Genomic DNA, 121,896 nt, shown 5'->3' with positions numbered 1-121,896 from the left:
AATTATTTCAAAATTAAAAGTTTTTTAAAAGTCAATCTGGCCAGGTGCAGTGGCTCACACCTATAATCCCAGCACTTTGGGAGGCCGAGGCAGGTGAATCACCTGAGGTCAGGAGTTCAAGACCAGCCTGGTCAACATGGTGAAACCCGTGTCTACTAAAAACACAAAAAATTAGTCGGGCGTGGTGGTGCACACCTGTAGTCCCAGCTACTTGGGAAGCTAAGGCAGGAGAATCGCTTGAACCCAGGAGGCAGAGGTTGCAGTGAGCCGAGATCATGCCATTGCACTCCAGCCTGGGAGACAGAACAAGACTCCATCACAAAAAAAAAAAAAAAAAAAGTCAATCTATCTGTTATTCCTAATAGGACAAACTGCTGATATTCCACCTAAATACCATTAAGGACTTATGAACATGAGACAGGAATGTGTGTATCAGGATAATTTCTTAGTAATTCTTAGCTTTGAAATTTTTTATCAATTTGATGTCCCTGTGGTTATCATATACACCAAATATATAAGATAGCCTTTCTTCCTATGAAAAACTTTGGTTTTTCATAGTAATCTACTTATACATTATTATCTTTATATGTTTATATAATGTATCTATACATCACAATGCCATGTGTGACTTTTTTTAAGTGTTCTTTTGAAAAATAATTAAGAAATGCAAGTGAAGAGGGATAAAAATGTTTTAACTGTTGAAATACATTGGTAAATTGAGTAACTTACATTGCAATACTAAGCAGATACGCAAGTCATTATCAAATTAATTTCCAGATATCCCACTAACCATCCATCACAAGTCCTTGAAAACAGTTACAGAAATAATATGATGAGATGTCGTGATGTAGAATGAGCAACCCAAACGGCTATGTAGTATTTGTAGTTGCACATGCCTTTCATGAAAGAAAATAAAAATGTAATCAAAATGTGCATACGGCATGCAAATTTGAGTTTATTTTTAAATATTGCAATGAAATACACATTGTTCCTAAAAAGGAAATTCTGACATTTAAATGAAATTTGAAAACCAAATAGTAAAAAATGGAAAGAGATAGTTGTAAGAATCCGTTTACCAATTTTACAGCTAAAAATTAAAATGAAGTAGAAATAGCGAAAGATAACAGACAAATATATTATTTTAGGTCATTAATTTATAGTGCTTTATCATCTTAAGTTATAAATAGAATAAAGATTTTGTTATATAAAAACTATCAAAAAAGTATCAATGAAAAGACATGACCTCCATGAAATGTGCTGAGTGGCCAGGGTGGAAATGTTGTCAAAATGCAGCGGCCCTGGCTGGGCAACAACAGCCTCCATGACAGTTTGTTAACTTGTCTTTCGTAGGCGGCCACAGAAAGTTCCATAAACAAGTGTACTGTTTAACCAATTCCCTTCTATTACCACAACCATATGTACCCAGGGTTTTATGTATACACTTAAGATTTGGGGGAATGCAAAAGGGAAGGGTGACTGTTTAGAATTTCCTTGGAAATGTCTGTGCACATTACAATGTCCCACGGAGCCAAATTCCTTCCAAATTGATGAGCGAGCTAAGGAGACAACAGAAGAGGAGAAAAGAGTGAGCAAACAGGTAAAACTCAGGTTAAAAAATGTATTAGCCTTAAGCCTACAAGTTATTTACTGACTTTCTTTTAAGTAAAGCACCTATTTAATATTCACCCAATATTAATTTAAGACTTACGTGGCCAGTGTAGAGCTAAGCACTGATGATAATTATATAACGAGGCAAAGTTGAGTAGGAAAAGAGACTTACAAACTTACAATTAAAATACATCTTGATAAGCAATGCCCAAACCTAGCTGCATGTATATTAACATCATCCAAATTAAAAATAGAGACTGTTCGGTCACAATTCCATCCCTTCCCCACTTGGTCCAAACCTCCTGGGAGAGCCTAGGCCTCCACATTACATGGCACTCCCCCACGGGATTCTGACGCAGCCAGGCCATCCATTGTCATCTGAGCACCATCACTTAAGCCCCTCTGTGCTGGAAGTACTCTGCACATCTAAGTGGGCATAACTTTCACCCTAGGGTCATCCGCAGAAGAAACTACACATTTGCATCCTGACATAAGTAATTTTAAGGGATTCTGAAATCATTCCTCAAGTTGTTCCAAAATCAACCAAACCAAATCAACTTTGAACTTTGGTCACTGAGTGCATTTAGTTCAGAGAGAGTCTACATGTTAGGTAAAAAACAAACAAACAACAACAACAACAAAAGTGTCTCCAATCCTTTCCATGAAACATCTCTTTTCTAAAGTCGTCTCATCACGGTTTCTGCCCAACAACTAAGGCCTAGAAAGCCATGAGTTCAGACATGTCACAGATAAGGACCACAACGGATGCTTAGCATCTAAGGAAAATGGGCAGCCTATCAACTTAGAAAACTTTTCAGATAATTCAAAGGAGGCTACGGAAAGACCAGGATCAAACTAATTGTTCAGAGACAGCTAAACACCACATGTTCTCACTCATAAGTGGGAGCTGAACAATGAGAATACATGCACACAGCAAGGGAACATCACACAGCGGGGCCTGTTCGGGGGTTGGGGGAAAGGGGAGGGAGAGCATTAGGACAAATACCTAATGCATGCGGGGCTTAAAACCTAGAAGACGGGTTGATAGGTGCAGCAAACCACCATGGCACATGTTTACCTATGTAACAAGCCTGCACGTTCGGCACATGTATCCCAGAACTTAAAGTAAAATAAAAATAAAAATAAGTAAATAAATAAAATGTAAGCATAATAGAAAAAAAAAGAAAGTTAAAGAATGGGGAAAGTTGAGGAGAGAGGGGGCGGCAATAAAATACTATAAATTTACAGCCATCAACAGTAAGAAATGTTTTAGCTAGCTGCCTAAAGTTATATGAGCTTGCTCACCAGGATTACTGCTAAAGTGTTAGTGGCGAACTTCAGATCCACCCACAAGGGTGAGCAATCATCGTGTCTAACACTCCCATGAGAAAATTGTGGTTGAGACAAGCTGAGGGAAGTTGAGGGACTCATCTTAGGTCTGTGTTGGTAGCGGTGCTGCCCAGTCTCCTGATAGCTATCTAGACAGCACCTCTTTCCACTCTAGTCCTATGCTTTTTGAAATACATTCTGTTTCCAGGAGGGTAAACAGCAGTATATTCTTGGTTTCAACTTATCTTTTCTATTTGATACAAATAATAAAAGTACTTCTGCACAGAGAAAACTAGCAGAGAACTCAGAAATCTATACAGAGGGCTAGAACTATGTTAAAAATACTAGAAATAGAAACACTCCAGTGACTTCCCAAAAAGAAACCGAATACCCTCTGTTCATGGGTACGAGGGGATAAAACTCCAAAATGTTGCCTTGATGAGCAAATCTTCAAAGAAGTAGCTACCCAAAGATTGTTCTAGTTCTTGTCAGGAAGAAACTGGTTACAGTTTCTGCGTCTCCTTTTTCTAGCAGGTAAGTTTGTTTGTCTCTACCTGTGAAATTAGTCTGTAATCACACCCCATCCCAAATAGCAAATCCAGTACTGGCCCCGGGCAAGAAGTTGGTTCAGTATCAAATCAGTCTTGCTTTTGGTCTGCCAACGGTTAGATTCTGGTTATTTAAAAAATTAATAGTATAGTGGTGATGACGATGTTGATAGCAGATGCTAACATTTATTTCATATTTAATCTTAACAACAACTCTTCAGTCTAAGTATTGGCTCCATTTTTCAGATAACAAAACTGAGGTCATAAAGGGGAAGGAACTTGCCCAGCTAGTAAACGAGAGCCTGAACTCAAAACCAAGGCAGCCTGACTTCCAGAATAGGAATAGGCTATCTCAGGAGATAGGACATTCCTAATCACTGGAGGCTTCAAAAGAGGTTAGGTGTCATTCACCAAGAGTGAAATACAGTGGGGAGCCCAGCATGGAATGTGTTGTTGGACCCTTGGTGGACCCAGTGAACTAAGATCCTTTGTCTGTATGGTAACGCTGCTCCATGTCTTTTAGAGACTGGTATGCAGGGTAGTTAATAAATGAAAGCTATTTTTCTCTTGTCCTTGTTCTTGTTGTCTTATTATAATTCTAACTCCTAGCTCTTCGCCATGTCCATACTGAATGTGTTTTGTAAAACCAATCTGTTAACTTATTCTCTGATTCTTACTATTCCTTCCTGCATAACTACATCTCTGTTCAGTTAGATTAGAATCAATATTAAATGTTTGGGACTTAATTGATCGACTACCCATCTCTGCTGGAGTTCTGGTACTGACACATCTCCTCTCTGTATATTAACCACTGGCTAATACCACTTAAAATCGATTCTAATCTAATTCCCAGTTCTAGCCTCTCTGGTCTCTCCCTGTCATTTCTCAAGTCCTAGGCCCTCAAAGATTTCTGCAGTGAAGAAGGGTGAGATCTCAATGTTTTAGGCAGACACTTAGCTTGCTCTTATTAAATAAATATTCATTTTTAACAAAATGAAATGAAAAAAAGTAGCTGAAAGAAAATTGATCTGATTATTCACCTCTTTGCAATAAAACACACTCAGTTCCATAGGATGAAACCCCTCCTTTAAATTGTAAAGTTCAAGATTTCTTAGAAATGTTTTATAGAGCAAATAATATCTACAGTCCATTCATCAACAAGTCTAAATATATAGAATTATTTAGAAAAATATACAGCACCTCTTGATTCTTGAGTCATGATGTTACTTTCTTCTAATCTTAAAGAGAAAATTAAGAAAAGTTAAATGTTCAGATTATAAATAGCATATCCTAATTTTCTATAGAACTTTAAACAGTAATGACATATATGTATTTGTTAGTCTAAATCACAAAGTACAGAAGGAACAATGAGGAACAAATATAGTATGTTAAAAATAATGTAATACAGCCTTGTGTATAAAGCAAACATGTTAATAGTCATTTAAAACTATACATCAGACAATACATTGTACAGTGGTTTTATAAATCGGCATTGTTTACCATGAGCCTCACTTAAAAACTGCCTTGAGCAAGAAGCTATCTATCAGTCAAAAGGTGCCTATTAGTCAAAAGGACTTCATTGGCCCCATAATTGCTAACTATTAAAACTCAGAAAATGGAGACTCATTTCATTTAATTATGCAATAGGCAATTATTTTTCCTTTCAACAGCAGATTGCTTATCAGTCAGTCATCTTATATTACAGAAATTTACCTTTCTGTTCTATGAAAACACCATAAACTTACATAAATATTAGCTTTCATTTTCACACTGATCATCACTGAAATTAACAAGAAATTAAAAATATGGAGCATAACCACAAATAAAAGCTAAATTATGCTCTGAAATTCTTCTTAGCATGTGGGTGGCCATTTCAACCAATGACTGCAATGAACAGACAGTACTTATACATGGTTCACTGCAGCCAATACATAGGTCGAGTCGAGTAAGCCAAAATATAAATTTCATGCTTTTTCATAAAACATAAAAATAAATAATTAGGGAAAATCAATAGCACATGATTTCACTTACTTTTCCGAACTGTCTTTGTTTGACTGGACACCATATTGACAGCTTCAGTTGGTAGGCCAACATATACTCCTCCATAGTTTCTTGATAAAAAGAAATCAAACCAATTTAAATGGTGCTATCTATTTACAGGAAGCAACAGAAGCATGGAGTACTCCAAACAATTATATAATTATTAAAATAACTCATGATTTTTCAAAAGTAGAATCTAGAATATTATGGCCCTTGGGAGTATAATTGGTTTCCTAGGTTAAAAAGAAGCTATTTTTTAAAAAAAAAAGAAAGATGTATTGCGTTAGTAGAATTTTTAGATATTTTACTTGTAATGAGAAAGAAGAAAAGAATTTGGGATGTTACAATTTCGTATAGTATTAAATATCATACAGTGACATGTTACAGTTAACATTTATCAATAATTCAGAGTGGTCAACATGGTATGATATTAGGCATTATGGACACATAAAGATATCTCACTAATAGAGAGATACAAAATGAGGGCAGAGACAGCAAGAGAGAAATGAGGGTGGAGTGCAGTTAATCAGAGAAGGAGGAGGACAGGGAAGGCTGAGGCAATGAAGGGAAGCCATCCAGTTAGGGAGAAGAGCACACCCAAAGGTCATAGGATGAAAATTAGCACACGCCACATGCACAGGACAAAAACCAAGTTTGCTTGGAAAGAGCAAAGATGATGAATCCTGGGCAAGTTATTTTTCAGACCATATGTCCCTACCTGTATTCTCTGTGCCAATAGTTTTCCTGGCGGAATCTGTGTTATTGGGAATATGCTACAGTGTGTTAAATCCATGAGGTATGGCCAAAACCATTCAAACTAAAGCCAGCTGCAACACCAAACATACCTCCTCTTGTCATCTTCTGTTATGGATTCTTCTGTTCTAAAAGGTCAGAAACATTTGCTATAAGACACTTGGTTACATAGCCGGGGACTTCATTTTTTGGTTATGAGAAAAACGGACTACTGAGTTAAAGTCAATTTTATGTCAAATGTTTCCATCAGACTTAAGTAGAGGAGCAAAACTATCCATCAAGTGTTTCTGTGACGATATTCTGCCTTCACCTCAATCGTTCATACGTTAAAACTTGGTAATTTTCTACAAACCAAAATGTGTGAATCCAGCAAATGCCAAAATGCACAACTGCCAAATGAAATGGAAAACTGAGGGCAGCTGAAATTGGAAAGAAGCCTGAGTTACCGTCTTGTGTGTACCACCCACTCCCTGTGTGACAGACAGGCTGTGGGTGAGCTGCCAGCCTGTGTCTCATTTATAAAATAAGCTGGTTGACCAGATGACCCCTCAGGTCTCTTCCAGTCCTAATACATGATTTTAGATCCCTTATGACACTTCAGTGGCACAACTATAGGTACTAGAAGATTTCTTCAGTGCAAAAAGAGTTAATGCCTATTTGATTTTTTTAATCTAAAAACATGAGCCATTTCATACATGATCTACTGCAAAGAGGGAGAAATGTTTAAAAGGACACATTTAGAGGGGATCACTACTTTTAAAATGCACAGCTTCTCTCCTTGCATTAAAAGGAATCCAAGCCAGGCGCTGTGGCTCATGCCTGTAATCCCAGCACTTCGGGAGGCCGAGGCGGGCGGATCACCTGAGGTCAGGAGTTCGAGGCCAGCTTGGCCAACATGGTGAAACCCCATCTCTACTAAAAATATAAAAATTAGCCAGGCATGGTGACGCCGTAGTCCCAGCTACTCAAGAGGCTGAGGCACAGGAATCCTTGAACCCAGCAGGTGGAGGTTGCAGTGAGTAGAGATCATGCCATTACACTCCAGCTTGGGCAACAGAGGGATACTTGGTCTCAAAAAAAAAAAAGGAGTCCATATTCTACCAGAATTCCTTGGCATATTTCTAAGAGAGTCAGGACACTTTCCTTGAAGCACTAGTTGGCATACATAAGTTGCTTTTCTGAAAGAAAAAAAAAATAATTCAACAAGATTCCAATGTATCTGGCTGAATTCAACTTGTAATGCTAAGGGGCTTCAGTTGAGAAAAAAGCAGACTGCAAACATCTAAACGTCATTGACTCTTCTGATTCAGAGACTGTCTAACTATGATTTTACCCACTTAAAAGCTGTGAATATTTCAAATGTGACTGTATATGTGCATGAGATTTTTGTTTTATTGCAACAGCCAGTAAGTCAAAGTCTATAAAGAAGGAAAGTGTAGATTTAATCATTATCTGGCCATGAACAGCTAATACTGGAAGAGAGTGCAAAATCCATCTTGAGACCTAATTTATGCAAACTGAGCATATAACCTAAATTCACTAGATGGTTATCAGCTTCATTTACCTCTTAACACTGGATCGTTTTTTTAATTCAAGTGTCAAAGTCATACTAATGGTGTTATGCTTATTGATGTGGTATAAGAAAGAGCTGTTCACTACTTTTAATTAAAATGTATTTACAATCCTTTAGCATAGATAACGGAGAAATGATGAGGACAAATGCGTTCAAGATAAGTTCTGATAAGAACTGTTTACTTTGGTCCTGAGTGATTAACTTTCTCATGAAATCACTTGAACCTGTATGTAACTGGTAGCTTATGACACACATTTCCTGCCACAACTATTCTTTTCACATCCATTTACATATCCATTTATTTTAATTCTTTCCCCTTTTGCTTAATGTGCTTAAGGATATATTCGAGGTTTTAAAATATATTTTCACTTTCCCAAAAGTAAGAAAATAGTAATTTACTTTCTCCTATTAAATTATTCAATATCTTAAAACTCAATCTGTGTTCTCCATTATAAAATTAATCAACAACTTTACATGTATAACTGGCAGGAAATGATAATGTAGTTGCCATATTTATTGGATAATAAATTAAGCTTCAGATATAATGCCAAATCTTAAAAAATACTACCTATAAAGACTTATAAGATGTCCACTCTTTTTTTTTTTTTAATTGAGACGGAGTCTTGCTCTGTCACCAGGCTGGAGTGCAGTGGCACAATCTCGGCTCCCTGCAACCTCCAACTCCCTGGTTCAAGTGATTCTCCTGCCTCAGCCTCCCGAGTGGCTGGGATTCCAGGCATGTGCCACCACGCTCAGCTAATTTTTGTATTTTTAGTAGAGACAAGGTTTCAACATGTTAGCCAGGATGGTCTTGATCTCCTGACCTCGTGATCCTCCCACCTCGGCCTCCCAAAGTGCTGGGATTACAGGTGTGAGCCACTGCGCCCGGCCAGATATCCACTCTTTTAAACCTTCCAGTAAGTTGTAAAGCCTGCCTTTGCATACACCCTCCCATGTATAAGACTGTCACTTCATCCATTCCTTCCAGAAACAGTTATTCTACAACACTAGGACTAGAGACCAGGACTCCGTGGGCACAAAGGTGTCATTCATGAGTCTCTCCTGTGTGTCAGGCACAGTGCAGGACACTGCACATGCATCCATGCTATTCCTCACAACAGCTCTGAGGGCCTAGGCCTGAGGAACCAGGTGCAGAAAGCCATGTAATTCATAAACATACGAGACTAACAAGCATGACCAACATCCATACCCCATCCATCTGGCACCAAAGCTATGCTCCACATTCTCATTCACCACTCTGCTTCTCAGGTAGAAAGATGTAAAAGTCAAAAACACTTCCTGTGAAAGACCAACGTAGTGGCTTCTCCTAAAGTGGGTGATTCACCTCCATACTGCTTTTGCAAAAGCTTTGACCATCACCCCATCTCTCAACCTGATTGTGTAACTATACTAGGCACTTTGCTAATCCTATTATATTAGTTCATTTAATCCTTATACAGTCTTGCAAGACCAGTACTACACACATTTTAAAAATGAAAAAACTGAGTAGCATGACCAAAGTTACAAAGCTAAATCATAGAGCCAGAATTCAAACCCAGATTTGTGTGATCCTAATTCCTGCTTCATACACTGTAGGCCCATGCTAATTTGCATTAGAGAAACATGCACCTTCCCGCAGCTGGAGCTCTCCAATTTTTTTTTTTTTTTTTTTTTTTTTTGAGACGGAGTCTCACTCTGTCACCTAGGCTGGAGTGCAGTGGTGTGATCTCGGCTCACTGCAAGCTCCGCCTCCCAGGTTCACGCCATTCTCCTGCCTCAGCCTCCCGAGTAGCTGGGACTACAGGCACCCGCCACCACACCCGGCTAATTTTTTGTATTTTTAGTAGAGAGGAGGTTTCACCATGTTAGCCAGGATGGTCTCAACCTCCTGACCTCGTGATCCGCCCGCCTCAGCCTCCCAAAGGAGCTCTCCAATTTTTATCATCCCACTCAAGAAAAGTCGGAAACAAGATGGTAGAAGAGTCCTAGTCTGTTTCATCAGCATGAGAAACAACCTCTAACAGCTGCCAGGGACCATCAGTCTTTGCAGATCTTGTCAAATTGCCACATAAGTCATTTTTATGCAGGTACAAAGGTTGTTCTGATGAGCAGTTACATTAGAATCTATTCATCTGGACAACCAGGTCCAGACTAAGGTTAAATCAGAAAGCAGTGGTTGGTCTAAACCAACTCTTCTTGTGGAAGGATAGGTCCAAGCCCTTGTGTTGAGCTGCCTGGGGAGAGAACCAAATGCTGTCCTGCCAGTGTTCAAAGGGACACAGCATCCTACCTGCTGGGGTGGTGTGGTCCTGCCCCAACTGCACAAGCTTTAGCGTAAGGAAGAAAAATGGGTCAATACACAGCAATAAAGACCCCTGGTAAAAGGAAGGCCCAGACATGTTAAGCCAAAGCTCCTGACAGGCCAATGCAATTGCCTCAGGTTATTAGGTTTTTAGGCTCCATAGTCTAAAAAGTCTAAAAAGCACACCTTCTGGTTGGGGAACTCATTTCCCTAAAGGTCGTTTTTTGGTAAAAGAAGTGGACATTATCCTCTGGCCGTTCAAAACTGGGATGTTAAATTTATTTTATCACTCAACACTTTTACAAGAAACTTTAAGTCTTTGGGATTTGAATCCTTGTTCTCAAGTTCTCAAGTGCTGAATAATGCCATAGCTATCCAAACATCAGGGATGCCCCATCTGCAAACCATTTTAAGGAATCAACATACCTTTTTCCCCTCACAAAACTCCTTATTTTGAAAGATTTTACCTGCCTTAATAATTTCAGCCTGGGCAACATGGCAAGACCTCATCTCTACTAAGAACACAGAAAATAAAATACAAGTAGCCAGGTGTGGTGGTGTGCACCTGTGGTCCCAGCTACAGGAGGCAGCGGTGGGAGGATCACACGAGCCTCCCTCTTGTGAAGGAAAAAGGTACGTTGATTCCTTAAAATGATCTACAGGGCAGGCGCGGTGGCTCACACCTCTAATCCCAGCACTTTGGGAGGCCGAGGCGGGCAGATCACCTGAGGTCAGGAGTTCGAGACCAGCCTGGCCAACATGACGAAACCCCATCTCTACTAAAAATACAAAAATTAACTGGGCATGGTGATGTGTGCCTGTTATTTCAGCTACTCGGGAGGCTGAGGCAGGAGAATCGCTTGAACCTGGGAGGCGGAGGTTGCAGTGAGCCGAGATCTCGCCATTGCACTCCAGGCTGGGCAACAGAGACAGACTCGGTCTCACAAAAAAAAGTTCTAAGATGAGGCAGCCCAGATGTTCACCTGAGCCCAGGAGACAGTGGTTGCAGTGAGCCGAGATCACGCCACTGCACTCCAGCCTGGGTGAAAGAGCAAGGCCCGTCTCAAAAAATAAAATTTGTAATAATTCACTTGTCAATATTTTCTTACACATGTAAGTGCCAAAAGGAGCTTCTGATGGGCATGGGTGAACCGAGGTGCCCACAGGTAGCTTATGTCATTCAAATCAAAGGCAAATAAATTTTACATTTACAGGTACACATCACTGTAGGCACACGTAGATTTCTGTTAGGTTTCAGAAGTTACAAAAATAGCGTCTGGTCCTTCTTCAGCCCTGAGGATCCAGAATATCTTGCTGGAAATGGTCATGCTCAGGCCAGAACATCCACAGCCACATAAGCTCCTGGATGAGCCACTCCGTTCTTCACCATGGATGTGATTGTTTTCTTTTCTGGTCACTACAGCTCCAGTTGTAGGGCAGTGACCACTGCATGGTCTGCAGCTGTGATTGCTGATGGACTGCAAAATTTGTCCCCTAAATCAGAGAAAGAAATGGGGAGGGAGAGCAGAACACAGAGCCACACCCTCCCCAGCTTTGTGAGAACAGCAGCCACTGATAGGGCCCAGAAGGTCTTCGGAAGGAGGCAGCAAGGCCCTAGTTTCTACAGTCAGTCCCAATACAGATCAGTAAGAGCAAGGAATGAGATGACTTCACCCTCTAGAATCTTCCCTCAGAGATCAGGGCCTGGAGATTGAATTATTCTGTGCTGGAGGAGATAAACAAAGTGAAGACAAGGCCAATTCATGGTGCCTGAAACTAGAAAAGAGGTCAAACTGTCCTGCTGCACTTGATCACACTCTTTGGGAGTTAATTGGTCCAAATATCTCTACAAACTCAGTTTAAACATAATCTTGCTCCCGTAGAAAAGGAGCAAGTGGACATACAGCAACCAGGATAAATCTCTCATGGTATAATCATAATCTTTTTTTTTTTTTTTTTTCTGGAGAAGGAGTCTGGCTCTGTTGCCCCGACTGGAGTGCAGTGGTGCGATCTCAGTTCACTGGAACCTCCGCCTCCTGGGTTCAAGCGATTCTCCTATCTCAGCCTCCCAAGTACGTGGGACTATAGGCACACACCACCACACCCAAGTAATTTTTGTATTTTTAGTAGAGACGGGGTCTCACTATGTTGGCCAGGCTGGTCTTGAACTCCTGACCCCAAGTGATCTGCCCGCCTTGCCCTCCCAAAGTGCTGCGATTACAGGTGTGAGCCACTGCGCCCAGCCAGTAATAATCCACTTCTAAATAACAGCCTCCTGGGGTGGAGGGCATAATTCAAGAAGCAATGCCCAGACACCCACAAGCCAATGCACTAAAAACTGGAAAATGGGAGAGATGCAACTTAGGGGCAACAAGAGTACCCTTTAATCTACTATAAATGGGGAAGAAACCTTGAAAATAAGGCTTATACCAAGAGAACCAAAATGCAGAGTTAGAGGAGATAAAGGATCAGGTGCCATAAACCAAATCACCTAAAAACAAAAAGTAAAAGGTGATTTCTACCAGTTTCCCTCCCACCTCTTCTGGCCTGGCCCCAAGCATTGAAGCTTATCACAACTTCTTCAATTTCACAACCATGGAGTCAAACGTTGGTGCCGATGCAGGGGAAAAGAAACTAGCCCAAATTACCAAGGGATCAAGGGAAATCTGGAAACAAGTACATGGCACATCAAGACAAATCCTGCTCTTGCTAGGGGAGCTATGCTAGACATTAAATACATTAGAGAAGTGAAAGGGGAAGGAAGACCCAAGGGAAGGGACTGGAACCAAGTGCTGGGGGGTTTGGTCGAAACATCATCCGCTTTACAGCTGTGCCCAGAGCCAATCTTAGAAGGACGACTGACTTCTGGAGTCCAAAGAGTGCTGGAGGAAGCCAGTACTAAAGGATTTACATTAATTTTACTGAGCAGTGATTTCATTTTCTAGTTACACACGAGCCACTACTCTAAAGAATAAACTTGTGTAATAAGCTTGTTTTTCCAGGGTAAGCATGACTGAAAACCTATCAGTAAATTGCTTTCTCTGGTATAAAGACAATGTTTTGTTTCTCCTCATCTATACCATTTGAAAAATTTGTGGAAAGTAATGCAACATTTGAAAAAATGTAAGAGTGAAACATTTTTTAATCATAACCTCAAACACCATCTTATCAGGAAAACCTTGTATTTATTTATTTTTTATTGTTTTGGTTTTTTTCTGAGACAGGGTCTTGCTCCGTAGCCTAGGCTGGAGAACACTGGCACAATCATAGCTCACTGCAACCTCAACCTCTCAGGCTCAAGCGATGCTCCCATCTCGGCCTCCCTAGTAGCTGGGACCACAGGCGCACACCCCGCACCTGGCTAACATATATTTTTTTTGGTTTTGTAGAGATGGAGTCTCACTATGTTGCCTAGACTGGTCTCAAACTCCTCAGCTCAAGTGATCCTCCCACCTTAGCCTCCTGGGTGGCTAGGGCTACAAACACGTGCCACCACACCCAGCTATAAAACCTTTTAAACCACGAGAACCACAGAACATGTATTCACCAGGTTTAAAAAAAAACACTGAGCCCAGCGCAGTGGCTCACATCTGTAATCTCAGCACTTCAGGCAGCCAAGGCAGACAGATATCTTGAGCCCAGGAGTTCAAGATCAGCTGGGGCAACGAAGGGAGACCCTGTTTCTTCAAAAAATACAAAATAAAATAGCCAAGCATCCTGGCTTGCACCTGTAGTCCCAGCTACTCAGGAGGCTGAAATGGGAAGACTGCCTGAGCCTGGGAGGTCGAGGTTACAGTGAGTCATGATCGCACCACTGCACTCCAGCCTGGGCAACAAAGCAAGACCCTGTGTCTGTCTGTCTGTCTGTCTCTCTCGCTCTCTCCTTCTCTCTCTCTCTCTCTCACACACACACGCACACACACAGAGAAAATACATTGGGCATTCAACTAAAATCAGGTCTCCTTTTGTTAGCAAAAAATGTAGCTTCTTTTATCAAAGAACAGGTGATCAAGGAGAAAGAATGAGTCCAGGTTCGAGCCACCCATTGAGTATCATAATCATCTCCTAGCCTAAGGTCACACACTTACAGGGCTCTGACTCAGACTTTCAGTCATAGCATTAATAAAACTGTTTGCACAAACAAGTATGATTCAAGGTGACCCCCATAACTCATATTCTCCCCACTTTCAACGTCTTTTGGGATTGTTGAAAAGATAAATCCTCAGCTGATGGTTTAAACACGACTCACTCTTGTAAAGTAAGATACTGTTTAGTGATATGTACCTTACCAAAGTTGGCTTGACACTTGGCATGCAAGAAAAAGAAAGAAGAAAAGAAAAGAAAAAAAAGCAACTGACCAAAGACAACCACTGCAACTAAGATTACAGATGGATGGCTTCGGGTTTCCTCTGTCTCAGAGTTTCTATTAATTCCACTTCTAGCTCACTTCCTGTGAACTTACTAAAACCAGCCAGGTGCTCTTCTTACCCTTCTCAGGGTGAATAGCAGTGCTGATGCAGATTCTCTAGGTAGTTATGCACCCTTCTGTTTTATACTACGTTCACAGACTTTTTCTGAACGAACCGGAGACATTGAATGTCTCTCTAATCATAAATAAGCTCTGCCTTCTTGTAGGTCAGGGTTATGGAAGGTGGGCTGCCTCCAAAACGACCATGTCTCTGTGGCTGCTCTTTGGGGTGGGTGGGCTTTCGTCTACCTGGCCTTTTTTTTAATTAATGTATTTTTTGCATGCCTATTTAAAACCAAATATCTGCATGGAACATCTCAACCTTACAATCATTTCACATTACTATGATTTATCTTACCAACAACTATCACTTTCATTAAGTGAAACCTTATTCAAAGTTAATACATAAAATATGAATCTTTTTCTTCTTCAGTAATATATGGTAGTCAAAATCTTTCATCATTACATTTACTTAGTTTCTGGGTTGTATAAAATAGCTATCCCAAGTGACCTAAAGATTTTAACAGTGAAATAATGGAACCATGTCATGATCGAGGACAAATACAGACGACAAATATGAGATAGCAGCCAGCCATTCGAAACAGCAGCTCCCAAGTCATCCTTGCTACAACTTGCCTGAAAATTCAGAAAGCTCTCACTTCCCTTAGGCTTCTAGAACTAACAAAGTTATGTGGCAAAGAAATGATTTATTTTTTACTTATTCATCAAGAAAAATGTTCTAAATATACAGCTACTCTTATTAGAGCTGATCTAAAAAGAAAAAAAAAAAAAAGCCTGTAGTCTTTTCTTTTTCCCTATTTGCAGTGTCACTAAAGAGGCTAAACTTATTTCGATTCGTAAACAGTAAAAATTAAATATGGAAACCCTGGAGACCATGGCTCTCCTGATCTGTTTCTAGTTACCATTCATGATAACCTTCTGGAATAGGTTTATTAATTGATTGTGTTTACTTCCATCTACACTACAATTCTCCAGATAAAACATAATTATTTAATTTTCTTTATAACATGTTTTCATGATGGTTCCTGCTCCTTGGGGTGGTTTCAATCCATTCTAGCAAACCCTTAATTACACAATGAATTATGTTTTACCATTGGCTGTTTTGGCTTATGTTTAATATCATTCATTTCTTCCCCATTTCAAAACTTCTTTGGACAGTTTTGTTTTGATCTCTCTCCCTGGATGAGCCCATTGGCCAATACTAGTCCCTTTCTTTCTTCCAGAGTATATGACTGGAGAACATGAGTAACATTCACTTCAAAGGAATGCTTTCAACTTCTTTATCCAGAAGCAAGAAATCAAGAGCCAGACTGCAAATTCCCTGTCCTCTCCAGCTCTCCTCCCCCAGTTATTCTCTTACTAAGGGGCACACAGTGTTAGGAATTATTTCAGAATTGGTTGTAAAAATATCATTTGCTGTAAGGCGAGGGTGTACTCTTCATCTCCTTACCTTAAGAAATTTGGCTTTTCCTTACTGGCACCACTTTTCTCAAAACCTCAAGAATATGCATCTTGTTCTCACCTATCCCGCTTCTCCTAACAGGAGATGGAGCCAGCATGCTCATCTCCCCACAGAGCTCTTACAGGTGGGGCCATTTCATTTTCACTCAGAACCTCTCCTCTCTGGAGTCTAAACACTGCCATAACTGTCCCCAGTGCACCAAAGATTTTGACCCTGACCCAAAGTTTTTCTTTCTAAGCACCATTATATTGGTCAATTTAAAACTCCATGAAAATGGCCACGCACAGTGGCACACACCTGTAATCCCAGCACTTTGGGAGGCCAAGGCAGGCGGATCACAAGGTCAGGAGTTCAAGACCAGCCTGGCCAATATGGCGAAATCCTGACTCTACTAAAAATACAAAAATCAGCTGGGCGTGGTGACATGCGCTTGTAATCCTAGCTACTTGGGAGGCTGAGGCAGGAGAATCACTTGAACCCAGGAGGCAGAGGTTGCAGTGAGCTGAGATAGCGCCACTGCACTCCAGCCTGGGCAACAGAGCAAGACTGAAAAAAATAAAAAGAAATTCGTGAAAACCACCCATCCAACCTCTCACCTCATATTTTGCTGACTTCCTCTATCCCAACAACTTCTGTGCTGCTCTGCTAACATACTCCCATGGCTGCTCCATGGAGCTTAGTTCCTGAAACTATTTTACCACATTTTAGAGTAGAAAATCCCACTCCCTAGGGAGGAAAAAAAAATCCTCCTTTCGATAGTCCCATCAATCCCAAGAAGGCTGCTTTCTTATTGCAACATCAGCTCCAGTTCATCCATCCCTCCCCGTCCTCCCTATCCATCAGCCCCTCGTGCTTCCCTTCCCTCTCTCCCTAGCACGTGTCCTGCAGTCAAGTATCTCTGCAGCACTTGCTGGTCACCACCTATTCCTCTCCATCCCTCGATGAATCCGTCCATCTGCTTTCTCTCTTCCTGCTCCTATTTCACAGGGTCCGACCTAAGGAAAATCTCATCGTGGCTACCAATGGGAATATATGATTTCTAACCACAGCAAGGCCCTCAATATGCTGGGTCTTCTGCCATCAAGTATTCATGTCAGAGGCCCTGCCAAATTTTTTCAACATTTTAAACTAACTAATAATTCTAGCTGTCATTCACCAGGGGCAACAAGCATAATGCCAAGTATTTTCCTAGGATATTAAATACACTGTATTTGTAATCTGTCCCTCCAGCAGCTACTTCAGCTCTCTGTGCTCCCCATCTCCTCACTTGCAAAATGAAACATCATTATTCCGTCCATCAGATTATCATGGGTATGGAAGGAGATAATGTACAGAAAATGCTGGAAATCAGTGTATGGTGCACAGTCCTCAGTGAAGATTAGCTACTACTGTAACAATGATGATGATGAAGATGATTACCCTGCACAGTTATTATATTATCCCAATTTCACAGATAATTATACTAAGGACACAATGTAATACAGCTAGCAAATGGTGAAGGGGATTTTAAACACAGGTCTCTCTGCTTCCAAAATGCAGGCTTTTTCAATGCTACTTCAACGCTATTCTCTTCACCCTCAGAAGACAGCGTTACCTTCTACTACATGGATTAGAAAAGAGCCCATCAGACACCCTAAGGTCTGTATCTATGAGGAGCAGAGACGGCTCAGCTGACATGGGTGCATTAGACATGGTAAATTTATAAAGGATCCCAAGAAACTCAACATAAAAGATTCATCATTTCTTTTTTCCAAACACACACACACAAAAAAAAACAAATTGCCAATGGGTTTTATGTTATTTCATTCCAAAATATTTTTCTCTATATTTGCTACCTTCCATAATAATAAAATAGCTTTGCCAAGGAAAGAATCTCAATAAAATTCACTTTACATGTTTTAAGTGAAAGAAGTATTCGAATTACACTGTTTACATTGAGTAGCTATGGTTTTTTATTTTCAACAGCAAACATTATATTTGAGTCAATTTATTTAATACTGTTTCTTATTTGAAACAGTCATAATATTCTTATATATATTGCTTAAACCTTAAATCAAGACTTTTTTAAGAACAGGAAAACTGATCTACAAAAAAAAAAAATATGCTTTCAATTAAATTCCAATTGTTTCTGCTTGCCCACTTACAATTTCTCCCCTTTTTTTGGTAACGGCATCCCAATTTTTCTGTGGGGAATCACCCCTCTCCCGCTCTTTGGCCATGTGGTTAGGTGGGGTTGATGCTACTGATTGGCTCCAGTGGTGAGCACATGACTGCAGCCTGGCCAATGAGAACCCCACATTCTCCTGGCCCACTGACTGATTCAGAGATAGGAACATGACCCCAACGGGCCAGGAGAGCCCAGCCCTAGGACTTTGGATCAAACTACAAGGAAAAAGAAGCTGTTTTTTCCCACAGGAATTACGAAGCTGATAAGATAAACTGGTCCTGTTTGTCACCACTTGAGGAAAGCTGCCTAAGAATGAAGACGAAAGCAGAGAAGAGAGTTTCTTCCTGTCGTTTGATCACCTGGATCCAGCTGTGACTACAGCCAAGTCCCTGGAGCTTTTCCACTCCACATGCCAATAAATTCCTTTGTGTTTGTTTGTTTAGGCCAGTTTAAACTGGGTTTCTGCCATTTCCTACCAAAAATATCCCAACACAGCCTATTTGTGCCAAATAGCTGAGAATCTGCTACACTAAAATAAGAACATGGTAAATGTTCGCAGGTTTGTGAAAGCAGCCGAATGTCATTACCTTGAATTCACTTCTTTTTTTGTTTGTTTTGTTCAGTGTGTTACTGCACTGTGATTTAATTTCAAAGAGACAGAGAGGAAAAGAAAGGCTTGTTTTCTGATACACATGTAGGCTTTTTCTTATGGTGATTAAGTTTCTAGACATTGTCAACCATGCTTTCAAGTTTTGAAGGTTAACCTAGCTAGGTTTTGAGTTCTCTAGCCTGTCATAGGATCTACATGCATCGTTATTCTCTCCACCACCAGAGAAAAACCCCTTCCCCAAACCACCATCAGCTTTTCTTACTCTCCTGGTTCCTGTCTTTTAGCCGACAGCAATACCCATGCCTCCTCCATGCCAAAAAATAATTAAAAAAAAAAGACAAAAGGAAAAACAAACTTCAATACACAAAATCAACCATACTCACAAATGGGCAGAAACAACCAAAAAACACTTGAAGAAAAGTGTAAAACGTTCATAATGGTGGTAGAAGTAATAACTGAATTTTTCTCTTAAAAAATACTTTCCTGTACTTTCCAAATTTCCTTGGTGTTCTTTTTCTAATACAGTATATTTTGAAAATTTGCCTCCTCTTAAAGCCACCAACATCCCTCCATTCCTTACTGCCAAACAGCATAAAACCAAAGACCCACATCACTCTCTCCACTTCCTTGCACCTGGCTCACTTCCACTTTGACTTGGTTATCATTCACCCTGCTCAACTGAAACTACAGTCCCCAGGGTGACCAATGTGGCCACCATGACACACGCCATGACTTCTCTTCCTCCTTCAGCCCCCCGTGACCTCTTTGGAGTATCAGCCATCGCTTCCCTTGGCTCAAGTTTGACTGCAGCATTATCCTCAGAGTTTCCTTTCCTTTCCTTCCCTGTTCAGTCATTAAACAAATCTTATTAATTGCACTTTCTAATGCATCTTGTTTGCATCACCTCTTCTTTCCCTCTGCCATCTGACCCTCTTGTAGCCTCACTTCCATTATTCCTCTGTGCCTGCACCCTCCCTCATCCCATGTGTCACACTGCTTTGGGAGTTACTGCCCTAAAACTCAAACATAATCATTTAATTCCTCCACCTTAAAATCTCCATCAGCCCTTGAATGCATAAAAATAAACAAGCACAATTATTGGCCTTGCACCCAAGGCCCTTCACAAGCCAGCCCTGCCCATCAACCTCATCTTTCACTTCTGCCCAGACTGTACCACAGGCACAGGCTCCAGGGGACACCACCTGGCTGGCTGGTCCCAGACCTACCGTCCTCTTGCACTCCCATGCCTTCTTTCATGCTTGTTCTCTGCCCTGGGTTGCCATTTTTCCCCTTTTCTGCATGAACTCTTGCTCATCCTTCAATTCCAAGACCAGCATTAAATTCTGAACACTGGAATAATTAGCACTTACCACACTGTATTTTGGTCCCTAGTAGACAGTGACCTACTTCAGGACAGATACATCATTTTATTGGTTATTATATACTGACTTCTCACCTATAGAAAACAGCAAATAAATAAGAAAAAGGAGTAGTAAAAATTGCACACCTTTCCTAGAGAATTGATTTTTTAAATATATAGTATTTCTGGCTTCCAAAAATAACAACCATTTTCCCACAAAGACTTCCCTGTGGTCTGCATAATATTGTGTTTGCCCTAGTCTAAGTTCTTTACTCTCAGTACTTATTCTACTATTTTGGCCAGTTCTTCTGGTTTGGGATCAGTCTGTTTAGATTTTTTTTAAAAATTTTAATGTGCATAATAAAAAAATTAAGTCATCTTAATTTCTTAGCTCATCATTCATTCATGGCATCACCTAATATTACAGTCAAGATTTATAAATCTATAGCTTCCACTTAAAAAATTGAACGTGCTTGAATATACCTTTTGTGTAAGGAAAAGTAATATTATAATGTTCTTTAACTTTTTCCAGATAAATCCACTGCATTTGTTTTTAAAAGGTCATTTATTTAATAAATTACTTTATTTTAAAGTTATACAACATAGAATGAGGTATAGTCCAGGGAAATCTGAAGAATTCAGGATTTTAAATAGTGAAATAGTTAAGTAGTTAAATGGCATCTCGCATCCTGGAACAGTTAATTCTGTTGACAAAATCATCACTAAATTTTATTAGAAAAAGAAAGATGTCATGAAATCACTCCGTCCTTAAAGAGCAATGACGGAATTGATTCAACAACTATTTATTCAACACAAACTATGATCAAAGCATGACATGAATAACTCTAGAGCACAATAAAATGGGTAAGGCATTTCCCCACTCTCAATCCCCAAGGGAGAAAAGACAAGAACATGAAGAACTATGACAGAAACCCAACACAATGCCCCACAAGAAAGGTCCAAAATGCTGTGAAGGTTCTGAGGAGAAAGACACGCTATGCAGCTCAGAGAGCCAGGAAATACTTCTCATGAAGGATAACACACATGCCCTACAGAACAGATGGCATTTCTATAAACAGAAAGGGAAAGGGCCACTCCAGGCAGTGGGCACAGCAAAACACAAGGACAGCAGCAAGAAGCATGAGGTCGCAGGAGCCCCTGAGAACAGTGGCCTGGAGCAGCTCTGCATAGCCCTCCCAGCCCTGGGCTCTGCTCACTCCCCACTGTAGAATCTCCTCCCACGCCATGCGAGCCAGTCGGTTTGCGGCTAAAACATAAATGCTCTTCCTATTCCTAATAAATCCTGGGTTCAGTCCACAGGACGATGGGAATAATTGAAAGGTTTGGAGCAGAGGTCCTATACAAGTGCAGGGCAGTGCTTGAGGAAAATTAATCTGGCAACACATATAGAAATTGAAGGGAGAGACTGAAGGAGAGACCGAAATATTGCAATAATAGGAATACGGTCAGGGTGCAGAACTCACTGTTGCTAAATGTTTAGGTAATAAACTCCAACACAGCAACCAGGAACTAGAAGCCATCGATTACTGCTTCCTTTGTATCTAAAGTCCTAATTTTAAAAATGCATATTTAAATATTTAATTCCCAGAAAACTTTACAATCCCATTCTCATCTTCTCTAAATTCTCTGCAATAAGAAATAAGAAAGTCTGACTCTTTTTTTTTCTTTTTTTTTGAGACAGAATCTGGCTCTGTCACCCGGGCTGGAGTGCAGTGGTGTGATCTCGGCTCACTGCAACCTCCACCTTCCCGGTTCAAGCAATCCTCCTGCCTCAGCCTCCCAAGTAGCTGGGATTACAGGGGCCTGCCACCACGCCTGGCTAATTTTTTGTATTTTTAGTAGAGATAGGGTTTCACCATGTTGGCCAGGCTGGTCTTGAGCTCCTGACCTCAAGTGATCCACCCACCTCAGCCTCCAAAAGTGCTGGGATTACAGGCATGCGCCACCACACCTGGCCCTATTTTTGATATTTGACCATTGACGGCTTTTGAGCCCCGTCACTCCCCTTTCACCCCACATCTGTGTAAGCCAATAAGAAAGTAGGGGCACTTCTTCCCTGTGCCAGCAGGAAGATCAAACCTCTGCTCATTCATAAGTAGCCTCACCCCAGCCCACTCTCCAACCAAAATAAAAACCAGACCCGTTTGGATGGCTGCCCTGCCCTCCCCAGAAAGCCTCATGTGAGCAATACATCTTTCCACACCCTCCTGGGATATGGTGAATCAGTCTTGACATCCAACCCAGTTTTGGGTGGCAGAGTTGATCCCACACTTCACTGGGTAACCAGAAATACTCTTAAAGAGTGAACTGCTGTAGTGTCCTTGCTATAGCTAGATTAGACGCAGGAGGATGCAGAGAGAAGGGGCATGGAAATCCTGAATGCTCCTGAGCTCCAGATCTCTCCACAGAGAGATGCCTATTATTAAATGTCCTGTGCTCTAAAGATAGCTCAATGGTGACTATGTTGAATGGCCCTATATATTCATTTGAATCTCTAGTCATCAACTTTAAAACAATTCAATGTATACACTTGGTAACTGCTTGGCCCCAGCCTTTCTTCCCCAGCTAACTCCAAAACACTGCAATAGTCATAGGAGCTCCGTGCTTATTTCTCCTATAATCACTTGCTTTTAACTAAAAGAAAAAAAAATTTCTATACCTGTTGGGATGGAAACACAATTCAACATTTCCCCTTCTTAAGATCCTGAGTTAAAGTGCCCAGATAACTGGAAGGCTGATGAAAAGCACAAAGAACATTCTCCGAATAGCACTTTAGTTACAATGATCATCTTGACATGTGCATTATACACAAAGTATTTCCATGTCTTTTCAGCCATACCCACAGAGATCTAAAGGTCATAATCATGAAAAACAGCAACTTCCTCAGAAAGACAGCTTATAAAATCATTAATATTCAATACTTACACATCTTTGGCTGCTCCTGCAGGGCCTAGAGAGAAAAGAAGATAGGTTTGTATTGGTGTGATAGTATTGCTACAAAAATGTTGTCTAATACCTAATTAAAATACAGTAATATTCCTGAAGAGACAAGAAAATGGGTTTAAAAAAATTTTCAAAAACAGAGAAAGGAGGGCAAAAAACCATAAAATTCAGATCTTTTTTTTTTTTTTTCAGACAGTCTCACTTTGTTGCCCAAGCTGGAGTGTAGTGACGCAATCTCAGCTCACTGCAACCTCTGCCTCCTGGGCTCAAGTGATCCTCGCACCTCAGCCTCCTGAGTAGCTTGGAATACAGGTGCATACCACCATGCCTGGTTAATTTTTGTATTTTTTCTTGAGATGAGGTTTCACCATGTTGCCCAGGCTGCTCTCCAACTCCTGGGCTCAAGCGATCCTCCCACCTTGATTGCCCGAAGTGCTAGGATTACAGGCATGAGCCACTGCACCAGGCCTCAAATTCCAATCTTAAATTTCAAATTTAGTTTAAGTTTCAAATCTTAGCTTTGAAATCTATTCCACTCATCTTTAACAATTCCTGTAAATTACAAGGTGCCAGTTCTGAAAAAGATTTTACGGATCACCTTAATCCAATCTCCCATTTTACGAATTTTAAAACTGGCAGACTTCGAGAAACATTTTCTTTTTTAAAAAGCCACACACCTTCTAAGTTGGTGTCTGCATGGCATGGTTAAGTCAAACTGCACTAATGCAAGCAATGGACTAAATTAATTAGGAAGCCTCAAAGACATCAGCCTAGCTCCAAAAAGAGTCACATGCATCTCTAACTCTGCTCCCATTGGCTTCCCATCTGTGGCGGTTAATATTGACTGTCTACTTGATTGAACTGAAGAATGCCAAGTATTGTTCCTGGCTGTGTCTGTGACGGTGCTGACAAAGGAGATTAACATTTGAGTCAGTGGACTGGGAGAGGCAGACCCACACTTAATCTGGTTGGGCACCATCTAATCAGCTATCAGCACAGCTAGAATAAAGCAGGCAGAAGAAGGTGGAAAGAGCAGACTTGCTGAGTCTTCTGGCCTTCATCTGTCTCCCATGCTGGATGCTTCCTGCCCTCGAATATCGGACTCCATGTTCTTCAGCTTTCGGACTCTTGGACTTAGACCAGTAGTTTGCCAGGGGCTCATGGGCCTTCAGCTATAGACTGAAGACTGCACGGTTAACTTCCCTACTTTTGAGGTTCTGGGACTCGGACTGGCTTCCTTGCCCCTCAGCTTGCAGACGGCCTATTGTGGAACTTCACCTAATGATAATGTGAGTCAATACTCCTTAATAAATTCCCCTTCATACATTCATCTATCCTATTAGTTCTCTCCCTCTGGAGAACCCTAATACACCACCCATGTGAAAAAAACAGCTCATCTCTTCTGGTCTCCATCCCCATTACTTCTCACAGATTCTCTGCCCACATTTCCTCCTCCCAATATCTTTATCTGGGAGGCACAGGACTTGGTTCCAACTCTTACAAGATATATGGTATTAAGCATCCTTTAACTTCTTAAAACCTCACCTCCCTTATGTCAAATGAGGGTAAAAGAGTACCTTTCTCAAAGGTTATTGTGAGGATTTAAAAAGACAATGTGTAAAAAGACAATGTAAACACTTAACACAAAGCTGGCACATAAAAATAGCAAACTAAGTTATTATTAGACGTCACACTTAAGTTAATATTTCAATTTCGATATATATTAAATAGAAATTAAAATAACTTCTGCACAAGTCACAGAGGTGTAAAAATAAAGGAAGATGTGCTACAAAGTAAGTAAATAAGTCTGTGGGTAAAGTTATTGCCAAATTGCAAGAACAATCCAACAATGATATTCATTTTGCATCTGTAATACTGCAAATTAAAAGCTGATCCTAAAGATAATTGAGGCTATGTCTCAAACGAATTCTTTTAAGGCTCTGACTAAACCTAAACTTTGTAATAAACTTAGTTCCTTTCTTCAGGGAAGAACATTTCTGTGACACCATTACTGTTAAAATTATACACATGTAAACTACTTTAGAATCAGAGATTATTAAACCAAAAGATCCTAAACTTAAAAAAAAATCTTAACATAGGAAAAACTGCCAACAGTAGAGTGTTTTTGATAGAAAAAAATAAACAAAAATTAGTGCCACCATAAACCCGTGAAAATGAACGTTTTATTTTAGAGTCAAGCATGAGAATCTAGAAGAAAACCTATGTAAATCAAAAAGTATTGAGATAGGTCTCAATCAATTTAGAAGTTTATTTTGCCAAGGTTAAGGAATGCCTGTGACACAGCCTCAGAAGGTCTGGAGAACACGTGTCCAAGGTGCTCAGGCTACAGCTTGGTTTCATACGTTACGGAGAGACATAAGACGCCAATCAATACCTGTACGATGTACATTGGTTTGGTCCGGGACAACTCAAAAGTGGTGGGGGTGTGGGGGGTTGTTTCCAGGTGATAGGTGGATTCCAAGATTTCCTGATTGGCAATTGGTTGAAAGAGTTTATTTAAAGATCTGGAATCAATTGCTTCCTGGAATTGTCTTGAGTTAAGATAAGGGATTGTGGAGACCAAGGTTTTATTTTGCAGATGAAGCTTCTTTAAATGTTTCTTATCAGACTTAAAAAGGTGCCAGGCCGGGCACGGTGGCTCACACCTGTAATTCCAGCACTTTGGGTGGCCGAGGTGGGTGGATCACCTGAGGTCAGGAGTTCGAGACCAGCCTGGCCAACATGGTGAAAACCTATCTCTACTAAAAAAATACAAAAATTAGCCAGGTGTGGTGGTGGGCGCCTATAATCCCAGCTACTTGGAAGGCTGAGGCAGAAGAATTGCTTGAACCCAGGAGGCAAAGGTTGCACTGAGTTGAGATTGCACCACTGCACTCCAGCCTGGGCAACAGAGCAAGACTCTGTCTCAAAAAAAAAAAAAAAAAAAAAAAAAAAGGGCCAGACACTAATTCAAGATCAGGAAAAAGACCTGGAAAGGGAAGAGAATTTATCTACAGAATACACATTTTTTCCCCCTCAAACGACAGCTTTGCTTGGCATTTCAAAATTTATGTCAAAGAAATATATTTCAGGGTAAAATACTTTGACTTTTTTTTTTTTTTTTTAATATTTGTTTTTGGAGTCTTATGCTGTCACTCAGGCTGGAGTGTAGTGGTGCCATCTTGGCTCACTGCAACCTCCGCCTCCTGGGTTCAAGCTATTTTCTTGCCTCAGCCTCCTGAGTAGCTGGGATTACAGGCGTGCACACCACGCCTGGCTTATTTTTGTATTTTTTAATAGAGACACAGTTTCACCATGTTGCCGAGGCTGGTCTCAAACTCCTGAGCAGAGGCAATCCAATCACCTCAGCTTCCCAAAGTATTAGGATTACAGACATAAGCCACCACACCCGGCCTGACTTCTTTTAGAGCCTGCTGTCATGTTGGTATCTTACTGCTACAAAGAGTCTGCTTTGTCAGTCTTAAGGTCTGTTTTAATGTTAAATGTTGGTCGGTCGTGCCTGAATTTCAAAGGGAAGAGGGTATAATGAGGCATGTCCAATCCCCACTTCCCATCATGGCCTGACCTAGTTTTGCAGGTTAACTTAGGAATGACCTTGGCCAAGAGAAGGGGTCCATTTGATTGGCTGGGGGGGGCTTAGAATTTTCAGCTTACGTCTAAAAAGAAAATAATATCTTTTTGGCTTTTATTTTTTTATTTTTGTGGAAAAGGATAAAGAGTGTGTTTGGGTTTTGCTGGAGTCAGGGGAAGGGAGAGCCAGAGGTGAGCCTTTGATTCTGCAAGTCTTACAGAGGGAAGAAAACAATGATTATAATGTGGACCATGAGTCCTCAACTTTTTTTTTTTTCTTTTGAGACAGAGTGTCACTCTGTTGCCTAGGCTGGAGTGCGGCAGCACAATCTTGACTCACCACAACCTCTGCTTCCTGGGTTCAAGTGATTCTCCTGCCTCAGCCTCCTGAGTAGCTGGAATTACAGGCACCTGCCACAACACCCAGCTAATTGTTTTTGTATTTTTAGTAGAGACAGGGTTTCTCCATGTTGGCCATGCTAGTCTTGAACTCCTGACCTCAAATGATCCACCTGCCTTGGCCTCCCCAAGTACTGGAATTACAGACGTGAGACACCACACCCGGCCAAGTCCTCAACATTTAAAGATGAGGGGTGACCTAGTACAATCCACAGGAAGAAAAGAGTGGCCAAGGCTGCCCTGCTACATCTCGGGGATGGCACAACAGTGATGGGGTAAGAACAGTGTGGAATCAGAAGGCAGATGACTGGAGTCGGATCCCTACGCCAATATTTGTCTGACAGTCACTAAATCACTTTGTTTCAGCATCTAGTAAATGAGGACATACTGGGCCAACAAATGCAGCTAGGAAGGCAAAGCACAGTAACATGTGTGAAATGAGAAATGAATTTACAAATGGCCACATGTTGTGCATTCAGTGCTTATTTTAATCAGCATCAGGAACTCTCCATCCACTTCACCTTGATTGTACCAAGCTATGGGCACCATCAAGGGCCTCCTCCCTGCTGGGCTCACCATTTAACATCCAAGCAGGCCCAAGGGAGATGCACGGTGCCATCATTTAAAACAAAGTCAACAGACCATTCCCTCTGTTCTAAAATGGCCCTCACTTGAAAGTGCATCATCAACCGAATAACTGCAATGGTAGGGGTGGGGCAAAGTCAGAAACACTCCATGAAGTGTGTGTGTGCATGTGTGTGTGTGTGTATGACTGCAAAATGTGCTCCATTTTTTAATAGGAAAATGTGCATCTTAGAAGCAAGGTAACATGGTGGTTATTAAGAAGCTTGTAACCAGGGTAATGAGAATACAACTCCCTAACACACAACTTCCCAAAAGAAAAAAAAAGGTTGCAAATGTTGGAAACCCTGAACAAAAACTATCAGAGTACCTAGGTACATAAAATGCAAAGCGTAAGTTTATTTGTCCTGTAAAAGTATAAAATCATAAAATGACAGAAATAAAATTACCCTCACTGCAACCTTTTAATTACACTTTGCTTATATATTTATTGTAATTCACCAAATGGCAATCCCTAATCTAAGTAATTATGCAAAAAGTGCTTTGATCAAAATTAGATAGTGGCAAGATCCCATTTGCTTTAAACTGTATCTGTGGTTCATGTGCTTTATCATTTATTAAGCAAATATGTATAATGTTACATCTATTTTTTTCCAGGCCACAAGGATACATCATTCATCCTAATACCACTTCATGTCCTGCCAAATTGGCTCCTTACTGTTTAAACATAACCTTGGTGGGTTAATACAATGAGCCTAGGGCCTCAGGAGAAGTAGAAATGAAAAAAAGGTAACAATGTTTCTTGTGGGGAAAAAAACACACCAAAAAACATAGAGAGACTATTATAATTTGGAGAGGAAGGGGTCAAAAGATTTAATGACTATTTCCCAAAACTGTAAAAATGATAATCATAATTTTAAATATCTTCCTAAAAATGGAGAGGGGAAAGGTTTGTTCTCAGGAAAGTATTATATGCAGTTTCAGTAACAAAAATTGTAAACAGAATGTAAAGGACATTTCCATCACTGTTGGTTGTTTATAGTATCACTTCATCTCACCTTGGCTCTGTTTAGCTTTTACTTTCTACATTTCAGAAGATTTTAACATTTTATTCATGAGTCTCAATGACAGAAGTCTCAGTTAACTAAAAATGCATAGCAAATCCCATCTATTCAAATGTTCAAAAAACTTAATCTGATATTGCAGTTTCATCATAAGATATTTGGTCTTTGTCCCTGGTTCCTGGCACAGAGCTCCTAAAACCCCTGGAATTTTCTGAGTGATGAGTGACAGGAGCCTCTCTGTGAGGCTTGTAATGAGATGACTCTTGGCCAAGCCCCTATATGGCTTCAGGACGGGGGCTGTTCGCTAGAAAGACCAAGCCTTGATTAGAAGCTTGGAACATTGAGCTCCACCCTGCCACCTGCAGAGAGAGAAGAGAGGCTGGAGATTGAGTTAATCACCAGTGGCAAAGTATTTAACCAGCCATGCTTGTGTCTCGGTCCTTTTTGTGTTGCTGTTATAGAATACCACAGACTGGATAATTTATAAAGAAAATAAAATGTATTTCTTACAGTCTAGAGGCTGGGAAGTCCAAGATTGAGGGGCTCACATCTGGTGAGGGCCTTTATGCTGCTTCATCCCATGTGAGAAGGCAGAAGAGCAAGGCAGCAAGACAGCAAGAAGGGGCCAAACTTGCTTTTACAGCAACCCACTCTCTCAATAACCAGCCCACTCTCTCAATAACCAACCCAATCCATTTGTCCCCCAGTTTATTTATGATTAAACACATTAATCCATTCATGGGAGCAGAGGCCTCAAGCCCTAATCACTTCTTATTAGGCCCCACCTCCCAACACTACTGCATTGGGTATTAAATTTCCAACACTTGTTGGGAAACGCATTGAAACCACAGCACCTATAAAAACCTCAAAATAACTGGATGTATTAGTCTGTTCTCATGCTGCTTTTGACATACCCTAGACTGGGTAATTTATAAAGGAAACATGCTTAATTAACTCACAGTTCCACATGGCTGCGGAGCCCTCACAGTCATGGTGGAACACAAAGGAGGCGCAAAGTCACATCTTACGTGGCGGCAGGCAAGAGAGTTTGTGCAGGGGAACTCCCATTTATAAAACCATCAGATCTCATGACTTAGTCACTACCACAAGAACAGTATGGGGGAACCACCCCCATGATTCAGTTACCTCCATCTGGCCCAGCCCTTGACATGTGGGGATTATTACAATTCAAGGTGAGATTTGGGTGGAGACACAGCCAAACCATATTACTGGATTCAGTGAGCTTCCAGGTTGGTGAACCTATCTACGCACCAGGACTGTGGTATAGCCCAACTCCATTGGGGTCGGAGGCTTCTGCACTTGGGACACTTCCAGACTTCCCCAAGTACCTCTTCCACTGGCTGTTCATTCAGGCCCTTTATGATCAAACAGTAAACATGAGGAAAGTGTCCTCCTGAGTCCCGTGAGCTATTCTAGCCAATCATTGAGCCTGAAGAGATTTGTGAAGACCCCCAAATCTACAGCCAAGTTGACAGAAGTGTGGCAACCTGGAAGCCCGATATTTGCAACTAGAGTCTGAAGGGAGGGCAGTCTTGTGGGACCAACCCGTTAAACCCGTGGAGGCTGACACTAACTCCAGGTAGTGTTAAAATTGAATTGAATTGCAGGACACTTGGTGTCGAAGAATTAGGTGTCAGGAAGGGGGGAGAAAAAAAACCTCTCAGACATTCTTTATGTTTCATATAAAAATTGTATGTGTCCTAGGAGTGGCTAAGGTTCTGAACAGTCTTGAAGGGCTTTATGAATCACACCAAGATTACATTGTGCTATATTTATTTAAGCAAAGAATTATTTATACTCCAGGTATAGAGTTTAATACATTTTCTTATATTCTAATTTTGTCTCATTCCTGAACTACTGCAGAAAAATATTGTCTTGGTTTCCCATGGCTGCTGTAACAAATTACCACAAACTATGTGGTTTAAACAACAGAAATCTATGCACTCATAGACCTGGAGGCCAGAAGTACAAAATCAAGGTCTCAGCAGATCCAAACTCCTTCCAGAGGCCTTAGGGAAGCATCCATTCCATGCCTCTCCTGGCTTCTGGTGCAGCGAGCATTCCTTGGCATTCCGTGGCTTGTGGCCCCATCATCTCTGCTCCACCTCCATTTTCACATCACCTTCCCTTCTATGTCTGTCTTCTCATCTTGTCTCTCATAAACACCCTTCTCATTGGATTTAGTGCCTACTCAGATAATCTAGTATAATCTCATCTCAAAGCCCTTAACTTTATTACATTTGCAAAGTTCCTTTATCCAAATAAGGTTGCATTCACTCACTGCAGATACGAGAACGTGGACATATCTTTTTGGGGGCTACCATTCAACCCACTAGACCTTCTTATCTTTGTCCTTCCCTGTCTCCAAAAAATAATCTCTTTTAAAATACACAGCAAAATTAATATCTGGAGGGAAACTAAACGTAATATATGTATCATGCACGACACAAACAGAACTTTATTCCTCGTGAATGATAACACAAGCCAGCTACAAGATACTGCATTGAGTAAATTTTTTTTTTTTTTTTTTTGGTGGGGGGACGGAGTCTCACTCTGTTGCTCAGGCTGGATTGCAGTGGCACAATCTCGGCTCACTGCAACCTCCGCCTCCCAGGTTCAAGCCATTCTCCTGCCTCAGCCTCCCAAGTAGCTGGGACTACAGGTGCGTGCCACCATGCCTGGCTAATTTTTTGCATTTTTAGTACAGATGGGGTTTCACCGTGTTAGCAAGGATGGTCTCGATCTCCTGACCTTGTGATCCACCTGCCTCTGCCTCCCAAAGTACTGGGATTACAGGCGTGAGCCACCATGCCCGGCCTGCATTGAGTAATTTTAAGTAGACGGATACAGTATCTTGGTTCCTACAGACAGATGGTCCTTTGAGAGCTAATCAGCCTGTCGTATACATTAAAAACTGTGAGTCATACTGTCCAGCATGTCTTCAGTATTATAAAAATTCAAACATTTATTGATGTGAGCGTTTCCTCCCACATGCCAAACTCTATTATGAAGAACATACTTATATCTTTTAAAAGAAAGAAGGGCCAGGCGCGGTGGCTCACGCCTGTAATCCCAGCACTTTGGGAGGCCAAGGTGGGCGGATCACGAGGTCAGGAGATCGAGACCATCCTGGCTAACACAGTGAAACCCCGTCTCTACTAAAAATACAAAAAATTAGCCGAGCGTGGTGGCGGGCGCCTGTAGTCCCAGCTACTCGGGAGGCTGAGGCAGGAGAATGGCGTGAACCCGGCAGGCAGAGCTTGCAGAGAGCGAAGATCACGCCACTGCACCTAGCCTGGGCGACAGAGTAAGACTCCATCTCAACGGGAAAAAAAAAAACAAAGAAAAGGTCATATACATTTTAGTCTATTAAGACCTTTTATGATCACTATACTATACAGACTCTCGACTTTATAAAATATACTAGAAATAGTCATAGGTAAATGAATTGCTAAGTTACATACTAAGTTACATTCTTCAAACCAAGTGGTGATAATTCACACGCACACCCAAAATAAAATTATGTGAAGAATTTGAAAAAAAAAAAAAAAAAAAAACTAAAGATTTAAAAAGCACTCTTCTTTCAGCATAAATTATCAGAAACATAAATGCCTATGGCTCTTATGGGAAATAATAGAAACATGCAGGAATGTTTTACTTCTTATTTGTTTTAGAAAAGAAACAGTCCCTCTGAGAACTATATAAATATAACTGCAGAAAAATAAATAAAATTCTCTTTAATTTTGACAGCTTGCTATGCTCTTCTGACCCACAATAGTTATAAAACTATGTCAGAGTCTTGGTTTGGCCAAAAGAAATGGAACAACAGCTCACTACTTCATCCAAAGCAATGCTTATTTTTCAGAGTGCAATAAAAAAATACAGATTCATAAGTGATTTCTTCAAATAATGGAGGAAAAAAATTCAGGTCAATGCATCCTAGAAATATAAAATTATATACTGACATAAAATTATGTCAATGAAAATGGAAGCTCTTATAGAAAATCTCATTTTTATAGGTCGTCCTTGTTGAGTAGTGCTAGAGTTTGGTTTGTTTGTCCCCTCCAAATCTCATGGGGGTGGGGTCTAATGGGAGGTGTTTGGGCCATAGGGGCAGATCCTTCATGAATGGCTGGTGGTAACAGGTGGGCTCTAACTGTATTAGTTTCCATGAGAGCTGGCTGGTTGTTAGCAAGAGCCTGGCACCTCCCTCCCTTCTCTCTACTGCTTCCACTCTTGCCATGTGATCTCTGCACACTATGGCTCCCTTTTACCTTCTACCATGAATGATAGCAGCCTGAAGAAGCCCTCAGCAGAAGCAGATGCTGGTGCCACGCTTCTTGTACAGGCTGCAGAACCATGAGCCAAATACACCTCTATTCTTTGTCAATTACCCCGTCTCAGGTATTCCTTTATAGCAATACAAAAATGAACTAAGACAAGCAGCTATACTTCAGGCAAGTAAAAACCAAAAAATGGCCAGGCCTAGTGGCTCACACCTGTAATCCAGCACTCTGCGAGGCCAAGGCGGGTGGATCACCTGAGGTCAGGAATTTGTGACCAGCTTGGCCAACACAGTGAAACCCCATCTCCACTAAACATACAAAATCAGCTGGGTGCGGTGGTGCATGCCTGTAATCCCAGCTACTCGGAAGAAAAATCTCGGTCGAGGAAGAAAAATCTCTTGAACCTGGGAGGTGGAGGTTGCATTGAGCCGAGATCACGCCACTGCACTCCACCCTGGGTGACAGAGCAAGACTCCATCTCAAAAAATAAAATAAAATGAAAAATAAATGCAGCCATATAAGAAGTACAGACATAAGTTAGTGCACTGACATTTAACTGATATAATAAAATTTAAGCCATGTCTATATGGAGCTATAAGTGGCTCATGGTAAAACTGCCTTTGCTAAATTATAAATAATGAGAGAAATTTAATATAACTGACTCTATTTTGCTTTGCTTTTAATTTCATATGTTTTTTTTCTTATTCTAACATGGAAGCCAAGATAACTATGAGAGGAATTTAGTTTATAGTTACACTTTGAAGCAAGGAAAACTGACCCCACCTCCCGTACCCCCGTCCTTGTTCAAAGATCAAAGCTGCATTCATATGGCAAGGTTAAAATTCTGGTAGGGGCTTAAACTTTACTAAAAAATAGGCATAAACAATAACCCGCTATTGTTTAGCGTGCTTTCCTATAAGTTGCTTACTGCACTAGAGTCACGTAACCAGGGGTTACAAGATTTCCAACTTCCCCAAATACTCCTACAGATAACATCAGTATTGTGAAACCTAAAGACCTGGCCTTTGACATATTTTTCCGATTTCACATTTTGGTAGATCAAGAGATGCCACCTGGTTCTGAGAACCAACCCTTTCCTGGGAACTGACTTTACTGCCCAAAGATGTTTCAGATGCCCCTATGACCTCATCCCCAGCCAATCAATTGTTCCAATTCCCCAGTAACCCCCTGCCTACCAAAGTCCCCTTAAGAAACCCTAGCCTCCGAATTCTCAGAGAGACAGGTTTGAGAAATTTCTCTCTGTTCTCCTCGCTTGGCCAGCCCTGCAATTATTAAACTCTTTATTTGCCACAAAAACTGCTGTTCTCATTGGTTTTTCTTTTTTTTCTTTTTTGAGACGGGATCTTGCTCTGTCACACAGGCTGCTCACTGCAGCCTCACTTGCAACCCTCCTGGGTTTAAGCAATTCTCCCACTTCAGCCTCCTGAGTAGCTGGGATTACAGGAGCGCGCCACCATGCCTGGTTAATTTTTTGTATTTTTAGTAGAGATGGGGTTTCGCCATGTTGGCCAGGCTGGTCTTAAAACTCCTGACCTCAGGTGATCCATCTGCCTCAGCCTCCCAAAGTGCTGGGATTACAGGTGTGAGCCACCGTGCCCAGCCCTCATTGGTTTTGTTTGGGGCAGTGGGCAAAAAGAACCTACCAGGCTGTGACAATGGCAGAAATCAATCACTCACTTTGGATGCCTTTATGAACCATTCACATGGTTGTACCGTCAATTCTGGGGAGACACAGCAAGCGAATGATGCACAGAGCTTCTTGGTTCTGTCTCACCAGTGATTACTACCTGAGCAGAGGGGTCTCCACACCTCTCTTTATTCATCATCACTTCAAACATGGTCCAGTCAAGTATGTTTATCACCTGCCCCTTACTACCTTACTTTTAGAGTGAGTAGCAACCTGCTTCCAGTTAGCCAGGCTCTAACAGTTTAATTTTTACTTCTCCCTCTTCCTTCATCCCACATCTGCAGCCTCTCTTTAGCTCAACTGTCTTCCACGTATCTGTGACCTCAACGCTTCTGCCCCTCAGGGCCCACAGCCATGATCCAGGCCCTCAGCACTTCTCTGAGCGCAGACAGCAGCTGTGAATGATGCCACTTCTACATGTACATGCCTTCAATGGCTCATGCCTTCCTTCTACACCAGCTGTGTCTTTCCCTATACTGATAATAAATAGTATATTGGGTACTTAGAATATACGAGTCACCGTTCTAAACACTTTACACACATTAACTCACTGAATCTACAGTAGGCTCTCTTATTACACCCCCATTTTATGGTCAAAGAACCTAAGGAACAGACAGCCTCAGCGAATTGCCCAAGGTCATATAAATGATGAATGGCAAATGTAGGATTTGTACTTGGCCTTCTTGGCTGCAGAGCCCACTCTCAACTCTGTGGCCTCAGGGCCTTTCTGTCCTCCTCGTCCCGTATCCTAACCATTCTTTCTTCCCAATACCCTGCAACCAATGTGAACGACTACATCCAATCAGGCTAGACTTCTTACTACCCTGAAATGCGCCAAGCCCATTTCTGTCTCTAGGACTTCCCACAGCACTAAAAATGACCTGCCTTCCATTTTCTGCTATCCAAATCTTACCTATTCTTCAAAGCCAAATAAAGTTCCACTTCCTCCACGCTATTCTTCAAACCCAAATAAAGTTCCACTTCCTCCACGCAGGCTTCCCTGACTTCCTGAGGTTCTATTTTCTTCCCTCAATTGCTACATCAGTACAGTGTGCCCACACCAACTTAGGACTTCATTTTGTATCTTTTTTGTTTCCCAAATATACTCATTCATTCAACAAATATATTTCAAGAACCAAAAAATCCATTTAAAATGTGGAAACTGGTCTAGAGGCTGAGGATATGGCTGTAAACAAAATGTATAGGCTTTCATGAGGCCTCCATTTGTGGGAGAGGAAAGGAGACAAGAAATAAACATAGTATCAGCTCTCCAGCAAAAAAGTGTTTCACACAGAGAGAAAACAAGAGTGAGTTCCATTAAAAATGTGGAAACTGGTCTAGAGGCTGAGGATACAGCTGTAAACAAAATGTACAGGCTTTCATGAGGCCTCCATTTGGGGGAGGGGAAAGGAGACAAGAAATAAACACAATATCAGCTCTCCAGCAAAAAAGTGTTTCACACAGAGAGAAAACAAGAATGAGTTCAGCATGTTTAAAGAATAGAAAGAAGGATGGTACATACTCGTGGGAAAAGGGGAGTACTGCAAGATAAAAATGTTTGATGATATCAACAAAATTTTGTATTATTTTTATATTATTTCCCCCACAAATCTTGGACTAATGCTAAACAGAGTTGTATCATTTCAACACTACCAAACCATTTACAGATGTAATTAAGCCTGGACCAATATAGCTACCTCAAAAGAATGCAATTATCTAGCTAATTGAGGACAAGGACATAACTAATCTAAAAAATTGGACCCAAAAGGATTGTATTAACTCCCTGGGATACACTGATAAAATAGGGTAAACAATTATCAAGCTCCTCCCCCTCGGACTATTGTTACATAAATAGCAGAAAACTATTATGGAAACATTCTGACAATAAGTTGCCTGCAAAGTTAAGATCAGCTGCCAATTACATATCTCTGGCAGAAAAAATTCAACTAACCAATTTAACCAAATATCATGAGCTGAATATTTCTGCAATAACTCCTGCTGCAAATAATTTCTACAGCCTTAGCCTGCATTAAAATAGGCTACTGTAGATATGGGGAACTGTCCAAACTTTTAAGGGATTTTCTGGTTTACACAAAAAGGAATTTCTGATTTATATTACAAAGACTTGCTTCATAGTCTATATGAATGTGACTATATAAAAGGGAATGACTGACCTGCTGTACATCATTAACTCAGAATGCAAGGTTGGTCATTTCTCTGCCTAGTCCGGAGATATGCTCAGGGGAAAAACAAGCGAGTAGAGAATCTGACTGCAGAGAAAGAGTGAGAGCGAGTGAGAGTGCAAAAGCTCCCTGCCTTATAATAAATGTGACACTTTAAAATGAACTATTCAATCCAGATGTTTCTCCATAATTTGGGGTCTAGACTCTAGACCATGCAGAAAAAATTTGCTGCATCCTTTACATAGTTGTAGGTTGGGAAAAATCAAATTCCTACCTTGAGAGAGTGATCACATCAAAATGTGAAAGTGGAGAGCTTTTGTGTACTCAAAATGCCTCTCACAATTCCATCTAGACCGACAGCTCAACTCCTCCAGGAGGACTTCTCTGATTAAACTGTGTCATTCAACATCTGGAAACTTGGAGGTCCAGATTATATTCTATCATCCACTGCTTTGCAGTGATTCTCAATTGCTTAATCCTCTTACCTAGACTATCAATTTCTCAAGAGCAACAAAGTTTGACTTCATTTTACAAACATCCATTGCTGGCCGCCCCCAGCGTTGCCCTAGAAGTTCCCAGCAGAGGAGGTCCCACATAGGGGTGGATGATGTGTAAGCTTATAGTTATTAATAGAAACATACTCCAGGGGCAAGTCTACCCAGAATTATCAAGGGGCTGATCCATCTCACTACTCCTTATGGCCACTTGACCCTTTTACTCCATACCAGTTTCTCCACGCATCAGGCATACGGAATCCACTTAACTCAAGTACACTACTGCATATCAATCTGTCATGTTAACCAAGTCCACCAGACAAAAGCCAAGAGAGGCACCTGTCCTGATATCTCAGGGAAAGGGGAAACAATTATCTGGTTTACCTAAGTAACTCAAAAAGTAAAACAGGGCTTGGAATGGAGATTTCAGATTTAGAAGTATTGTAATAATATGTTAATGCATGAAAAAAGATTTGCCATGTTCTTATAGAAAAATATTCAAGGAAAACCACTTTGCCTTCAAAATGGTGATATTATTATTATATAGTAATAATTACAGTTTACAGAGTGCTTTCATGTTATTTTTGAGTTTCACATGAGCCTTATGAAACAAGATACACCCAATTATTCCCATTATATAAACAAAGAAACCAGAGTTCAAAAAAGTAACATGAAACACCCACAATAATGCAAACAGCACAGCACCAAACCTAAGCTTAAGCTCACTGTCCAGACTCTTAAGTTCAGCATCCTTTCCACAATCTCTTTATCCATTTTTTTTCTGAAAAGTTTGTATGGCTACTGAATTCTATGACTCCTGGGACATATCGGAAGTAGTGCACTGTAAGCAGCTAGAAGAGAAGGACAACATCTCTTTAACGCGTTTCGTATTGCTTGGGTTCGGTCCTCCTAGTGTGCAGCTTGGTCAACAGTGCAATTGACGCTGATGCCCAAGCTCACAGCTGAGATTTTCAGTACCTTTGCATTGTGGTTTATTTTTCTTTACATCTCTCATCCTGATGTATTTCCTCTCTGAACCTAAATTCCTACCACCAACTGACAGAACATTTCAAAATAACAATGACCAAATCCCAAAGTCAGCCAGGTGGACTCACAGGCAGGCAAATGTTTGGGAATGGCTTCTCCAAGACAAGAGCAGATCCATCAAAGAGGTGATGTAATAACTCCCTGCTCATCATGTTGTCTCCTGCATGTTTTGAGTGTGCACTCAATATCCTTCTCTCCTCTGAACAAAAATAATTTTTGGCAAAGAGCAAGCTGGAGGAGAGAATAGCATGCTCTCACATGCACTGTCCACAAACAAAAGTGAGGCTGCTCCTCAAACTACTCTTTCAGTAGCTTTTTTTTTTTTTTTTTCAATATGACTTCCCTTTAGGTGGTAAGAGATGTGCTCCTACGGAAAAAGTCAATCAAATATTCATAAAGAGAATCATATTTCCCCAAGAAATCATATTTTCCCCCCAAAGTTGATTTTTACGTTAACACTTTAGAGCTAGCTCATCATACCTTACCATCTTTCTATTTTTGTTTTCTTTTTTTTTGAGATGGAGCAGAGTTTCACTCTTGTTGCCCAGGCTGGAGTGCAATGGTGCGATCTCGGCTCACTGCAAACTCCGCCTCCCAGGTTCAAGCAATTCTCGTGCCTCTGCCTCCCAAACAGCTGGGATTACAGGCAGGCGCCACCACGCCCAGCTAATTTTGTATTTTTAGTAGAGACTGGGTTTCACCATGTTGGTCAGGCTGGTCTCGAATTCCTGACCTCAGGTGATGTGATCCACCCACCCCAGCCTCCCAAAGTGCTGGGATTACAGGCATGAGTCACTGCGCCTGGTCCATCATTCTGATTTTTATTTGGCAATGGTACCCCCTCTCCATCCCTAAAACTGACAAGCAGTTCATTAATAAATCAAAATGCACATGCATGAAACTAGCCTCATTTTAAGGGAAATCTGTTACAAATCCTTCCTACAATTTTTTTTAATGTGGATAATTTTTCTTCACCTTTTTTAAAGTAGGCAACACATGCAGTGGATTGCATAGGGCCACAGTACCTAGTAGACTGAGACACAATTTGAGTGCAGGGTGTGGCCTTGACACTGTTTCACACATGCAGAGCTTTCTGGCCACAGGCAGGTTTGAAGCCCGTTTGCCCTCATTAGCATAAGGCGCTAAGCTAACCTTCCCCACTGTTATATGAATCTAAAAAATTCGCTCTCCTGTTGCTCTCTGCATTATCACCAGGACAGGATTTAATTCAAAATGGTAACGGTTAACTGTAAGTCATAAACTTTTCAACAAATCGCTACCTGGGTTCATTCATATCTCTAGGACTAGAATTGCACATATGTTAGCCCTTTCTCTTGAAGCAGAATATTCCCGACGTGTGGCAACAACAGCAGCCAAGGAGGAAACACAAACTTGGCCAAGTACTGAGCAGATTGCCACATCCGATTCCATTATGTGAACGTCAAAATAAACTGTAAAATAAATAAATAAGTCTTGAATCTTAAAACTCCATTTTTTACCGGCGTCCGGGTTAAGGGATGTGACAGGCCCAAGGTTACAAAGTCATTGCCAGGGCTGCACAGCCGCCTAGGAAATACTGCAGCCTCCGACTGCTGTTTGCATTTGCTGGTTAGGCTAGGATGTGGCATCTGACTGATTTCAATTGGAGGAGATAGGAGCTCTTTATCCAAAAGGACACTGAAATATGTCATCAGTTATTATTCAAAACAGATCCAGGCTACCTTAAATCCGGAGACATAGTCAGGGTGAAGTAGAAAGGTGAGTTTTGGAAAAAGTCACTTGACGCAAAGCCTGGCTGGCCCGGGGAAGCTAGAAGACCTTGCCTGCCAATCAACAAAATGAAGTGGTATAAAAAGAAGTTTCTATTTGCGTGTGTGTGATGTTTAATGAAAAGTATCTTAACAGACTGTTAATAATAAAGCTCTGTCTCACATATGTAAAACATCCTTACTGCTGCAGCTTCTCAGAGAAATCCTAAGAGCAGCCCAGCCGGTCTTCAGCATCAAGGCAGACACGGATGCGTTTTTGCAGCTTTGCTTCTAGTTCTCCCCAACCCCACTCCCACCCTTCCCCGCTTCCTACCCCACCACCACTGCCCGAAGAAAGTCCTGTCTTGCTCTGCTGCACTTTTCCAGGTGCACCGCCTGGGTTCCGAGGAGATGGGGGAGAGGCCTGGAGGACCAAGTGTGGGAGGTGGGGGAGCGGCCGGGGACCACGTCCGGGAATCCTCTCCCCTAGGAGAGCGCTGAGCCCCGGCGGCTGCAGGGGAGCCCCGGCGGCTGCAGGGGAGCCCGCGACAGTTTTCCCCGCGCTCCCTCGGCAGAGATGCCCCGCAGGCTCGTCTGCCCCAGGCGCGACCGCCCCCGCGCGGGGGAGTTGCCACGCTTTCGGTCTTTCCAGAAACGGGCGGTCTGCTCCTGTCCCGAAAATGGGGATGGGGAGAGGGGGCTGCGCGCCCCCCACCCAAGATCCCTGCACCCCTCCTTCCCGCCGCCTCTCCCGCCCGCCCCCGCCGGCCCCCGCCGGCCCCCGCCTCCCGCCGGACTCACCTCGGCCCGCGCCCGCGCTGGTGGCGGTGGAGTTCCCGCAGCCCATAGCGCAGCCGGCCAAGGAAGCCGCGCTCGGGAGCTCGCGGCCGCGGGTCCTGGGGGCGGAGACCCAGACGAAGGGCGGCGCACCCCGAGCGGGAGGCTGACGGGGCTGCGAGGGGCCGGGAACCGAGTGGAGGCCGCCCCCTCCCACCGCCGGGAGACGCTGCCCGGAGCGCGGCGGGCTGCGGGCTGCCGGGCGGAAACCACCCGGCACCCCTCGCCCCGGCCCCGCCCCGCCCGGGGATCCGCCGGACCCACCCGTCGCCCCGGCAACCGCGGCACTGGCCAATCCCTAGCCTCCTGCGCGCTTCGCGGTCGGCCATTGGTCGTCCTTACGAGGGGCGGGAGTTTAAAGTGGGCTCCGGGGCGACGGCGCGGCAAGGGGCGTGGCCGGCGCAGCGGGGTGGCGGTGCCCACCTGCCCACCCTCAGCATCTTCCTTGTCTTGTCTTTGCTTTTCTTTCCTCACTTCCCCTCCCTGCCCCAGGATGTGGGGAGGAGAGGAAGTAGCAGGGGGCACCTGTTTTCTGCACAGTGGACGCCCAATAAATGCTATTGACTGAATGATGTGCAGATCTGAAGCCAAAACCGAAATCCCCAGCTGCTTTAACAGAAGGCCAACGCAGCTCTGTTCCCCATACGCCCTGCCTGGCAAAAGACGTAAGTTTATTCCCCAGATTGGTCATACTGACCTATTCCTCTTTAAAACAAATGTCTGCAACGATTTCGATAGCTTGGATTCAGGACCTCGTCTCTGATAAATGAGAGAATTGTGGATGGGCACGGTGCTGTATGTTTCAACCTGATGGGCCAGCGTTATTGGAGTCAGACTGTCTGGGTTACAGTCTTCGTTCTGCCCCGTGATAGCTGTGTGACCTCAGGAAAGTAACTTAACCCATTGGGTACATCCATTGTTTCACCTATAAAATGACAATAACTCAGATACATATAAAGTACCTAACAAAGTTCCCTATCTTCAGTAAATATCAGCTATTATCATTATTAACTCTAATAGAAATGAATACAAATTCCTTAAAGGGAAAGACTATCTGATTTTTCATAGCGTTCTCCTGGCTCGTAGTACAGACTCACTAAATGTTTTGTGAGGTGACTTCAAGCCAGGAATTAAAGCTCCATTTTAAATTCACTTAATATTTGTAGGGGAGCCTAGCCTGTGCCAAGTCCTTTGTTAAGTTCCAGGGATACAAACATGTGGGAGACAGTCTAACCAGGCAGATGGATTATAATAAATTAATTACAATATAGCGGGAATGTTCACAGAGGAATACAGGTGCCATAGAGTCCCAGAGGATGCTGGGATGCTGGTTAAAAGTCTTGCCTAAGGCCGGGCACGGTGGCTTACACCTGTAAACCCAGCACTTTGGGAGGCCGACATGGGCAGATCACGAGGTCAGGAGTTCAAGACCAGCCTAACATGGTGAAACCCTGTCTCTACTACAAATACAAAGATTAGCCGGGTGTGGTGGCACATGCCTGTAAATCTCAGCTACTCGAGAGGCTGAGGCAGGAGGATCGCTTGAACCTGGGAGGTGGAGGTTGCAGTGGGCCGAGATAGCACCACTGCACTCCAGCCTGGGCGACAGAGTAAGAATCTGTCTCAAAAAAAAAAAAAAAAACAGACTTTCCTAAAACCATACCGTTGTGTTTACATAAAAATTTGAACCAGAATCAAGGATTTGGCAGGTTTTTGAACATGACCTTTGAGGCAATGGTGGGTTCTATCATTCAGGATGCAAAATATACAGCATTCTCCATTTGAAAATTAGCTACGCTAGCCATGTGCTGAGAGGATAATTAATTCTTGGGTAAATAAAGGCATTTTTGAGTTGACTTCTACAAGTACTGCTTCTCTACCAGCCTGTGCTGTCTTGGTTCAGTGTCCATCCTAATAAAAAGCCAGAATTGGGGAAAAGGGAACTATCAAGTAGCCAAAAGATGTACTCCTGCTTATTTCTGTGCTGACACTAGACTCCAGCCTTAGGACACTTGTAAGAGACAGAAAATGGACCTTGACACCTAGAAACTGGCCTAGAAGCTATGATACTCAACAGCTGGGCCTTTGCATTCTCCTGTTAAACACAGTTGTATAGAACACCAATATCGCACAAGGCCACTCTATAAACTATGAAATGAGACAAAAAACAAGGCGACTCAGTAATCTTGTCTAAGTGCTGACAAAAACAAGGTCATTGTGCAAACCCCCAAAATACCAAACATCTCCCCATCCTGTCTGATAGGATTGTCTGCTGCTGCTTTACCAGTTACGGTTTTAGCCCTGTTCTTGTCTTCCTGCCTAGAGATGAGGTTCATTAAGAATCTCTAATCATAGAATTGTCCCTGCTTCCTGACAATATCCAATGTAGAAAAAAAGAAGTCCTGCTTCCTTAAATCCCAACCAAAATCACCTATTATGAACCTAAATCCTGTAAGTTCTTTTCTAACACTCACTTACTGAGATACCTCATGGTTCCTCGTAGTGTGCATTCTGCCTTATAATGTTATAGATTATGTGATCTATCAATTATTTCAACAAGCACTATTGAGTATCACCTTAAGAGCTCCAGCCATGAGAAATTACCTGTTGGGTACAATGTACACTATTTGGGTGATGGTTACACTAAAAGCCCAGACTTCACCACCACCCAATATATCCATGTAACAAAAATGCACTTGTACCCCCAATCTGTTTTTAAAGTGCCAGCCACTCTTCTAAATGTTTGAGAGACAGCAGTGAACAAGAGAGAGAGGAAAAATCAAGTGGGAGGAGATACATCAAAACAAATACAATCAGATAATTTTAGATACAAGTGCAATGGGAAAAAATAAGTCACTGGAATAGGAGACTAGGGGTAGAGGGAGAGGTGCTATTCTAGATGTAAGGTTGGTGCAAACGTAATCACAGTTTTTGCTATTACTTTTAATGGCCAAAACTGCGATTACTTTTGCACTAACCTAATAGGATTGTCACAGAAGGGCCTCTGAAGAAAGGATATTTTTGTGAGGTGTGGTTGATGTAAAGAAATCAGACATTGGCTGGGCACGGTGGCTAACGCCTGTAATCCCAGAACTTTGGGAGGCCGAGGAGGGTGGATCACAAGGTCAGGAGATCAAGTCCATCCTGGCTAACACGGTGAAACCCCGTCTCTACTAAAAATACAAAAAATTAGCCAGGTGTGGTGGTGGGCGCCTATAGTCCCAGCTACTTGTGAGGCTGAGGCAGGAGAATGGAATGAACCTGGCAGGCGGAGCTTGCAGTGAGCCGAGATCGCACCACTGCACTCCAGCCTGGGTGACACAGCGAGACTCTTGTCTCAAAAAAATAAATAAATAAATCAGACATGGGAAGATCCAAGGAAAGAGGATTCCAGGCAAAGAGAATGACAAGAACAGCGGTCCTGAGGCAGGAACGTGCTGGGTGTGTTTCATAAACAGGAGGGAAAAAAAAAAAAAAGCCAGAATTCAAAGGCCCATCTGTGGAGTAGAGATGGGGAGGGTGCAGATTTCAGAGAGGAGGGTCAGAACATACACCTTGGAAAGGAGTTAAAATTTTATTCAAAGGGCAAGCAAGGTCATTTGGTAAGACAGAGTATGAAAAGTTCCTAGTAAAATGTCAGGCATATAGTAAGTACCCAATAAATGTTAGTTCTCTTCCTAATGTGGAATGAAATAGCAAGTCTATGTTTTATAGACAACAGTTAATTGCATGTGGATGTTTTTTAAAACAATGAGTCAAAAGAGAATCATTAATACATGCCTCATTTCCTGAGTGGTCAATTTTATTTTCTCTCCCTGTGTCAGTTAGATCACACCACTTAGCTGTCATTTTCAGTCTTCCAACCAGAACTGATCTGGCATGAAGGAGAGAGAAGAGGTGTATGAGTGAAATTCATCTGACAAGAAAAAGAAAGCAAGAGGTAGGAGAATATAACCTGAGTAAGTCTAAGTTTTCATGACTTTTCTTCCCACAAAGGGCTCCCCACAAAAAGTTTGGCAGCCTAGATTTTCTTTTTGCTTTTCTCTTTTTCCCTGTTGACATGCTGTAGGATGGCTGCCTCAGCACCCGGTAGCAAGTTGATACATAACCATACATAACCATACCCACCAACAGAAAAGAGAAAAGAGGCTCTTCCCCACACTGTGTCACTTTTTTTTTTTTTTTTTGAAACGGAGTTTCGCTTTTGTTACCCAGGCAGGCTGGAGTGCGGTGGAGGGATCTTGGCTCGCTGCAACCTCTGCCTCCCAGTTTCAAGTGATTCTCCTGCCTCAGCCTCTCCAGTAGCTGGGATTACAGGTATGCGCCACCACGCCCAGCTAATTTTGTATTTTTAGTAGTGATGGGGTTTCACCATGTTGGCCAGGGTGGTCTTGAACTCCTGACCTCAGGTGATCCGCTTGCCTCGGCCTCCCAAAGTGCTGGGATTACAGGCGTCAGCCATGGCGCCGGCCTGTGTCACTTTTAAATCCAGGTGGCACCCAGAGCACTTCCTCTCCCATTGCATTAGCCAAGATTTCATTGGCCTTTTCTTGATCCAATTACTGGAAATTGGTTATAATTGGCTCTAGTAAGTTACAGTTTACCCCTGAGTCATGATGGAAGTGCAGGATAGACACCTGAAAAAATTGGGGCTCTGCTGGCAAGAAAAGGAGTGTAATGAATAACTGTTTAATCATTAGTTGTATATCAAAAGTTGTCAGAATCGAAGTGGAGTCACTTTATTAAAACCCTGACAAATAGAGGCTGGGAAGGCCATGAAGGAAATGTTCCCATGTACATATGGCTGATTACAAAAACAACCAGAAAAGGGTGCAAAACTCACAATCCTTTTTTTTTTTTTTTTTTTTTTTTGAGATGGAGTTTCACTCTTCTCACCCAGGCTGGAGTGCAATGGCGCAATCTCACCTCACTGCAACCTCTGCCTCCTGAGTTCAAGAGATTCTCCTGCCTCAGCCTCCTGCGTAGCTGGGATCATAGGCGTGTGCCACCATGCCCAGCTAATTTTTGTATTTTTAGTAGAGACAGGGTTTCGCCATGTTGTTCAGGCTGGTCTCCAACTCCTGACCTCAGGCGATCTGCCCACCTTAGCCTCCCAAAGTGCTGGGATTACAGGCATGAGCCACCGCACCCGGCCAAAACTCACAATCTTGCACAAAGGGTACTGCACTCTTATACAAAAAAAAAATTTTTCTGCAAGGACATCTGCCCAGCAACTGCCTATCGAACCTGACTGGCATAACCCTTGTTATTGATCCTTGTAGCCAAGGACAATTGTCTCAAAACAATTATGTAATCCTCCTTGTTTATTCTTTAAAAACCATTATCTTCCTTTACTTCCCCGAATACACTCACCATATTCCATTGCAATGCTTACTCCCAAATAAATATTATTTTCTTTTAGAGAACCTCTCTTCCCATTATTTAGGGTTTTTCAGTAGTGATAAAAATTACAAATGTGCCCCAATATCCAGTTCTCCTTTGGGTTAGACTGCCCTAACGCTTTGAAGATGGGCATGGACATGTGACTAGTTTTGGCCAATGAAATGTAATTAAAGGTTAAATATGACTTTGAGATTCTGGACTGCTGGGAGTTAGGAGGTAGGAATGCAAGAGGTTTATTGGGGGTGATGCCTGAAAGATATAGGGAGCACGGAGTGGGAGGGGATCAGGAGTAGGCAGGGAAAGCCTTCAGACTGCATTGCACATCTGACACCCTTGAGGGGGAAATACAAAGACAGGTAAATTCAAAGTGAGCAGAAAGAAGCTTAGACTGTGGTGCAGCTCTGAGAAAGTCTTGGCCAAGGCCAGTGGGAATCTCAAAGGCAGATTGCCTGGAGGGGAGTCCCATGTTGGGCAGACATGACTAGGCCGTAGTAATTCCACCAGGCTGTGAGCTGCCCAGAGCTCAGCTTCAACACAGCAGCAGATTCCAAAGGTGCCAACAGCTGGAGGCTGTCAGCCAACTTCACTCCTCACAACAGAGCATCTTCAAGGGTGGTAGAGAAGAAGTACTTGATTACAAGAGTAATAAAGATTCTGCAGGCCAGAGGCCGTGGCTCATGCCTGTAATCCCAGCACTCTGGGAGACCAAGGCTGGGAGACCATTTGAAGACAGGAGTTCAAGATCGGCCTGGCCAACATGGTAAAACCCCATTTCTACTAAAAATACAAAAATTAGCCAGGCATGGTGGTGCATGCCTGTAGTCCCAGCTACTTGGGAGGCTGAGGCAGGAGACTTGCTTGAACCCAGGAGGTGGAGGTTGCAGTGAGCCAAGATCATGCCACTGCAGTCTAGCCTGGGCTACAGAGTAAGATCTATACACCCACCCCAAAAAAAGGTTCCACAGTAAGATAGATTCTAGATTCTCCAGCTGCAATGACCCCAGAAGCACATGTGGAGGTGTTGGCTCCTCCATCAGCCTGCACCCCTGAGTCACTGCATGGCGTGGGGTGGAGGACCTCACCCACACCCACACTGAACCTGCAACATGAATGAGAAAGAAACGTTTGTGATCTGTAAGCCACCTGAGATGTTAGGGTTGTGTTATCATAACATACCATATTTTAGCACAGCACAGTATAGCATAGCACAGCATAGTATAGCATAGTACAGTATAGCATAGCATAGCACATTATAGCATAGCATAGCATAGCACAGTTGCAGCAACTAACTGTGTCTGCTACAGTATACATTTCCAAATATATGGGCCTACAACTGATAATAGTGTTTTCTTGTGGCGATTGTAATCCCTTTTATATCTGTGGATGTGCCTCCTTTTGCCTTCCCATAGTGTTTATTTGCACTTTTTCCTTCTTGATTAGTCTTGCTATAGATTTGTTCATTTTACTGGAGTTTTCAGAGTCCAATTTTTTTTTTAACCATTTCCCTCTTTTTCTGTTTTGTTTTCAATTTCATTTATTTCCAGTCCTTCCTTTTCCTATTGTCTTCTTTCTAATTTCTTTGGGTTTACCCTGATATTATTTTTTACAACTCCTTGAGTTAAATACCAAATTCATTTAAGCCTTCTTTTTTCTTCGGAATATTGCTTAAATTGCATCCAGATAGTTTGGATATTTATTATTTTCATTGTCCTTCAGTTATAAATTCCTTATAATTTTCATTGCCTATTAACCCATGAATTATCTAGAACTTTTAAGTTTCCAAGTAAATTTATTTTTCAAATGTGTTAATAGTTTTACTCTTGATTTTTAAGTTGTCTTGGAGAGAGTTATCATTAAGAAAGTGATTCTTTGAAATGCATTGGGAATTCCATTGTCATTCTCCTAGTGTTTAATATTTGAAGATGTTTCAAAACACTTTCTTATAGCATATGCTACTTATTCAGTTCATAAATAACATATTTTTACAGACAGCATTGAATATATGTATTTGTATCTGTCTGATTAGACTGTTAGTTCCTTGATGGTAGAGATAGTGTCCTGCAATTTCCTTGCTGCACTAAATAGCACATAAAAGTTCTCTGTGTGAGTGTAAATGTGGGAAGGAATACAAAGAGAGAAAAGGAGGGAGAAACGAAGAGAGGGAGAGAATCATTGTAAAAGACTTTTTTTTTGTTTTAGCCCAACTGCCATTATTAATCCTAGGGCTGGATTTCAAGACAATTCACATAATCTTTCTGAAAATAATAATAATGAAAATATTTTGACTACTTACCATGGATCAGGCCCAGTGCTAACTGCTTTGCATGAATTATCTCATTTAATCCTCATGAAAACCCAAAAGGTAGGTTCTATCATTACAGTAACTTTACAGATAGAAAAGAAGAACCATGGGCTCATTCAGCTTCCTTTTCCTCTTCTGGTCAAGTGAAACTATGTCTTGTTGAGACCTAAATGTCCACTGTCACTGTCATGTCAGATATTTTTCTCATCATTCTGAAGAGAGTAGCAAATGTCATTCTTCACTAGAGGCAGAAAATTCTTTCACGTTTATATGAATGAATGAATGAATGAATGCTACATTCATCATTTAATATTATATTGTGTTTTGTTAACGACATTGTAGCTTACACACCATCTTAATACTTAGGAAGCACTATTTGTAAGGCAATGTGCTGGGTGCTACAGAATTTTTAAAGAAGAGTTAGATCTGATGAATGGCTTCAAGGAATCTCTAATGCAGTAAGGGAAAAATGACATGTATGACACAAGCAACCATAAAACAGTCAGTCTGTGATGAATGCATTAAGATGGTATTTTAGATACTGTTACAGTATTGCTAGCAATCCATCCCAATATTCAGTAACTTACAATAACAAGCATTTATTCTCATGCTCACAGATCTGCAGGTGGATCAACTGTGGGTCAGTTCATCTGGGCTGGGCTCAGCTGGGTGGCTCTGCTTTGGACTGAGGTTGGCTGGGCTTGGATCCTAACTCTGAGTTGTTTGTCCTGGGGCTGAAGAGGCAGTGGCTACACAGGGCATGTGCTTCTCATCGTGAATCACCAGAATGCAAGATCCAAGCCAAACTGTGACAACATATTTAAGGCTCTTATTACATCTGCTAATGTTTCATCGACCAAAGCAAGTCACTTGGCCAAGTCTAACATCATTGGTTTAGGGAATTGTACTTTGTCCACAGTGGAAGAGGGAAAGGAGTAAATATTGGTTGAACAATAATTCAAATTATCACAAATGAATACAAAGTGCTTTAAGTGTTTTAGGAAAGAGATTAGCAAACGATGGCCTACAGGCAAATTCGACCCACCATTTGTTTTTGAAAATAATGTTTTATTGGAAACCAGCCACATCTGCTCATTTACATACTATCTATTTCTGCTTCTATATTACAGCAGCAGAGTTGAGTAGCTGCAACAGTCACTGTATGGCCAACAAAACCAAAAATATTCACTATCTGGCCCTTTACAGAAAAGTCTGCTGATCCTGCTTAAGGAAATACAAGAAGGAAACAGTCTGACAACACGGAAGTTCCATATCCATACCCGTGCACATGCACCCTAAGGACAGCCTACCCCCTGCTACTCTCCAGACCCTCTTCCAACACATTTAGCAGGGGAAAGAGACACACAAACATTTATTTTCCAGCTGACATGAATTATGTCATCCTGTCTTAAAAGACAAAAATGTCTCTAGCTAGTTTGGGGTTTTAATAACATAAGTGTCCTCCATTATGTATCAGCCAGGATACCTGGGATACAAACAACAGAAACTGACTCTGGCTGATGTAACCAGGAAAGGGATTAACTATAAGCCTGTTGGGTGGTCCACAGACTTGATAGGAAGGTTGGGGAACCAGACCTGGGATGCCATGAAGAAGCCAGGGAGGCTGGGCAAAAGGGACACACAGCTAGCATGCACTGTGCCTATCCCCCAGTGCCACACTACTGCCACTGCCCCTACCCCACACTGCTGCTGTCACAAACCCAACCCCAACCACGTGCCTCTCTCTCGAGGTTCAAAGTCCCAGAAGGAAAGGTCCAAGGTCAAATGCTGTATGGGGTCAGAGAGAGTTGCTGTCCTCCCTTTAGTTGAGAGAGGGATGGAGGAGCTCTGCCTTCCATTGTGACCTAAACACTAACCCCAACCAATTTTTCCAGAAGTTGTAAGAAGCTTGATTTTCTGAGTAGTTTGAAAAGGCAGTTATCCAGTCTGAGGTGTATAATATTTGATTTAAGAACATTGAATCCAATGCTTTTACTTGCAAGTGAGGAAAACAGAGGCCCAAAGAGGTCTGGCTCACAGTTCTTTTATGAGTTCTCAGAGCAAGAACTTAAACTCATGGCTTATTGTTTCTTGTCCATCTCTTTAGATGGTTCTGCCCCTTTCATCCTGAAAGAGAGAATAGAGCAATGTCACTCCCTGCCTGTCCTCCTTCCTTGCCGATAGTATTCTTCCTTCAGGAGAATGAGAGGTTGAGGTTTGTGGGTGGATCTTTTGGCCTCAAATAACCACCAGACTTGAGAGGCAGCTCTGGCCCTGGAAACCTAGAGAGCTGGCTGAGGGGTCCAGAGGAGCTGGCTGGGGAGGCAGATACTTAGCGGGCAGCACCCACCATAGGTAAGAACGAAGGACAATCATGGTTTTCTCCTGGCTCCTGGCTGCAAGCACATCTACCTGGAGCTGAAGCCTGTCCTCAGTGGCTGCCATGTTCCCCACCCAACCCCACGCTGATCCCTGGCTTCCAGGGCATTGAGACCTCTCTGGTTCCCTGGTTCCCTCCCTTTCTCCCTCAGGTTGGCCAAGAGCTGACCAGAGTTTGTAAAAGAAACTTTACTAGGGAACCAGAAGACAACAGCACCCACAGCACTAAGCCTTCAGCATAGAGAAGGGTAAATTTACACAGCTGCTAGCTGACTAGACTAGATTACCAGGCACCAAAAAATGTCTGTTACCAGGCAGCGGCCAATTTGCTCCTGCTCCTCCTCTGAAAGCCTCTCTGCTTGGCAGGAGTAGCTCAAACAGGAAGCCCAGCTCCTTCCACAGTCCTGATCCAGCAGATGGGCATGCCTGGGAGACTTCTTCCACATCCCCCTCCTGCCTGTGAACCCACTGACTCTTTGGATGAAATGTGGTATAAGCAAAGCAGAAATGGGTTGGCTTATGTAACTGAAAAGTACAGAAGTAAGGACGCCTTCAGTTGTGCTTGGACAAGATATGAAAGCCATCGGGACTTAGTTTCACTCCATTTCTAGGCTCAGCCTCACTCTCGGGTCCCATACGGCAGGCACCTCCTGGTAGCACCAGGCTCTCCACCTTGTGGTGGTAAGACAGCCACAGCAGCTCCTCATGTGATCTTAAGTTCAAAGCCAACAGGAAAGACCATGCATCAGTTCCTGTAGTCCCTGCTAAATACCTGACAGGACTTCTGATTGAGCCTGATTTCCTTACATGCCTGTCCCTGAACTAGTCACTGAGGATGAGAGGATGTGGCAATACGGCCAGGCTTGCTCCATCAGCCTTCCAGCCAGACTTCCTGGACTAAGAGTGAGGCGGGGAAGAGCAGCATCCAAGCAAGCACCCTTTCCCTTTCCATGCCTTGCACTAAAGAGCGGCTTTCAGAATGTAAACTGACCAAGTCACCACCCCCTCCTTTTCCTTGGACTCTTCAATAGCTTCCCATTGCTTTTATGATACAAATACAAGTCTTTCACGGGGCCTACAAAGCCCTGCTTGGTCTGACTTCTGTCCGCCTCTCCTACTTCTACTTCTTTCAGCTCCTACATTCCTTTTATCACCTTCTTTCAGCTCCTCGTACTGCGGGGCCCTCCCCACCACTGAGCCTTTGCATAAGCTGTTCCCTCTGCCTAGAATACCCTTCCCTCCCCTCTTTGCCTAATTAATTTCTGCTTAGCCTTCAGGCTTTACTCAAGTGTTGCTTCTTCACAGAGCCTTGTTTCAACCTCCCTGATGAGGCTAAATTTCCCTATTAGAGAATCTGTTGATCCTCAAAGCAGTTGTCACAGTTGCACTTTCATGTTTGTATATGATTCTGAGATGTGCTTCTCTCTCTCCCTCTAGACTATCCCTCATTAGGGCAGAGATCAGGCCTGGTTTTGCTTCATTGTTGTTTGTCAACCTCAAATAATCAAAAGGGTCAGAATCTAGTTTGTTTGTTGATTTTTTTATTTTTAGAGACAGGGTCTCACTCTGTCACCCAGGCTGGAGTGCAGTGGCACAATCATAACTCACTGCAGCCTCAAACTCCTGGGATCCTCCCATGTCAGCCTCCCAAGTAGCTAAGAATACAGGTGTATACCTCCATGCCTGGGTAATGATTTTTTGGTTTTTTGGATTTGTTTTTTTTTCCTTTTTTGTAGAGACAGAGGTCTCATTATGTTGTCCAGGTTGGTCTCGAATTCCTGGCCTCAAGTGATCCTCCCACCTCAGCCTCCTAAAGTGCCAGGATTGCAGGCATGAGCCACCATGCCTGGCCAGAAGCTAGTTTGAAGAGAGTTGAATTCAAGTGCAAAAGTTGAAGATGGTCACTTGGGAAGCACAGATTCCAAAGAATGGAAGTCAGTGTTCTGAAGTGTAGAAGTTTGGGATTGTTTACATAGACAAGGTTTAGGGAAGCTTAGCAGAATTTCGACATTTTTCTACATAAGGCCGAATGCAGAGTTACAATGATCTGATTAGTCGAGGTGGTCTTTTCCTTTCAGGAAAGGTACATTTAACATTCCACACTGAAGATGTAACAGTCATGGACTCTCTTGTACCATCTGGTCTGAGTTAGGTACAAGAGAAAAATGGAGGGGCTTAATCTACAACAAAGATCAGTGATTGGAAGGGAAGGAATTCTGGTCTCTGGTCTCTTCTAATCATTTACAGAACAAGAACAATGCAGAAGAGAGTTGATCTATAATCTAAGAAGCGTAAGTTGCAAATATGCTACATGACTCAGTTTCCAGGATTTAACTTCTCCCTTGGCAAAATACATTTAAAGGGTCCTGAAAATTTCTTTTCTTTTGCAATTACAGCACCTTCATTGTCCAAGTGTATTGGCAATTCATGGAGATCAGTCAAACCTTTATACTAGGATCTCAAAAATGTGGCTAACACAGCCAGAATGTCAATATCATGTCTAAGTTTAGCTGCTAATTGACCTATCAAATGGCCTTGTTGCCATGACTAACTAAACAATATACATGAATGGTTAAGATTAAATTGCTTGGAAAAGAGGGAGGGAACTGGAAGGTGAAAAGGAGACGTGTAATCATTATCTAAAGCAAAAGGAATTTGGACTCCCGCACCAGGAACCTGGACTCAAAAGGGATTTCTAAAGGAAGTGATTTTCAAATCCAGGACCCTTTAGTAGAGAAGAATCTGCCAGGCTTCAGAGAGATAATGAGGACATCATTTTCTGATTTTAAATGATACAACAGATGTTTTTTTTAAAAAAAAAAAAAGATTAATTAAACTACTACAGCGTTTTGTAGCTTGAAGATCTTGCGGTGTGATTTCAGATAGTGTCTCAGGCTGGAAATGTCCTAGATTGAGGCTGCATTCTGAATCCCCATTTCTTGCAGATTCAATCCACCCACCTTGAGTTTCTCCAGCTTCACCCACAACTGGCTGCTGCTAACCCCACCATGAATCAGACTTCTCCCTGTGTTTAATTTGCAGAAATTTCATTTTCTAAATGCCTTAGTGATGACCCTGGTGAACACTCACATTATGTTTAAGATAGAACAGGGCAGGAAATTGAAGGCTTATGACATTGGAGCCAGACAGACATGGAGTCAACTCCCTGCCCTGCCATTTATAGCTAAATAACCTAAAGTCTCCTAACCTCTTTAAGCCCAGGGATGGACATAGTCTATACAGCAGACAGAACACAGACTCTGCGCTATAGTGCCTGGGTCCAAATCCTAACTTCACTTAAGCCCAGGGGATGGAGAGTCTATACAGCAAACAGAACGCAGACTCCAGCCATGGTGCCTGGGTCCAAATCCTAACTTCGCCACCACTTACAAGCAAGTTACTTAATCACTGTGTATCTGTTTCTATCTTTTCTTTTCTCTTTTCTTTACTCCTTTCTTTTTCTTTTTTCTTTCTTTCCTTCTTTCTTTTTTCTTCCTTCCCTCCTTCCTTCCTTTCTCTCTCCTTCTTTCTCTTTCCCTTCTCTCTTTCCTCCCTTTCTTCTTTCCTTCCTTCTTCCTTCTTTCCTCTCTCTCTTTCTCCTTCCTTTCTCCTTCCTTCTCCTTCCTTTCTCCTTCCTTCCTTCCTTCCTTTCTTTCTTTCTTCCTTTTTTCCTTTCTTTTCTTTCCCTCACAGGGTCTTCCTATGTTGCCCAGGCTGCAGTGTGTTCAGCTCACTGCAGCCTCAACCTCCTGGGCTCAAGCCGTCCTCCCACCTCAGTCTCCTGAGGAGCTGGGACTACAGGCATGCACCACCACACCTAGCTAATTTTTGTGTTTTTTGTATAGATGGAGGTCTCACTATATTGCCCAGGCTGGTCTCAAACTCCTGGGCTCAAGCGATCCTCCCACCTCGACCTTCCCAAATGCTGGGATTATAGATGAAAGCCACTGCTCCCAGCCTCTCAGTTTCTTTATTTGTAAAAAAGAAAAAGAATAATATGATCATCCCTCAGTATTTGCAAGGAATTGGTTGCAGGAACCACCCCCAACCATTCCCCATGTACCTAAATCCACGCACACTCAAGTCCCACAGTCTGCCCTGCAGAATCTGCTTATATGAGTTTTGCATCCCTTGAATACTGTATTTTCCACTGGGGCTGGGTCGAAAAAAATCCACATATCAGTGGACCTGAGCAGTTCAAGCCTGTGTTGTTGAGGATCATAAAAGGGTTCATATGAGAATTAAATGGGTTAATATAAGCAAATCACTTCAGTGTCAAGCACGTTAGGCACCATGTGACAGTTTTAGTATAGTAGTAGTCATGTTATTGTCATTATCATCTAAGTTTTGTATGGGAATTAAATGAGATCATAAAGCACATCACAAACAGTAAGGATTCAATCAATGGTAGTAATTACATATGCACAGCTTCAGAAAAAATGAAAGCAGAGGATGCTTATTCTTATTTATTTAACAAGAAATATTTTTAGTGAGTCATTATAAAATGCTGGATTCTGTGCCAGCTGCCAACCATAGGGAAGTACAGACAGGAGCCCAATCCTCAACAAACCCTCAGGCTGGCCGGGAAACAAATGTGCCCTAAGATGTGTCAGGCTCTGTGATCCAGGTTTAGGTCAGATTCAACGGAGGCCTATGGGATGGGTAGGTGGCCAGGCCGTGAAGATCACAGAGGGCTCCCTAAAGGAAGTGACGCTTGAGCTGAATCTTTAAATATGAGTAGTGCTAGTCAGATGGAGATGACAAGGAAGGCATTCAGGAGAGGAAGCAACCACACCCCATGCTGATGCCAAGTGCTTTTTCTGTCTTAACATGTCTGATCACATCATTCTACTTTATGTCCAATCTTGGCTTCCCAAGAAGATAAAGGCGAGGCTTTCCAGCAGACATTCAAAGCCTTGTCCCAACCCAACCCTAACCTCTGGCCTTGTCCCCACCTGACCCATCTCTGGCCACTCCTCATCATGAGCACTGTGTTCCAAGCTCGCCACATGGACTCCCACCACCATACCTTTGCTCATGCAGGTGCTCCTGCCAGGCACGTTTTCATCCCCTCCTCCACCCAGCATGTTCATACTCCACCTTCAAGGCCCATCAAGTGCTGCCTTTTAAACAAGGCTTCTATATGCCTGAGAAGAATTCCTCTTCCCTCCATACCTTACCACATTGTATCATTATATCTTGTTTAGATCCCTCTGTATCCCACCAACTAAAATATAAACTCCACAGGATCAGGGTTTTACTTGATTTTGCATTCCCAGAGCTCAGTCAAACATGTGGTAAGCATGGGTAACCTCCCATGGACTTGAGCTATTATTTCTCTGGTGGATGCTGAGCAAATGTTCATTGAGTCAGGAAGTCAGTACAAGTAGAACTTGTTTGAGGAAGGAGTCAATAAACCAGATCAGAGATTGTTCAAAGCAATTTTGTGCAGCATTTCCTGACTTTCTCTCTCCTTAGTTTCCTGAATACAGGCTTTTGAAATGTACAGCCAATAAGAAAAAAGTAATTGGAACAAATTACTTTGTTCCAATTGGAGTCCCACATCCCCTTGAAACACATAGTCCTGGTATATGGGCTTCTCTTGCCATCCAGTGAGCACTCATTGGCTATTAGAGATTGTGACCTAGATTTCCCTGCACAATAAATCAGAAGCAATTTCTACCTATTGGCACGGAATGAAATTCTTATTCTCTATAGCTTGCCAGGGACATACATGAGATCAATTTGGGCTCTGCTACTAGAAGTGGGGACTTGGCCCTCAGCTCCCCACAGTGAATGGTGCTAAGAGCTGCTTCAGTGTCACTAGGAATGAACCACACCTTCTAGGATAAGGCCTATGACAGCAAAAGTAGGATAAGGCCAAGCAATAGCTCTATATTACAAAGCCCCAGGGACACCATTCAGATTTTATTTTACATACGTGCCACCCCGGGAGCATGTGGAGTACAATGAAAATGTACCCCTTGGACTTATGCAACACAGAAACACTGGTCTGGTGAAACTGGTTCAGTAGTTCTCAGCTTTTAATAAGCATCAGAATTAGATGAGTTTCTTAATAAAAGTGCATTCCTAGGCCTCAGCCTCAGAGAGTCACATTTAGTAACTTTGATATGGGCCTACAAATCTGCATCTTAAATTAGGATGCCCACAGGTGATACAAATGCAAGTCTCCTTGGGATCATTTGCTGATCAACACTGACCTAGCAAGTACATTGTTATAGGAACACTATGATATTGGGGGAACCAGCCCCTGATAATTCAACATAGGGTCTTTTCTATTTTTCCTAAGTGTCGGCCAGTCTGAGAAATAAAGGGAAAGAGTATAAAAGAGAAAAATTTTAAAGCTGGGTGTCCAGGGGAGACATCACATGTCAGCAGGTTCTGTGATGCCCCCCAAGCCGCAAAACCAGCAAGTTTTTATTAGTAATTTTCAAAGGGGAGGGAGTGTACGAATAGGGTGTGGGTCACAGAGATCTCATGCTTCACAAGGCAATAAAATATCACAAGGCAAATGGGGGCAGAGTGAGATCACAGGATTGGGGCAAAATTAAAATTGCTAATGAAGTTTCTGGCACGCATTGTCATTGATAACATCTTATCAGGAGACAGGGTTTGAGAGCAGACAACCAGTCTGACTAAAATTTACTAAGCAGGAATTTCCTCGTCCTAATAGGCCTGGGAGCGCTATGAGAGACCGGGGCTTATTTCATCCCTTATCATCAACAGTATAAGACAGACATTCCTAGAGCAGCCATTTTAGAGACCTCCCACTAGGAATGCATTCTTTTTCTCAGGGCTGTTCCTTGCTGAGAAAAAGAATTCAGTGATATTTCTCCTATTTGCTTTTGTAAGAAGAGAAATATGGCTCTGTTCCACCTGGCTCTCAGGCAGTCACACCCAATGGTTATCTCCCTTGTTCCCTGAACATCACTGTTATCCTGTTCTTTTTTCAAGGTGCCCAGATTTCATATTGTTTAAACACACATGCTTTACGAACAATTTGTGCAGTTAACACAATCATCATTAAATAGGGTCCTGAGGCGACATACATCCTCGGCTTACAAAGATGATGGAATTAAGAGATTAAAGACAGGCATAGGAAATCACAAGAGTATTGATTGGGGAAGTGATAAATGTCCATGAAATCTTCATAATTTATGTTTAGAGATTGCAGTAAAGACAGGCGTAAGAAATTATAAAAGTATTAATTTGGGGAACTAATAAATGTCCATGAAATCTTCACAATTTATGTTCTTCTGCCATGGCTTCAGCCAGTCCCTCCGTTCGGGGTCCCTGACTTCCCGCAACATCTCTCCCTTTCTTTTTATATAAATGTGCCATGGCGATAAAGGCTTGTTTGTTCTCTCGATTTTGACGCAGGATTCTTTGACTGGTCCGGCACACTAAAGATAAGCCAATTAAACAGAGAAACATAATTCCAAAATTTACTACAGTGGAGCCCCCAATAGACTTAATCCAAGTCGTGGGGTTTAGTCCAGAAAGATTTTCTGCCACCTGATCTAATGCCTCAGCTCCAGGCACAATGGATAAATGAGCTTGAGAGGCTTCAAAAATTTGTTTCTTTAATTTAGTTATGTCCAATGATAAATTATCTTCCCTACCTAGAAGGTGTCCTTTGACCATTTCCCATGAATGATCAGTTTCATTATAGGAATATGGGGTGATACAGAAATCAGAAGTATTCCAATAACACTGCATTTGCATGCGATGTTCAAGACTCACTACCCAATCTCCAAGCCAAATAACAGACCGTCTTAAATCATTAATTTGATTAGCAAATTTTTGATCAATGCCTTGTTGAGAATTCCACATTTGGGTGGAATTGGCTTGCCAATCATTAACAAAATGAGCCGTTTGAAAAGATTGGTGTAATGCCATTCCAGCAGTGGTGGCCAGTGCAGTGACTGTAATTAGGCCCATGATCACAGCGATTAAAGTGAAAACAAATCTCTTAGATCTTTTTAGAATTTGCTGTAACACTTCATTAATCAAATGTATTGAGGGGGAGGATTCCCAAAGTCTGGGCAAAGTTACCAGAATCCAGATTCCTTCTCGAGCTCGAACTAACATTACACTTTTCCCAGAGTCAAAATGGGAGTTAATACAAGTGTATAAATGACAATTAATGCATTGGACAGTTTGATTATTCATCCAAATTTTGATATTTCCCACTAACAGCATGTAAGGAGGCTTAACACAACCCTGTAGGGGAACAGTCAGGTTGGAAGTAAGCAAAGCAGAATGTCTGTATTTATGTTGATACTGAGGGAGAGTGATGGTATCGGGGACAACAGACAGAATAGTTTCCCCTTCCCATACTCGCAGTCCAGACATGGCAATAGCCAATTTCCAAAGTTCTGGGTGTTCTGGGCTCAGAATGGGGAGTATCATATGAGGCCTCGGGGGATAATCCCTTTATCTTCCCATTTTAAGGGAAAGAATGAGTTGAACCTCCTATGCAAAGTAGAATGATGATTCTTGTTCTCCTGATAAGAAATAAAATAAGCAGCCTCCAGGCATTCCTTTCCGCCAGAGGAGCAATTGTTTTTTAAATAGCCCTTTGGTGCCCAGTCTATTACTAAACCATATGAGTCATTTTTTAATATTACTGCATGTGAGTTAACACAATCTTCCCAAATTAAAGTTTTAGATGGGCCCTCAAAATTTTTAGGGCATGGTTTTCTTGCAGGTTTATATTGAAAGTATGGGGTATCTCCCATTACTCCCCTTTTCATTTGTTTTAAACAAAAAAGGGAGAGGCCGGAGACTAAATGTCCTGGTTCCTCTGTAGCTGATCTCTCCAGAAGATAAGCAGCCCAGACTTGAGTTTGTAGATGGATACAACCAGGTGCATGTCCGAGGCACAGAGAGGGGTATTTATAACCCATGGTAACATTAAATGCAGTGCCTTCTTCTCCTGGTTGAGTGGGGCAATGGTCATCTGTAGCTCCAGGCATCCACACACTATCATTAGTGTAGATTTGTGCAGGAGCATCCATCCAGGTAAGAGGTCAAATAAGTGGAGGAAAAGGCACATAAGCCCAATAAGAATAATTTTGTGTAGCAGGTAAATCAGTGTGAGAGGAAACTGGTGAGACAGAAAGTATAAAGAGGAGAATCATTAAATAAAACATAGTGTAAGTGAGATTCAGTGCTGAAGGAGGAAGAGAAGAACAGAGGGATGATATTTTCAGGCTAATAGAAATGGTGAGATTTTTAGGTTTGTAAGGAGAAAAAGAAAGGTAGTCAGGAGAAGTGGGATTAGTTAGATGGGTCTCCATTGCCATCAGGGAGGATTGAATCAGACCCATTGTGATTTGGCGTGCCAGCTTCTAAGGAGTTGACACAGATCTCACCACGGCTGAGGGTGGTCTCTGATACGGACATCCTTTCTCTGTGGTTTTCGTTGTCAGTATTCACCCAAAGCTTAAGTCTCCTGGTGGGTACCCAGACAGGGGATTGATGATCTCCTGGTGAAATACAAGCATATCCTCTCCCCCACATTATAACTGTGCCAGGTTCCCAGGTATTGGTTTGGGAGTTTTTCCATTACACTGGCTTGCCTTCGTTTAGGGAGAATTTTTTGCCTGTATAATGGTGTTTGGCTGCAGTTAGATTATTATCTTTAGGAACATTAAAAAAATTTAAAGTAAACAATGCCAAATGTAATTGGGAGTGGGGGGTAGTTAAATTATGTTTTTGTTGTTCAGACTGTTTGGACAATTGGGTTTTTAAAGTGCGATTGGCCCATTCCACCACAGCCTGTCCCTGAGGATTGTAAGGGATTCCAGTAATATGGGAAATTCCCCACTGTTGCATAAATAAATCAAAAGCCTTACTAACATATCCAGGGGTGTTGTCTGTCTTTATTTAATATGGAAGCCCCATAACTGCAAAGCAAGAATACAGATGTTTTTTAACATGGGCCGTGCCTTCCCCTGTTTGGTAAGTAGCCCAGATAAAACCTGAGAAGGTATCTACAGAGACCTGCACATATGACAGTCTGCCAAAGGAGCTAACATGGGTCACATCCATTTGCCATAAATCATTAGGAGTTAGGCCTCTGGGATTAATGCCAGGTTCCTGATTTGGAAGTACAAAAACTTGGCACTGAGGGCAGTGGATGATAAGCTTAGCCTGTTTCCAGGTAAGAGCAAATTTATCTTTTAATCCAGCAGCATTGACATGAGTGAGATTATGGAACTCCTGAGCTTCTTGGGTTGCAAAAGAGACCAAACAGTCGACTTTATGGTTACCAGCAGACAGGGGTCCTGGTAAAGTGGTATGAGATCTAATATGCATAATATAGAAAGGGTGTCTACATTGGTGAACCGACTGTTGTAACCTTGAAAATAAAGAAGCCAATTCAGAATTATCAATGTTTGATAGTAGCAGTTTCTATATTTTTAGTGGTATGTAAAACATAAGCAGAATCAGAGACAATATTTAAAGGTTTGGGGAAATCCTGTGAGGCAGTAATCACAGCAATTAACCCTGCCTTTTGAGCAGAGGTATAAGAGGTAGAAATAAGCTTGTCTGTAGGACCTACATAACCAGCATTGCCATTACTGGAGCCATCAGTGAACACTGTAATGGCCTCAGGAATGGGCTGATCTTTGGTTAATCGAGGGACCACCCAAGACATCATTTTTATAAAATCAAACAAGTTGTCCTTTGGATAATGATTGTCAATAACGCCAATGAAATCAGCCAAGTGAATTTGCCACAGTATGGAATGTTGAAAGGTGGCTTGAACTTCCAGTCAATTTAAAGGAACTACAATTAAATTCAGATCGAATCCGGAAATTTTAAGTATTCTGCACCATACCTGTCCAATTAGAGTGGACATTTGATCTAGATAAACAGACAAAGTTTTTGACACAGAATGAGGAAGAAAACACCACTCCACTAAATCATTATGTTGAACTATTAGCCCAGTAGGGGAGTGTAATGAAGCGAAAACCAGAAGCTGAAAAGGCTGAAACGGCTGTACTCCAGATAACTGGGCAGTCTGGATTCTTTCCTCTACGAATTCCGGTTTTAGTAAAGCCTCAGGGGTCAAAGTCCTGGGACTGTGGAGATGGGAATCTCCCTGCAGTGTAGAGAACAAGTTAGACAGCGCATAGGTCAGAATGCCTAAAGTAGGTCTTAAATATTTAATGTTACCCAAAAGTTTTTGGAAGTCATTTAAAGTTTTTAAAGAATCTCTCCTAATTTGAAGTTTTTGAGGTTGAATACGTTGTTTATCGACCACCATTCCTAAATATTGAACAGGAGTGGTCTGTTTAATTTTATCCTGAGCAATGTGTAATCCAGCCTCTGTAACACAGTGGCTCAAACTTTGATAACAGTCAATTAATTCTTTATCAGTGGGGACAGCAATTAAAATATCATCAATATAATGAAGAATATATGTTGGGAGCAAAATCTGGCCATAAGCTGGCCCCAAGACTGGACATAAACAAAATCTCTGCAGCACTGTAACATGTTCATAATGGCCCTAATGTGCTGCAAAGTTGTGGGTTTATGGGAATGAGGGCAAGGAACACCTGGCCCGCCCAGGGCGGAAAACCGCTTAAAGGCATTCTTAAGCCACAAACAATAGCACGAGCGATCTGTGCCTTAAGGGCATGTTCCTGCTGCAGTTAACTAGCCCAATCTATTCCTTTAATTCGGCCCATCCCTTCATTTCCCATAAGTGATACTTTTAGTTAATTTAATATCTATAGAAACAATGCTAATAACTGGTTTGCTGTTAATAAATACATGAGTAAATCTCTGTTCGGGGCTCTCAGCTCTGAAAGTGGTGAGACCCCTGATTTCCCACTTCACACCTCTGTATTTCTGTGTGTGTGTCTTTAATTCCTCTAGCGCCACTGGGTTAGGGTCTCCCCGACCAAGCTGGTCTCAGCAAGTGGCGTCCATCATGGGGGCTCGAATCCAGGTCAAAGGATCGCTGGAGCGACGGTTGGAATGGAAAACTAGCTGGAGGACACCCGAGTACTCTAAAAGCAATCCCCGTGGTGAGTAAGAAGGGGAGCTCAGAAGCGTCAGGGTAACAATGGGACAGGTATGGTGTCTGGTTCGTTTCACCTTGGAACTTTATCACACTGATAATGAGGAGGAACAAGAGTATAGCGAAGTAACAGAAGAGGTTACAGAGCGTGTTTATTTACCAGCTAAAGCTAAAGCAGCAAAGGAAGGAAAGGTTCATCCCTACCCTTCTGCACCCCCTCCTTATTATTTTGAAGAAAAAGACCCTCCAGATCTTTCTTTTCTGGAGGCCACTGGGCAAAAAGTAGTTGCCCCAGTGACTGTTCGAGCAGCGCCTCCTGTGAGGGCTCTTAGTTCTATTCAGGCAGGAATTCAGCAAGCTAGATGAGAGGGTGATTTAGAGGCTTGGCAGTTTCCTGTTAGAATACACCCCCCAGATCAACAGGGAAATATTATAGCTACATTTGAGCCTTTTCCTTTTAAATTCAGGAAAGCACATTTAGTTGATTATATCAAGGCCTGTGATGGTATCGGAGGTAATCTGCATAAAGCTACTTCGTTGGCACAGGCAATGGCAGGACTGAGAGTGGATAAAGGAAATACTCCATTTCCTGGAGCTTGTTTTAACTGTGGGAAGCATGGTCATACTAAAAAAGAATGTAGAAAAAATCAGCGAGTCAGGCCGCCAGATAGGGAAAAAAAGAAAACTGTTGAGCCTGAAATATGTCCAAAATGTAAAAAAGGAAAACATTGGGCTAGTCAGTGTTACTCTAAGTTTGATAAAGAAGGCAACCCGATTTTGGGAAACACCATGAGGGGCCCGTCCCAGGCCCTGTTCTAAACCGGGGCATTTCCAGCTCAGGCCATTCCCTCACCCCTGTACAATGTCTGTTCCCTGCCACAGCTGGTAGTGCTGCAGTAGATTTATGCTGCACAAAAGCTGTGAGGCTTCTGCCTGGGGAACCCCTGCAAAAGGTCCCAACAGGAGTCTGTGGACCCTTGCCAGCAGGGACAATAGGATTACTTTTAGGAAGGTCTAGTGTAAGTTTAAAAGGGGTACAAATACATACAGGAGTCATTGATTCAGATTACAATGGGGAAATTCAAATTGTTGTATCTACGTCTGTTCCCTGGAAAGCAGAGCCAGGAAAGCGCATAGCACAGCTCCTGATTGTGCCGTATGTGGGAATGGGAAAAAGTGAAATTAAACCAACAGGAGGATTTGGAAGCACAAATAAACAAGGCAAAGCAGCTTATTGGGTAAATCAAATTACTGATAAACGTCCTACCTGTGAAATAACTATTCAAGGAAAGAAATTTAAAGGTTTGGTAGATACAGAAGCAGACATTTCAATCATTTCTCTACAGCACTGGCCATCCCATGGCCAATTCAACCTGCTCAGTTTAACATAGTTGGAGTTGGTAAAGCCGCTGAAGTATATCAAAGTAGTTATATTTTGCATTGTGAGGGGCCCAGTTAACAACCTGGGACTATTCAACCAATTATAACTTCTGTGCCTATAAATTTATGGGGAAGAGATTTATTACGACAATGGGGAGTATGATTTCTAATTCCAGAACAATTATATAGCCCTCAAAGTCAACATACAGTGCATGAAATGGGGTATGTCCCTGGTATGGGACTAGAAAAAAATTTGCAAGGTTTGAAGGAACCGCTTCAAGGAGAAAAACAAAGTTCCTGCCAAAGATTAGGAAATAATTTTTGATGGCAGCCATTGTTAAGGCTCCAGAACCTATACCTTTAAAATGGTTAACAGATAGGCCAATTTGGATAGAACAATGGCAGCTAAGTAAAGAGAAACTGGAGGCTTTAGAGAAATTAGTTACTGAACAATTAGAAAATGGGCACATAGCTCCAACATTTTCCCCTTGGAATTCTCCAGTTTTCGTAATTAAGAAAAAATAGGTAAATGGAGACTGTTAACTGACTTAAGAGCCATCAATTCAGCTATACAACCTATGGGAGCATTAGGGCCAGGATTGCCTTCTCCTGCTATAATTTCAAAAAGTTTACTTTTAATAGTCATAGATTTAAAAGACTGTTTCTTTACTATCCCTTTAGCTGAGCAAGACTGAATGGTTTGCATTTACAATTCCTGCAGTAAACAACCTGCAGCCTGCTAAGCATTATCATTGGAAAGTGTTGCCACAGGGCATGTCAAACAGCCCAACAATTTGCCAGACTTATGTGGGGCAAGCAATTGAACCTACTCGTAAAAAATTTTCACAGTGTTACATTATTCACTATATGGATGATATACTTTGTGCTGCCCCCACTCGAGAAATATTACTCCAATGTTATGATCACTTGGAAAATTTGATATCTTGCGCTGGTTTAATTATAGCTCCTGACAAAATTCAGACAACTACTCCTTACTCCTACTTGGGGACCTTAGTAAATGACACTACCACTGTGCCACAGAAAGTAACCATACATAGGGAGCAACTAAAAACATTAAATGACTTTCAAAAATTACTACGGGATATTAATTGGATACAACCTGCTCTAGGCATTCCTACCTATGTCATGAGCAATCTGTTTTCTATCCTTAGAGGAAATCCTAGTCTCACTAACCGTCGGCCATTAACAAAGGAGGCTGAGGCAGTTACAACTGATTGAGAAGCAAGTCCATAAAGCTCAGATAAATAGAATAGATCCAGAGAAGACTCTAGATTTGCTAATTTTTTTCAACTCAGCATTCACCTACTGGTGTTATTATCCAAGAACAGGACTTAGTAGAGTGGCTTTTTCTTCCACATACTAATTCGCGGACTCCAACTCCTTATTTAGATTAAATCGCTACTATGATAGGGATTGGGAGAACTCGGATTGTTAAATTACATGGATATGATCCTGGAAAAATTGTTGTCCCTTTCACGAAGGCACAAATATAGCAAGCTTTTATAAATAGTCTTACTTGGCAAACCCATTTAGTTGACTTTGTGGATATTCTCGACAATCATTTTCTTAAAATGAAGCTGTTTCAGTTTTTGAAATTAACTAATTGGATTCTCCCTAAAATAGCTAAATTTAAACCAATTGAAGGTGTTGAGAATGTTTTTACAGATGGGTCTAGTAATGGTAAAGCTTATTCTGGCTCAAAAAGTAAAGTTTTCCAGACGTCCTATATGTCAGCTCAAAAAGTGGAGCTTGTAGCTATAATTGAGGTATTGACTGCTTTTGATGTGCCTATTAATGTGATTTCTGATTCTTCATACGTGGTTCACTACACACAGTTAATTGAAAATTCTCAGTTATGATTTCATACAGATGAACAACTGATGACTTTATTTACCCAATTGCAAACAGCAGTTAGGAGTAGAATGCATCCTTTTTACATCACTCACATTAGGGCTCATACAACTCTTCCAGGACCTTTGACTGAAGGGAATCAAATGGCTGATCACCTAGTTGCTAATGCAATATCTAATGCTAGACTCTTTCACAATTTAACCCATGTTAATGCCTCTGGTCTCAAACGCAGATACAGCATTACCTGGAAAGAAGCTAAAGCTATATCCAGCAATGCCCAACTTGCCAAATGGTACATTCCTCATCTTTTACAGGAGGAGTTAATCCTCGAGGACTGGAACCTAACTCTCTTTGGCAAATGGATGTCACACATGTTCCCTCATTTGGGAGACTGGCTAATGTACATGTATGTGTGGACACCTTTTCTCACTTTGTCTGGGCTACATGCCAATCAGGAGAGTCTTCTGCCTGTGTTAAACGTCATCTTTTACAGTGTTTTGCAGTGATGGGCATTCCAGCTTCTATTAAAACAGATAATGCCCCAGGCTATACTAGCCAAGCTCTAGCTACTTTTCTCTGTGTGGAATATTAAACACATTACTGGTATCCCATACAATTCTCAAGGACAAGCCATAGTGGAAAGAATGAATCTCTCCCTAAAACAGCAGTTGCAAAAGCAGAAAGGGAGAGACAGAAAATATGGAACCCCACAGATGCAACTGAACCTAGCATTATTAACTTTAAATTTTTTGAGCCTGCCCAAAGGCCAGATGTTTTCAGCAGCTGAACAGCATCTACAGAAACCAGCTGCAAAGACAAAAACAGGACAACTGATTTGGTGGAGAGATCTGATAACAGAAAGTTGGGAAATAGGTAAAATAATAACTTGGGGTAGAGGTTATGCTTGTATTTCTCCAGGCCAAAATCAACAGCTGATTTGGAAACCATCAAGACACCTGAAACCTTATCATGAGCCAGATGTCGAGGAAGAGACTCCAGGAGGATCCCAAGGACCCCCCAGTTGCAGCCATGTCGAGACTGACGCTGAGGAGGACCCCAACTGTCACGAGCAACACCCGTCGAACATAGCCACCCACCTGTGGACAGATCAAGAAGCTGTCACAGATGGCGGAAGAAAACCTGAGGAGAGCCAGACAAACAGTCACAATGAATAATTTAATCGTAGCCATGATAGCGGTTATCACCACTGCCATGAGTATTCCTTCAATAAGGACTGGTAATAATGCCTGGATGCAATCACTCTATGACACAGTTACACATGCTTTCTGATCTCAGTATTTACCATAATAAATCTGCTCCTATAATTGAGGCATACCACCCTCAAAAGCCTATTTGTAAACAGGATTGGACCCAATTAGAAAAAATGAATGTACTTGTTTAGGAAGATTGCTTTGCAGAACAGGCAGAGGTGCTGCACAATGATTCCTAAGGAATGATTATTAATTGGTCCCCTAAAGGGATGTTTAGCTTGATTTGCACCTCTCAGTCTGCATGCCATGGTCACACTATGTTCAGATGATCTGAACAAAATGGTCAGATGGTAGAAATGATAAGAAGTATGGCAAAAGTTCCTGTTATCTGGAACCATGACGGTATAGTGGCATCTCAACATCAAATGATATGGCCCACTCTAGGAGCTAAACATAAGGATCTGTGGAAACTATTAAATGCAAACTTTGGGAAAGAATAAAAAAGCACCTAGAAGGACACTACAAACTTGTTTTTGGATACAGCAAAATTAAAGAACAAACGTTTAAAGCATCCCAGGGACACCTGACCTTAATGCCAGGAACTGGAGTGCTTAAAGGAGCTACAGACAAATTAGCAGCTAGTAACCCATTAAAATGGATAAAAACACTTGGAAGCTCTGTGATTTCAATGATGACTGTGCTTTTAATATATGTTGTTTGTATAGTCTGCAGATGCAGATCCCGACTCCTGCGAGTAGCTCACCGTGACAAAGCTGCCCTTGCTTTTATCGATTTGCACATCAGAGAAGGGGGACATGTTGGGAGCAAGCCCCCCAAAATCTGGCCATAAACTGGCCCCAAGCCTGGCCATAAACAAAATCTCTGCAGCACTGTAACACGTTCATAATGGCCCTAACACCCATGCGCAAAGTTGTGGGTTTATGGGAATGAGAGCAAGGAACACCTGGCCCGCCCAGGGCAGAAAACTGCTTAAAGGCATTCTTAAGCCACAAACAATAGTTCCAGTGATTTGTGCCTTAAGGGCATGTTCCTGCTGCAGTTAACTAGCCCAACCTATTCCTTTAATTTGGCCCATCCCTTCGTTTTCCATAAGGGATACTTTTAGTTAATTTAATATCTATAGAAACAATGCTAATGACTGGTTTGCTGTTAATAAACACGTGGGTAAATCTCTGTTTGGGGCTTACAGCTCTGAAGGCTGTGAGACCCCTGATTTCCCACTTCACACCTCTATATTTCTGTGTGTGTGTCTGTAATTCCTCTAGCACTCCTGGGTTAGGGTCTCCTCGACTGAGCTGGTCTCAGCAAATATAGGCCTGGGGAAATTGGGCTTGAACTGGTGAAAGCACTTGCCCAACAGAAAGCTGGCAGATTGTAGGGCTATTTAGCATTCCCTGAGGAAGTACTTTCCATTGATAACAAGCTGCAGGCTCCTGATTATTGATACATGGTACAGTAAAAGCAAATTTTTCGCAACCCAATTTATGTAAAGCAATATGAAAAAAAATCTTTAAGATCAATAACTATGAGAGGCCAATTTTTAGGTATTAAAGCAGGGGCAGGCATCCCTGGTTGGACGGCCCCCATAGGTTTAATTACAGCATTAATGGCCCTTAAATCGGTTACCATTCACCACTTGCCTGATTTCTTTTTTACTAGAAACACAGGAGAATTCCAGGGGCAAAGAGAAGGTTCCACATTTCCAAGTTGTAACTGTTCAGAAACCAAGTGAGTTAAAGCCTCCAGTTTTTCTTTAGAGAGCGGCCACTGGTCAATCCACATAGGTGTGTCAGATTTCCATTGTAAAGGGATAGGATCAGGAGGTGTGGGAGTGGCCACCATTAAAAAGGATAACCTAAACTAGCCCTGTCTTCTTTTACAGTAATTAGGAGGGGTTTAGTAATTCCTTCATGTTTTGGACTGAGACCAAGTCCAGGAACAAACCCCATGTTTTCCATCATATGCTGACTGGGAGCACTATAAGAGTTATGTGGAATATTAATTTCAGCCCCCCCCATTGTGCCAGCAAATCTCTACCCCGAAGATTAATGAGAATTGGAGTGATATAGGGCTGAATTGTACCCTTCTGACCATCAGGGCCAGTGCAAGGCAAGATAAATGTGCTCTCATAAATTTCCCCAGCTTTTCCAACACCTACTAGTCCCATGTTAGCAGGATGTTTAAGCCAGGAGGAAGGCCATAAACTAGAAGAAATAACAGAAACATCAGTGACCTCGTAAAAGAAACAGGAGCTTGGCCTGGGGCATGTAATTTATCTGAAGCTCTGATACACAACTTTGTTACTTGTTCTGTGGTAAGAGCATCAAAGCCTAATTGGGCATAAGTATCAGAGAATCTGTTGGAGCCTGTGAGCTGAGCCTAAGTAATTAGAATGCCATTAGCCCGATTTAGCTGAGCCTGCAAATGGGCCTCCTCTGCCCACCAGGTATGGAATTCTAAATGCTGAGATGGAGTTAGAACAGCTTTGTCCAAAGGTCCCAGTCTAAAGGAAGCAAAACGACCTCAGTACAAAAAGTTTGTAATGCCACTTTAACATAAGGAGAAGTAGGACCATACTGAGTACAAGCATCCTTAAATTCTTTTAAAAAGGTAAGATTAAGAGGTCCATAGCGACGCATTTGTACCCCTTGGAAGTTAGGAGGGTCTAGCGTGACTGGATAAACTCATGCATCTAATCCACTTGTTTCTTTGTTTTGGCATAATAAGCATTGCATTGAAGTTTCAAGAGCAGGTATCTGAGACGGAGTTGGCACAGAAGTGACAGGAAAAGCATGTGTAGATAAGGGAAACTGAGGGTGAGGGGGTCAGACCGGAATGAGAGTATGAGAAAGGGGCACTAGGGGAGCAGAAAGAGCAGAAGTATACTGATGATTACTGGCGTCCATGTGTGAGGAAGGCTATAGAGAAGCAGGCTGAGTGGATGGCAAAGTGACCGGTTGAGGAAATGAAATGACAGGAGGGTTAGGGGCTGTAGTGGTTGGGGGAGGGCTTGCAGAATTACAGGTAAATTGTAGTTTGGTCCCGGAGCAATTAGGTGATGCCCGGAGGCAAATACTGCAAAGGTTTGAAGAGGGAAGAATTAGCATATATATGGTCCCGGGCTGTGTGAGTTGGGGCCGCAGGAGCTACAAGTACCAGCTCTTCATGAAAAGAAATAAGGTCAGCAGGAAGTAATGTTAAGCCAAAGTCACCAGAGTTAGACATTGAATTTTCAGCATCGTTAAGTGTGGGAGGAATAGCTGAAGAGAGAGGCTGATCAGATAATGAACGCTGTGTGGGAAAGGACGGTTGAGGAGGTATTAGGACAGCATGCACCAAAGCCCAATCACCCCAAACAGTAATGGGAACATAATTCTCTGTCGAGACCAGTTCCTGGAATGTTGTACCAACAAGATCCCATACTTTTACATATACGGTTCCTCTTTCAGGAAACCAAGGACAGTATTTTTCCACCGCCCTGAATAAAGTGACCATATTTTCCATGGTTACTCGGACCCTTCCCTGTTTTAACAGGTCTACCTCTAAGGTTCCTTTTTCAGGAAACCAAGGACGGTATTTCCCACTGCCCTGAATAGAGTGACCATATTTTCCATGGGCACTCAAACCCTTTTCTGTTTTAACCAGAGTTTAATATAGAAGAGATAAGTATAATTTTTAGACTTCGTGTGACCCATAGTTAACCGGGACCATACACAGACTACTCACCAGTTGTCAGGGACTCAAACAAGCATTTCTGTGGACCAAACCAATGATGTTTCTGTGCACCTACCAAAGGGAATCGGGTTCCCACATGCACTTAGGATAAAAGAAAGACCACATGGATGCCAGATATCGGGGGAACCAGCCCCTGATAATTCAATGTAGGTTCTTTTCTATTTTCCCTAAGTGTTGGCCGGTCTGAGAAATAGAGGGAAAGAGTACAAAAGAGAGAAATTTTAAAGCTGGGTGTCCAGGGGAGACATCACGTGTTGGCAGGTTCCGTGATGCCCCCCAAGTCGCAAAACCAGCAAGTTTTTATTAGTGATTTTCAAAGGGGAGGGAGTGTACGAATAGGGTGTGGGTCACAGAGATCACGTGCTTCACAAGGCAATAAAATATCACAAGGCAAATGGGAGCAGAGTGAGATCACAGGGCTGGGGTGAAATTAAAATTCCTAATGAAGTTTCAGGCATGCATTGTTATTGATAACATCTTATCAGGAGACAGGGTTTGAGAGCAGACAACCAGTCTGACTAAAATTTACTAAGCAGGAATTTCCTCGTCCTAATAGGCCTGGGAGCGCTATGAGAGACCGGGGCTTATTTCATCCCTTATCATCAACAGTATAAGACAGACATTCCTAGAGCAGCCATTTTAGAGACCTCCCACTAGGAATGCATTCTTTTTCTCAGGGCTGGTCCTTGTTGAGAAAAAGAATTCAGTGATATTTCTCCTATTTGCTTTTGTAAGAAGAGAAATATGGCTCTGTTCCTCCCGGCTCTCAGGCAGTCAGACCTAATGGTTATCTCCCTTGTTCCCTGAACATCGCTGTTATCTTGTTTTTTCAGTGTGCCCAGATTTCATATTGTTTAAACACACATGCTTTACAAACAATTTGTGCAGTTAATGCAATCGTCACAGGGTCCTGAGGCGACATACCTCCTCGGCTTACAAAGATGACAGGATTAAGAGATTAAAGTAAAGACAGGCACAGAAAATCACAAGAGTATTGATTGGGGAAGTGATAAATGTCCATGAAATCTTCACAATTTATGTTCAGAGATTGCAGTAAAGACAGGTGTGAGAAATTATAAAAGTATTAATTTGGGGAACTAATCCATGAAATCTTCACAATTTATGTTCTTCTGCCATGGCTTCAGCCGGTCCCTCTGTTCGGGGTCCCTGACTTCCCCCAACACTATGATAGGGCCTAATACTTTCTCCTTCCACACCCTCCCCAGTCTAACTTTAAATTTCTATGCATTTTAAATCAGCAAACTTTTCTTTTGTCTCATTTGCCATGTGGTATTAGTCCGTTTTCACGCTGCTGATAAAGACATACCCAAGACTGGGTAATTTACAGAAGAAATAGTTTTAATGGACTCACAGTTCCACATGGCTGGGGAGGCCTCACAATCATGGCAGAAGGTGAAAGGCTCATCTTACATGGTGGCAGACAAGAGAAGAGAGCTTGTGCAGGGAAACTCCCCTTTAGAAAACCATCAGACCTTGTGAGACTTATTCACTATCATGAGAATAGCATGGGAAAGACCCACCAACATGATTCAATTATCTCCCAATGGGTCCCTCTCACAATTATGGAGAATTATGGGAATTATGGGAATTATGGGGGAATTATGGGAGCTGCGATTCAAGATGAGATTTGGGTGGGGACACAGCAAAACCATATCACCACGTCACTAGGCTTGGGCTGCTGGGGTAGCCACATAATATGGCCATGCTCATAAAAAACTGAGATGGGCATTACCAACCCCATACCACATGTGAAAGCACACGATTATAATTTTTCTGCAAATAGTAACCCTCTACCTGCAACTCCACCCTCGACTACCAAAATATCAACAGTTTTACCACTTTCCTGCAGGGAGTATCGGGGTTTATCTCTTCTCTGGCTTTAGGGCTGTGAATATCTCCCATCATTACAGAAACAAATTCTATCAGGTTCCTATCCCCACTGCTCTTTCTGGCTGTCCTCACTTCCCCAGGGTATAGGTCACCTCTGGTCTCTCCACAGTCTTTCTACGTGTATGCATCATGAGCATTTGTTGAGCTTCTCCTGAGACCACCAGTCTCCAGACTCACCACCTCAAAGGTGGGGAGAGACAAGCACAATCTCTCCAGTTCCCAATAGTGTTGGGTATTGCTGCTCAATGTAATAATTGATATACTAGGTGATGGCAGTGGCCTGATCTGGTTTTTGCCTGCCCAGCATTTCTTCCCCTTTCCTCTTGTCACACGCACCCAACTTTTTTGTGGGAGGTAACTGTCCATCTCCCATTCGATGTGGTTCTGCTGGGACTTTGAGCCATGATAGCTCATCAAGCAGAAGGAGTGGTTGAAGGGTATGCTGTCATCCAAACTAGGCCAATCCAACTCTCCCCCAGGAATCTGCACCTTGAACAGAGGGACACAAGGCTGGAAAGTGGTTGGAGCTGTCATCCTGATGACAGTGCCCAAAAGGGCCTGTTTGTGGCATCTCCAGAGCTTTCCTGCTTGCTTCTTTCCAGAGGCATCCTTTGATTTTGTAAAGCTATGCAGTTGTCTTTCAATATATGCCATTTTCCTTAAGTTAACCTGAGTTGGTTTTTAACCGTAACCAAAGAAATGTAACTGATACAGTGACTAATAAATATATTAACTAATTAATGCTTCTTTAGAAACCAACCTGGAAGTACAAAGTAAACTATGCAGTTTTCCCAAAGTTATCATAATTATAATATGCATTCTCATGCAGTTTGACTTCTTAAAGTGATAGTTTCCAAAATGGGATAGCCCCACGGCTGATAAAAATCAAACTGAAATCTCTAAGGGTGTTCTTTCAAAGTACTCAGCTTCTATTCCAGTTGTTCCTATATATACATGACAAAAAATAATTATGCTTAAAAGTTCTTTTGAGTTTTTTTATTTTAGAAAATATAATGCAGTTTTTAAAAAGCTTAATCTTCATGCCTTGGGAACATATCATTTCTGCTACTTGTCACATGCTGGGGAGATGTTCAGCTTGGAGGGGCAGGTGCCTCTTCAAGCTAAGGAATTTAAAAGATCCAATATTCTCATACCCCCTCCCCCATACTATTCATAATCTTTCCTAAGGGAGAAAATGGACTCTAACTTATATTGCTTTAATTAGTCTTCTTGGCAAGTCTTAATTTGGCCAAGATTCATCCTGTAGAAAAACACGTTTCACTGCTGGTAGATGACAAGCCGCCTAGTGCAGGAGAGCCCAGAGAAGCTCCTTGGCAGGCTTATTGACTTGTAATTGTTTCCTAGAAAACTATTCAAAATCCCCACCAACAGCTTTAAATAGCTCTTTTCAAAAATGAAGTCTTTATCCCTTGACAGAAAAAAAATAGTTAAGGCAATTCACCAGAACCCAAGTTCAAGGTAAAGATTATTTTGGTAGAAGAACATAGTTTCAGCTTAAAAAAAAAAAGATTATTTAATTTTAACTACCTTGCCATTATTTATCTATTTATCTATGAACATCAGGCATTCATTCTGGGCTCTGCATGCAGACCTGTGAGTACCATGTTTACACTGCCTCACTCTGACATGCTCTCAATAGAACGTTGCCTTATTCTTATGATAAATTCCATCTATTATCTTCCATACTTGCCACCAGTTGCCAAGGAAACTTTTCTTCCTTGTGTGTACAGTAGAATTTTGTTGTGTCTTTAAAAGAATCTCTTTGGGAGCAATTTTGTCTTACATTTCTTTTTCTTATTAGGCAACAGGAAAGAAAACATAGTTTCTAATATTCAGTGAGGAAAAGATTCAGCCAAACATGGAAATTATTTATCTTAAAACATGTTTTGTCACATGAGCTAAGACAGTGGTTTTGAAATACTAGTTCATAGACTGGCTTACATTCAAAATCATAGGGAAGCTTCTTCAAAAGCATAAATCTCTAGGTCTGGCCTAATCCACTAAATCAGAATCACTTGAATGAAAAACATGTGCCCACTTCAAAGAATAAAGTAGAGCTAGATGTGCTACAGTAAAAAGTAGCCGAGATACTGTGGTTTGGAAAAGCAAGTTACGGAACAGTAAATATGGGGTAATCATATTTGTAGAAAAAAAAATGAAAATGCATATGATTGTATTATGTGCCAACATTTTTGGAAGGCAAGACACAATAATGTGTTAAAAGTGGGGTTATTCTAGTAAGTGCAAAGTGGAGGAGAGGTCATTTATCTTCCACCCTTTGTACCATTTGAATTATTTTAACCAAAAGCATATACTACTTTTATAATTGAAATTAATTAATCAACAGCAAAAAATATGTTAAAAACTTCCCAAAGGATTCTGATAATCAGCCAGTTTCAGGGACCATTGCACAAGCCAAATGAGATAAAAGTCCATTGGTTTAATTTCTCAATTAAATGAATTGAACTTCCTCTCAAGATGCAAGTTCTTCCAATTATCCTGTAACTGCCAGGCCTCAAGCAATGTTGACACCTGCTAGCACTTGTCTAGACAGCAAGTAATAAAGCAGAGAAGAAATGATGAGGGGAAAAAACTCATTTGAAATTGGGAGGTGAAACATTACAGGCTGGGAAGAGGGGGAAGCCCTAAAACCTTTTTTACAGGGACAGCAGACAGGAAACCTAAATTCCTACCCACCATCTAATACTTCCAATATGTAAAGTGCTTTGTCTTACTTCCTTTAATGAAAAGATCCATAAATCAAGCTATAATTTTACTTGTTTAGTTCCTTCCCGGAAAGTTTAAATTTTGCTTGTCCAATGGCCAAGATATTGAGTGTTATTATTTCGAACTGCAATCATCTATGTTTCAAGATAGGTCTTAATGAAATAGGATGACTCAACACCAAGTGGAATATTATTTAGTATTCCTCAGTGATAAAATTCCACTGCCACTAGACAAAGAAACTGCTCTTTAGGTTATGGTTTTGAAACACCAGCTTTTACACTCTTGCTCTCCTTCAGGTAGGACTCAGCCCAACACCCTGTTAGAGATGAACGCAAGTTTACAAGCATGTAGAGAAACCTCAGGACAGAAATTCCTAAGGGTAGGAATTTAGAAAGATACAAATGATTCTCAGCTCAGGCTCTTCATCAGAACAGCATGCAGTGCCAATTCAATATTCAGATTCCTAATGGCCACATTTAATACGTTGGTGATTGGGCTCAAGAATCTGAATTTTTGTCAGTGCTCTAAGTGATTCTGATGCTGCCTTTAGAGGAACCATTGGAGTGGAAATAGTTCTGAACTGACAGTTAAAATACTTAGCTAGTAGGCTGAGACCTGGTGCTATCTGGGTTATTCTGGGCAAGTCACATCACCTCACTATGCCTTAGTCTTCTTCCTGTTGAATGAAGGTTTAGATTATTATAATAATGTATTACAATCATTTCTAAGGTCTCTTCAACCTCTAAACTTTTATGATGCTATAAATTAACACAGAGATCAATCAAGTCTTTATGGAACCTTTCCATATTGCTTCCTAATTCTGCCGTTGTTTCCGCTACCACTCAATGCAAGAACATTCTTTATGGGCTCTTCTGGAAAGCAAGGAATCAGTCCTTTTCATTAGATGTCTCTAAGGGTTATTTTCAAGGCCAGACCAGGCTAGACCACAGCATTGCTCTTAAGCACTTAATCACTTCAATAATTACTAATTCAGTAATTTCCAGTGGGTCTCCCAGCCATGGAATTTCCCCGTACGAGTGTTTCTCTCCTGACCTGGGCTGGTCACTTGGGTAAATTCCACTTGCGTAATTGGTTATCATCTTCCCTAACCAGGTGACTCTTATCATCTAGTCATGCTTTGACAGATTCTGGTTGCTGACCCAACATTCATGCCCACCCCTACTCTTTGTCCCTACTAAGAGAAGCTCAATTTTTTTCAAGGAAGCTGAAAATATCCAATTTCCCAGTTTTGTTTGTAGCTAGAGGTGGTCATGTCACACAGATCTGTCCAGTGATATATAGGTAGAAGTCCCCAGAGAAGCTACCCCTTCTTGAATAAAAAGTCAAATCCTTTTTCTCCTTTGTTCTTTGTTCTCCCTGCCCACACACGCACTATTTTTTTTTGTGAGTGTGAACTTGGATGTGAGACCTGGAGGTGTAGCAATCATATTGAAACCCCAAGATAAAATGTATGAGAATGAAAGCCTATATGCTCAGGATAGAAAATGAGACAATGCTGGGACCCTGGTGGTATTATTGAGCCATGATACCAGCCCTGGACTGCCTACCCCTAGACATGAGACAAATAAACTGTGTTTTAAGCTATCAAATGGGTTTTTTTTGTTGTTGTTATTTGTGGCATCTGATGAAATACATACCTCCTTAGTTGGCCAATGTAGCTCCCTTACCCTCACACAACTGCCATGCCTGCTGGCCATCAGCTTTTCTGAAACATTTCCTTTCCTTCTTTCCGCTCTTGTTCCCAACGACTCATTACATCTTTACACTTTTAACTTTGGGGACATCTCCCTACTCCCAAGAAATTTGTCTTGCCTTTCCTGTAATTAATATTTTCAAAATATAAATATTCCTAAATATGAAAATCTTCCATATAGATTGATTTATTATAAAACAAGTTACAATATAATCCACATAAATTGAAAAGGTTTACTGACAGCTTTGAAATTGTCAAGCTTCTAGCAGTCATTAATTCATCCATTTATTCATTATTAAGCAAATTCTTGTTTCATGTGTATAATCTGCTTGTCACCAAGTGATGCAATAAGCACTGAAGGATTTTCAAAAGGAATAAGGTCCACCTTCTCCCCTGGAGTTGGGATATAAGAGATATACAAGCCTGAAACTGTTACATAATAATGCAAAGACAGCAGGTGATCAAATGTTAAAAGAGAAGATTTTGCAAAAATAAATTATCATTCAGAGAGGATGGAAATTACACTGGTGGAACAGTTTTCTAGACAATTTCTTTTTCTAAATAAGACATTTGCTTCAGCAAAACAAGCTCTTCTAACAAACAGAAGAGGGCAAATACTAAGTAGATTTTGGAATAAAGAGGGTTATCTATAAAAACAGAGAGAGAGTCAGAAACTCTTTGTAGAAATGTTTTCATGTCCAGCCCTCAGTTCCAAATGTCTCTTTATTTTACCCCAAAGACACATTAAACCCTAAGTAAACATGAAGCTGTATTCCAAACCTTTCCTGCCAACTAGAACTCTAAAGTGGTGATGCAAATGATTTTCTTATCGTATCTTGTTTTTATATGTACTATGTACTCTTACCAATGAGGCTGCAATCACACGGAATGCAAAGACTGGCACTTAGTCAGCTAAGTCCCCACAGTGCTAAGCACAATGCCTGAAATCTGGAGAGGAAGAAAACCTTTGAATTAAATCACAGAGATAATGTATGTGAAAACACATTAAAGGAAAGAAATTTCTGTGGAAATAAAGCTGTGTAATTGTTGTCTGATAAATATGGCAATAAAACCCAATATAATTTTTCACACTTTTCAGTTTCATTCCATCATTTTATTTATGTTTTTAAAGAGACAGGGCCTCTCTCTATCTCCCAGGCTAGGGTGCAGTGGTGCAATCATGGCTGCCTGCAGCCTCCTGGGCTCAAGTGATCCTCCCACCTCAGCCTCTCAAGTAGCTGGGACTACAAGTATGCGCCACTGACACACAATTGTACATATCTATGGGGTACAGTGTGATGCTTTAATACATGTGTATCAAATCCAGGTTATTAGCATATCCATCACCTCAAATGCTTGTTATTTTTGTGGTGAGAACATTCAATATTCTCTCTTCTAGCTGTTTTGAAATATGCAATACATTATTGTTGACTGTAGTCACCCTACTATGCAATAGAACACAAGAACTTATCCTGCTATCTAACTGTAATTGTGTTCTCATTGATCGGCCTCTCCCCAGCCCCTCCTTCCTACCCTCTGCAGCCTCTGGTAACCACTACTCTATTCTCTACTTCCGTGAGATCAACTATTTTAGATTCCACATATGAGTGACATTATGTGCTTGGTTTGTTTCACTTAACATAATGTCCTCTAGGTTCATCTGTGTTGTCATAAATGACAGAAGTTCATTCTTTTCTATGGCTGAATAGCATTCCATTGTGTATGTATACGGTATTTTTAAAAATCCAATCATCCACTGATGGACACTTCGATTGATGCCAAATCTCGGCTATTGTGAATAGTGCTGCAATAAACATGGGAGTGCGGACATCTCCTCGGTATACTGAGTTCCTTTCTTTTGGATATATACCCAGCTAAATCATAGGTCGATCTATTTTTAGTTTTTTGAGGAACCTCCATCCTGTTTTTCCATAGTGGCTGTACTACTTCACATTCCCTGCAGCAGTGTACTGGCATTCCCCTTTCTCGGCATCATTGACAGCACCTGTTAGTCTTCATCTTTTTGATAATAGCCATTCTAACTGGAATGATGTGGTATCTCATTGTGGTTTTGATCTGCAATTCCGTGATGATCAGAGATGTTGAGCATTTGTTTCATATACTTGTTGCCCATTTGTATGTCTTCTTTTGAGAAATATGTATTCAGATCTTTTGCCTGGTTTTTAATTAGGATAGTAAAAAAGAAAAAAGTAATCTAAACTTTTTCACACTTTTTGTTTCACTATACACTCATGTATTCCCTTCAACATGTCACACAGAAAACCTAGATATTATAGATTCAGAATAACAGAAATGTGAACCAACTAGAAACATAACAAAGGATGCAACTTTGCAAAAGGTCACTTTCCCTGAGTACCAGAAAGTTTACTGTCTTTGTTAAAAGGCCAGGTATGGTGGCTTATGCCTCTAATCCCAGCACTTTAGGAGGCCAAGGCAGGAGGATCACTTGAGCCCAGGAGTTTGAAACCATCCTGGGCAATATAGTGAGACCTTGTATCTACAAAATATAAACAAAATTAGTCAGGCGTGGTAGCATGTGCCTGTAGTCCCAGCTACTTGGGAGGCTGAGGTGGGAAGATCCCCTGATCTCAGGAGGTCAAGGCTGCAGTAAGCTGAGATCATGCCACTGCACGCCAACACTCTGGACAACAGAGTGAGATCCTGTGTCTAAATAAATACATTAATTAATTAAACAAATGAATATATATTTTCAAAAACCTGTTTGCTTTATCAAACGAATGGCATCATTAATCAGCCATACTTCTCCTATCATAAAATAGTTTATTTGGTTTGTTCCTGAAAAATAAGTTAAAATGTCAATTTCAGGATTATAATTGACAGCTTCTGCTCTGTCACAAATACCAATAGTAATCATCATTGAAAGCAGACAGGAAAGGATGTAGTACAGCTTTGTTTAAGGTATTCCCTGGATTTCCCAGAATAATCCTGATGTCAAATATTCTGTACCAGTGTCTCTGTACATATCCTTGAACTGGTCAAACCAAGCATCTCTCTAACAGGCATCTATTGTTTTTTCTACTTAGCATCGCCTGCTTTGCAAGAACTGCTCCTACCCTGACTCCAATCAGATGGTTTTGTTGGTGGCTCTAAATTAGAATATCAAGGGTAGGCACACGACCCTTAAAAACAGATGTGATTACTATGTCCTCTTGACTAATTGGTCCCTTTATTATAATGAATTTACCTGTGGCCCTTCTTTAGCCCTGGTAATATTCCTTACTCACAAATCTACTTGATGAATTATTCATAACAATAAACTTACACAAAGTTTTGCACATCAGGGCTTATATGAATTAGTGATTTCAGGATTTTGATGAAAATAATGCCAAGGAACAAATTTTAGATTTTTTTTTCATATCCGAAAACTGTGGTCACTATGAAGTTTCATATTTCATGAAAAATCTCCATAGGTACTTTCACTGGCTCTCATTTTCCTTCACTGAGAAGTATAAGGTTTAAAAATTTCAGAAGATTACGAATTCTCAGCGGCTTACAGTATATAGGCTTTAACTACTTTGAAGGCTTTTATCTGGATCTAGGCTACACTCCAATGGTGAACTGATTTCTGCCTCTTGAAACTTTAAAGAACCCCTTTACCCTTTTTTTTTTTTTAATTTATGAAGTATTTATTGATCATTCTTGGGTGTTTCTTGGAGAGGGGGATATGGCAGGGTCATAGGATAATAGTGGAGAGAAGGTCGGGAGATAAACACATGAACAAAGGTCTCTGGTTTTCCTAGGCAGAGGTCCCTGCGGCCTTCTGCAGTGTTTGTGTCCCTGGGTACTTGAGATTAGGGAGTGGTGATGACTCTTAAAGAGCATGCTGCCTTCAAGCATCTGTTTAACAAAGCACATCTTGCACTGCCCTTAATCCATTTAACCCTGAGTTGACACAGCATATGTTTCAGAGAGCACGGGGCTGGGGGAAAGGCCATAGATTAACAGCATCCCAAGGCAGAAGAATTTCTCCTAGTCAGAACAAAATGAGTCTCCTATGCCCACCTCTTTCTACACAGACACAGCAACAATCTGATCTCTCCTTCCTTTCCCCACACTTCCCCCGCTTCTTTTCAACAAAACCGCCATCGTCCTCATGGCCCGCTCCCGATGGTCGCTGTCTCTTCGGAGCTGTTGGGTACACCTCCCAGACAGGGCAGCCGGGCAGAGGCGCTCCTCACCTCCCAGACAGGGCAGCCGGGCAGAGGCACTCCTCGCTTCCCAGACGGGGCGGCCGGGCAGAGGCGCTCCTCACCTCCCAGACGGGGCCACCCGGGCAGAGGCGCTCCTCGCTTCCCAGACGGGGCCGCCCGGGCAGAGGCGCTCCTCGCTTCCCAGACGGGGCCGCCCGGGCAGAGGCGCTCCTCGCTTCCCAGACGGGGCCGCCTGGGCAGAGGCGCTCCTCACTTCCTCCCAGACCGGGTGGCAGCCGGGCAGAGGCGCTCCTCACCTCCCAGACGGGGCGGCCGGGCAGAGGCGCTCCTCACTTCCCAGAGGGGGCGGCCGGGCAGAGGCGCTCCTCACTTCCCAGACCGGGCGGCCGGGCAGAGGCGCTCCTCACTTCCCAGACCGGGCGGCCGGGCAGAGATGCTCCTCACTTCCTCCCAGACGGGGTGGCGGCCAGGCAGAGGCGCTCCTCACCTCCCAGACAGGGCGGCCGGGCAGAGGCGCCCCTCACTTCCCAGACTGGGTGGCCGGGCAGAGGCGCTCCTCACTTCCCAGACTGGGCGGCCGGGCAGAGGCGCTCCTCACCTCCTAGACGGGGTGGCCAGGCAGAGGCGCTCCTCACTTCCCAGACGGTGTGGCGGCTGGGCAGAGGCGCTCCTCCCTTCCCAGATGGGGCAGCCAGACAGAGGCGCTCCTCACTTCCTCCCAGATGGGGTGGCGGCCAGGCAGAGGCGCTCCTCACTTCCCAGAGGGGGCGGCCGGGCAGAGGTGCTCCTCACTTCCTCCCAGACGGGGTGGCGGCCGGGCAGAGGCACTCCTCACTTCCCAGACAGGGCGGCCGGGCAGAGGTGCTCCTCATCTCCCAGACGGGGCAGCCGGGCAGAGGTGCTCCTCACTTCCTCCCAGCCGGGGTGACGGCCAGGCAGAGGCACTCCTCACCTCCCAGACGGAGTGGCCAGGCAGAGGCGCTCCTCACTTCCCATATGGGGTGGCGGCCGGGCAGAGGCGCTCCTCACTTCCCAGATGGGGCAGCCGGGCAGAGGCGCTCCTCACTTCCTCCCAGACGGGGTGGCGGCCAGGCAGAGGCACTCCTCACCTCCCAGACGGGGCGGCTGGGCAGAGGTGCTCCTCACTTCCCCTACGGGGTGGCGGCCGGGCAGAGGCGCTCCTCACTTCCTCCCAGACGGGGTGGCGGCCAGGCAGAGGCGCTCCTCACTTCCCAGATGGGGTGGCCGGGCAGAGGCGCTCCTCACCTCCCAGACGGGGCGGCCGGGCAGAGGCGCTCCTCACTTCCCATACGGGGTGGCAGCCGGGCAGAGGCACTCCTCACTTCCCAGATGGGGCAGCCGGGCAGAGGCGCTCCTCACTTCCTCCCAGACGGGGTGGCGGCCAGGCAGAGGCGCTCCTCACCTCCCAGACGGGGCGGCCGGGCAGAGGCGCTCCTCCCTTCCCAGACGGAGTGGCCAGGCAGAGGCGCTCCACACCTCCCAGAGTGGGCGGCCGGGCAGAGGCGCTCCTCACCTCCCAGAGTGGGCGGCCGGGCAGAGGCGCTCCTCACTTCCCAGAGTGGGCGGCCGGGCAGAGGCGCTCCTCACTTCCCAGAGTGGGCGGCCGGGCAGAGGCGCTCCTCACTTCCCAGATGGGGCAGCTGGGCAGAGGTGCTCCTCACTTCCTCCCAGACGGGGTGGCGGCCAGGCAGAGGCACTCCTCACCTCCCAGATGGGGTGGCCGGGCAGAGGCGCTCCTCACCTCCCAGACGGGGCGGCTGGGCAGAGGTGCTCCTCATTTCCCAGATGGGGCAGCCAGGCAGAGGCGCTCCTCACTTCCTCCCAGACGGGGTGGCAGCCGGGCAGAGGCGCTCCTCACATCCCAGACGATGGGTGGCCGGGCAGAGGCGCTCCTCACTTCCCAGATAGGGCGGCTGGGCAGAGGGGCTCCTCACATCCCAGACGATGGGCGGCCAGGCAGAGATGCTCCTCACTTCCTAGACGGGGTGGCGGCGGGGCAGAGGCTGTAATCTTAGCGCTTTAAGAGGCCAAGGCAGGAGGCTGGTAGGTGGACGTTGCAGCGAGCCGAGATCACACCACTGCACTCCAGCCTGAGCACCATTGAGCATTGAGTTAGCGAGACTCCGTCTGCAATCCCAGCACCTCGGGAGGCCGAGGCAGGCAGATCACTCGAGGCCAGGAGCTGGAGACCAGCCCGGTCAACACGGCGAAACCCCGTCTCCACCAAAAATACAAAAACCATTCAGGCGTGGCGGCACGCGCCTGCAATCCCAGGCACTCGGCAGGCCGAGGCAGGATAGTCACAGGAGCCCGAGGCAGGGAGGTTGCAGCGAGCCGAGATCACGGCAGTACAGTCCAGCTTCGACAACAGCGGGAGACCGAAAAAAGAAGGAGAGGGAGACAGAAGAAAGGGGAGAGGGAGAGGGAGACCGAAAAAAGAAGGAGAGGGAGACTGAAGAAAGGGGAGAGGGAGAGGGAGAGGGAGAGGGAGAGGGACAGAACCCCTTTACCTTTAAAAAAATTGTGTTAAAATACACATAACATAAAACTATCATCTTAACCATTTTTAAGTGTACAGTACAGTAGTGGGTTTTTTTTTTGTTCTGTTGTTGTTGTTTTTGAGACAGGGTCTGGCTCTGTTGCCCAGGCCAGATTACAGTGGCACAATCATAACATACTGCAGCCTTGAATTCCTGGTCTCAAGTGATCCTCTTGCCTCAGCCTCCTGGGACTGCCCCTTATCTGGCTAATTTTTTTTTTTTTTTTTTTTGTAGAGATGAGGTCTCGCTATGTGGCACAGCCTGGTCTCCAACTCCTGGCCTCAAGTGGTCCTCCCACTTTGGCCTCCCAAAGTACTGGGACTGGATTACAGGCATGAGCCACACAGTGCCCAGCCTCAGTTCAGTAGTGCTAAGTATATTCATATTGTTGTGCAACCAGTCTTCAGAACTTTTTCATCTTGCACAAACTCTATACTCATTAAATAACTCCTCATTTCCCCCTCCCTGCATCCTCTGGCAACCACCATTCTACTTTCTGTCTCTATGAATTTGAGTTTCCTTTACCGTTTAAACTACATTACACTTCATCAATATCAAAGTATTTTTGCATAAAATTCAGATAATTTGGAAATGTACAAAGTAGAACATTAAATCCTTCCTATTCCCAACTCCACAATCCAGAAATAGTGATTAGGTTTATGGACATGCCGCCGTGCTTTTTTCCTATGCATCTATTTGAGAAAGAGGGGAGGGACTGAATCATATCCTCTTCCCGTAGAGTCACCTGATCACCATGCCTGTAAATTTCATGGTTGTCCTGCTGTTATTCACTCACTGTGGTTCCATGCTCATTTTGTACTGTTCACAGGCCATAATTCCTGGACTGCACCATCCATCACTCCCACCATGGATAATTGCTAATTAATGGATAATTAATCCACTCTCCTTGCAGGGACCAGGAGGCACATGTAAACATGGAGTTTCAGTTTAGGACCCCATCATTTACTTCCACTCTCAATACCAACTCAGAAAAAGCAGCAGGCTTTAATAAGGGAGAGCATAAAATACTTCAAATAGCTGATAATAAATAAAAGAGTTTATTTATAATAAACCATCTACTAAATAGTACTTTTCCCACCAACCAAAGGAAAAGCTATTCATGTAAACTTTCTTCAGGGGCTCCCCCATGGATTCATCCTGGTCCTATTCTTGTTCCCCTGGCCTTGAGTTTGCCATTATTTCTAAGATACTTCCCTTTTCTAGGCTCTGTCAAGAAACTGTCACCCCATCTTTCTGGAAATCACATCCTCTACTGGCAAGGTTGTTCTCACCCAAGTTCTCTCACCTGCCTCAGCACTACATATGCCTGTCTAAGTTATTCAGTCCAAAATAACATGCCAGGGACTCCCATAAAATGGTTCCCCAGGACTTCCCATTCCAGGTTTCCGCAGCCTTGTGAGTTACAAATATATTTCAACAAACTTCCAAGTCTCCAGTTGGATCAGACACTCATAAAACCACATGGTTATCCTCCACACCTTGTTGTTAACGTCTGCATCATTTCAGGACTGAGTAATATAGCACTAGCTGCCACGACAAACCCCCAAATCTCAGTAGCTTGATGTATGAAGCCTAATGAGGTTGTTCTTGGTTGGTGGTAAATCTTTCATATAGTCATTCAGGAGCCAGATCCCTTTCATCTGAGGCCCTGCCATGCCCTGGATCCTCAAAATTTTCCACATATGACCCTTTGAAATTCCCTACTTCAGTTAACAGACATGGGCAAAAGAGTGTGAAGGTGCATGCAGGAGTTCTGATGGGCCAGATCTGGAAGGGGAGTGCATCTCTTTTGTCCATGTTCCATTGGCCAGAACTCAGTCACAAGACCCCCAACCACATGCAAGGGAGGGCAAGAAATTTAGTATAGCTACAGCTCAGCATGTAAGGGAAATGGATTTTGTGAATACATAGCAGTCTCTGCTACAACCTCCATAGTCTCAGTTTGAAGCACTCCACCCTCTCTCTGATGACCACCTCCTGTTTCCAACTCATTTCCTCAAGTACCCATGTACAGCAATGCTTTGTCTTCCCAGCAGCTCCAGTGCATTCAGCTCATCATTCTTTCACTCTCTATTTCCCCACGTCCCATGTCATCATTTATATTTTTATGTGGTTTGGAGGCTCAGTTCCATTATTATGATCACCCTCTCTTATGCACCCTTGACTTTCTTGTTTCTCTCTCCCTCTGTCTTAGAATGTCTATTGGTTGCTTGAAATCATCTCAGTGACACGTGAGCCATGTAACTCTCTGCACATATACCAAGAGCACTAGTTTCAAACATTCTACCTCAATATCTGGTTCAAGTTCTTGTGCTCTGCTTGCAGGTGTCACAGCCTAACTAATCTGACTATATGGATATGTGACTTTTCTTTCCCAATTCTCAAATATGCCAACTCTCAACTCTATGAACTTTTGGCTTGTAATGTTTGCTTGCTCCTCTAAAGCTAACATAATTCTGAGTCCTTATCATCCACTGTTCCTGAAATCTCCTTAACAAAAAGTTATTGCCTTGATCAACCCTACCTGCTCCCATGTCTACCTCTCTAGCTCCTACCTAAGGGAGATCTCCACCTAAGTCATGATCACAATCCAAACCGACAGTGGAATTTGGAAAAGAAAAGTAGACAGAGTGTTTCAAATAAAAGGAATAAAATGAGAAAAGACACAACAATAAGGCTATGGATAATAAACTTAGACTGGGGAGGACTTGCCTTGGGGACAAGCTATACAGAAACTATAGGAGTAGGTGCTTGCAAACAATTATAAGTTTCTGAGAAACATTAAAACATATTTATAAAGCTATAATAATTTTTAAATAGTGCAGTTTTCTTTACAGACATTGATGTGTGAGGTGGGCATATTAATGAAATGCAATAGAAAGTCCATACATTGACGTAAAACTATATAAGAATTGAGTATGTGATGAAGGTGACATTTTAAGTCAGTAAGAAGAAGAGAGATTAATTATTAAGTCTGGGACAACTAGGTAGCCATCTCCAAAACAATAAAGTTGAAGTCATACCTCATACCTTATCCCAGATAAATTAAGGATTTAAGTGTAAAAAAAAAAAAAAAAAAAAACTTTGCAGGTACTAGATACAAAGTTAGGAGAATAGTTTTATAAATGTTGGGTATGAAAGTCATTATAAGTATGAAAAAATTCCCAGAAGTCAAGAAATGATTATTACATTCCATTTTCCAAAAGACAGGCAACAAATTAGTGGGAAATGTTTGAAACTCTAGACTGAAGGTTAATTTTCCTAAAATATAAAGATTTCCTCAAACCAATAAGAATAACCTCAAAACCCAGTAGAAGAACAGGCAAAAAGAATAGCCTATTGCAAAAAAAGAAAATACAAGTGGCCCTTAAACATATAACAATATGCTTAACTTTATTCATAAGAAGAAAAATATGTAAAAATTAGATCCCAACGGAGATACCCTGTTTTCTCTGTCAGGTTAGTAAACTATGTTAGTAAGGGTTTGAGGAAATAAGAATTCTCTCACACAGAGATGGGGAAAATGTAAATTGATAAATCTTTCTGGAGGCTAATTTGGCAATATTAAAATTACATATCCACATAGCCTTTGATCCAGCCATCTTACTTCTAAGGATTTTTCCTAGAGATATGTGCAAAATACTTATGCAGACAATTATTCATCATGGAATTATGGGTAAATGCAAAAGATTGGGAACAACTAAAAATCCCACCAATAGAAATCTGGTTAAATTGATTTTTCATACAGTAGTACCCTACAGAGACCTTTAAAAGACTGAGGAAGATTCTGTCTCGTTGATCTAATGTTGACAGTGGGGGATACCCAGGAATTGAACTCAGCTCTGCACCAAGCAGACCTAATAGACATCTACAGAACTCTCCACACGAAATCAACAGAATATACATTTTTTTCAGCACCACACCACACCTATTCCAAAATTGACCACATAGTTGGAAGTAAAGCTCTCCTCAGCAAATGTAAAAGAACAGAAATTATAACAAACTGTCTCTCAGACCCCAGTGCAATCAAACTAGAACTCAGGATTAAGAAACTCACTCAAAACCGCTCAACTACATGGAAACTGAACAACCTGCTCCTGAATGACTATTGGGTACATAACAAAATGAAGGCAGAAATAAAGATGTTCTTTGAAAGCAACGAGAACAAAGACACAACATACCAGAGTCTCTGGGATGCATTCAAAGCAGTGTGTAGCGGGAAATTTATAGCACTAAATGCCCACAAGAGAAAGCAGGAAAGATCCAAAATTGACACCCTAACATCACAATTAAAAGAACTAGAAAAGCAAGAGCAAACACATTCAAAAGCTAGCAGAAGGCAAGAAATAACTAAAATCAGAGCAGAACTGAAGGAAATAGAGACACAAAAAACCCTTCAAAAAATTAATGAATCCAGGAGCTGGTTTTTTGAAAGGATCAACAATATTGATAGACCACTAGTAAGACTAATAAAGAAGAAAAGAGAGAAGAATCAAATAGACGCAATAAAAAATGATAAAGGGGATATCACCACTGATCCCACAGAAATACAAACTACCATCAGAGAATACTACAAACACCTCTACACAAATAAACTAGAAAATCTAGAAGAAATGGATAAATTCCTCGACACATACACCCTCCCAAGACTAAACCAGGAAGAAGTTGAATCTCTGAATAGACCAATAACAGGCTCTGAAATTGTGGCAATAATCAATAGCTTACCAACCAAAAAGAGTCCAGGACCAGATGGATTCACAGCCGAATTCTACCAGAGGTACAAAGAGGAACTGGTACCATTCCTTCTGAAACTATTCCAATCAATAGAAAAAGAGGGAATCCTCCCTAACTCATTTTATGAGGCCAGCATCATCCTGATACCAAAGCGAGGCAGAGACACAACCAAAAAAGAGAATTTTAGACCAATATCCTTGATGAACATTGATGCAAAAATCCTCAATAAAATACTGGCAAACGGAATCCAGCAGCACATCAAAAAGCTTATCCACCATGATCAATTGGGCTTCATCCCTGGGATGCAAGGCTGGTTCAATATACACAAATCAATAAATGTAATCCAGCATATAAACAGAACCAAAGACAAAAACCACATGATTATCTCAATAGATGCAGAAAAGGCCTTTGACAAAATTCAACAACCTTCATGCTAAAAACTCTCAATAAATTAGGTATTGATGGGACGTATCTCAAAATAATAAGAGCTATCTATGACAAACCCACAGCCAATATCATACTGAATGGGCAAAAACTGGAAGCATTCCCTATGAAAACTGGCACAAGACAGGGATGCCCTCTCTCACCACTCCTATTCAACATAGTGTTGGAAGTTCTGGCCAGGGCAATCAGGCAGGAGAAGGAAATAAAGGGTATTCAATTAGGAAAAGAGGAAGTCAAATTGTCCCTGTTTGCAGATGACATGATTGTATATCTAGAAAACCCCATCGTCTCAGCCCCAAATCTCCTTAAGCTGATGGGCAACTTCAGCAAAGTCTCAGGATACAAAATCAATGTGCAAAAATCACAAGCATTCTTATACACCAGTAACAGACAAACAGAGAGCCAAATCATGAGTGAACTCCCATTCACAATTGCTTCAAAGAGAATAAAATACCTAGGAATCCAACTTACAAGGGATGTGAAGGACCTCTTCAAGGAGAACTACAAACCACTGCTCAATGAAATAAAAGAGGATACAAAGAAATGGAAGAACATTCCATGCTCATGAGTAGGAAGAATCAATATCGTGAAAATGGCCGTACTGCCCAAGGTCATTTATAGATTCAATGCCATCCCCATCAAGCTACCAATGACTTTCTTCACAGAATTGGAAAAAACTACTTTAAAGTTCATATGGAACCAAAAAAGAGCTCGCATCGCCAAGTCAATCCTAAGCCAAAAGAACAAAGCTGGAGGCATCACGCTACCTGACTTCAAACTATACTACAAGGCTACCGTAACCAAAACAGTATGGTACTGGTACCAAAACGGAGATATAGATCAATGGACCAGAAAAGAGCCCTCAGAAATAATGCCGCATATCTACAACTATCTGATCTTTGACAAACCTGAGAAAAACAAGCAATGGGGAAAGGATTCCCTATTTAATAAATGGTGCTGGGAAAACTGGCTAGCCATATGTAGAAAGCTGAAACTGGATCCCTTCCTTACACTTTATACAAAAATTAATTCAAGATGGATTAAAGACTTACATGTTAGACCTAAAACCATAAAAACCCTAGAAGAAAACCTAGGCATTACCATTTAGGACATAGGCATGGGCAAGGACTTCATGTCTAAAACACCAAAAGCAATGGCAACAAAAGCCAAAATTGACAAATGGGATCTAATGAAACTAAAGAGCTTCTGCACAGCAAAAGAAACTACCATCAGAGTAAACAGGCAACCTACAAAATGGGAGAAAATTTTCACAACCTACTCATCTGACAAAGGGCTAATATCCAGAATCTACAATGAACTCCAACAAATTTACAAGAAAAAAACAAACAACCATCAAAAAGTGGGCTAAGGACATGAACAGACACTTCTCAAAAGAAGACATTTATGCAGCCAAAAAACACATGAAAAAATGCTCACCATCACTGACCATCGGAGAAATGCAAATCAAAACCACAATGAGATACCATCTCACACCAGTTAGAATGGCAATCATTAAAAAGTCAGGAAACAACAGGTGCTGGAGAGGATGTGGAGAAATAGGAACACTTTTATACTGTTGGTGGGACTGTAAACTAGTTCAGCCATTGTGGAAATCAGTGTGGCGATTCCTCAGGGATCTAGAACTAGAAATACCATTTGACCCAGCCATCCCATTACTGGGTATATACCCAAAAGACTATAAATCATGCTGCTCTAAAGACACATGCACACGTATGTTTATTGTGGCACTATTCACAATAGCAAAGACTTGGAACCAACCCAAATGTCCAACAATGATAGACTGGATTAAGAAAATGTGGCACATATACACCATAGAGTACTATGCAGCCATAAAAAATGATGAGTTCATGTCCTTTGTAGGGACATGGATGAAATTGGAAATCATCATTTTCAGTAAACTATCGCAAGGACAAAAAACCAAACACCGCATGTTCTCACTCATAGGTGGGAATTGAACAATGAGAACACATGGACACAGGAAGGGGAACATCACACTCTGAGGACTGTTGTGGGGTGGGGGGAGGGGGGAGGGATAGCATTAGGAGATATACCTAATGCTAAATGACGAGTTAATGGGTGCAGCACACCAGCATGGCACATGTATACATATGTAACTAACCTGCACATTGTGCACATGTACCCTAAAACTTAAAGTATAATAATAATAATAATAAAAAAGACTGAGGAAGAGCTCTGTGTATTGATGAGATAATTTCCAAGTTATATTGTTAAATTTAGAAAAGCAATATGCAGCACAAAAGGTACAACATGCTATTATTTGGGGGGAAAAATAGGATGGGTAGAAATAAGTGTATAGAATAAGGTTTATATTTGAATTTGTAGCATTATACCAATATCATTTTTATTGACTATATGCCTATTGACTATATGCTGTGCTAATGCAAGATTACCATTTCTATAACTTCTTGTGATGTCACAAAAAAAATTGAAATATTTGCTATAAACTACTTCAAACTATAAAGTTATCTTTAAAGAGTAATTGATATACCTATGCAGGTGTATATGTATTTGTGTGTGAATGCATAAACTATCTGGATGGGGGAATCCATGACCAACTGAAAACATTGATTATCTTTGGGAAGGGGAACTGGCTGGCTGGGGAGGTAACGGAGGATGTTTCTTTGTATACCATTGTGTTCTTTGTAAATTTTAAATCAGGTTTAAAAACACAGCTTATCAAATAAGGTTTTGAGCAGTGACAGAACATGATGAAAATGAAGGAAGAGAAGCAGGAATCATAAATGAACATTCGGTTTCAACCGTGTGTTTCTCAGAATGTAATCACCAGCAGTAAGAATAAGTTTCTCCCTAAACTTCAGAAAGGAAGTACCTACCTTCTCCAGGGTTCACTTTGTTCTTCCTTTGAAAATGATTTGCTGAAATGAGCATTTTTATAACAATGTGGTAAAAAGGAGTATCTATTTTTACAAGAATAAATATTAAAGAAATTCTCAATCATCAGCAAGATCTAAAACTAAATGTTCCTCCTCTCCAGGGATACTGATAATTTTTAAATGTTCTTTTTACAGTTTGTCACATTATTGCAGGAAAAGCATTATGATTTTTTGAAATTGTTTTCCAGCTTTTAAAATATAAGATACTCATATTCATCTCTTTGATGAATATAACTTATGTGTTTCAAAAACAAGAAATCCATAGCAGTTAGAAGCAGGAAACTCTTGTAAAATTGGCAGAGTAATCTCAGGAATTGGAGAAGGGGTGGTCTTTACATATAAGTATTTTTCAAATTAAAAATTATTAAAGAGGTTATTTTGTCCTTTTTGCTGGCCGAACTTATAAAAGTCAACTTTAATTTAATCTTTAACTATGTTTAATAACTTATTTAGAGTAAGTAATTCTGGAATAATTTCCAGTACTGAGTCTATAAATTGAGGCTAATTCATTTGAACAACTGAAAGCAGCATATGCTGATTGCTGTTTTTTAAAGAAAATTAAAAGAAAATTGCTTGTGTTAGAGAGTATTTCTTAATAGTTAAGAAGTGATTTCTTAATCTCAGAAGTAGCACAGCAGAGGGGATTTAAGAGCTCATGTTTGCCTTTTGCTATTTTACATTTTTAAAATGCACCCAAATTAAAACCCATGTGTAAATTATTGGGCTCTTACATGTTTTTTTGTGAAATTAATCTTTGTTAATTAATGACCATGTGCCTTAGCCCAGCAAGAAGGAAGGATTCCATCATTTCACAAAAATTCCAAAGAGCCCTGGGTAGATGTGGAGCTGAAGGCACCCATCCCTCTCAACTCCCCAGCCTCCCAGCATCCTGAACCAACAACCCAACAACCCAGCTTCTGTGACTGGCACCTCCGATCCACCCAGTTGCACAGACCAAAACTGTGGGAGAGATTTATGGTCTCTCTCTCTCTGCTTCACCCTCCACATCCAATCAACCACAAAGTTCTTCTCAGCAAAGTTCCTATATAGACATGTCCATATTTGATATCCTCACTTCCCTACTTCCCCTTCTGTATTCAATTAAGTCCAGTTGGGTTTTTATCTCTACCACTTCTCCATTATCAAGGTCATTATCAAGATGTAGATACTCTACATCTAGCCAAAGCCTAGCTCCTTTTCATTTACATTTTAGTCAACCTCTCAGCAACAGTTGACTATGCTGTCATTCTTGAAAGTCTTTTCTGAGCCTTTGTAAGATCACTTACCTGGACTTTCTCTTAACTCAGTGGCCACTCTTTCTCAGCCTTTTTATTTTGTTCTTCCTTTCTGTCAGGCTTCTATCTTTTAGGTAGCTCAAATTTCTATCCTTGGCCCTGTCTCTTCTCTGCATTCTCTCCCTTGACTTCAAATACCATCTCTATATTTATGATATTCAATTCCCAACGCCCCAATTCCAGAATCATATATCAACTTGGAAGTCTAGTAGGCATCTGAATTTTGTAGAACCAAAACAAAGCTATCTACTTTTCTACTCCTCTCTCTCCCCTACCAGTCAGCCCCTTACCTGCTTCCTCACTAAACCTTCCTCTTTTTGGCAAACTGCACTGTCATACTCTCAATTGCTCAGGTACAAAACTTAGAGCTTATTCTGATTTTTCCCTCACCCTAAAATCTTGCATTGAGTCCAGCCATGTATGTTGCTGACTCTACCTCCAAAATATAACCACAACCCTACATCTCATCACCCAAGTTGAAACCATGATGTCCGGCCTCATCTTTGCAGCAATCTCCCAATGAGTCCCCCTGCCTCCACTCTTACCCTTACACAGTCCATCCTCCACACAGCAGCCAGAGCAGAGATTAGACCCTTAACTTCTCCTTCTGGGTACTGCCAATGGTTTACCATTAACCTTATAGTGGCATCTCATTGTGGTTTTGATTTGCATTTTCCTAAGGATTAGTGATGAATCTCTCTTTCTGTGCTTATTGCTATCTGTGCATCTTCCTTGGAGAAATGTCTGTTCAAGTTCTCCAATTAAGTAAATTAATTACAGTCCATTAAAGTAATTAAGGGCCATATTTAATCGAGTTGTTTGTGTTGTTGAGATGTAGGAACTCTTTATATATTCTGGATTTTAACCCCTCACCAGATACATGATTTGCGATTATTTTCTCCCACTCGATGGGTTGCCTTTTTCAGTCTGTGATAATATTGTTTGCTGTTGTACAAGTTTTCTATTTTGATGAAAAACATTTTATTTCTTCTTTTGCTACCTGTGCTTTTGATGTAATATGCAAAAAATTATTACCCAATCCATGTCATGAGGTTTTTTTCCCTATGTTTTCTCCTAGGAGTTTATTAGTTTGGGGTCCTAATTTAGGTCTTTAATTCATTTTGAGTTGATTTTTGTGTATGATCTTAGATAAGGATTCAACTTCATTCTTTTGCAGGTGGATATCTGGTTTTCCCAGCACCATTTTTTGAAATCTGCTCTTTCCCCCACTGAATTATCTTAGCACCCTTGTCAAAAATTATTTGGCCATGGCCGGGCATGGTGGCTCACGCCTGTAATCCCAGCACTTTGGGAGGCCGAGGCGGGTGGATCACGAGGTCAGGAGATCAAGACCATCCTGGCTAACACGGTGAAACCCCGTCTCTACTAAAAATACAAAAAAACTAGCTGGGCATGGTGGCGGGTGCCTGTAGTCCCAGCTACTCGGGAGGCTGAGGCAGGAGAATGGCGTAAACCTGGGAGGTGGAGCTTGCAGTGAGCCGAGATCGCGCCACTGGACTCCAGCCTGGGCCACAGAGAGAGACTCCGTCTCAAAAAAAAAAAAAAATTATTTGGTCATACATGCAAGAAATTATTTCTGGACTTCCTATTCTATTTCACTGTCTTTATGTCAGTAACCTACTATTGATTATTGTTGCCTTGTAGTAAGTTTTAAAATCAGGAAGTGGGAGCTCTCCATATTTGTTCTTTTCAAGATTGTTTTGTCTATTTGGCGTCCCTTGACATTCCATATGCATTTTAGGATGGGCTTTTCTATTTCTGCCAAAAGTAGCATCAAAATTTTTATAGAAGCTGCATTGAATCTATAGATTGCTTTGGATGGTACTACCATCGTAACAATAATCATCCATGAACATGGATGACTTTCTATTTAGCCAAGCCTTCTTTAGTTTTTTTCAGCAATGTTTGGTACTTATGTACAAGCCTTTCTCCTCATTGGTTAAGTTTATTCTTAAGTATTGTATTCTTTTTTATGCTATTAAAAAGGAAATTATTTTCTTAATTTCACTGTTGGTATAAAGAAATACAATTTTTTTGTGCATTGATTTTGTATCCTGTAACTATGCTGGATTCATTTATTAGTTCAACAGTTTGGATTTCTTAAATGAAATCTTTAGGGTTTTCTAAATATAAGATTATGTCCTCTGTGAACAGGGGTAACTTTATTTCCTTTCTGGTTAGTACTGTTTTTATCCTCACTTTATAAATTATAAACTGAGTATATCAGATAAGAATGCATTCAGTTGTAAATAACAAAATTTACTGGGGCTTGACAAAGGAATTGTTTATTTTTCTCACTGAATAAGGAGTCCAAAGTCCAGAGCTGATACAGAAACTGCACTATACAATTAAACTACTGGACTCTAAAACAAACAGCAACAACAAACAACTACCAGGCTCCTTCTGTTTTCCCTTCCTGCCTTCTTAGCATGTTGACTTTCCTTTCCAAGCCACAAGGCAGTTGCTGCCCCTCCAGGATCATGTTTGCATCTAGGCAGGAAGAACAAGGAAGGATTTTCTCCTCCTAAGGATCTGCCTTATATTTGGTATGGATTATGTTCCCAACTTACCTCAGCTGACTTTCCATCTCTCTGGTCATAACTGGGTTGCAAGCCCACCTTTAGACTAATCCCTGACCAAAAGGAATAAGATTTCTATGAGTATTTTTGACCAATTATGATTCATATCCTAGGGCTCGGATAGGGTATAGGAATACCAGAGGTCAAGGGACATCACACTAATATCTGAACAGATCTGTGTCCTGTTAGCACCAAAGAGGGAAGAGATGGCTTTTGGCAGGTGATATCAGTGGAGCTGAGGCACAGAGAGGTCAAGTGATAGAGCCAAAATTCAAATTCACGATTTAAAGCCTGCTCTCCTAACCAGATCAACAAAGGAACAGAAGGTTCTGTGCCCAATAAGCCAACTGAGTTAATGACTGAGTAGCACTTGTTATCTTAGGACACTAATGAGAGTGGGGATACAAAAAGGCGGAGATATCAGAATCCCCCAGAGGCCTTCTTCTAAACTATGGCCTCTCCCCAGAAAGTTTGCCGTGATCCCCAAGTATATGTGTGGCCCACAGCCAACCCTCATTGGAGTCAATGTGGTCTGAGTCACTGTTAACAATGGCTTTGTTGAATTTGGCAAGAGGGAGGGGACTAAGAACCACTCTGATAAGAAATATGCAAACTACAAATAAGTCAGTTTTACGTCTTTTACTGGTTTTGGGCGATTTGCTTTTTTCATTTTGTATTCTGATACTATTTCTTTTAAAAAATTCTGAGCCTTTGTTAAATTAAGTGGAAAAGGAATTTGTCTCTAATGAGTCTCAATACTTATGAAGATGTTTTAAAGAAGCAAATGTCTAAATATTAACCACTTTAAGTCCTTTTCTGGAACAAAACAAATAACTAGTGTGCGTGTGTGTGTGTGTGTGTATGTGTGTGTAATTGTTTCTGCATTTAGGATTGCTGAATTGAGATTATTTCATGCAGTTCAATTCAACAAACATTTACTAAGTGCCCCATACGAGACTCTATACTGGTTACAAAAATGAGTAGTTTTGCAAAAAAAGTTCAGGGAAATCTGTAAGTCCTTAAATTTGTTTGCAAAATTCCAGGATATTTGCTTAAATGATACATATATCAGTAAAGCGTTCTTCTTAACCTTCATCAGATTCTTAAGTGCATCTGTGACACACAAAAAGTTGACCCACTGATCAGAATGGTCAGTCCCCATAGGTGGGATGTGGCCACAGTAGTCCTTAGGCAGCAACAAGATGCATTACAAGGTGGGTGGCATTACTTTGGTTCCAGGAGAAAGAAGTTTCTCCTTCATCCAGGGATGAAGGAAAATTCTAGCCACTGGACATAGACAAGAACATAGTTCAACCCCCAGAGAGAAAAGGCTAGTGCGAGTTCAGCCACACGAGTCATGACTTACCTCTGCCAGTCAGGCCAGACACGCAGGGTGGGTGAGGGTGGAAGGCTAGAGTTGGGTAGTTCCAGTGGTGCCCAGGGAGTCACTCAGGCTTAATAAATGCTCATTTGGGGGAACGACAAAAATTCTGTTCTCTACTTGCTGTGCAAATGGGCGCATTTTATGTGCTATCAGGCTCGGTAAGCACTGACTTAGGAACTGAGCCCATGGGTTGGAAATCTTAGGTAGAGCACACCCTTGGATTGCTCTACCTATTTCCAACCCATGGATGTTTAGTGGTGGTTGGCTTGTAGTATGGCGAGATGCACAGAAAAATCTAATAACTTAATTACAGATCAGGGCTACTGTCATTGAGTTATTTGATTTTTCTGTGCATCTCGCCATACTACATACTACATACTCCAAGGGCAAAGAGTAAGGAAGAGACCAGGTAAGCATGCAGAGAAGTTTGGTGTAGAAGGGATAGGAGTTGATGAACTTAGCTTTGTGAGTGAAGTGAGACTTCCTGCAAGCCCTGACCATGCAGGTTTATATAGCCATTTGCAGCAGTGAAGAAGAGAGAAGAGAAGGCTGTCAGCAGAGTACAATGGGTAAGGCAGCACAGTGTGTTGATGACCAGCATGAATTCTGGCGCTTGACAGCCTGGGTTCAAATTCTGGCTCTGCCCCCTAGTGGCTGTTTAACATCAGGCAAGTTATTTAACAACTGTGCCCCAGTTTCCTTATTTGCAAAATGAGAGTGTAAGGGTACAGTCATGCATCACTTAACGATGGATATTTATTCTAATAAATGCATCGCTGGGTAGTTTTATCATCGTGTGAACATAATAGAGTTAACTTACACAAACCTACATGGTACAGTCTCCTACACACCTAGGCTGTATGGCAGAGCCTGTTGCTCCTAGACTACAAACCTGTACAGCATGTGACTGTACTGAATACTGTAGGCAACTGTAACACAATGCTAAGTATTAGGTTGGTGCGAAAGTAACTGCGGTGATGGCAAAAACCTCAATTACTTTCGCACCAACCTAATATTTGTGTATCTAAACATATCTAAACATAGAAAAGGTATAGTAAAAATATGATATCCTAATATTATGAGACCACTGTCATGCATGCAGTTAGTTGTTGACGAAAATATTGTTATGCAGTACATGACTGACTTTAGCCCATAGGATGTGGGCTGAATAGGTTGTGATGATTAAACGGATTAATCTTCAAAAAGAGCCGGGAACAGTGTCTGACACAGGGTAAGCATTCTAAATCAAAATCATGATTAAGGCAGGGTTGAGAACTACCAGAAAGTCAAGGAGGTGAGGGGATTTAGGTAGATTTAGGGAATTCATTGATGCACCATATGGGCCAAGGTGGAATAGGAAGAAGATAAAATGAAGCCAGGAGGGGTGACAGGCTTAGAAGATAGGGAGGAGTCAAGAAGGAGAAAGAAAGGGGAAGAATGATTTTAATGGACATAAGATCATGAAAAAGGTAGACTAATAAGACGCTTTTAATTTTTTTTATTTTTTAATTTTTGTGGGTACGTACTAGATGCTCTGATACAAGAAGAAGTTCACAATTTTAACTTCTAGAGGTGGCCCATTTGGAGAAATGGCAAGTCCCAAGGTGTGATCAGGCAAGTAGAGGTAGCCAAATGGATAGGAGGGGAATGTTATTGGAGCAGAGAGCTGGGGGTCGAGGACTGGGGAGGACAGCAGTGTTAGGTGACTGATCTAAGGAATGTTGAAGTCCCAGAGACAGCACAAGCAGGGGAACAAAAAGCCAAGTGCCAAGGCCCTGTAGTCCAGCTTGCTTTCTCACACATGCATGCCCTCTGCCCTTTCCTTATCTCTAAGGCAGCTCAGGCTCAAACAGGTGGTAGCTTAATAGTGTATGGACTTTGGGGTCAGTACTACTAGTCCTGACTGCCTGCTGTTTACTCACTGCTAACATTAAGTTCTTCAGGATTCTATTTTATCACTTGTAAAATGGGACTCAATATCTGCCTAATAGAGTTTTCAGAATTAAATGAAATAATGTGTGTGAAGTACTTAGTGCATGCACAGTTAGTGCCGAGAAAGCAGCCTTGAACATCCTAGCACTGGGCAGATGCTCAAAGCCAGGCCATGTTCTCCTACTGAATAGAAACAATATTACAAGACCTCAGTGTCAGCCAAGGCTACTCTGAGATCATGATAAAGTGAGACAAAACATGGTCACTGTGCAGCCCATAAAATATTAAACATTCCCCTCTCTAGGCCAAAATGAGTGACTGCTACTTCTTTACCAATTATAGTTTTTTCCCTGCTCTAGAGAGAATATTTTTTGAGATGCCCAGTTGAAGGACTGCCCCCCCAACCTTCTGACAATACCCATTCTAGAGTGGGCCCTTGCTTCATTAGACCCACCCCTAAATTACCCAAGCATGCCCCAATCCTATAATAAGTTCCTTCTGACAACCTCACACTGAGAAGTTCCATGGTTTTTCTAAGGTATGAGTTCTCCCTCGATGAAGTGAGCAGGGAACCCAGCTTATTCAAGTACAGGTGTGTTCCTATTAGTCTTGGCTGAACATCAAAGTGTTCAGTTAGACATAATTATTATCTTGGGAGTTCATTTCTCTTCCTCTTCTGATGCTGAAATGTGTTTACAAAACATAAACATTGAATTTCCCATTGGTGTTAAGTTGGAAAATCCAAAATTAGCCTATATTAAACTGATGACATTATGAGTTGGCTTCATGAAAAACAGAATAATCTTGGTAGTATTTTTCTTCTTCTTTACAGACAGAGTCTAGCTCTGTCTCCCAAGCTGGAGTGCAGTGGCATGATCATGGCCCACTGTGGCCTTGAACTCCTGGGCTCGAGTGGTCCTCCTGCCTCAGACTCCTGAATAGCTAGGATCATAGGCACATGCCACCATACCCAGGGTTTTTGTTTTTGTTTTTGTTTTGTAGATATGAGGTCTCATTATGTTGCCCAGGCTGGTCTCAGACTCCTGACCTCAAGCAGTCCTCCAGCCTCAGCTTCCCAAAGTGCTGTGATTACAAGTGTGAACCACTGCACCTGGCCCTTGGTGATATGTTTAATCTCCTCTGGGATCACTGAGTGTTGGCTAAAAGGAATATCAAGGTGTTACAGAATACCTTTTCCTTTATCTAGAATTCTCAGCACAGTAAGTACAAGGTTATTTGTCTCATAATCACTTGGCCCTTGTTAGTTCAGCATGTCCCAGATTTGATATGATACAAAGTTTTAGTCTTGTTTTTATAAATGCTCACTCCTGATTCAAGTACAATGAAAGTCACATAGGGCTGTAGGGACATGTTGGTCCCTAGGAGTAGGAAGAGAGGCAGTGACTATGTGGTGTTATGAAGGGGCATCTGGAGCAACTGTTTGTGAACTGCTACCAGACCCCCTTTTCCCTCTCATCATATCCACTAGAAGATTGTTAAGGTTCTTTTTTATGCTAAGATTCCAGCAGCCTAATACTATATTTTAAGACTGTTGCTCTAACAGTCTTCCATTCTATTTTTCTTTGCCCTACAACATGGAATAAATCCAGCAAATCTTTTCTGAGCACCTACTATAAACAAGGGACAGTATTGAGCACTATGGAGACCAGAATGATGAGTAAGACATGTCCTCGCCCTAAAAGAGCTGGAGAGTAGACAGAGTAGGGTGACATCAGGATACAAATGAACAGGTTCATGCAGGATGTGGAAATGAGTTTGGGAGGGAGGTGCCTGGGTAGAAGGAACCTGAGGGAGGGAAGTTGCCATTTAAGGGTTGCCAGCTGCTTCTCTATTTGGAAACAGTAAATCATCTTGCTGCAAACATTCTCTATTCTAGAAAGACTTATGTAGGTGGCTTCTCTTAGTGGTGTAAATAAAAGGAAAGATGGCAGCTACTGTCCTGGGGGAGGGTGTAACAGAACTCTGGTCTGACAAAGGCTGCCCTTTGGAGGATCAGGAGTATGAAAAGCTGTTAAAGAATAATGCTTTAATATATCATGTATATTTAAATATATCATGACCCTCATACAAATGTAAGATGCACATTTGTCAAAATTTTATTTAACTCCCTAATTAATGAGGGAACCAGTAAGATGTTGCAATGAGTTCAAAGGCAAATTCAAAGTACCACACATATATAGGTCAACCATGAATGCTAAAATGAATTTACAAATAGATGCAAAACTGGCTTCTTTTGAAAAGAAGGGGAATCAATTGTCCTTACACGGATTTTACATTTACATTCCTATCAGTTGTTTACAAATCAGAGTTATAAAATTGTTCAAAGACAATGAAAGTCACAGAGGTCCCATAGAATCAGATAATCCAGAAAGGTGTGCTAGATAAAGATAAAGACACTCAGTAATCTTTCGGTTCATTTTAAAGTCTTAAACAATTTTTCCTCGCAAATTTCTTTGGGACACTGATATTGTCCTAATAGAATTCTACTGAGAGAGAAAGGCATTAAGGGCCCCAAGAGGAAGTCTCCATGAGGCAAGAGGTGAGCCAGGCTCTGCACTAGCATCCAGAGGGCTGGTCCTGGCGTGTGGCCAAAGCTGTCCCTCTACTCCTAAGCCCCATAGCATGGTGGACATGCTGCAGGGACCATGACAGAGTATCTGAGTGCAAGCCCAGGACTTGGAATGTTGGAGGCCAAACAAGAGGCCTGTGCACTTACCTTGGCCGGCAAGGGCATCACTACGGCAGTGGACAAGAACCCAGTGACTGTACCACATGGATTTTCAGTGGTGGTACTAGTAGTAGCTGAAAATTGAATCTCTGAAAGACCAGTTAGATTTTCTAGTTCTTCAGCTTTATGGGGTATTTGGAAGTGGTCCCCTGGAGTCTGAACTTTCAGGGGAAGCAGAATTCTGAGAAACCGCATTGTTTAAAAAAGCAGGTAGGGAATTGAGTTTGGCAATTTCTTATACAAAAGTTTCAAGACAGTGGTGGTTATAGAAGCCAGATTGTAAATGGCTGAAGAATGAGTGGGAGGTTAAAAAATGATGGCAATGACTGAAAGTAATAATAATACAGCAAATTGCATTTTCTATCTGTTTAAAGCACTTGGAACTCATTATTGTTTAGTTAATTGAAAAAATAGCTAGAGCATGGAATCGTAAGAAAAACTCATAAATAATTTTAGGCATATTTAGATTTAAAACACATAATTGTATGTACAGCCATCAGTCAATTGATATTCTACAGACAAAGCCTTTTATTTTAGTATAAGTCTTTGATTAGAGTTCTGTGTTATGTTTCTTGAATAAACCACACTAATAAATCATTTTGTGTGAAGACTCTCCCTAGAGCTTTATAATTTTCATCAATCTTTTATAAAGTTTTGCCAATATCTAATTTTGTAGCAATTCTTTTTAGCAATTCACTTTTATCAAGTCTTTTGAAAACATTAACAAAGCATTCAAAAGAAGTTTCACAAAAAGCACTTTTGCACTTACAGGTCATTGGTTTAGTATTATGTGATTATAATAACAAGTACAGCACAAACAAACAGGTTTTGGGCCAATTGCAATTCAAAGGGCGGGAACCGACATGTCCAGATACTTAGCATGCCATGAGCATGTCAAAAGTGGCTGTATATTTTAAGAGGGAATGGAGAGTTGGGTTGAATTAGATGGATGGGTTAGGTAGAAGGTAGTTAAGAGAGCTTCTATGCAACAGAAAACATTGATTGTATTCTTAACTGGTCTAACCATTCAAGTGTTGCTTTAGCCTAATCTCAATTCATCTTTTCAGCAACCAATGAAGTGAACACTATTATTATTATCTTCATTTTAGAAATGAGACAATTAAAGCAGAAAAAGGCTAAATCATTCATCCAGAGACACACCAAGCTAATAAGTACAAATAACAGAATTTAAACACAAAGCTAGTGTTTTTAACAGCTTCTGCACAAAATTCTCTTTTGGGAATTTTGAGGGTGAGCAGGAGCAGGTATGAAAGGGTATAGCCTCAGGAATGTAATTTATACCAACCGTTTTGTTTCTTGGGAATAGCACTGATTTTCCTTTGGGATAACACCCCTCTCTTGCTCTGAGGTCTACATTAAATAGAATTCATCACCCACCTGAGCTCCGGGAGAGAACATATGACCCAGAAATGGCCAATGAAAGCGCTTTATTCCCCTAACCACAGGGATTGGCTGAGAGGTGAGCACATGGCTCAATTTTGGCCAATGAGGGCCAGGCCTAGGACTCTTCCTAGTAAAGTTGGGAAAGAAGTCTACGTTTGTATCCCTATTCTCCTACCCCTCTCCCCCAGGATCACTAGCTAAGGACCATGAAATCCTGTCTGAACATGAAGCTAACAAAGGCAAGCAGGGACTAGAGGTGGAAAGAAGACCAGTAACATACCAGTTTTTCAGCTTCTGGTTCCAACCAGCTCCAGTTCCAGTCTGGACCTCTACCTGACCAGTTCCTCATAATGTACAAAACTGAGTTTAAAATCCAGTTTCTATTCTTAAGGTGCAGGTAGCTGAAGTCAGGTCTCATGGATATGTTAAACTTATATCTAACAAAAAAAATTTAAAAATGTATTTTCCTGCCCAGTGCAGTGGCTGACGCCTGTAGTTCCAACACTTTGGAAGGCTGAGGCAGGTGGATCACTTGAGCCCAGGAGTTCCAGACCAGCCTGGGTAACATAGCAAGACCCCGTCTCTACAAAAAATACAAAAATTATCACGGCGTGGTGGTATGCATTTATATTACCAGCTGCTTGGGAGGCTGAGGCAGGAGGATCAGTTGAGCCCAGGGAAGTCGAGGCTGCAGTGAGCTGAGATCACGCTGCTGACTTCCTAGAACTGAATCAAAAGGAAAACCCCACCTCTCCACACCCAAGTAACAAAAGGATCAGAGGCTACTCCCCTTGCACTGCATGGTAGATGAAAAATGAAAAGTACCTCCAATTGGTCCCTTCCCACAACCAATCAGACTACCCAATTCTTCATGTGTAACATTGTAATTTCACTTCAGCCTCTGATTGGTCCCTCCCATGGCCAAACAGCCTGGTCGTGGGCCACTCCTTCATTTACATAGGGTGTAAACAAGTAACCAATGGGAAACCTCTAGAGAGAATTTAAACCCCAGAAAATTCTGTAACCAGCCTCTTCAGCCGCTTGCTGGAGCAGGCTCCCACTCCATGGAATGTACTTTTGTTTTAGTAAATCTGTGCTTTCGTTGCTTCATTCTTTCATTGTGCTTTGTTTGTGTGTTTTGTCCAATTCTTCGTTCCAAACACCAAGAACCTGGACAACTCGTAGTCAAGACCTTCCACCAGTAACAACTGCACTCCCCCCAGGCAACAGATTGAGACCGTGTCTGATTAAAAAAAAAAAAAAAAAAAGTATTTTTCTACTCCAGTGTGCTGTGTCTATTTGTCTATACTTACCTCCCTTTTTTTCTTAGACTTCCCATTGTTCCTCTTTTACTCCTCTGACCCACTACAAATGGCTAATTAAAATGTTTTTCCCAGTCTAGAAATAGATTTCCTGTCAAAGTCTACAGAAAGACATGCATGTAGAAAAGCACAAGCGTTTTAGCCGTGAACCACTTTTCAAATGAAATCTTACCTGGAATTCTAAGATACAAATTTGTAGTTTTTCAGGTTGGAGTTGGTGCAGAGGACCTGAGGAGCACAAACCAACTCCAGCTGTGGCAACTGTTTGTTATCTGACAGACTCTCAGATGTATAGTATAGGATGGTGGCTCTTGACAAAGCACAGAATAGAATTTTGACAAGCCTAATGATTTTTGAAAACTCTTTGTCAAATCTTGTCATATACTATGAGGATCCATCAAAATGACAATCTGCACGCCCTGCCAACATGATTAATTCCTTAAAACAATCAGAAAACTCATTACTTTGAAAGAAAGAAGAAAATGTAGAAAGATAAGTTTAGCATCCTGTCTCTTTTAACAATTATGTGGCTTATGAAACAGACAATAGATATAGAACCAACATTGCGATTTAATTAGGGCAATAGTTTCAAAATGACTCTATCAGAAACTAGAGAAGGGAATATCTTTGGAGACCCTGAGCCTGTGTTTCAAACCACTGCAGCAGCAGAGCAACTAAGAAAAGAATAATAAACAGTTGTGATATTTAAGGGTGGACACTTTTCAGCAGTAAATAAACAAAAATTATCATTATCATCATCATCATCATCATCATCATCATCATCAAATCTAACACTTTGAGCATGAAGTCTGTGTTGGACACTGTGCTAAATATGCTGTGTGCACCCCCTCATTTCATCCTGACAGCCGTCTGAGGGCGTTACTGATATTATCTCTGAGAGATTAAGTGGCTTGCTCAGAGTCACATAGCTGATAAGTGGCAAAACTGGGGCCAGACCTCAAGTCAATCTGTCTCCAAAGTTCTTTAATACAACTGAAGCTTGTAAGTATTGGAATGTGAGGAGCCCAAAATCCCAAGCACAGATCCAGAGCCAAGGGTTCCAGTACTCCCTGGAATTTGGTCTCCCCCTCCCCACTTCACTCACTGAAAATGGATGACTACAGATGTGAATTTTCACAAGTCTGGGATTCATGACACCTTATGTGGAATTGATTAGTTCAAAGACCTCGAGCAGAGAGTCTCTCCTTTATTTTCTCAGTAGGTCTGTGAGTTAAGGAGAGGAAGGTTTTATTATTGCTGACATCCATCCTAAAGAAGAAAAAACAGGCACAGAAGATGGTGAAACGTTTCAGGGTCATACAGGGAATCCTTATGACGCAAGTCTTTCTGTAATAAACTATTGGCTTGCATGCTAGAAAGGACTTGTGGCCCCAGAAGCAAAGCCTAGACCCTGGCCTTCCTCCTTCTCACTTTCCTACTAAAGTCAGGGGCCTGAATGGGACCTTAAAAACAGGATCAAAATAGCTAATATTTATTAAGTTTTACTCTGTGCGTTATGTACATTACATCATTCATACCTCTCTGAAACCTTCTGCAGTAGGTACTATGTCCTCCAGGTAAGAAGAAAGGAAAATAGAGATTCAACGTGGTTAAGAAACTTGCTCAGGATGACACAGCTAGCTGGAAACAGAGCTGGAATTTGAATTTGGCCAGTCTTGCTTCTAATTTATACTCTTAAGCTGGCACAAATCAGCCATGTCCAATGCACAAAAGGATTATGTTTTAATTTGTTTGTTTGCTTAGAATTGGAACATGTTTTCTCTTAGAAACAATTTTTAAATGGTAGGGCTCCCAGATCAGCCCACAGAGGCCTATTTATGCCTTCATGTTGTTCAAATTCACCTATTTGCAGAAAAAATAGCAGGAACAAGATGTTTCAATGATGATAATGAAAGTAAATATGAAAGCAAATACAATGAATAAGGAACATTTTAAAAATCCTAAATATCTATGTTGGGAAACTCCAAAATCACTAGAATAGGTAAATGAAAATTTTGGGAAAGCTTCTGAAAATTTCTCCCAACCAATTTCATGTACTTTAGAGGTGATTACTGCTGGCCATTTGTTATGAATTTCCTCTTTTCCAATCCAGATGCAACAGCATTAGTCAGACACTCATCAAAAATATAAAGGCGTTGTCTTTCAGTTTTGCACCCAAAAAGAGAGGTGTGTGATATGAAGAAAATGCATGAACTTTGAAACCCAGCAGACAGGGATTAAAAATCAAAATTCTGACCAATAGAGAAGCAATCAGAAAATCTCAGTCCCACTTTAGCAGGGCTTAAGTGAGCCTGTAAGTGGAAAGCTATAAGTTTGGGTTGTCTGGTCATTCCTCTGAACAGAATAGGGTATAAGACCTTGGGTATCACACGCATAGATATTTTGAAGAATTGGGGTGACTAAGTAAAAAGGCTAAAATTAAGAAAGATTAAAATGTATCATGAGAAACAAAACATTGAAATGAGTTAGGAGAAATTGCATGTACAAAAATCAACTCTGGTTCCAGGCTTGAAAGAAATCATTCTACGAACAAACTGGGTATACTAATGAATGCCCAGAGGAGACCCACTGAACTGGTAGCTTTTCAGGATACCCCTCACTGCAGTCAGGCCATAGGAGTGTAGGATAAGAAGAGACTGTAAAAAGTGAACCAGTACATTTCTTGGTTCTGGCTCAAACTGCCCTTACATCAAATCAGAAACCAAACCTTGGTCCTTTACTTAAAAATACCCAGATGATATTGCAAAACCTTTCTCAAGAACAACTGTTAGAAAGTGACATTCTTTTGAAAACTCAATAACCATCAACTTTTGTTAAATATTTTGCCTTCTTTTAGTTTATACTCTTGCCAATTGGACCTTTAGTAATGTTGACTGGAAGATTGATTGGCTTTAAAATCCAATTCAAATTCTGAATCCTAACATTTTAGAGCCAACCAAATGCAGCTATTATCCATCCTTTTTTAATGCCAAAAAGTTTTTTTAATACAAGATTTTTCTCGGTATGTCAATAATATCTCAATAAAAAAAGAAAAACCTGTAAAATTTCAATATCTTTTGTATGAAAGTTCACTTTTTTAAAAAAACGTGTTATTTTTCCATTTGAAAAATAAGCACACCAGTCAATCAACAGTTTATATCTGGTCCTTTTAGAGATTTGCGATACAATGAAGATTTTCTTTTTTGACAACATTTTTCTTTCCATAAAACAATTATTGTTCAGGGGCAGATTTCATTGTTTTAGCAGTGGAGTAAGCCACAGCCCCAAACTGAGAAGAGAACGTGGAGGTCCTTGAGGCATCTTGAGATAAACAGTTCCCTTGGAAAGCTACAGCACCTTCTGTTTCCTCATCTCCATTGCTAGGAGAGGAGAGTTACTCTCCCACTAGTGAAAAACCTTGACTTGGGTCTTGCTTATAGGACCAAATCATAGCCTAAGAGCAGAGACAGCCAGGAAGCCATCTGACAGCTACAGAAGTTCTCTTGTATTACTTTCTTGAAATTCGTTTCTTAAAGCCCTGGGAATGCCAATCGAGATCCTGTTTATATTGTGTATGCTCAATAATGGGGTGATGATCTGATATAAAAATCGGTCTTTTCCAGTGTGGTCGGTAATATGTAGCCCTCTCGGGTCTAAGTGAGCCTTGTTAAAGCTACATTCAATGAGAGCAGTCTCTTATCTCACTACTCCAAGAAATATGTGTGTGTGCCTTTGTGTGTACACACAAACACAGAAACATACACAGACTCACAAGCATATATATAAATTGAAACTATGTGCCAGGGTTTACTTGACACACATTTTTTAGTTGATGTTCACAGCCACCTAATAAGCTAGTGTTAATTCTTAAGCTTTGATACCGAGTCTTAAGAAAGGTTACAAATTTGCTGAAGATCTTATAGCTGGTAATGGTGGGGCTGGGATGGGAACCAGATGAACCTGGATGATTGCAGTGGTTAATGTAGCAGCTGTTACCAGCGTCCTGCTTACAGTCTTCGCCGACGCTCCAGCTGACAGAGCTCCCAGTGTGGGCCTCTAGGGCCTGCAGGCTCTTTTTGGAACCATGGGAAGCTATTCTAACTGACATATGCTTGTGCAGAGAAGCACCAGGAAATGACCACAGCCTGTCTCCACTCCAATAGCCCTCCAAATCTATCTCCCCTAGCCACTTACTACTCAGGAAGAATTATTCTGAGATGTGTTTTTTACGCCATTTTTCAGAACGTCCCTCATTTCAATTGCCCACGGCAGTAGTTGGTTTAATAATGGAGCCTTGGCCAAGCACAGTGGCTCACGCCTGTAATCCCAGCACTTTGGGAGGCCGAGGCGGGTGGATCACCTGAGGTCAGGAGTTCAAGACCAGCCTGACCAACATGGTGAAACCCCGTCTCTACTGAAAAATACAAAAATTAGACGGGCATGGTGGCGGGTGCCTGTGATCCCAGCTATTCGGGAGGCTGAGGCAGGAGAATCACTTGAACCCGGGAGGCAGAGGTTGCAGTGAGCCAAGATCGCACCAATGCACTCCAGCCTGGGGTTACAGAGCAAGACTCTGTCTCAAAAATAATAATAATAATAAAAATTTAAAAAAATAATAATGGAGGCTTTACTAGCTTCCTTTCCTGTGTCACTTTCCCGTTCCCTACCAGTATTCCCTGCACTTCCCAAATAAACGACTTGTACTCAAATTCTTTTCTTAGGGTCTGGTTTGGGAAGAACCCAAACTGAGACAGTCACACAACCCAGTTCAGATATATAGATCCATAACTATGGCTTTCCAAAGACATCCTTTTGGGGTTTTACAAAGACCACAAAATGAAGAGTGCAATTGAACACAATAGAAGGGAGAACTACATAATTTTATTATTCAGTTAATACAATTCTATCACAAACCACCACTTGTTGGGGTCTGACTATCATTTTCCTATTCCCTCCTCACAAAGGAAGTGCAACCCTAAGAAAAGAACCCTAAGGAAAGGACGGTCAAGATAAGTCTTTTTCTTCTGGTCTTTGGGCTGGAATCATTTGTTCTGCTGATGTTCTGTGTCTACCACTCTGACATGCTGGGATGGGACTTCCTGCATGGGGCTACTTATTCCAGATCTCTGCTCCATGGACTTTTTCAAGCTTTAATTTACAGGGTTTTTAAAATAGAATTTATTTTTTAGAGTAGCTTTAGCTTCACGGCGAAATTGAATAGACAGTACAAAGAGCTCCCATATAGTCTCTGCCCCCCACAACACAGCCTCCCACACTATCAACACCCCTACACTGGAGTGGCTACATTTATTACAATGGATGAGCCTACATTGTCATCTCATTATTGCCCAAAGTCCATAGTTGACACTCTTGGTGTACAATCTACAAGTATTGGCAAATGTACAACGACATGTATCTACCATTATAGTATCATACAGGACAGTTTGGATTCCCTAAAATTTCTCTGCGTTCTGCCTCTTCATTCCTCCCTCCTCGCAACCCTTGGCAACCACTGGTACTTTCACTCTCTTCGTAGTTCTGCCATTTCCAGAATGTCACATAGGTGGAATCATACAGTATATAGCCTTTTTCAGATGGGCTTTTTCACTTTATAATATTCTTTGAAGTTTCCTCCAAGTCTATTCATGGCTGGATAGTTCATTTCTTTCAAGCGTTGAATTATAGTTCATTGTCTAAATGTACCCTAGTTTATTTATCCATTCGCCTACTGAAAGACACCTCAGTTGCTTCCAAGTTTTGTCAATTATTATTAAAGCTGCTATTAACATCCACGTGCAGGTTTTTGTGTGGATGTAAGTTTTAATTCATTTGGGTCAACACTAAGGAGCACAATCGCTCCATCATGTGGTAAGAGTATACATAGTTTTGTAAGAAACAGCCAAATTGTCTTCCAAAGTGGCTGTACCATTTTGCATTCCCACCAGCAATGGATGAGAGTTCCTGCTGTTCTACATCTTTCCCAGCATTTTGTGTTGTCTGCATTTTGGATTTTGGCCATTCTGATAGGTGTGTAGTGGTATCTTATTGCTGTTCATATTTCAGCACCATTTTTTACATCACTTACATTGCTGAGGAAGGCTAGCCCTACAAAGTGTCAACGATGTACTACTTATCTCAGAGGGGGTGGCTTCTCTCTCCGTTTGCTTGAGGACACAGCTCTTGCTGTTCCCCTGTGGAGGGGAAGGGATCCAACTCTATTACTTTTGGGAAACAGTGTCACTTCCTGGTGGGACTCATGAAAGGTCCCTCTCTGGGAGCTGGTTCTGTAACACTTCCAGGTAATGTCACTGACTGCTTCCTGGGACCACAGGAGCTACGGTTCAGGGCTTTCTTACCCATTCCATTTTCAGTCCCTTTCTTGCTAAGCATGCCATGAAGGCCAGTGGTTTTCAGTCTCATTTGTCTTGATCATTTGACAAATAATCACGTTGTCTAACGATTTACACTTTGTTCTTAAGGTTAAAAAGATGCAAGATTATCTTTATAATAACTTTATCTTTCACCTGTTTTCCAAAATGCTTTCTTTAGTAAGAGGGAAAGGGATGTAAAGCCAAATGGGAGGAACCTAGAAATTTCCATAGCACATGGGAGTGTCATAGGGAGAATTCTGAGCACCTCTGGGGCAGGCTCCTCTCTTACTGGGCAATGCTCAGCATTTGGAAAAGCTGATGATGAGGTGGGGGCTAGAGGTGGATGTGAATGCAGAGGCTTAAAGTTTTACCAAACGATGACCTAATAGCAATAATTTCTTTTTTTTTTTTTTTTTTTTTAAGACAGAGTCTCACTCTATCCCCCAGGCTGAAGTGCAGTGATGCAATCATGGCTCACTGCAGTTTCTATCTCCTGGTCTCAAGTCATCCTCCCACCTCAGCCTCCTGAGTAGCTGGAACTACAAGCGCACACCACCACACTCAGCTAATTTTTTGTATTTTGTGTAGAGACACAATTTCATCATGTTGCCCAGGCTGATCTCCAACTCCTGGGCTCAAGCGATCCTCCCACCTCCGTCTCCCAAAGTGCTGGAATTACAGGCATGAGACACCGTGCCCGCCCGCTAGCCACTATTCTAAGAGCTTTGTATGTATGATTGCATTTAGTACTCAAAACAATAACAGGTACTTTTACTATCACCTCCATTTTGCAGAGAGTTTAAAGAACTTACCCATAGCTCCAGTGGTGCAATCAGTTAGTATATGGTACTCTTAAGAACTTACCAGACAGCACAGAGATATGGACCGAATCTAGCCAGGCTGATCCAGGTACTGTGTTCCTCAGTGTGCCACATCATCTTGATGCTGAGACTCATCTGAGACTTTCTTAATGGCATTTCCTCACCCCACACCGCCTCCTCTTTTAATAGCATGATATTATTAGGTTGGCACGAAAGTAATTGAGACTTTTGCCATAAAAGTAATATATCCATTCGCCTACTGAAAGACATCTTGGTTGCTTCCAACTTTTGTTAATTATTATTAAAGCTGCTGTTAATATCCATGTGCAGGTTTTTGTGTAGACATAAATTTTTAATTCATTTGGGTCAATACCAAGGAGCACAATTGCTGGATCATATCGTAAAAGTACGTGTATTTTTGTAAGAAACGGCCAGACTCTTCCAAAGTGGCTGTATCATTTTGCGTTCCCACCAACAAAGAATGAGAGTTCCTGTTGCTCTACAGCCTTGTCAGCATTTGGTGGTGTCAGCAAACCTGCTCTCCCCTCCATTCTATTAAATTGGTACAATTACTTTTGCAATTACTTTTGCACCAACCTAATAGAATGGAGAGGAGGGCAAGTTTCCCAACGACTGTTTTCACTCACCCATGTATTTATTCATTCATTTATTCATTCATTTAACTGACAACTTCTGATCAAGCTCCAACTGTGTGCTGGGTACTCTGCTTAACCTTGAGAATACAGCAAGGAATGGGACAAAGTCCCTCCTACTCTCATGAGAAGTACATCCGTCAGGTTGGAAACCAACAATAAACATATACATAAATATGGAAACTGTGATGGTGATAAGTGGCGGGAATAGAAGAAACATACACAATAGAGACTGTCTGGGAACTACTTTAGATTCAGTGGGCTGAGACCTGAGTCATAAGAAAGCCTTCATGAGAAGATCTAGGTTAAGAGAGCCCCAAACAGAAGGAAAGGGAGCCTACTGCATGTGTTTGGAAACAGACAATAGGGTGGCATTGTTGGAATGAAATAAGAGGGCCCGGGTACCCCACCAGGTACAGCCCTGCAGGCCATAGAGAGGACCTTGGATTCTACAGCATGTGTAATGGGAACATGGGAGGGTTTGAGCAGGAGAGTTAGATGACCCACATACACCACATTTTTTAAGGTTTTCATTCCTTACAGGTGCAGTGGCTCACGCTTGTAATTCTAGAACTTTGGGAGGCCAAGGCAGGAGGATTACTTGAGGCCAGGAGATTGAGACCAGCCTTGGCAACATAGTGAGATCCTGCCTCTACACAAAGATTTAAAAGATAGCCAAGTGTAGTGTGCGTGCCTGTAGTCCCAGCTACTTGGGTGGCTGAGGTAGGAGGAGTGCTTGAGCCCAGGAGTTCGAGGCTGCAGTGAGCTATGACCACGCCACTACTCTCCAGCCTGGGTAACATAGCAAGACTTAGTCTTGCAAAAAGATTAAAAAAAGTTTTCATTCCCTGATTTCACCTGTAGCAGGAGTTGCCAGCTGGTTGACAGAGATCTTTCTGCCTGTGTTAGTGTTTTGTGTCTTATTCAGTTGATCTTTTAATGGGTAGCTGCCACCATATTCCTTTTCCTACTGATTCCTGGGATTCCTAGCTAGGCAGAATCTGAGTAGTCCAACTCTCAATCTGTACACTGCTCTTAGGGCCCCAGAGAGCCGCAAATAGACTGCAAAGCTGTCAGCCAGCCCCTAGGTTGTGCCCAAATTCTGTCCGGCCTGTGTGTATGTCAGCGTGTGGAGAGGTTGCTCTGCATTCACCAGATACCCAAAGAGATCCCTAAGCCACAGAAACATTGAATCCACTGCTCATCTGCATGAGAAAAATGCGATGCGGAGAACCCCTGGCAAACAACTCTACTTGCAAAAGTAACACCTGGGATCATATTGAGTCCATATAAAATGCTTACAACTATCACATAGATTTTGGAGATGAATGTTAAGTGCTCGACAAATATTTATTAAATGAATAAATGAGAAGTTATCCAGCTCCCCATCCCCTGCACATTTCATGGTTGAGAAAACTGAAGCCCAGACGGGTTCCATATTTTGCCCAAACTGACATATTTAGAATGTGGCAATGTTGAGCCTCAAACCAAGATCTTTCAACTTCGATAATTGAACTCTCCACTTCAGTACACATCATATTAAAGAACATATTAAGGAATATTTGCCACAAACGTAAATATCTTACTGGGATATTAGAATGCAATAATGGTAATAGCTAACATTTCCCTAGTACTCACAATGTGCTAGCCAATCATTTTATCCTCTCAGTAACCTCATGAGGTAGGCACTCTCATTACCTCCAATTTACAATGAGGCCCCTGAGGCACAGAGTGGGTAAGTCAGTTATCCAACGTCACACAGAGTGGCAGTGGCAGTAGTCAAACCTTGGATCCGAATGCTTAATGCCACCCAGCCCTTCAGACTGAGTTTGTCACCTTGCAACCTCTTATACTGGAAAGCTGGGCACAGCTCGGGTACAGGAAGACCCTAGCTAGGAGGTTGATGGGTTCTTAGCAGTCAAAAACAAAAGTTCCCAGGATGTGAAAGTCCAAAACACTGAGAAAACCCTACCTGACTTGTGAAATGAAAACCCTTTCCTCAAGAATGTAAAAGCAGAGGGAATTAACAGTAAAAGTAAAAGGATAGAGAAAAAGCATTAAGCTCTCTAGAATACAAAACCAGTGGACAATAAGACGTTTTACAAATTGAAGGTGGCAGTTATTTATGTCTGTGAGACTTTTATGGCATTTTCTTGACAGTCACGTAATGAAATTATTTCAAAATGGGCCCTTCAAGTTTATCAGCATTAAAAAAAAAACCCTCCCCAACATGGAACAAAGAAGCCTAAAGCGGCTGCTACTTTTACATCATTTTATTTTGCCCTCATTTTTCCTGCTGAGAGTAGCATATTTTGTATACGGACCTTGTATTTTTCTCTTGGATGTACTCCAAGTTTCTCTGAGGCTCCCAAAGCAACCCCTGGAAGGTACACGTCACATGTCGCAGACTCAGCTGTACTACAGATTCCTGGATAGGTTTTCTCTTCTTCCCTGGATTCTGATGAACTAGAGTTAGTTTGTTTTCTTTTAGGAAGCAATGCCTTCAAAATATTTTGCATCCAGTTTTGACATATGATGGCTTCCATATTTATAATTTTAGTTTTGTAACAGCACTGTCCCTGTTGTTTAAATTGTTATCCAAAGGCATGATGAAAGACATCAAGACTTGTCACAGTCAACTCTTTTTTTTCAGGTTGTACATGTGAGCTTAAATGTACATTGGAGCAAAACAGAAAATACAGTGTAATTTGAAGCCTTATATGTACGTAGTGTGGGAAATAACTATATGTCCATATGCAAAAGAGGTTTAGTAACTGAAGGAACCAAACATTCATAGGAATGAGAAAATCTGAGCTCCTTCTATAATAATGCCCCATGACTTTGCTAGGCTACTTAACTTCATAGTTTCATTTCCCCATTTGTAATACTAAACTAGGTGAGATTTCTTTTATTGCCATTATTAAAGCTGTTTTTCAGGATCTCTGGTTACTCTCCTAATGAGATGTTTAAAGTTATTTTAGCATAAATTTCGTATGATGCATACATCAGCTTATTCCACAGTACAGTATGTTTAACCTGTTTCTAAAAATGGGACCCTGTGCCCATTAACCTTATGCTAGATTTGTTCTTCAGCAGGAAAAGTATCCAATATTTCAGAGGAAAAATCTGGACTATAGCAATAAATGGCCTAGCCATGTTTTACTATTGAAATTAAAAAATAACCATTGTATTCCATTCTTTCTTTCTGGTTCCTTGGGTGCACATAGATGGGAGGAGGCAAAGGACTTTCCCTCTCCATTTTTTCCTAATTCTTTCCTTGAATCCACATATTTGAGCCAAGAATCTCTTGCCTATAGCTGGGAATGCACCCAGCAGTTGATTTTTGGCTTCTATCTGCTTATTTCTAAGAAAGTCCTCTTTATTCACCAAGTTCCCAAACAAAAGCTGTTCTCTGTGACACCTTTCCAGACCATCCACTGTGACCCTCCAGAAAGGCACTCATCCCTTCCTCCATATCCAATAATACTTTGAAACTACCACTGGTACAGCACAGAAGCAATTATACCACTTTTATTTAGGGAAGAACTGTTCCTTATTTATCTTTGCATTCCCAATGCCTAGATTTATTGCATATGTATCAGTGTCAGGCATAATGCTGAGTCATGTTATTATTGACTGAAAAGAATACAGTGAGGTTTTAGGGACCTCACTTAAATTCCTTGAATGTAATGAATATAATAAGGAGAAGTGGATGAGTTTGTGCAGCAGAGACTGATTTCAATATTCATTTTCCATTTCCTCCATTGTAATAGAACTCCTGGTTTCTGGCTGGACACAGGGAAATGCCAAGGTAAAGACCAAATTTCCCAACCTTCTTTGCAGCTAGGTATGGCCATGTGACTCGGTTCGCTCCAATGGGATATAAGTAAAAGTGTCATATGGCAGCTTCTGAAATCCTCCTTAAAAGACAGCTGGCAAGTACCATTTACTATTTCTTCCTTGCCCCTTTCTACTTTCTGCCTGGATTGTAGATTCAATGGCTGGAGTTGAGCAGCCTTCTTGGGCCATGATGTAACCTATGGAGGTTATATGATGGAGCTTTGGGACAGAGGGAGCCTAGATCCCTAAGGACCTCATGAAGAAAAGCTACTATATTGGCCCTAGATTGACAATTCTGGACTTTTATGTGAGAGGAAATCTGTGTGTTTAAGCCATGGTTATCCAGGGAGTAGGGAAGGGGGCTGTGCTACTAACATTGAACCTAATCTTGATGCTGGATTGGGTTTTTCTGCTTCTTAGACAAAGTGTTTTGTAACAATCTCAAACAACAACAACAAAAAACCTTCCCTCAAAGGTTTAGATGAGGCATCTGGAATCCTTAAGCTAGAAAATTAAATTTATTAATATCACTGATTGCCCTCCCCCTAATCTTGGGCAAAAATTAGTAGGTTTTGTTATTGCATTCTTATTGTATGCCAGAAATGATAGTATGCTTCACAAGTATGATTTTATTTAATCCTTGTAAAAACCATATGAGGTAGGGACTTGTATCATCTTCACAGTAGAGATGCTAAGTAAACAGCTGTGAGTGATCAAAACAGGCCCAAAGAAAGGGCCGACTTCCCTCCTAGTCCATGCATTAATCACTGCTGGACCCTCACTGCAGGGAGGGGCTAAGGAGAGACCCTTCCTCTGTCCGCGAGGGAACTTCACTTGCAAATTCAGTGAGCAACAATGTGGCAAATGCCAGATCATCAGGGAATGGAATTCTGCTATCAACAAGGTGAGCACTGTGTACAGCCCCAGGAGAAGAAGGAACTGGTTTAGGAACTTGTCTGCTGACCTCTCTATAGAGAGTCAGAGGCTAGTGAAACTCACCTCTTATGAGGAAGTCAAGGAAGGGCAATGGGTGAGGAAAGAATATGGGATGGATCAAGTGGAGTGCTGCAGCACAGGCAGAGGTCGGGGAGGTCTGCCCACAGCCTAAAATGACCTCAGCCATAGAACCAAAGTCATACATAATGACACAGGCACACAGAAACCATAGAGCCAGCTTCACATTTGAAGACTGGAGAGTGAAACACCTAAAAATTCATATTTAATATGAAAAGCATTCAGGAAAAAAAGATTTATACATTTTGCTACCCTGACCTCAATAACAACCCCCCAATCATAATGAAAAAGTAATTCACTCCCTTTTTATCATCTATGGTATAAACACTCATTCATTCTGGAAACATGTATTGAGAGACCACTCTGTGCATGGGCTGTACCAAGCAGGGACTGGGGCACACAGTGGAAGGAGGTCCTCCAGCACAGTGCAGTCAGGTGGGAACACCTGCCTATAAAGAGATCCTTAAAGTGCAAGGGGCCACGTGCCATATGGAGGTATGTAAGGGCTGGGTGAAGCTTAAATGAGAAGCATTCCACCTTGGGGTCAGGGAAGGTCTCCAAGGAAGATGATTAAGTAGGGTCTTGAGGGATGACTTTGACATCCCTCAAAACAAAAAGAAAAAAAAAGGAACTCATGCTGGTTAATATAGAGGAAACACCCTCTCCCTCATAGACAGCCTACCGTAGCTCCAGGGATAGCACTATTCATGTTAGAGAATCACAGTTCATGCTTATAAAAATGGCCTTAACACACCAAGAATAGAATGTTACATTCTGTCTACTCTGTTTAATAAGGCTAAGAAGAACAAAGGCACTTTTCTCCTAAGATTTTCTGATCCTCCTCAAAAGTGTTTTTTAAGTAACAAACTGACAATTAAGTTATATGGGGAAAAAAACATTGTGTTCCTAAAAATGCTACATCAAAGGAATCTTTTCACAAGAACACTCCTTCTCCACATATTTCCATTGCTCCCATTTTTCTTAATTAAATATTTTTAATGATTACAGGTACATAATAGGTATATGTATTCATGGGGTACATGTAATGTTCTGATTCAGGCATACAATGTGTAATAATCACATCAGGGTAATTGGGGTATCAAAGACTTTTCTTCAATTATATAGCATCCCAGAAAGCAAGATTCAGGTATAGAATCACATTTTCAGGGCAGTTCAGTGTGGTGGGCAAATCACAGGCATCAGGGTCAGCTAGATCTGAGCCCAAATCCTAATGCCACCTCCAAACTTGTCATGTAAGCCTCTGTTTCCTAATACACACAATAAGAATAATGATACATGCCTTGCGTGGTTGTCGACCTCAATTATATAAGCACCTAACACAACATCTAACATACATTAGGCCTCAATGTATGGCAGGTATCATGGTCTATGATTGTTGTTGCTGTTGCTGTTATTCTATTCCAAGCATTCCAAAATGTTGTACTAGATAGGCAAAGTTGCTATAGAACAATTTTCCAGCAGAGATGGACAATCCTGTCTGCCTCATTTGAATCTTCAGTGACCTTCTGGGTGAGCAGAGTGACTCAGAGAGCTATGACTAAGAGCCGAGTCCTCCACTGTGTGTCAAAATCATGATTTAACTTTATTCAGGAATGAGAATTCCATGAAAACTTATTTGTGGGTTGGGAATGATTTCAAGTGGTCACTGGATCCAGCAACCCACTCTCACTTCCAATATGTCAGAGCTCATGGGAGTCGTTTAAATTAATGAAGTGCAGTGAGTGGCTGAGGCTGTAGACATGGCCAGTCTAGCCTCTAACTTGCCCTGGAGGGACCCAAACTATTCAACAAAGGGATCTTCAGGGAGTCCAAGCTATTCCACAGTGCCTAGGACTTAACAGAGGCTTGCCAAAAGTAATTATGACCCTCATGAAACTTCTTCACCTAAAACACATCTACAACTTGATTTTCCAAATCCTCAATAGTTTCTGAAGTGAGTTTGCTCAAACTTTCCAAAATATTTCTTCTTTTAGACATGATTAAGCCTGAAAAATTTCATCCTAGCTGGGAGAACGTTAGTGAAAAATAAACTATGTATGAGTAAGCGTACTTATATAAAGGAGGCCTTCGTGACATTCTTCTCTACTGGAGAACACTTTGAAATTACATGAAAGCAGAAGGTTGATGGGTTGAGGGATGGGGAGAAAAAAAGGGGAGGATGGAAAACAGACCTATGTCATCAAGAATCCAAGCATCAAACAACAAATCTGTTCTCTCTGGTTACCCAGAGTTGAGCACTGTAACCAACTGCACTCCAAATGAGCCACGTGCAGTTTTGATGACCAGATATGGTAAGTTTTGCAAAGAAATAAACCTCAAATTTGTGAGAGAAGCTATTAAGTGAGGGGAAGAGATGGAAAATGGCTGATATGGTTTGGCTCTGTGTCCCCACCCAAATCTCATCTTGAATCGTATTCCCCATGTGTCAAGGGAGGGAGGTGATTGAATTACGCGGATGGTTTCCCTGATGCTATTCTCATGACAGTGAGTTTTCACAAGATCTGACAGGTTTTATAAGTGTCTGGTATTTCCCCCACTTGCACTTCTCTCTCCTACCACCATGTGAGGAAGGTCCTTGCTTCCTCTTTGCTTTCCACCATGCTTGTAAGTTTCCTGAGGCCTCCTCAGCCATGTGGAACTGTGAGTCAATTAAACCTCTTTTCTTTATAAATTACCCAGTCTCAGGCAGTTCTTTATAGCAGTGTGAGAACATAGTAGCACAACAGTATTCAACTGTAGTGGCTTTCTGAAGTCTAAGGAGGAACTCTGTGAGAATTTAGAGAAGTCTTGAGCCCTGGCCCAGGAGCTGGTGCAGCTGTTGCAGCAGCTAAGGGACTAATTTCATGTTCATTCTGTGTTGATCTCTGCAGTGGTTGGAGAAAAAAAAAAAAAAAAAGATAACTCTGGCAAGACTGAGCATCCATCTTTTGGTATCTGAGAATGGAGCAAAGAAAGAGAATCCTGAGCAGAAGGTGGAAGGAGATAAAGTCTTAAAATATGCATGACTTGATCCGGTTACTTGTGGGAGGCACAGTGAGAAGGAGAGGAAGTGAAATGGCATTTACTGAGAGGCAACTAGAATGTAAGGTCGTGGAAGGAAGGTATTCTGCCTGTCTTGTTCACCAATGTGTTCCCAGCTCCTAGCATAGATCCTGACATGCAGTAGACACTCAATAAATGTTTGCTAAAGGAAGAAAGGATTGGCATGATGCAAGTTTCATTCCAAACTGGGCATTCAGTGAATTTTTTTTGAGATGGAGCCTCACTCTCTTGCCCAGACTGTAGTACAGTGGCACTATCATGGCTTACTGCAGCCTTGACCTCCAGTGCTCAAGTGATCCTCCCACCTCAGCCTCTCAAGTAGCTGGGACTACTGGCATGTGCCACCACATCCAGCTAATGTTTAAATATTTTATAGAGACAGGTCTCCCTATGTTGCCCAGGCTGGTCTAGAACTCCTGGCCTCAAGCAATCCTGCCACTTTGGCCTCCCAAAGTGCTTGGATTACAGGTGCGAACCACCATGCCTGGCCTCAGTGAACATTTTTGAAAGACTCATTTAATTAATGAGTACCTACTGTATGCCAGGCATTGTTTCATTTCTCATTCCATTTACAAATAGTTTATTCAGTGAACTCCTATTATTTGCTACATACTCTATTGGACACTGTATTAAAAAAAGAAAAGAAACAGTTCCTGCCCT

At 41.8% G+C, this 121,896-nt stretch overlaps 1 protein-coding gene and 1 long non-coding RNA gene across 2 annotated transcripts; one reads left to right on the top strand and one right to left on the bottom strand.

Annotated features, from left to right (window-relative positions):
- Nucleotides 1-931: 931 nt before the first annotated feature.
- On the bottom strand, nucleotides 932-41,409 carry C10H12orf75 (chromosome 10 C12orf75 homolog). The gene is made up of 5 exons (XM_002823681.6): nucleotides 41,130-41,409; nucleotides 23,188-23,212; nucleotides 6,371-6,406; nucleotides 5,517-5,596; nucleotides 932-4,723 (listed from the first exon to the last, which is right to left on the bottom strand). The coding sequence occupies exons 1-5, from the start codon at nucleotides 41,173-41,175 to the stop codon at nucleotides 4,719-4,721; spliced, it is 192 nt and encodes a 63-aa protein (XP_002823727.1). The 5' UTR covers nucleotides 41,176-41,409; the 3' UTR covers nucleotides 932-4,718.
- A 148-nt stretch (nucleotides 41,410-41,557) lies between these two features.
- On the top strand, nucleotides 41,558-68,954 carry LOC129049213 (uncharacterized). Its single transcript, XR_008512113.2, has 4 exons — nucleotides 41,558-41,830; nucleotides 44,990-45,105; nucleotides 63,163-63,314; nucleotides 67,478-68,954. It is a non-coding gene; the product is annotated as an uncharacterized LOC129049213 (long non-coding RNA).
- The last annotated feature ends 52,942 nt before the right edge of the window (nucleotides 68,955-121,896 follow it).

The sequence above is a fragment of the Pongo abelii genome, chromosome 10, assembly GCF_028885655.2.
Source record: "Pongo abelii isolate AG06213 chromosome 10, NHGRI_mPonAbe1-v2.0_pri, whole genome shotgun sequence".
In the NCBI taxonomy this organism is placed as follows: domain Eukaryota; kingdom Metazoa; phylum Chordata; class Mammalia; order Primates; family Hominidae; genus Pongo; species Pongo abelii.
This window is presented reverse-complemented; position numbering and strand designations above follow the sequence as displayed.

Coding starts and splice junctions, on each gene's coding strand:
- C10H12orf75 (XM_002823681.6), bottom strand. CDS start 41,175: ATGGGCTGCGGGAACTCCACCGCCACCAGCGCGGGCGCGGGCCGAG. Junction 23,213..41,129: donor CAGCGCGGGCGCGGGCCGAG/GTGAGTCCGGCG, acceptor TTTTCTCTCTAG/GCCCTGCAGGAGCAGCCAAA. Junction 5,597..6,370: donor ACAGAAGATGACAAGAGGAG/GTATGTTTGGTG, acceptor CTTTTTATCAAG/AAACTATGGAGGAGTATATG.